The sequence below is a fragment of the Lissotriton helveticus genome, chromosome 2_1, assembly GCF_964261635.1.
Source record: "Lissotriton helveticus chromosome 2_1, aLisHel1.1, whole genome shotgun sequence".
Lineage (NCBI taxonomy): Eukaryota > Metazoa > Chordata > Amphibia > Caudata > Salamandridae > Lissotriton > Lissotriton helveticus.
The window spans coordinates 1,977,737,185-1,977,881,363 of NC_136059.1; the positions used below are offsets into that span (position 1 = coordinate 1,977,737,185).

The 144,179-nt window shown below is 45.5% G+C and overlaps 1 long non-coding RNA gene across 1 annotated transcript; it reads left to right on the forward strand.

The window, feature by feature from the left end:
• The first annotated feature begins 24,951 nt into the window (after nt 1-24,951).
• LOC144819994 (uncharacterized) lies at nt 24,952-113,567 on the forward strand. The gene is made up of 3 exons (XR_013607660.1): nt 24,952-25,074; nt 100,450-100,519; nt 113,463-113,567. It is a non-coding gene; the product is annotated as an uncharacterized LOC144819994 (long non-coding RNA).
• Nucleotides 113,568-144,179: the final 30,612 nt, after the last annotated feature.

The window sequence follows — 144,179 nt, forward strand, 5'->3', positions numbered from 1 at the left end:
CAGAGTCCGCTGAGGCTCTAGTATCAGAAATAAAGCATTTCTCGGACTCTAAATAGAGGAGGAATATGTAAATTTGGCACGGTGGGAGCACCACAAATTTAGACTGGTGCTCCCTGACTGCAAAACTGTAAATGACCCTCTTATTCTGCTCATGGAGACTGGAGGCAAGATTTTAGCTGAGAAAAAATATTTGTGATCTGCAAATGGGCATGCAATAATAAATTATCCATCTGTTTATTCTTGTGTTTTGCATTCACATCAGATTAGAAGTGACATAGAAGCATTTATTATTAATCTAGAAATAAGGCTTTTGTACCTCGTTCTGATATTCAGGAATATTATCTACTTTTGACTAAATTTAGTGACACCAAAGATTGTGTGATTTGTTGTACCAATAAATGTGGGAATTCTGTGCTATGGTCTATTGTCATGCATATGAAGTAAGCATACACACAACTTGGTGATGAGAACCGTAGTAAACAAATTGAAAGTTCTGAGTACCTGAAGGTGAAACAGGAATATTTTGATGCTTCATGTGAATGGAGAGATAAAGGGGTTTTCAGCTGGGAAGAATATACATTTCTAAAAACAGTTCATTCAAAATTGCCAGTATTGTACTTGGAAAATGTGTGAGAACCTCTAGGCAGGCCAATAATATAAGCTCAAGGCAGTTTATTTGAAGCTGCTCCTAAGCACATTGGTGACTTCCTGAGGACCTCTGTTTTTAATCTTCCCTCCTACATTAAGGTTACATTTGAATTTTTTCAAGGCAAATATTTTATATAAATTGGGACAATGACATGTTAATGGTGACACTGGATGTGCCATCTTTTTATACAAGTATTAGTCATAAGGATGGGCAAGCATTTGTTAAGAGCAAAACCACTAAGACTCTATCAACACACATTGATGATTCTAGCCATGACAGAGTGGTAAACAGGAACATTTTCTTGTTTGATAACAAGATATAACAACAGACCAGAGGAACAGGCTATGGGCATCTGCTTTTCCCCTAGCTGTGCAAATTTGCATTTGGGCTGGTGGGAGAAGCAAGTGGTTAGTGTACACAGGATGGATCAATGGGCACTCCTTTTTGTTCCATTGTGTATGCTTTATATACAACCTCTTTATCATTTTGAGGGGCAAAGCAGAAGAGTGGTCAATGAGAATAACCTCAATCTGGTATTTACCGGTCACTTTTATGCCACTGATGTAGAATTCCTGGATGCAAGTTTGAAATTACAGAAGGGCAAATTGTTATCTTCTGTATATAGGAAACCTGTAGCAGGAAACAGCCTTTTACATCCTTCAAATTTCCACCTTACACCCTTCAAAATCAACATCCCTCATGGTGCACTATTGAGGACAAAGAGGATATGTAGTACTACACAGGTTTATGAGAGTACTGAAAATATTATGTTGGCCAGATTGCAGGATAGGAGTTATTCTGAAGCCACTCTGAAATTAGCCAAACTAGAGTAAAGGCAAAAATAAACTATTTTGCTCCAAGCTGTGAGAATTAAATCACCTAAAGAAAGCACCACATACAGCAAACAAAATGCTGTTATATGATGAATTGTGAACATACACTGACATCTCATAAAATGGTTTTGGTTGACACCTAGGGAATGGTTTACCAGATGTAAGGATGTAATAAGAGCAAAGTGTGCTGATATGGCATTACCACTAACAGCTTAGAACTCCCATTGAAAAAATGGATGGGGATTAGAGGCAATGGATGGGGATTAGAGGCTGCCCCATCCGCAGCCTTCATTTACAATCTCGGACCCCGCCACGCCATCCACGGGGTCCGGTCAGAGGGCGAAGACAGGTTCCTAACTGGTGCCTGGCGTTGCGGGCGTGAGTCCTTCCTCCACTATTCTAAGCTAAGTAACCGAAACCCACGACGGCAGACATATGTTATTTATATTTACCTGTTTGGGTTGTGTTTATCTTCTGCTTCTACTGTAGGGTGTGCCATTTTTCACCTCCACACCCCTCCTGAGACCCATGGGGCGTGGATCGCTCACAAAACAAGTGAGCTTTTTGTTTTCTTGTGTTTTTATACATGTTGCTAGTGCATGAAGGTGTCGGGTTGTAGCCACAAGTCTAAGGCACACTGGCCTCATTTGTTGGCCCATTGATACACAAACTAGACCACCATTACTGCTAAATGCCCGAGTAGGCGTGCAGGTGCCAGAGTAATCACAATACGTTCTATGAAGCATGCACCACCACTAGCCGCTACTTCCTTGGCTAATAACGTCGCCACTGTAAAATACCATTACAGTAGCCTTCTGGTGAACCTCTTTGAGGCTCTTAACCAGATCACTTCCTTTGAGCATGGTTTATCTCTGAATATACATCCTAAACCAACGCACTAATTGTATGTTTTGTGTTTTATATGTTTGTCTGTCAATTTATATTCACAGATCCAACGGGCACCTCTACTGTAGAGGCTACCTCACAAACCTGTTGGTTTGTTTTCACACTTTTTTCACAAATTTTTACTTTCACGACCTCAGGTTAGGGTGGGCCTTAGCGTGCCCATAACGCCGAGGTACACTCTCCCATGGTCCTGAAGAATGCCCAGTAAATTACACGAAAAGGGCAGAAACATGTCGACCCCACTCTAAGTGGAAATAGCCAAACAATTTATTTGGTAAATTTTCCCTACACATACTTTTAATATGACAGATTGGCTACTGAATAAAAAGAATTTGTGAGACACAATCTGGTCATTTTTAATATTCACCACACTCATCACCACCTTCACAAAAAACCAGCTCCGCAATAAATCTGGCGTTGTAGCACACCGGGGAGGCATTCGGCTTCACCCGGTGGGGCCCAATGATGAAGCATGTCACCAACCAGGGTGGTGAGTGAGGGCCTTCTATACAAATCAAATTGATTTGCACACTCTGTTCCATGCTTTTTGGCTGTTGTTCTTTTACGAATTTACACTCTTCCGTTGTTTATAATAGTCTTACAGGGGGACCGAGAGTGTACTCGTGTTTTTCCCTCTCTCTCTCATTGATTTATAATTATATACTTTTGTGCCATTGTAATAAAGTATATGTAGCGAGTACTACGTAGTGATTCATAAAATAATTTTGCAACACCTTAGAGCAATTAGGAATTGTGATGCTACCTATCCTATCCCATGTCGCTTTGTAAGAATTAATGAGGGGGATTCTAATAATCTAAAATGCTGAGCAATAGACTCCACACTCCATACAAATTCCTGAGGATGTGATAGAGAAAAGGAATTACATAGGTTTGAGTCTAAGTACATACTCACTTTTAATACAAAGGAACCGTGCGAACACAATATTAATGACAAATAAATGTTCATTTATGATTATGCTTGGCGCTAGCTGACCTAATTTCTCTCTCTTCTTGTCTTTATTATGTGGTTTTAACTGGATGTGAATGTCATGCAAGAGTTTTAAATATATCGTTTTAACATTGCAGAGATTCTGCCTTCACAAATGTGGAAGATTTCTGAAGACCGTTGACCCACTAGGGCTCATAGCTTTGATGAGCTACTCAAGTATTTTGATTTTGTCAATTAGGTTTTTATCATGGACTAATATTGGATGTATAAAAATTGTTTGATGTGGCATTAGTATAGTATGAAATGACAAGATGATCGTGTAATGAATTGTGCCTATTATGAATGGACAGCTGTTATTGACTTGTATTAACTTTGCTTATATTGAGTGTAGGATTTTGATGATTTAATTGTTATACTATGGTTCAAATGATGATGTTCTTATCAGTATACATCTTGAAAATTGTATACAATACGTTTTTAGAGCCATGAATGTTGTTGAGATGAATTTGTAGGCAGTATGTTTTCTATTTTTACTACAAGTGATTGAAATAACAAGTGTCTGTAATGTCCATTTAACATGTATTTAATCTCCGTTTAACATGGCGTCAACTGTTGTGAGAAATTCTTTTGGAAGCCAAAGCGCGTTGAGCGTTATTAGGCAGTATTCTTAGTGCGAAACTGGATTAAAAATTGCACTGCAATCACTGATCTTCGAATGCCAACCCTTTTTCTTGGAATCACCACACAAAGGATTCTATCCTATCTATCTATCTATCTATCTATCTATCTATCTATCTATCTATCTATCTATCTATCTATCTATCTATCTATCTATCTATCTATCTATCTATCTATCTATCTATCTATCTATCTATCTATCTATCTATCTATCTATCTATCTATCTATCTATCTATCTATCTATCTATTTATAGGTTATATTATTTTTTGGTTTGCTAATAACTTTTACACCATTTGATGAATCTTCACCAAATGTTCCAACAAAAATGTTCTTCCACCTCTGTTCCTTTCTTGAAAGTTCCAGGGGGAACCATCATGTTGGGGCTGAGAAAATTGGGGGTTGTCCCAAAACATGTTTTCTCCATTCATTTTTCCACAGGAAAAATCAACCTAACTAAAGCGAAAACAGCTCAACCCAATTACACCAAATTTGACAGAAAGTAAAGCCTGGGTCCAGCAAGCCTGCTTTTAGTGATTTGGGTTACTTCTGTACAGTACTTTTTGTTAAATAAGAGTACACAATTTATAGATAAATTAACTTTAATTCGAGCCTTCACTATGCATTGCTAATTACCTCATATATTACGTCACATGCTCTAGGACACCATTGTTATCATAAATGCAACATCTGAAATGACATCATCGATGACGACACTGCTCATGGGGGCGCGAGTTGTAGTTACTTTAGGGCACAAGTTATAATTACTTGAAATAACTAGAACTGGTAAATTTCAGTGGTTTTGTTAGTTTAGAACGGCATGTTTTAATTGATATTTTCATCTAATTAGATTGTTCCTTTAACCTTTGTTTTTTTAAGTGTATATATGTCTGTGGGTGGTTCATACAGTGATACTCAATGTAGAGACTGTATATGATTTTAGATTAATGTAGTTCTATTCATGGTAGTGGCATTTATTTCCAATGTGCAATTTAGGGCCTCATTTGGATGTCAGACGGAGTTGTCTCACATGGTGCAGTCGCAGACTCCCATTTCCCAATGGGAGCTTTTGCGACAGTTGTAAACCGGCCACAGCACAAGCTCCTATAGAGAAATGGGAGTTACTGTCTATTAATCCCTGCATCGAAAGGCAGGGACCTCATGGTGCCTGCCACGCAGTGCAGGGATTGACAGGGGGGCCCCCAACCAGAGGCCACGGAAGACGGAGGGGTTCTGCTAGGGGCCCCCCCAAATCGCTTTTTGACAGGATTTCCATGTCAGCAAGCCCAACATGAAAACCCTGTCGGAAACTAACATCATAATCCCGTCAGCGGAAACGCCAACCATATGGGATTACGTGGTGGTACCGACTGGCCGACGGGCTCATTGAGCTTGTTGGTAGCCAGTGGCCTTAACTGGCTGGTTTCAAATCCGACTGCCGTCATGGTCAAACAGCGATCGGATTTGAAACCTTTGATGTCGGTCGGAGGCTTTCCGACTGACATAAAAATTAGGCCCTAAGTGTTCCTTACAACTTATTGTAAATTTGTAAAATGAATTAGGTAATATTTACTTTACTGTTGCTGATTATCCTTGAAAAAAATAAAAGGTAAAGAGCTCTCACTCTGCTTTATATTGACTACCGTGTGAGAATAATGCCTTCATGTTCATTCTACCTTTTGAATTATGCTCTTTGGTTATTATTATTGGCAATATCAATTAAAATTGATTCTCACCTCAGTGAGTGGTTGAAGGTGATGATGGTAACTCAGCCGGAGTAGTGAGATGCAAAGAAGAAGTCTGAGACGTTTTCAATTTTTATGAAAAAAGAGGCATGGAATTACCTAGTGGTGCTGCTGAATTATGCTCAGTGAAGGACTTCTAAATTCATTTAGATATTGGAAAAACTGCCCTGGGGTTTAGATTCTCAAGCATTCATTGCCACAGGAAATGACATTACTTTGCTTCCTAACATTCCTCCTTACGGGAAGTTACATCACTGGTTTCCCACCAAAACCATGTTTAAAAGAAGAAGCAAGACAAGTGGGCTCCATTCCTCAACATCCATTTCTACAAGGAGCCATATCTACATCTCCCAGCTTAGATCTCTAGAGGAAGTGAAAACATTGCATTTCCCAGCATCCATCACTGGTTTCTCTTCAAAACCATATTTATAAGAAGAAGCAAGACTATAGGAACATATTTCCCAATATCCATTTCAACAAGAAGCCATTTCTGGATTTCCCAGCATTCATCTCTATAAGCAGTGCGATTACTTTGTTTCCCAGCAACCATCTCTACCGGAAGTGAGATCTCTGATTTCCATCTGTCATTTCCTGCCTTCTTCCCAGGTTTAATGCTAAGGATTGCACCAGTCCTCTCCCAGAACTCACAGGTCCCCTTTCACTTGACAAATGCAATGCCATCAACCTGTTTTCATGGAGGAGATCAAGAAAATCACGTCATTGCCACTTCCACGGTTCACTAACTTTGAGGCATCCCCATTCACCTCAACGCAAAATGGACCTCCTTGAACCCAGTCTCACACATGGAACTCTCAAACATTCTAAACTCTTTCCTGGCAACCTCCAATGAAGACAACACCCTTCCTTCTTCCATCATCAAATCACTCCATGGAGAAGCTTGTATGCCCCTTCATCACATTGTCAATGCCTCCCTAACCTAGGAAAAATTCCTAGGCACCCTTAATACAGGTCTAATCCTTCTCCTGCTAAAGAAACTATCCCTGGACCCAGCCGACCTGACCAATATCTGCCTTAGAACCGTCCTTCCACTTATAGGGAAAACCACTGAGTCCCCACCCAACTACAGGAGCACATCAGTAAGAATTATCTTCTGCAGGACTACCAATCAGGATTTATTCCATGTTGTAGCACTGACACAGCCATACTTGCAGTAGTTGACTACTCCCACCATCTAAATGACAACAATGAACCCTGCCTCTCAGAACCTCTCTGCAGCCTTCAACACAGTACACCATGCAGCTCTGATCAACACACTAAAATAGTCCACATCCTCCCTCATCAACCCTAACAAGCTCCTGCAAATGCATTTTACATGATCACAGACACACCCTGTCTGCTTCAGATTATCCCAGGGTTGCATTCTTTCAACTATCATATACTTTAACCATAACATGGAATCTCTCAGATGTATTCTTGCAGACAGCAGTATAAAGGTTCATCAACATGCAGACAATACTCAACTCTACCTAAGAATATCTCCAACCATTAACATACAAAGGCTCAAGTCCTGTTTAAAACTCATCCAATCTTGGATGTCAACTGATTTCCTGAAGCTAAACCCCATACAGACGGATTCCTCTTGTTTACTAACAGCACCAAACAATCCCAGATTAAAGTCTGGCTTCCAACTTAAAGCTATCAGACTCCAAGCCCAGCTGACAGACCAGGCAAAATCCCTGGATTAACCTACAATACAGACCTTTCAATCAAGCCACATATTACACGGAAGACCAAGACAGCAGTTAATCTGTTTCTCTTGGGAGATGAATTCATAACAACAGTGTATGCTTAAACCTCTCCCACCTGGAAGGAGACAACACCCTGCTCAGTGGTTTCCCTCATACCACCGAACCACCCTGACAGGTATCCTACATGTAGTGGCATGGCTTTTAAAGGGCAAGACGAACTTAGACACATCACCCCCTTGTTAAAAGAACTACACCAGCTCCCCCTTCAGCCAAGGTCATCTTCAAAATGAGCCACATTACATATAAAGCCATCAAGAACAAGACCTCAGCATACCCGACAAACAAACTAGCCACACCTGGGGAACAATGCTAGACCAGGAATCTGAATATCACTAAATTGGAGAGAGAAATGAAAAATACAGAAACCATGCCATATCTATTCATGGTACCAGCATCTGGGACAGCATCCCTTTCAATAGTAAAATAGAAGTCAGAACTAACCCTCCTACAATACAAAATAAATCTGGGGACAAACTTTTTCAAGGTGTACTACCTTGATCTAACAGTCTATCCTTGTCCTTCCCCACGTTCTTTGCTTAGCTCTTCATTGCTCTTCAGCTAGGTTTGAAATTTACAAATATCAACACATACATACATACAAAAGACAAACCAGTTCTATTATATTTCACAGCCTGCTTCACAAATAAGGTAAGTAAGAAAACCGAGGTTTCTTCCTACAATTTGCATAGATTTTGTGTGTGTAGGAGATTCACAGTATTCCCCACAAGTGTTCAAGTAAATCTATTTACATTGTAGATATGCACGCACATTTTTCCTTTCCCACACTTCTGCTGAATATTTGAAGGATGGAAAAGCACAGGAGTTAATTTTGTTAGACATGCTTGAGGGAGTGGAGTTTGCTATATCTCAATCTTCGCGTATTATCACTAAGTAACCCCTGCCACTGGTCCTATGGACCTTTTTTATTGACGAAGAGAACTGGCGATCAATCATCTACATAATAGTAAATCATTAAAGACTTTAAATTTAGTCAATAAACAGAGTAGGAGTGAGTTAAAAAGGTTTTGTTTTCAAATCTTTTGGTCTTTCATCTATTTATTCATTAGGGATTAATTTTTAGATTTCAGCATTAAAAATTAATATAATCCATCAAATTATATTTGATTACATAGAAGAAAATGTTCATTAGAATCACTATCAAAATAGTAATATTTTTTCTATAAAGGAAATTCCCTAATCAAAATTAAATTTAGACAAAGAGAGAAAAAGGAAAGTGTCACCTCAGAAATGCAAACAAGAATTCTGATGAGAGAATGAATGTGCAAGCATGATGCCCTTGCATTATAACCTCGAAAGTATTCTAAGCTCAAAGATATACACACGTATTAGTTCAGTTCAGTTCAGTAAAATCTAAGTTAGGCAGCCTCTCATTAAGAAAGGCATCAGAAACTCTCTAGTCCGATCTGGGGCCCGAGCACTACTCTAGGAACAGACATTAACATAAACTCACAAATTCTATGTTGCTACATTATATCCTTTTATCTTCTTCATCCTCCAATAGAATATCTGCAAATTCCTAGGAATAGGCAAACTCCCCAGTTTCTGATCAGAGCATAATAGACTTTCGGACATGTCTTTGAAAAGTTACGAGTTGTTTTCTTGTGGTCTGAACACTTCCTCCCAAGAATCATTCTTTCTGCCACTTTGTATTCTCCCGGTGAGAATCTTACTATCAGTTGTCAAATACAAAATAGTGTCTATTCACCATCTAACAATAGGCTTCTGAAGTAGCAACATCTGCAGTAAAGAGAAGAAAAACATCTTGCACAAACAAATACTCAATGTGAAAAACAGGCCTTTTTGTGTTAATACATTATTTTTCATTTAACATGCCATCGACTACTAGGCTAACTTAAATCAGCACTTTATTTATTTACATGCATTCACCATTTAAGTATGATTATCTACTACACATTTTTAATTTAGCATATGTTTTGTGGTGAGGCTGAGGTGACCATTCCTACAAAAAAATATCATGAGGAGCACTGGAGAGCTTTGGAAGAGCAGTTACATCCATACTTGTTGAAGTAATGCATAGACAACATTTGTACCCCCCCATGATGTGTATATTGGGCAACATGCTTCGGCAAAAGGAAATAAAATAGTGTGCAAATTCATAGATATAAAGGCAGATTTATAGATACTGGAGTACTTTGTCCATTCTAAGGTGCAAGGATGGAATGCAGAAGCAGAAAGATGGAAGACAATTTAAATGATCTTATTCCCATCCTTAAACTGTAACATGAGAGGGGCCCAAGCACCAGCCAAGACATTCACAGCAACATAGCGGACTGTAATAATGCATACAAATATGAAGGCTGGTTTAAAATGTCAGTAAACATATTTTAAAAATACAGTCGTTCTTCTGTTCTGCTATTCCTTGAATTACCCCTTTGCTCTTGCTTGTTTGCCAGTACATCTGAATGTGTTTCCAGGGTGGAAATGACCATATAAAATGTTCGTAAATATTAGCACATTTATGATTTGTTTGAGGAATTTTGAATGGTCTCCCTCAACCCTAAGAATTCCCTTACCTATCAGTTTATTATGACTGTGGACTGTAGAAACTCAAACAAACGTGTAGATTTTCAATAGTTGTTAGTGATATTTGCAGTGGAATAAAAATAGATAGTTATTTAATGAAATAGGATTCTAGATTCCCCGCTATAAATTCACCTTTGTTTATACATCTATTGTGACTCATCCTACCTCTACTGTGAATCAGGCCAACAGATTATTTATTGTATTGGATACATGGAATGTGAGTGCCCTTGGATGCCATAAGCATTTTAAAGTCTTTTGCTAGGTCAATAATGAGCTGTATTTTGATGTCACATTCAATTCTGCTGTGAACTGTATTTTTGTCCTTTTCCCTTGCAAGATTTTAGATCTTTTGAGGTAGGCAGCCGCTTTTATAAAGGGGTCCTCAACTTAAGGCTGGGGCACATCATCATTAAACTACTTAATCATAGTGTATGTCATGGAGGAGAAGGGTTGGTCAGTATGAAAGCAGTATTCAGTTATCTTTCATTGAATCGGTTATTATTCCACAATGGCAACAGTTTCACAAGGAATATTCTTAATCAATAACTGGTTCACCACCTTATTCAGTTTTGTGGTTTAAGAAACATCAGGGGCTTGTTTAAACACGAGTGGGATGACTGCAACCCGCTAGGGCAGAGAATTTGCCTACAGCCCAGCAATGGCCATCTAACCATATTGAAAGTACCATGAAAGTAGTCCTGTTGACACAGCAGTCATGTTGGACTGCTCAGGATTGTTTTGTTTTGCAGAAACAAACCTCATGTTTGTTTTCCATGCAAAACAAAAAAAAACGTTCCTGATGCACTTTATTTAGCGCATGGGGAGATCACTTTTTTCCTGTTTCAGACTGTCACTAACAGGAAGAAACCGCCATTTAGGCGACTCACCGTTCAACACTTATTACAAGTCTGATGGTCCACAGACCTCACGGGGCACGGGAGTGGGGGTATTCTGACCGCCCTATTATGGCCAGGGCAGTCGGGCCACCCGGGGACTACTGCAGCCACCAGGGGTCAGCGATCCATGGTGGTGGCGCAGCGGTCTTAAGGCCGCATTATTCTTGGCAGGCTGCTGTGGCTCTGTCAAGTATATTACGTGTTTACTCACTGCCACACTTTTCAGGGAAGTGCGACAGTCATGAAAAGTGTTGTGGTGAGGAAACTAAGGGGTCCTACAGGGCCCCTTGGTGCTTCACGCCATGTTTATGCACCTGTGTGCTTGCACCCCAGTACCTGCACGGCATGGACTGCAGCAGTTCATGCAGTGCATGTACTGCTTTTGATGTTCTCATTGTGGTGCCTTTTCATTGGCACCGTCCTGGGAACGCCAAAGAACCGCCCAGCAGACCAGGAGAAAACTGATCTGGCAGGCAGTTGCTACACAGGTTTGGCGGTGCGGGAAGGGCCCAATCCTGCACCACCAAACTCATAATACGGCTCTTATATTCCTTGCAAGAAACTTCCGAAGGCAGAGCCAACTTGAGCTCAGCCTTTGGAAGCTCTGCTGTTCCCCCGCTAAATGAGGCGATTGAACCATGAGTGTGGTGGAATGACACATCCACATATTACATTATCTGTCCCTTTCTGTCTTACTTTAAAGACATAATAGATCTTGCATATATGGGCTGAAGTGGTCAGTGTCTCATGACTTAGTTACTAATTTCACGATATGCTGCAGTAAGGAAACGATTGCATAGACGTTCTACATGCTTCCATCCACATTATAGTATTATAGTGATAATACCAGGTCATTCATTTGTTTTTTTAATCTTTCACATGTACTTATGATAGCACTAGGTCTGTGAGAATAGGGAAGCAATATTCAAATGTTGAACAGAGGAGACTATTTCATGTATTACAGCCCCATTTGTAATCATACTTGATAAATGAACTGTTCAATTGCTTAGGCAGCAGGTTTTGTCTAACAATGATTTATATTTTGTTCATAATTTACAATTAACATCTTCTCTATGTTTTTCTTTTGTGTGAGTTACTCTTAAACTATCTATTTGGGTCCATGAATATGTTATGTTAATGTGTGTGAGAAAATAAAAATGTATTTTTTGAACATTGAAGCTTTCATAGCAGAACACTATGGGTCGGATTCAGGTAAGTGTAAAAGTACAGGTGGAGTTTAATGACTCTGCTTGAATATACTTCAAAACGTTTTCGGGTTTATTCATGAAAACACTTTGGAGCATGTTAGGTTGTAATCCTGCAGTACTACTTTATGTACTCACAAATGCAATTCATCAATGTATGAGCATGAATCTCCACTATGAATGGCTTTTCTTTTATATGTCAATTTGTTCTCCATAACTTTGGTGAACTCTGCTAACTAGTTCTACCTTATTGGTGTAACTTTGTAACTACCACAAAGTATGAGAAGATTGCGGATGGACATAGGTAGGGGCATGCAGATTTAAAAACACATCTCCAAAAGTGTGAGTCGATATTCATTCAAGTGAGACCCACATTTAATCCAACAGCCCAAACAGGCTCAAATCTACTCCAGCCAATCCTTTGAGTAAGTCACAGTGTACACATGGCTACTCACAGGTACTTCAGGTACTTCAAGGTTACCACATAGAAACCATTGGAGGCATTTAGGGAGAATTGGACAGACCTGTTTTTTTAGAACTGCATAAATAGAAAAAAGAAACTTAAAATGATTTAAAAATATTTCTTTATAATTGATAATTTAAAAAAACTCACTCTCACAACAGAAAACATAAGCATACATTGTTGTCTATGTATTCAGGTTTAAAGCAATTCCTTACAACACACCTGCCAATGCATGAGGTGCAGAAATCATTAGGCACCACATCCAGCAGCACACACAACTTACGTTACATATGATAATATTTTAATGTCCTAATGTTTAATTTCACTTTAATGTTTTGTATGGTACCACTAGAGTGTCATTCATAACCTCAGGAATATTGTACCTATCAATCTGTCTTTTATCCCACAATTCCTATGCCCACGCTGTGAAGAACTAAGTAGCAGAATAGTCTAGGTGAATTCTTCCACGACCTCCTTGGCATAGAACTACTTAGACGAGACAGAGTCAGGAAGTTGGGCTGGGGTGCCACTCACCGCTCTGCAGGTTCAGGCACATGGAGATGGTGTTTCAAGCCTGTGTGTGCTAGGTTACATGCATACAAGTATAAATCAGCAGTCATTGCAGAGCGCTGCTGCTGTGTGGATTGAACTGGCACACTGCATGGCTGCGCAATAGATGTGAACTACGATTACCAACAGGCAGACCTATTATATATTTCAGAGAGACAGCGAAAATTTTAGAGTACTGAGTATAACTTGCCTTACGGTTGACAGCCTCATTGCTAGGCAATCATGCTGCAATGATCATGCACCCAGGACTTGCTACTTGATTCTGGATTCCCTTTATTGAGACCAGTTGTCTGTTGAGGGTTGTTTATATAAATGTGTAGACCAGTGAGAAGTATACTGAAGCCGACTTGTTGATGACATCAAACTTTGAACTTGGACCAATTTCGAAATATCGAAACTAGGATCTAATTCAGTATAGAGTCAGTCATTTTGTTGAGGAAAACAAACTTGTCCAGAAAGAATAAGTACTGATTCTTCTGAACTTATGTTGTTGACAGAAATTAAATGAAACTTCTTAAAGGTATGTTCAACTATGTATATATGTTCCTACTTTCATGAAAATATTTTTTATGTTTAAATTAATTTTATTGTTGCCAAGGTAAGCATATGAAGAACATCTGTTTTCTGCTGACATAGCGTCAACATTGAGCTGTTATCAGCTATAATGCAACTTATAAGATCAAAAACCCCAGCTACCCTTCCTACCTCGCCCTCCCCCCTCGGGTCCCTGTAACTCATAACCTAACCTATGACCACAGTCTTTAGCTTCCATCCTGTCAGATTTGGCTTATGTGTGTGGGTGTTCCATGAGTCGCAGCAGTCTGAGATATTTAGGGCAAGTAAGCTCAGTGAATTCTTGTGATAGTAGTGCTATGAATGGGTGTCATATCTCTCGGAATGTGTCCCCTTCCGATTTGAGTGCTGAAGAGAGCATCTCATTCCCCGGTACGTCCCAAATACAGTGTATCCATGCTAATCTCGTTGGGAACTTATTGGTACCCCATTGGGCTAATATTGATTGGTGTGCTGCTCTAAGTGCCAGTGTGATGTGTCTGCCCTCTTAGATTTGAGTGGGTAGGTAAGTGGATTGGGAGACCTAGAACAATATAGGAGGGGAATCTAGGAAGCTGGGTGTCAAAATGTCTGTCAATCTCTCCTAGGACCTCGTCCCCAGAAGCGTGCCAGTTTTGGGCATTCCCAAAGGATACAAGTTAATATCCCGGAAAAGTCTCCAGCATTTGGCCCCCCGGGCTGGGTTGATTTTGTGTAGGCAAGCTGGAGTCAAAGACCAATAAGAAATGATCTTCGCAGCAGTCCCTGCTCTAGATGTGTTGGAGCTGAGTATCTTGCCCTGTAGTGGCTGTCCCTCCATTCGTTTTGGGTCAATTGCCGCCCCAGTTCTCGTTCCCACCGCAGCTTGGCAGTGCATTTTGACTCTGGCTCAGGGCCCATGAGGATCTTGTATAGATCTTGTATAGATGTTGTATAGATCAGAGACTAAATGTTTGTCTGAGTCCCTACCAAGAAGACATCTCTTGAAGGCAGTCAAATGTCGCTGCTCTACTGCATTCATCTCCAGACTCATCACCCAGTGTCTAATTTGAGGCATAGTGGAATCTCTCGTCCTAGGGTAGAGCACAGTCTTCATATCATAAGTAGCTTTATTCTGAGTCATAACAAACGTCCATAAAAGCAGCACAGTCTACTCTCTGTGTATCAAATGGGATAGGACCATCCTCATAGAACAAGTTGCCTATTGATCTGCATTCTGGCTTCCGCAGGGCACCAAACTCGGTACGATTCAGTCCCAGAGTAAAGTCTGGGTTAGCCACCAACACAGTCAGTGGGGAAGGAAATAAGGTGAGGCCCCTCTTTGCTCCCACTGCGTCCCACACCCTAAGCGTGGGCGCAGTAATCATCAAGAGGTAAAGACTAAGTGAGCTACTGGCTTTTTTCAAAAAGGGGATTTTCCACATGGATGAACCTGCCAGTGCCCTGTCCAAAAAAACAGCCAAGACTTCTCTGATTCTGAGAAGGACCATTCCACCATGTACCTAAGCTGAGCTGCTTGGAAATAGCAAAAGATAGATGGAATGCCTAGGCATCCCTCTCTCGGATTTTGCCAACTCTGATCTCGTCTCATGTGGGACGCCTGTTTGCCCAAACAAAGGACTGGAAGGCTCCCTGTAGAATTTGGAGCATTCCCCGTGGGGACCAAAGAGGCAGAGTCAAGAATAGATACAAAATCCTGAAGAGGACCATAATTTTTACTGCTCCAAGTAATCCTAACCACAACAGCGCATATGGTTGCCAGCGGGCTACATCCATTTTGACTCTGCCCACTAACTCAGTGATAAAGGGTCAAAGCAAGTTGAATCCCTGAATATAAAATGGTGTTGAGCCAGCTAATCGAGTACGCCCGAGTAAGGAACTCTCGCGTTGCATGTGGAACCATCAGGTTCAGTGCCTGCGATTTGGTGATATTAATTCGGAAGACCTACTCTGCTCCGAATCTCTTGACCTCTCCCCAAAAATTCGGAAGTGATACGGCGGGTCATCTAGGGAAACAATGACTTTATCATCATAGAGTGTAATTACGTGTTCCTCACCCCCAAAGCACAAACCTCTCACTTCTGGATCGTCCCGCACTATCTGCGCGAATGGCTTCATATAGAGTGCAAATAGTAGAGGGGAAAGAGGACAACCCTGATGCGCGCCACGTCGGATTGGGAAGCTCTCTGAGTTTCTACCATTTATTCTAACCGAGGCTCACTCAACACCCCCAATCAGAACACTGTCCCCCAGGCCAAAGTGTCTCAATACTTCCAGGTATGGCCAATGCACTCTGTCAAAAGCCTTCTCTGCATCTATAGAGAAGAGTATCATATTAAGCTGGAAGTGGGATGCCTTGCCAATTACATGGAGGAGGTGGCCTGACCCCAGGTCACTTCCCACACCACTCGACTCCTCTAGGACCCGAGTGCCGCCGAGGGTTCGCCGCTGGTGTGCCCCGGGTTTGCATTGCTTTCCTCACTGTACTTTTGTTGTTGCTCTCCTGTATTTCCACTGTGCCATTGTCTTTTGTGGATTGTTCGGCGCTCCTTGTGCGCCCCTGCCCTCGGTGCCCCCCGCCGCTGCTTCCCTGTGGCCCGCCCCCTTTTTCTTTCTGTTCCCCTGCCCACCCACCCATTGGCCACCCCGCTACCGCCTCCCAGCTGCCCCTCCCTCCCACTTGGCCTCTTATGGAATTCGCGCAGCTCAGGCGAGCGTGACCTGACCCCAGGTCACTCCCCACGCCGCTCGACTCCTCTAGGACCCGAGTGCCGCCGAGTGTTCGCCGCTGGTGTGCCCCGGGTTTGCATTGCTTTCCTCACTGTACTTTTGTTGTTGCTCTCCTGTATTTTCACTGTGCCATTTTCTTTTGTGGATTGTTAGGCGCTCCTTGTGCGCCCCTGCCCTCAGTGCCCCCCCCGCTCCCCGCTTCCCGCCGCTGCTCCCCCGCGGCAGCGCCCCCTTTTTCTTTCTGTTTCCCAGCCCGCCCGCCCATTGGCCACCCCGCTCCCGCTTCCCAGCTGTCCCTCCCTCCCACTTGGCCTCTTATGGAGGTCGCGCGGCGCAGGCGAGCGTGACCTGACCCCTGGTCACTCCCCACGCCGCTCGACTCATCTTGGACCCGAGTGCCGCCGAGGATTTGCCGCTGGTGTGCCCCGGGTTTGCATTGCTTTCCTCACTATACTTTTGTTGTTGCTCTTCTGTATTTTCACTGTGCCATTGTCTTTTGTGGATTGTTAGGCGCTCCTTGTGCGCCCCTGCCCTCGGTGCCCCCCCTGCTCCCCGCTTCCCGCCGCTGCTCCCCCGTGGCCCCGCCCTCTTTTACTTTCTGTTCCCCTGCCCGCCCGCCCATTGGCCACCCCGCTCCCGCCTCCCAGCTGCCCCTCCCTCCCACTTCGCCTCTTATGGAGGTAGCGCAGCGGCTGCACAGCGGCCGCGTGCAGCGGGCGCGCCAAAGGCAAGCCGTCCGCGCCTTGACCGCGCCCAGCCCCAGAACCCATGGCCCCAGCCGGTGACAGGGCACCCGACTGAGGTACGACACCGCCACTGTCACCGCACTCAACACAGGACGACCTACCGCCTGCCACCGAGCCACCCCGAAGCGCACCCACGGTCCCTTCACCTGCCAAGCATGCAAATTCTCCTGCCTCCGAACCTGCACCCCGCCCACCGAACACAGCAACGACAACAACAACCACCTCAAGTGCATCCTCCTCAACACCCGCTCCGTCCACAAACACGTCGTCGAACTCTGGGAACTCCTTGATACAACAGCAGCAGACGTCGCCTTCCTCAAGGAAACCTGGATAAACGCTTCCTCAGCCCCCGACATCGCCATAGCCATCCCGGACGGCTACAAAATCACCCGGAAGGACCGCGCCAACAAAACTGGAGAAGGAATCATCATCATCTCCAGGAACACCATCAGCGTCACGACCAACGCCGAAGACACACTCACCGCCGCCGAGCACCTACACTTCCAGATCCACACCGACCCCCGGACCACCCTCAGAGGAACACTCATCTACAGACCCCCGGGCCCATGGACACAATTCAGCTAAACCATCGCCGACTTCATCAGCCCACGCGCCCTAGCCTCACCAGAGTACATCCTCCTAGGGGACCTGAACTTCCACCTGGAGAAAAACAACGACAACACCACCACCACCCTGCTCGCCAACCTTGGACTCAAGCAACTGGTGAACACCCCACACCCACTACGCCGGCCACACGCTCGACCCCATCTTCTCTGCCAGCAGCCACGTTGCCTTCAGCAACTCCCTCGCCGCATTCTTCCACCGCAAGATCACAGATATACACGACAGCTTCGGACCTCAGACTCCGCCTCCAGCCACCAAACCAATGACCCCCACCACCAGCCTCAGCGCATGGACGCCCATCAGCACTGAAGACACCACCCGCGTCATGAACACCATCCACTCCGGCTCCCCCTCCGACCCATGCCCTCATCATATCGTCAACAAAGCCGACATCATCATCGCACCCACCTCCGGAACATCATTAACAGCTCCTTCACGTCAGCCACCTTCCCTGGAAGCTGGAAACACGCAGAAATCAACGCCCTTCTGAAGAAACCAGCAGCGGACCCCAAAGACCTCAAGAACTTTCGCCCCATCTCTCTTCTCCCCTTCCCGGCTAAAGTCATCAAGAAGACCGTCAATAAACAGCTGACTGCATTCCCAAAGCAAACAACTCGCTCGACGCATCCCAAGCCGAATTCCGAGCCAATCACAGCATGAGACCGCCCTCATTGCAGCCACCGATGACATCAGGACCCTGATGGACGACGGAGAGACAGCCGCTCTCATCCTCCTGGACCTCTCGGCAGCCTTTGATACCGTCTGCCACCGCACCCTAATAACCCGCCTCTACAACTCTGAGATCCAAGGAAAGGCCCTGGACTGGATCAGATCGTTCCTCTCCGACAGAACCCAGAGAGTCCGCCTCCATCCCTTCCGCTCCGAGGCCACCAAGATCATCTGCGGCGTATCCCAGGGCTCCTCACTCAGCCCAACCCTCTTCAATATCTACATGCATCGGTGGTTTCGGCTATGCTGAGTCAAAGCGCCAGGATACCCTTTGGGTGACAGTGTAGCACTATATAAGTATGCAAATACATACATACATACATACATACATGAGCCCCCTCGCCACCATCGCACGCAAACACAACATCAACATCATCTCCTATGCCGATGACACCCAACTGATACTCTCCCTCACCAAAGACCCTCTCACCGCCAAAGCCAACTTCCAGGACGGAATGAAAGATGTCGCAGAATGGATGAAGCACAGCCGTCTGAAGCTCAACTCGGACAAGGCGGAGGTCCTCATCCTCGGATAAACCCCATCCGCCTGGGACGACTTCTGGTGGCCCACGACGCTGGGCACCGCACCGACACCCACGGACCACGCTTGCAACCTGGGATTCATCCTGGACTCCTCCCTCACGATGACCAAGCAAGTCAACGCAGTCTCGTCCTCATGCTTCAACACCCCGCGCATGCTCCGAAAGATCTTCCGGTGGATCCCCACCGAAACCAGAAAGACGGTCACCCAGGCCCTCGTCACCAGCCAACTGGACTACGGGAACGCCCTATATGCAGGAACCACAGCCAAACTTCATAAACGGCTTCAGCGCATGCAGAACGCTTCCGCACGACTCATCCTCGACATCCCTCTCCACAACCACATATCCGCCCACCTGAGAAACCTGCACTGGCTCCCCGTCAGCAAGAGGATCACGTTCAGGCTGCTCACCCACGCACACAAAGCACTCCACAACATGGGCCCCGAATACCTCAACAACCGCCTCTCGTTCTACACCCCCAACCGCCAGCTCCGCTCCACCAGCCTCGCCCTCGCCACCGTCCCACAGATTCGCAGAGCCACCACCGGAGGAAGATCATTCTCCTACCTGGCAGCCAAGACATGGAACTCCCTCCCCGTACACCTACGACTGACCCAGGACCATCCCACCTCAGGAGACACCTCAAGACCTGGCTATTCGAGTAGTAGTGGCACCCCCCTTCTCTTCAGCGCCTTGATACCCTCACGGGTGAGTAGCGCGCTTTACAAATGTATTGATTGATTGATTGTTTGGTGTTGTCTGAACATTATCTGTTAGAGATTAATCCGGACTGGTCCAGACCAACCAGCCCAGCCATGTGGGAGGCAAGACGTGCCACTAAGTTCCCAGTGAATAATTTTGCATCTACGTTTAAGAGCAATATGGGTTGATAGGACCCGTATAGGATCATATCTTTGCCTGTTTTCTCTAGGGCTGCGATGAAGGCTTCTAGCATTGATGGTGGGAGCATCTCTGCGCTCATAATTGAATTGAATACCTTGGCGAGAAGGGGGGCTACTAAATTACAGAAAGTTTTTATAAAAGAGGGCCTGGAAACCATCAGGGGCGTGTGACTTATTGGGTTTCAATCTTGAGATTGCAGTTATGAACTCTTCTATTCTGATTGGATTATCGAGATCTGCTGCTTGCTCCACCGTCAGCCTGGTTACTCTGGCTTTTTCCAGGTAGTGAGCGATCGATTGGGGGGGTGGGGTCATGTGCTGAATATATAGATCTTTACAGAAGTATCTGAATTTGGTAGCTACTGTCTCGTCTCCCTCTATTTCTTCCCCTATTTCTGTTGTCAGGGGCTCTACACTGTTAGCTTGGCGATGCCCTTTGAGTTTGGTGGCTAATAGTCACCGAACGTATTCCCTCCCAGGTAGAAAGCGGTTTTAAGGCCAAGGATCGAGTACTCAGTGTGGTCTAGGTCTAAACCTGCTAATTGCTTCCTTGCTATCTCCAGCTGCCTCCATACTCTTGGGGCCCCAATGTGATGATGAATGCGCTCAAGGTCCCGGACCTGTTGATGGAGTTGTGTCCGTTTATCTCACCTGGCCTTGTTATTTGCAGCTGATATTGCTATCAGCGCCCCCCTGATTGCTGCCTTCGGAGCATCATAGACTATTGCGGGTGAGGTCTTGGGGAGTTCATTGACTTAAAGTTAATCCGTGATCGCCTTCTCCACCTGTTGAACAGTTTCTGGGCTTCGTAGTAGCAATTCCCGTAGTCTCCACCTTCGAGTTTTCCAGTTTTGGGGTGGGAGGCTGAGGTCCAATTGGACCACCGAGTGATCTGACAGGGCTCTGTGTTTGATTTCCACAGAGCGTACTGTCTCTTGTAATTTCCTGGAGCCCAGAAAGTAGTCCAGCCGCGTGTATGATCTTTGTGCATGGGTGTAAAAGGTATAATCTCTCGATTTGGGATGGGGACCTGCCACAAGTCCCTCAGGCCCGGCCCATACTCTTGGGGCCCCAATGTGATGATGAATGCGCTCAAGGTCCCGGACCTGTTGATGGAGTTGTGTCCGTTTATCTCACCTGGCCTTGTTATTTGCAGCTGATATTGCTATCAGCGCCCCCCTGATTGCTGCCTTCGGAGCATCATAGACTATTGCGGGTGAGGTCTTGGGGAGTTCATTGACTTAAAGTTAATCCGTGATCGCCTTCTCCACCTGTTGAACAGTTTCTGGGCTTCGTAGTAGCAATTCCCGTAGTCTCCACCTTCGAGTTTTCCAGTTTTGGGGTGGGAGGCTGAGGTCCAATTGGACCACCGAGTGATCTGACAGGGCTCTGTGTTTGATTTCCACAGAGCGTACTGTCTCTTGTAATTTCCTGGAGCCCAGAAAGTAGTCCAGCCGCGTGTATGATCTTTGTGCATGGGTGTAAAAGGTATAATCTCTCGATTTGGGATGGGGACCTGCCACAAGTCCCTCAGGCCCAGCTCTCATAGCCAACAAGCACCCCAGCGCTAATTGCCCCAGTGGCCCCCTGCTGTTGGGTCGAGTGATTTAAGTCATTATGGAACACTAACTTTAAGTCACCCCCTATAATCACCCACCTATCTTGTGTGGCCATTATTTTTCCTATTACACCTTGTAGGAACTGCTCCTTTCTCTCATTGGGGGAGTAGATAGACCCCAGAAGTATAGAATGTGGGGCAAAATGTATTCGGTACCCTAGGAGATGGCCCTTTATCTCTGCCACCTTTATCCCCATCTTTCCCTGAAAGGATCTTAAGAACAGTGGCACTACTCCCACCGATTTGTGGGTCAGGGAGGAGAAGAACCGTTGTAGGAAAGCTGGAGACCTGAGACCATGCCAGTCTCTGTACAGCAGATGCTTTTCCTGTAAGAGGCACACATCCGCTTGTGAGTTCTCTAGGTAAGAGAGTATCACCTTTCTCTTGACCGGGTTAATCAGACCCTTGACATTGATGGTCAGAACCCTCAGATTCTGTGTTGCTGCCATCATGACAGGAACTTAGGGTATCTCCTGTTCACATCTTGGGTTCACCACCTCCCTCTCTTGCTCCCTCATATGACTCATTGTGAATTAGGTATGTTGAGATATTCTGGATATTCCAGCCACGTCTTGAGTCCCCCGCACTGCCTCCGGCCACCTACCCCTGCCACCCACCTCTCAATCTGTGCTGTTCCTCCTCATGCTGGATCATTGGTTATGGTGTCTTCTAGTTTGTTCGAAAGGGCTTATCTTTCAAACGCCATAGTCTCTGGGTCTCGGCCAGAACTTCACCCGCCCCCAGGGACCCTTTGCCATCTCCACCTACCATCATTTCTCTGTTTGTCAAATTGTGTATTTAGTCTAGGCTTCTCTTGGAGTTCTATCTGGAGTAGCCCACATGCCTCAGATAGGGAGCAGAGCTGTGTAAGGCCATCGGAATATCAGTCTTAAAGGGTGGCCCCATGAGTAGACCACCTACTTGTCTCAAAGGAAGGTCGTGACTGGTCGGAACGCTCACCTTTTTCTTTCAGGGCAATGTTGTGGATGCAGGTCAAGATGTCCAGCGGGTGAGCCCTTCCTGGGACCCAGCTACCCACTCTGTGGCTCTTGTCTCAACAAATTGCCTCTGCTGTAGTATCACCCAGGATCTGTGCGAACAGTTCTGCTACTTAAGTCTCTAAGCTTTCTCCTACCACGTCTCTAGGGACTCCTCAAATTCAAATGTTGTTTCGTCTGGAATGATTTTCCAGGTTATCTGCGTGTGCTTGCAGATCCAGTTGTTCTGACAAGCGTATGATTTCTTGTTGTAATTGCTCTATTTCTTCGATTTACGAGGTTCCCTTTTCCTCAAACCTGTCCACTCTGTCTCCTATGTCCGTTACTTCCTTTCAGACGGCTTGCCGCTCGCCCATTAGATCCCTTTTGGCTGCCAGTAGGTCTTCTCTCAGGCCCGACAACAGAGCCTCCAGGTATGAGCCTGTGACCAGAGCCTCTGGGTCCTTCGCTAGTGGTAAAGTCGCTCAGCTCTGGCCCACTTTGTTCTCTCCCTCCTGGGGGCTCGCTGATTTCACGAACATATCCTTAATAGAGCACCCTTTCTTCGACCTCACAAACGCCATTTATTCTGTGTCACTGTATGTGGTGGTGGAAAGTGTCCTGTACTAATCTCCAGTATTCCTCGACTCAGGGGGTGTACATATTGCAGCCCAACCTCAAAGCATAGTCTCTAAAGGGTCCTCCTTCCTCCCTTCTCTTCTGCCATTCGAATCTATGGCCGCTGACTGAGGTTGTGGCAGACTTATTCCTCATGCGAATATAGGCTGATGATTGTACTCCCCGGTTGTTCTGGTGTGTGAGTAGGAGTTCTCCCTGGATTACCAGTGGCTTCCGGGTTCGACGCCCAGCCAGCCAGCGGTCGATGACGATCCATTGTGCATCCCCGGGTCGGGACCTTTATGTCTCTTGTGTTGTTGCTGAGTTGGCAGTCTGTGAATTCCCAGCGGGCGCAGGTCGGGCTGCTTTCTCGTCTGGTGGTCTGTTGCTATTTAGTGGCTAATGGAGCTCTTCTTTGACTAGGATTTCTCTTTGCCCTCCTGGCTCACCCCGACTCTCACTTCTCAGCCCAAGCACCAGTCTCCAGCCCTGCGTGGTTCTCAAACCCTTGACTGAGCTAGGCCCTGGCATCGGACAGATCCGACAGAGCCTTCCTCTACTTTCTCTCCTTGATGGGCCTCTGCGTGGGCCTCTACACAAAGGTCTGTGTAGCCTGTCACTAGGCCAGCTCTTATTTGATGTTCTGGCATCTGCAGTCCGTGTGGTCTCTGCCCTCTGTGTGTGGGAGCCTCACCACCTACTAAGCCTTCCGCAGGAAGCCAATGTCCCGCTTCTGGGCGGCCAGCCCGGGCCCCCACGTCTCAGCCGGTGCCAGCCTTACCTCCCTTTTGTTGCCTCCGGCTTGCCCCCAAGCCTCTCATCCAGAGCTCGGTGTCTCTGCATGGCGCAAGGCCACCACCTACGGCCCACACACTCCAGGGATCCAGGTCAGCACGGGCCTCCGCCGGATGTGTCTCCGTTCCTCCTCTCAGCGAGATCTGAAAGCTTGCTCAAGGAAGTGATGCTGAACAGCGAGCGAGGACACGCCGAAGTCTGGCCTTCCCACCTAGGAAATCACTGGCATGTAAAGGGTAGTGACCGGGACCACCCAACCGTAGCATCCCCTGGCCTCCGTTGGCTGCAGCCGCCGCTGATGGCTCTGGGAGGGCCTGGAACGTAGCTTCGGGCTCTTGTTGGCCTTGCTATTTCTGACATCTTCCAGGTCATGGGGGTCATTTTTTCTGTATCGGGGGGCCTGGGGGTTGACCCCAATCAGCAGCTTTCGGTTTCCGGCTGAGGTTGTGCTGTCTCTGGGGTGGCAGGAGGATTTCGGTTCGGTGGAGGCAGACCTGCGGCAAAATACATCTGACTCCGTCACCATCTTGGCCACGCCCCCATGAAAATGTTTTTTGAAGTTTTAGTAAGGACATACCATAACTAGATTTAGGAACAACAGTTAATTATATTGGCTATCTTTCTAATTTGCTGAACTCAAGAGAATATAACGTATCTTCATCAGAGCATGGGTTGTCATGAAACTTGAGGGAGTTATAATAAGCATAGAGAGATGTGTTTCATTCTTGAGATACTTCGTGTTTGTATGTTTAGCTTCCAGATACTTCTAGATTTAGGTTGAACTGAGTCATGGTTATTCAAAAATTTAGTTAGAAGACCTATTCACAGTTGTAATTAAATTTAATATTCTGAAAACAGAACATTTATGGCATCTCTTTATTTTGTAGGCACTCACTAAATTCGGCAGACCTCATTAACCAACCTAATCACAAGGCAGAAGTAGTCCAAGAGAGTCAGGACAAGCCCAAAATTGTCGTTTTGCAGAGGAGAAAATTCCAATACAAAGTATGCAAGGTAGTGATTTTTATTTTTATGTGTTTGTGACTCGCTTCAAGAACTCCGAGTCAGATCGCAAAAGAGGAGTAACAGCCAACACTTGTTTCACCCCCTTTACATGGCCATCCGGCCTGGGGCTTCCTCAGGGATATACACATCAACATTACAATGGACAGAGAGACCCACAGCAAAAAACAAAACATACGCAGGTAACCGAAAACATGCAGTGCGCAGGGTGCAGACAGTTCCACAACCACATATGTAAAATAAATATATGAAGGTATGGCATAAATATACATTTAAAAACAGTCAAAGTGCATGTATTCCATATACAATTTAAGATGGACAAAGAACAAAGAAAAAGTAAAGAGAAGAGGTTGGAGGCATGTTTGGAGAAAAGAGATTAAGAAAGTCATGAAGGAGGGAAGGTGAGAAAAAAAGGACAAAGAATGAGGAAAAAAGACAAAGCATGAGGAAAAAACATGAGGAAAAAAAGGCCAGGAATGGGGAAAAGAAAAGATGGGGTAGAAGGGGGGAGGACAGAACAGTGCAAAGGTATTGACAGACACGTATATAAAAGGACGATATGAAACTATGGCATGGTTATACATTTGTAATCATATTGCGAATATTCATGTATTACATATGTAGCATAGCGATGGACAGAGAAGTATGGTATGAAGATATGACATCGATATACATTTGTCATCATAAAGTAATATGCAAATGGTTCATATATGTTTTGAAACAGTCAGAAAGTGCATACGAAATGTTGAATGGATGTTGTGATGAAGGAAGAATGGTAGGGGAGAAACGGCAAGAAGCGAGGAAGAGAAGGTGTATAGAACAAGGGGTTCATATAAGAGAAAAAATCAAAACAGATATAATTTGTTTCAAATACAGGAGTCATTAGTCAAGTCATATTATCAAACAGTATACATGTTGATATGACCAAGTGTTGGCATGAAGGTAGAGTAAAATATATTTACATGGAGAGGTGGATAATCCGGTCCAATGTTCAGGTTCCAAGAACACGGTGGGGAGGAAATAGAGAGGTACTGGGGTTAGTTGACAAATTTACGCTCAGGATAACAAACGGACAGTGGTGGTACCTTGTGAACTGTGAAATTTGTCATGGCCTGTAAGTCCCGTGAGCTATACGGGCTCGCAACTTTATGTATATGAAGGTATGCCGGGTGCCCTGATGTGAGTGTTCTGGGGGAGGGGGGTATGGGGGATTAGTGTGGGTGGGTTGCACTGGGAATGGTTATGTGCGGGTGTCAGGTCCCCAGTCTGTCGATCCAATAAAAAGAAGCTAGTTCTGAAGAATTCTAGAGGAATGGTAATAGCAGCCTTATCAAAGTTGTGGAAGCAGCATTGGGCGCAGGGTAGACTGCAAAATGGCGGCAAGATGTTCCGAAAAGGAGGACAGGTTAGCGCTCTAGTCCGCCAGAAAGATTTGTGTGATGTCGGTGAGGCGCGCGGAGAACTGCGCACTTCACCTGATCATCGAGAGGAGTAGGAGGTGTATCTGCGCGTCGCGTTTAGTCAGGGAAAAAATAAACGCGTCGCGAGTTCTTTCCAGAGTGACAGAAGATTAGCGTATCAACTGAATTCAAGTAAGACGGTTCCAGGTTCTAGAAAATTAATACGTGACTCGAGTTAGTAAGCTAAAAGAAAAAACTTTACTCTTCATTTCCATAAGACAGTATGTTTCGCAGGCATGCGAGTAATGCTTAGAGCGCAGTGTTTAATCGAGAAGTGGTGTACATTCCTGTATTCATAGAAGTACTGTAGAACTTTCAGAACTACCAATTAACCTACATAACTTGTTAAAGAGACTAGAGTGTGATACAAGATTAAGTCAGAATAAACAAGAAGTTCGACAAACAAGAGTAAGAGTTTAGGAGAAATTTCGAGTAGTGAAGCAACTACAGAGAAAATAAAAAGGTGAAGCAAGAAGAATAATTACAAGACAGTTGTTCACAGTTCTGTAGGTGAGCCCCAAGAAATAAAATAAAGATAAGAGGGTTTAAGGAAAGAAAGAGATTTAATAAACACAGTACATTTCCTTACAGTGATTCACAACTCAGAACAGAAGAACAACAGAATAGAAGAGAGGAACAAGCACACAGCTCTTTGGGTAGGTCACTACTTAACTAGAGAATCAATAGCGTAGTTAAGAAGGAGCAGGGAGAATTATATGATTTTATTTTACAGCATTGTCAAGTCAGCAGAGCAGAACAAGAGTAGTCAAAGAAAAAGACGAAAAGAAGAAAGAAGACTACAATTGTGTGCATTCTCTTCTCTGTCCAATTCCCCTTTCCCCGTCGGGGCTCTTCCGGCTACGCATTTAAAATTGGTGTGTGGCTGGGGAGTTCTGGGGAGGAATTGGGAGCTTACGTCGTTCAGCTCCTGTGTCACTGCCAGCAGAAAAGACTGGTTCTGACAGCGGGGCTCGGAGAGGTCGTGGTGGGGAAGTGTACATGCGTCAAATTACGAACTTGAGGTCAGCGGTGAAACCTGGTAGCATGCGGCATGTTCACGCTTCTCGTAAATGATTCAGTACAGGACAGGTGTAGTCCTGTGGAATACGCTCGATTTGTGTATTTCTATGAAAGGAAAAAAGACCAGGTAAAGGTCAGCATCTGAATGCTGGCATCAGTAACAAAGTTGGGATACGTAGGACTCAGTTGATACACCGGGTCCACAGTAATATGCTCACCTCAAATGTCATAATGGCATAATGCCCTGGGTTTGGCAATCTTCACAGTCGGCATCAGCATCGGACCTCACGAACCGTGGCCTTAAGTACGGTGCTGACGCTTACTGTTTCCGGGTCAGTAGTGTTTGGTTCTGGTCCGGCTTCCCGGAGTATGGGTGCTAAATTGGAATGGGAAATTTAAGAATGGAACTGATGCGACTAGTCTCTGGGATATGTATTTAAGTGATTGTATAAGCTGAGGCCCCCTACTTAAATGTCCTACTTTCATGTGTGTGTAGGTCTCTTGGTTCTCAGTCATTGTATACGGGAACGTCACAGAGGGGGTGGGTTCCGAAGCCGTTCTAAGGTGGTTATGGGCGAATGTCAGTTATGTTGACACAGTATAGCTCCGTCAGGTCATGGTTTGAGTAGCAAATGGTGATCACTAAGACAGGTTTAGTATCGTGATCTCCCTATATGCACAGTGGGGAGAGAAACCTAGTACTAGATCATGCCAGCAGAAAAGACTGGTTCTGACAGCGGGGCTCGGAGAGGTCGTGGTGGGGAAGTGTACATGCGTCAAATTACGAACTTGAGGTCAGCGGTGAAACCTGGTAGCATGCGGCATGTTCACGCTTCTCGTAAATGATTCAGTACAGGACAGGTGTAGTCCTGTGGAATACGCTCGATTTGTGTATTTCTATGAAAGGAAAAAAGACCAGGTAAAGGTCAGCATCTGAATGCTGGCATCAGTAACAAAGTTGGGATACGTAGGACTCAGTTGATACACCGGGTCCACAGTAATATGCTCACCTCAAATGTCATAATGGCATAATGCCCTGGGTTTGGCAATCTTCACAGTCGGCATCAGCATCGGACCTCACGAACCGTGGCCTTAAGTACGGTGTTGACGCTTACTGTTTCCGGGTCAGTAGTGTTTGGTTCTGGTCCGGCTTCCCGGAGTATGGGTGCTAAATTGGAATGGGAAATTTAAGAATGGAACTGATGCGACTAGTCTCTGGGATATGTATTTAAGTGATTGTATAAGCTGAGGCCCCCTACTTAAATGTCCTACTTTCATGTGTGTGTAGGTCTCTTGGTTCTCAGTCATTGTATACGGGAACGTCACGGAGGGGGTGGGTTCCGAAGCCGTTCTAAGGTGGTTATGGGCGAATGTCAGTTATGTTGACACAGTATAGCTCCGTCAGGTCATGGTTTGAGTAGCAAATGGTGATCACTAAGACAGGTTTAGTATCGTGATCTCCCTATATGCACAGTGGGGAGAGAAACCTAGTGCTAGATCATGCATAAGCTTCCTTATATTATGGACATAAGATAGCTTATGTCCCGGTTCTACATAGAAGGACTGTACATCAAATATAGAGTGCGAAGGGAGCATGATTTAATCTTCTCCCAACCAGGCATGCATTTCTGCATCTTTGTTAAGTCCCAGTGTAACTGTATTGAACCTAAGGATGAGTTTGCTTTATCTTTTATTCATGTTCGAGATCATGGGTGACTGCAAGATGGAAGGCATTAATGCTATTGCCTGTTGGTAATAGTGGGGTGAGTAGTTTGGTTAGTTCTGTATCTATAGATATGTTGGTTTCAATTCCTAGTTCCATGGTGGTTCTAGCCAGAGAGTTGGGGTATGTTTCCTGTTAGCTGAGATTGGATAGTAGGTCTATGTAAGTTAGATCTTGAATAAACATTCTGAGATTGCTGTCCGTAATCGGTCTTGGTGTAAGTTGCCTCGATCAGCAAAGAAAGCTTTACGTTTGCGTGTGAACTTAAATAGATCAATTTGCATTCGGTTTGGATTCCATGAGGCTGTGGGACAGAAGGAGAGTCCTTTATTAAGGACTAGCAGCCCGCCCCCGCGTTGCCCGGGGGCAGAAGGGGGCTGGGGGCTGCATTTTGAGCATCTGTTTGGTCCCCCCCCCGCCCGACCCGATCCGACATTGCCCGCCCGCCTGCCTCCCACCTGCCTCCCGCCCGCCTCCCGCCTCCTGCCTCTGCCTTACCTCAGCCGCGCTCTACCTCACCCGCGCTCGGACATAGCCCACACTCCCGGACCCCCGCCCGCCCTGAAATTGCCCGGACCGCCTCCCGCCTCCCCTTACCTGAGCCGCCACGCCACTCCTCGCCACATGTCACTCCTCGCAGCACGTCGCCACTCGTGACCGCTCCTCCCCGCCTGTCGTCATCACGCAGGTGTAGGTCGCGGTCAGCGCTACGTCGCGGCCAGCGCTTGTTTTAGGGGACTACTTTGTTTTTAAACTTTAAGTTTTTTAATTTACGTTTATTTTTTATTTTATGCAGCCTATGTCCATCTACACACCCTGAGGATTACATCAATGTATTGGGTGTGTGGATTGGCGCTGTGGTTCCCGAGTTTACCTTGCCAAAAAGTGCAAGTTCTCTCTTTATAATAGTAGTATAGATGCTTGTTTCCTGATTGGAGAGTGAGATAGATGAAAGATTTTTGATCAGACTCCTCATTGCTATATTCTTCTGTCTAGTTCTTTTTTCCTGGACCTGGTGGTCACCCCTGTCGATGGGGTTGGTAGTTCTCCTGATCCAGCGCCCATATAGAAAATATGTCTTAACAACACTACCCAACTCCACAATATTCACCATTAAATATATACACTCACAAGGCCCATAAACTAACAAGACATATTTTTGAGCAACTGAATCATGTGACCTAATTAATTAAACCTATTCATAATTTAAATACACATATATTTACAACTGCAGTATATTGACTTCACTATAGTTCTTGTAAATATTGCATTTAATTAGGCCATTTAGGCAAATGGATCTGCTGATGGTAACTAATTTCATGAAATAACAAGGCTAGCTTGTATTTTAAAAAATCTTATTTTTTTTAAACTATTTATTCAAAGAAAAGTGCATTTTTTTAGAATCTTTTTAGTCAAAGCAGCATGGTTTGAGGAATTACAAATTAGTCAGTTTCAAGCAGAATCAAATAGCATGTTTAAAGAAGAATAAACAGTTTTTCCATCACCAAAACCCTATTTCCCTGTCTAAAACTCACTTTGCCTAAAAGAAATAAAGAGTAAAAGTCATTTAGCCCTATTAATCCTTACGTGCTCCAAAGAGTCCGACAGCACGTCATGCCCTTCTGGATTCGGAAAGCGAGAGGAACCCCCTCCCTCCAAAGGGGTCAGTTTATATACCTTTTTCCCTAACTAATCTAAGTAAAATGAATACTTTTCTCAGCCATCCAAAACTCTGATTGGCTGTCACTTCGTCAGACCACATTGAGTCATCACATTTTTGAAGCCCAGTTCCGACTCTCTCTTAGAGTCTATTGTCCCTTATTTTCATGTCACGTAGCTTCCTCCAATTTGCAACATCTGAAATAGTCAGTCCATGACTTCCTTAGCTTGACAATCTCTCTGCCGGTTCCTGACCTTGGTCAATCCGACCAAAAGCACGAATAGTTCATTGTTCAATTAAGTTTGTATTTTTTTTTGTTTAACACAGCAGAAACTTTCCACACTGGGCTGCTGCTTTCTCTGAGCAGGATTTTGCCAACTGCATAATAGACGTGCTAGGCCTCAAGCCTCTTTTCTCAGTAACTAGTATATAAACAAACACAAAAGAGGGGGGCGTGGCCAGGTGCCGATGGAAATGGCCGCCTGAATCCCTAGCTCCGCCGGGACCGTCAGTGTCCCCTTGAAAATCCGCACTAAATCCTGGCTGGGAGGCTTTCCGAAGGCGGCCCCCAGCTCCCTCAGGTGTGGTGACTCCTCGGTGAGATCGCCGGGCTGAACGGACCCTCGGAGGCCCCGGAATCCGACCGCGACTGACAGCGGCGACCAGACGTCTCACCCCTGGAGCCCGCATACGGCCGAGTCGGCCACTCGAGGTCCCGGACTGCGGCCTGCCGCGGCTGTGAGGCGCGAAGGCGGGGGGCGTGGCCTCAGCATCGGCGCGAAAACGCCGGAACGCCAGGGAAGTGTGGCGAGGCCTTTTGGACACGAGAGACCCGGGTCCTCTACTGCTCGTCTACCCAAGCGGTAAGAGGGACTGCCGCGCACAGCGTGTCTACCGCGGGGGCTGGGGTGAGAGTGCCCGGCCTGTGCTGCTCCCTGCCTTCCACATAATAGCTGCCCTTCACTGCTGCATACAGGTGGCCCAGACACGTCCCACGGCTGTGGAGGAGGCTGGCCCCGGGGGAAATTGACGGCAGGAGGACCGGCTGGAGGTAATAACGGACCCGGGTGGCATCGGACCGCGACGTGAAATCCCTGACACCCCCCTGGAAGTGGGCCCCGCACTATTAGAGCGCCTGGACGGCGGCTGCTGTGAGACAGAGTCTCTGTCTCTGCCTGAGATCGGCTGGAGTGGGGAGCGGACCAGAACTGGCGGCAGTCAGGAAGAGGGTGGGCGACGTACCATCGGACCCCAGAGGCACCAGATCGAGCATGAAGCCTAAAGGGGGTGCAGTGTCCCAAACGAATAAACTGGACCAATATACTGTGCCTAAGAACCAGACACAGACTGGGGGAGAGACGAGGGATGTCGGGGGGAAGGCGGAACCCTCTCTGACGTCCATCATGGCCGCGATCCAGACTCTTGGCACTACCCTAGAAACAAAGATGGACAAGATCACCACCGAGGTGAATCTGCTCCGTACCGACTTGGGAAAGACCGCGGACCGCTCGAAAGCCAATGAGGTGGACATTAAGGCCCTCCAGGACTCGGAGAAGAAGCTCACAAGCAGGGTCGACGAGCTGGTCCACCAGCACCGACAGATGGCACTGCGGCTCGATGATCAGGAAGGTAGGGCTCGAAGGAGCAACATACGCGTGGTGGGCGTGGAGGAAGACCTGGAGGGTGACAGTATGGAGCTTTTCCTCGAAGACCTGATACTCCATCACCTTAAGCCTAAGAGACTTTCCAAGATTTTCACTATAGAGAGAGCCCACCGGGCTCCGATTCCCAAGCCTAAGCCTGGAGCCCCACCGCGAACAATTATCGCCAAAATCCTTAACTACCGTGACCGAGATGCGATACTACAGGCTGCCAGACAACACGGTGATCTACAATACGAGGGGTCCACGGTACGGTTTTTCCCTGACTTCACGCTGCAAGTGCAACAAGAGCGACGGTCCTTCCAGGGGGTCAAGGCGGCGCTCCGAGACCATGGTGTTCGGTACATGATGTTCTTTCCCGCAAAATTAAAAGTTCTGCACGACGGCCGGTCCCATTTCTTTACCTCGCCAGCAGCATTACAGGACTGGATCGACGCAAAGTTGGCTGTGACCCACCCTCTCCAAAATGGCGGACAGTGGAGAGACAATGGACAACCGTCTCCGGGATCGGCGACGGAAGGAGCTGAGGCGGGGGGGCAAAGTCAACGATCCTGGCGCTCGAGGTCTAACAGTCCCCGTTGGGACTCACCCGGAGAAAACACAGCGCGATGAAGCGGCGCACACAGGACTTGGAAGAAGCCGGACAGTAATGTATAAAGTGTGCTTGTTCGTATGCCTGGGCGCTCCGAGGGGGCGGAATGGGGCCTGCCCAGGGATCTAGGGCCGGGCTCCCTTTTTGTACTTGCACACCCAAAGCCTGAGGGACTGAAGGACCTGGGACACTGCCGGGGGGCGGCCGGGACGGAGCTGGCCACGTGTATCCCGAGTTAGAAGTTCCTCGGTTTTCACCGGGGTAGGGTTGGGCGACAGGCGCTCTGCTAATTGGGGTGGTGGGTAGTTTGAAACCCACGGAGCAGGGGGCAGGGAGGGGGGGTTTTGTTTTTGCAGAGGTGGGCGGGATGGTTGGGGTCCAGGCAGGGAGGAGATCAAGGGAACTGTCGGATATGCATGTTACTGTCTGCACTGTTAGAGCATATCGGGGGGGATCCGGGGAGGGACGGGGAGTTGGGGGTTTGTTATGGTCGTACGAAGTGATTATCTGTGATGTCATTCATGGTTCAGTGGTGCAAAGTGGAAATGGTTTACAAAGCAATGGTTATGGCTAGGCATTGGGAAAAGAGCTTGAGAATCATGAGCTGGAATGTGAATGGACTTGGGGACAGGCTCAAGCGCACTATAGTCCTTCAACTCATAAAATGACACCAACCGGACATAGTAATGTTGCAAGAAACTCACCTACTGGGTAACACATGTCACGCCCTTAACAGGTGGGGCTATACTCTAGCCTCGCATTCTGGCTTCACTTCAGGTTCCAGGGGGGTGGGGATACTATTGCGCCGCTCGCTGCCCTTCCACATTGATAGTACTAAAGCAGACCCACAAGGCCGCTTCACGGTGGTCACAGGACGATGGGAGGTGTTCACGCTTAACCTGCTTTCGACATACATCCCGCCGGGCCTGCAGGCTCAAGCCTTTGCAGACTTGGGCAAATTACTGCTCTCCCTTCCCGAAGGTCAGTTAGTCCTGGGCGGGGATTTCAATTCCGTGGTGTCAGGACTCCTGGATAGACAGCCCCCCAGGGACCTTCCCCAAGGGCAACGATGGTTAGCTGACTTTCTTGAGGCCTTTGGACTCACCGACGTTTGGCGTCACCTTCATCCCACAAATAGCCAATTCACCTTCTTCTCAGGGCCACATCATACCTTCTCACGACTTGACTACATCCTCACCGTCCTGCAGCACCACACTACAATACGGGAGGCCACACTCTTGACCAGGGGCATTTCGGACCATTCGCCAGTTACCACACACATAACGTTCGGAACCAGGAGGGAGGGATGTGTAGCGCCGATAAACCCCTGGCACCTAAAAGACGAGGACACGCGGGGGAAACTTGACACCTCCATCTCACACAACTTTGAAGAGAATTTGGGATCGGTAGACTCCCCTGTCACGGTATGGGAGGCATTTAAAACGGTGGTAAGAGGGGAGGCGCTTTCAGCCATCGCAGGTAAAAGACGGGAACGGCGCTGTCAGGTCACTACAGTTGAGGCGGACCTTGCTATACTGGAGGCTGAGGCACTCGAAAAAGGGGCTAGGATGGTTAGGCATAAGTGGCAGGTCAAATTGGCAGAATACAGAGAGCTGGTCTCCCTGGAGGCCCAGACGGTGGCTAGACATAGAATGGGTAGGTTGTACGATCAGGGCGACAAAGCTGGAAAGCTCATCGCCTGGTTGGATAAAAAACAGCTAGCCAAGAAGGTAGTCCCATTAATTCATACGCAATCCGGAGCTATTCTCACAGAGCCTCGAGATATAGTGGATGAGTTTGCTAGACACTATAAGCAGGTTTATACGAGGGTATCTGACCGTCCGGAGGAAGATTCTATTGCCCTCCTTGCTGATATCCAAATGCCGTGTCTATCTGATGATGATCGTGAGACCATTGATAGCCCACTCACAGAGGCCGAAATACGGCGCGCGATAACGGAACTCCGGCCTGGGAAAGCATTGGGTCCTAACGGCCTCCCGATAGAATTGTACAAGATTAAACCGGATACTATCAGTAAGCACCTTAAAGCCATGTTTGAGACAAGCAGAGAGGAGGGACTACTGCCGTGGGACCAGCGAATTGCCACTATAGTGGCAATCCCAAAGGAGGGAAAACCGGTTGAGCACTGTGCCTCATATAGGCCGATCTCACTCCTCAACGCTGAGCCCAAAATACTGGCAAAGGCACTTGCCAATAGACTCAAACCAGTACTGAGTACGCTGGTACATCCTGACCAGTCAGGCTTTATGCCGCACCGGAATACGGCCCTCAATATCCGACGCCTACACGGGGTGCTTGGCCAGCGCCATAGACTGACGGAGGATGCGGTGGTGGTCTCCCTGGATGCCACTATGGCGTTTGACACCCTAGAATGGCCGTACATGTTCGCTGTCCTGCGTAAGCTGGGCTTCGGACCCCGATTCACGTCGTGGGTTCGTCTCCTTTATTCGGAACCGCTGGCACAGGTCCTAGTGAATAATAAGGTATCGGAGATCTTCACTTTAGAACGGGGTACTAGGCAGGGCTGCCCCCTTTCTCCTCTCCTGTTCGCCCTCTCCCTCGAACCGTTGGCTGCCTGGATTAGACAGGACGTTTACCTTCGCGGCATAGAGTGGGCGGAGGGATGGGTAGATAAAATATCCCTATACGCTGACGACATTCTTTTATACCTCTCCAAGCCACGACGATCGATCATTGCTGCACACTCGACATCTTCGCTAGCTTCGGTCGCAATTCCGGCTTCAAGGTCAACTGGAGCAAATCCTATCTTTATGTCCTCAGAGGGGGGCCCCCGAGGCTTCCTGACACTTGTCCCATCACGGTTGTTGAGGAAGGCTTCAAGTACCTGGGAGTGTTCATCTCCACGGACAAAGCCCTATCCTATGAGCGTAACCTACTACCTCCCCTTTGGCGTCTCCAACGAGAAGCCAAGTCCTGGCAAGGTCTGCCATTGTCGCTGCTAGGCCGGGCTGCCCTATTCAAAATGATGGCGCTGCCTAGGTTCCTATACGCCCTCCAAAACTACCCTGACCTGGTACCCAACGCCTACTTCACGGCGATTGAAGCCGCTCAGCGTACCCTCCTCAGGGCGGGCACCCCCCGTATTGCCTTGCAAAAACTCACACTGGGGTGGTATGACGGAGGCATAGCCTTACCCGACATCCGTAAGTACTACTGGGCGGCCCATCTCTCAGCGATTAATCAGGGGACCTACGGGGATGGCAATGATCCAGCCTATGGGATGGACAGATGGCAGCTCCCGGGGGGGAACTATGAAATCGCACTCTACTCCAAAATGGGTAAACATCAATTCACTGGACCTACACAGCATTCGGTACAGATATGGCACATAGCCCTGAAAAAACTTGGCTGGTCCGGGGTCCTCACCATGGCTACGCCGCTCTGGGCTTCTGGCACGTTAGGCAACCTGGGTCGTTCTAAAGGGTTCCGGAATTGGGACTTGATTGGGATCTCCCAAATTAAAGACGTCTGGGGCCCTAAAGGTGTCCACACATTTGATCACATGCAGGCAACGTACGAACTGGCGCACACCGAATACTTTAGATACTTACAGTTGCGACACTCACTTCAGACAAACATTCCGCCAGACACTACACTGCCTTTATGCTCACCTCTTGAAGACAGGCTGTTAGATGGCCTAATTCCAGAACATGCTATATCCCTCACATATAAAAAATTACTCAATAACTCCCCCGACCTACTCCTTCCCTTAAAAGAGAAGTGGACGGCAGATGGACTAGAAATTGATGAGGAGGAGTGGACCTATGCTCTGGCATCTCCCCGTGAGGTGGCAATATCAGCCCGATTGCGCCTAATTCAACTGAAGATTCTTCACAGAATTTATATTTCAGGTGCAAGGTTGCAGAGAATGGGAGGAGAAGGGGACGGACTCTGCAGAAGGAGTTGTGGTGCGGAGAGTACTTTCTTTCATATCCTTTGGGGGTGTCAAAAAGTGCAACTGTACTGGGGGAGAGTGGTTCGCTGCATGCAAGAGGTGTGGGAGGTAGAAATACGGCTAGAGGCCAAAATATGTCTGCTTAACATTTGGGGACCAACCGACCTGTCACATAAAGGGAGGCTTTGGGTCACGCTTGGGCTGATGGTGGCTAAACGCAACATTGCTAGGCTGTGGGGTGATCCCAACCCGCCGAAACTGAGAGACTGGAAATGTGACATGGACTGGTGCATGCTGCAGGAGAAGACGGTGTATGTCTCACGAGGCTGTCCTCGCAAATGGGTGGAGATATGGTCCAGGTGGAACGAATACAGGGGAAACATCTGTGAGCCCCCGCTGACCACACAGTCTAGCTCACTGGAAATGTAGGGCAGCCCATTGCAGCCAGACTCCTAGCACTCGTTCTCGTGTGGGTACCATATATGCACCTGAAATGCTCTGAACCTGATAGTCATGTAACGTATCGACCAAGTTAAAGGGGGGGTGTTTTCTGTTTGTTTCCTTTTTCGGGGGAACCTCCACACATCGACCTTAATATATATGTGTTAAACTTGAAAATGTGACCTTCCTCATCCCTCATTATCCTTCGAGATCCCACAGTGGTATACTCTGCAACGCCGCCGTACCCCCGGGATGACGGTCTGGGCTGTGTTTTAAAATTTGTGTACACTGATTGGGTCTTCACTGTTGGCCGGCCCGATGGGTTGTAGGCGAGGAATGTTTGATGTGATCTGCTAAATAAAGGTCTTTAAAAAAAAAAAAACAAACACAAAAGAATAATTAATGCAAGAATTAGAAATCATTCTGTTACCCACCCACCTTAGCTAATTATTAACCATTAGTCTAAGTTACCTAGCAGAAGCAAATAAAGCAACAAACAGATTTGTGCAACATTTAAAACAAAAAGACAAAACATGAGCACACAGAAATAAGCACATGCCATTATTAAAAACAGCCACATTTAATTCTGACAACACAATAGACAGAATTAGTTTATTATTTTTCACATGCAAGCACTTTGCACACAATTGCACATATATGAGCACACATATTAGTTTCCCACGTGTAATGATCTGTAAATTTTAATCTAGATTGGTTAGTATTTTCACTGCACACTTTATTATTAATATTATTATTTATTATGGAAATTTAACTTTGCGAGCTGAAATAAATATATTTCTAAATCTCGCTCCATCAACTCCCTCATCTGGTGATTTCAAAATCACCAAACAACACCCAAAATTTAGCGAAATGTTATCTCATAGATGAACATGTTTGATTTTCACTGTTTTAGTATTTCTAAAGACTTGTCTCATCAGTTTGTCTACAATTCTCATATTGAGTTCTACGAAACTCTTCCAGTTCTATTTCTTTCTCTTGTTCCTTTCTGATCTTATATATTCTCTTCTTTTCCCTTAGGTATTTCTTTCTCTTGTGTAACATGCAACTAATCTTCAACAACAGTATCACCAAAACTATAACTAATAAAGGTGTCAGTGTTTTGCCAAGAATTGAACCACCAATCTCTTGAAACCAAGTTTTGATTGCTTGAAATCTTTTGGACAGACGTTCTGAAAAATCATCCTCTTCTAAGGGAACAATTTCTGATTGCAGCTCAGTGATATTTTTAATATACATCTCAATACCCTGACTCTTATCAGGGATATAAGTACAGCAGTGTTGGACATGTAAAATGCCACAGACTCCTCCCTCTTTTGCTAGCAGAATGTCTAAAGCAATACGATTCTGCATTACTATGGACCGTATAGCAATGACCTCAGTATCCACCAACTGGAAACCACCAGCTGTGTCAGTTGACAACCTGTCAACAATTGTGGACAATTTTCTAATTCTCCCAGCATTCAGGGTTATACCCACTAAAGGTATTACTGCTTCAAAGATGTCTCCTAGAATTTCTGTAAAGCTTTCTCGTTTAAACCTATTTACATGATTACTGATTTCAAATGAACCTTCTGCATTTCTGTCAACATGAAATATTTTTGGAAAAACCAATCCTACAAAACACGTCCCATACCAGTGATCTGGGAGGTTGTAGTAAGCTTTATCTCCACAAACAAAATAAATCCCAGGAAATATCGGATCCTTGCCACCTTTGAATCCCCAACCCTCCATGATTTGATAAGTTTCCTCACAATGACTCGCACCCACAAAATAATTGTCAAATAAAGTATTATCTCTCCTGATACAAAATTTTCCACTAATTGGGTTGTCAATATGAATAGCAACATTTTCAAAAGATTTACCATTAAACTTTTCATCCTCTATCTGCCAGAATTTAGATTTGGTCTGTTTAAGCATTTCATTTCTTTTATAAATCGCTCTTCTCTCCTCAACTAAATTCAGGAAAGACTTTTCTTCAGATCTCAATTTACATGTCAAATTATTTCTAAAAGCATACTCATAGGTAAGTTCATTTGTCACAATGAAAAATGCCCTCATCTGTTTAGCTTGTTTGGGCTTATACAAGCTTTTCTCAATTTTCAGGTTTGCAAAAATGTCGTCATAATTAGAATAATAGTATTCTAAACGACCAGTTTGATAAAATAAGCTAGCTATCACACTACAGGTTATGCCATAAGTAGAGGAAGCATATTATAGGTAACTCCCTCCGAAACAGAAGCAGGCAATTTCACACAGATATAACAATCTTTAACCTCCATGACCTTTACATACTCAGCCAGGAGTCTGGGAAATGTATTAGTAGAAAAATCACCAACAGATCTATCTTGATGAATCTCTGGTCTATGATCAATAACTCTGTTAGTTTTGCCAGTTGCACTATGTTTATCTTGTTTAACTGAAGCTTTGCTCGTCATGTTGACCTTATACATTTCCTTATCTATTCCAAAAGGGAAAATGACAGCTAGAACTAACCATAACAAGATTATTAGGACCACACAAATCAAAGACATCTTACAGCATCTCTTGAAGATAGAACATCTTGAACTATTATTTACAAAAACGTAAGGCATTTTCACTAAGTTTGCAAATTAAACCAAAACTAAAATTTAAAAATGTCTTCTAATTTTTCTAAAATTCTAACACCCCCGTTTTTAAATTCTTTTTTTTTTTTTTTAAACCCTCAACCTTATAAGAGCTTTTCTTCGACCTTGCGTCACAATTCTTTTTCAGCTAACACAATTTCTTCAACCTTGTGTCACCTAACACAATTTCTTCAGCCTTACGCCAAAAACGGAAACCCAAAATTTAAACAGAAAATACTTCAATCGTTGTCACTATTGTCATCTATTTCTTCCTGACTGCTACTATTAATTTCCACTACAGGTGGCTTATATTTCTGGTTTGGTTTCATAATTCTTTTTGCCCTTCTATTAATAACCTCTATTTTCTTTCCTGCCTCACTTTTCTTTTCAGGATTTTTTGACTTGATATCTCGTTGATTTGCTCCTTTGATCTATGTACCAACTTGAATGTCAGGCCTTCATTTTCTCCTGGACAGTTATCACCTTTTCTTGGTAATTTCTTCTTTGGCTCTGTCACATTAAACTCTGTTCTCAAAGCTCTTTTTCTGAAATTTCTTATTTGAGAATCTTCATCACTCTCATCAGTTTTACTGTCAGAAATTTGAATTCTAGACTCAGGTACTTCTTTACTCGGCAGCTTCACTCCGTTAGGAACTTCATCCTTATAGCTGGTACTTGGTAATTCGTCTTCTTCTTCTTCAATTACCTTCAACTTCCCAGTTTCAGAATTCCTGTTCCTGCTTTCAGAGCTTCTTTTCTGCTTTTCAATACTCTCCTGATCTTGATTCACATCTTGATTAGACTCTTCTTTTACTTCTTTTTCTAGCAGATCGTCATCATTTTCTGAGTCTGTCACAATTTCCAAATCTTTTTCATTCAAGACTTGTTTTCCATTCAAACTTTCCAGATGTCGACTTTCTTGTCGATCTTCAGGATCTGGATTTCTTTCAGGTTCTTCTTCAGAATCTGAATCAGCAGTCGTGTCACTCTCTTCATCAGAATTTTCAGGTGTAGGTACACGAATAGTATGACTTGCATGTATCCACCGCTTTAAACCTTTGCACTTCACCGCATTTGTTGTAACAAGAATAACCTGTCTTGCTTTTTGCCACCTAGGTACTAGACAGTTTCTTCTTCGATTAACTTTTGTCCTGACCCAGTCACCTGGTAACAGATCATGAGCTTGCTCTTTTTCTCTTGTTTGCACTTCAGTTCCCACCTGATTGGAGACAGAAGTCACGACATCCGATAAATTCCTGCAGTACTCCAAAATGACGCTGTCATTAATAGTCATCAATCTCCCTACTGGAATAAAAGCCTGTTTCATAACTCTGCCCATAACAATATCATGTGGACTTAAACCTGTCTTTTTATCAGGTGTACTTCTCAGAGACATTAAAACAAGTGGAAGGGCATCAGTCCACTTCATACCTGTAGCTAGACACATTTTTCCAATTCTATTCTTTATGGTTCCATTTACTTGTTCTACAACACCTGATGCTTCTGGTCTGTATGCACAATGCAAATTCTGCTCAATGTTTAAAGCTTCACAAATCAATTTTAACAATCTGTTTTCAAAATGCTTTCCACGATCAATTTCCACAGTCGCCGGGAAACCGTACCTTGGAATAATCTCCCTTAAGAGCAATTTTGCAACAGTGATTGAATCATTGCGACGTGTGGGAAACGCTTCAACCCATCTTGAAAACAGACAGATTATTACAAGGACATCATGCAATTAATTATGTGGTGGCATTTCAATGAAATCCATTTGTAGCCTGGTAAAAGGACCACCCTCCCGTCCTATGGTTCCCATGCTCACAACTGTTTTTCTGTTGGGGTTCATTTGTTAGCAAACTAAACACCGTTGACATAGAGACTCTGCAATAATTCTGAACTTTGGATTGAACCAAGTATCTCTGAAAAGCCTGATCATAGAATCTCTTCCAATATGTACCTGACCATGATACATCCTAGCCATGTCAGCAATCATGCTATTTGGTAAAACTGTTCTGCCATCTTTGTAAGTCCAAACTCCATCCTCATCTCGCTGTCTACATTCAGCTTTCAACCATGTATTTTTCTCCTCATCACTTGCTTCGGCTTGTAAATCTTTAACTCCCTGCCATGTTTCAACTACTGATGTTAGCATAAGTGAGTTCAGGACATGTTCATCATTCTTTTCCCGATTAATTGCAAAATTGTTTCTTGCGCAATATTTTGCCATCTCATCTGCGTAGGCATTTCCTTTGGTAATGAAATCCTCACCTTTTTTGTGAGCTGAACAGTTTACAACAGCAATCTTTTCTGGTAATTGAATGCCATCAATTAATCTTTTAATCAATTTTGCATTTCTGATGGGAGTACCTGCAGAAGTTAAATAACCTCTTTGGGACCAAAGCTGTCCATAATCATGCACAACTCCATATCCGTACTGGCTGTCAGTTATTATGGTGATTTTCAAATTTATTGCTTTTTCACAGGCACGAATCAAAGCAATCAATTCCGCTACTTGAGCTGAACAAACTCCTTCGAGACATGATGCTTCAATCACCGTAGCAACTGTACACACAGAATATGCTGCTCTCAGAAAACCCTCTTCTGTTCTTAGACAAGAGCCATCAACAAAGTAGACAAAATCTGATTCAGGCAAAGGAACATGTTTAATATCCTGCCTTGGCTTAGTACAATATTCCAAAACATCTAAGCACTCATGATCAATATCATTTTCATTTCTGATTTCAGTTTCTGTACCATCAGGCAATAGTGTAGAAGGATTTAAATTTACACACCTAGCTATTGAGACATTATCTGATCCCAGAATAATTTTTTCATATTTGGTAAGCCTGTTACTTGTTAGATGCTGCGTTTTACTTATGGTAAGCAAAATTTCAACTGAATGAGGTACATAAACTTTTACAGGAAATCCCATGACGATTCCCTCACTTTGCTCAAGACTCACACTTGTTGCAGCTACTGCTTTTAAGCAGCCTGGTAATGCTTTTGCAACTGGATCAGGCACTGCTGAGAAATATGCAATTGGCTTTCTCAGTTTTCCATGTCTCTGAATTAGCACAGACAATGCACAACCTTCTCTTTCACTGCAATACAACTCAAAATTCTTTTCGTAATCTGGCATGCCTAAAGCTGGAGCTTCACATAAGCTTCTTTTTAGGTTTTCAAAAGCTTCCATCTCAATTTCAGTGAGTACAATTGGGTCTTTTATATCTGATTTTGTTAGTCTCTGCAATGGTTTAGCAATTACCGAAAATCCACTAATCCATTGACGACAATAGCCAACCATTCCTAGAAACATTCTGACCTGTCTCTGTGTTTTTGGAGGTTGCATTCCCTGAATCATTTTGATTTTCTCTATTGTCACTTGTCTGATTCCTTTAGCAATTCTGTGACCAAGGTATTTTACCTCTTGTTTACAAAACTGTAATTTTGCAGGTGACACTTTATGTCCCTCATCTGCCAAGTGATTCAAAAGAGCGATCGTATCTGTGACACAATTATCTCGTGTTTTTGCTGCTACAAGTAAGTCATCAATGTATTGGACCAGTGTCGATTTTCCTGGCAAATTTAAATTCTCCAAAGATTTCTTTAACAACTGATTAAAGATAGATGGACTCTCTGTATACCCTTGAGGAATACGACACCATGCTAATGTGCGACCTTGGAACCTGAACGCAAAGATTTGCTGGCTATCTGGATGCAATGGAACAGTAAAGAACGCATTGCAAAGGTCAATGACAGTATACCATTCTGCATCATGCGGAATTTGGTAAAGAATCACTGCTGGATTTGGAACAACTGGACAACATGGAACAACTATCTGGTTAACTCTTCTCAGATCTTGAACTATTCTGTACGTTCCGTTTGGCTTTTTGATCCCCATAATCAGTGAATTACAAGGACTGCTTTCAATTTCTTTTAGAACACCTTGCTTTATAAATTTATCAATTACAGGAATGACACCTTCAATTGTTTCTGCTTTCATTTTGTACTGAGGAATGTTTGGAAATTCTATTCCCTGTTTCACTGAGATTTTAACAGGATCAACATGTTTCATCAAGCCCATCTCATTTCCTGTCAAATCCAAAATTTCAGTTTTGACTGTCTTTTTCAACTCTTCTGGAAGATTATCTTTGTCAAATGCAGGAAACAATTTACTTTCCTCTGCTTCAACCATCAACATTGTTAATTTGTAAAGTCCATCTTCCTCAAACGTCTGTAGATCAATACCCTCCGGTGAACAATATATTTTGCAGTTCTTCTTGCATAGGATGTCTCTTCCTAGCAAGTTTACAGGACTGCTATTGCAAACTACAAATCTGTGTTTGTCTTTAAATTTGCCCATTTCTACCTTCACAGGCTCTGTCAAATCTGTTTTAATTTGTTGATTAGCAACGCCAACTACTTGGATGGTGTCACCATAGAGAGGCAGGTTTTCAATTTCCACTGATCTAACAGTAGAACGGGTAGCACCAGTGTCCACATGAAAAGTGATTTCTACATCATTCACTTTACTATTTACAAATGGACCAGAGTGGTCAACCTCAAGAGTGGCTCCAAGTACACACTCTTCCTCCTCTCTCAGGCACCGTCATAAGTAATCTTCAGAATCACTTCCACCATTTTCTGTCATCAAAAACTGTTGGGAAACATTTGGCACATTCACTCTTTTTTGGTCTGATTACCTGATCACCTCCGCTGAATCCTGTTTCCGAATTATACCTCTCACCACCTCCACAGTTAGGAAGAGGAGGCTGTGGAATTTGACTCTGCTGATTTGCTAACTGTCGCTGTAGCTGTTGCTGCAGATTCAACTCATTTAGTTGTCGCTGTAGCTGTTGCTGCAGATTTACATCATTCTGCATCTGTGTATTTAATGATGCATTTTTTAAATTTCTGGGCGGATTTTTACACTCACGCTTCCAGTGTCCAATTTCGCCACAATTAAAACAAGGCAACTTTTGTTTAAGCTCTTCAATATTAACATTAAATTTTGGTTTATTATAATTGCCCTTACATTTTCCTTGACCCTGATTCTGATTTTGATTAAAGTTTACATTTTTGTTCTCCAAATTTGTAATCTGCTGTTCAGCTACCTTTACCTGTGCCCACATAGCTTTTTCCTTTAACTTTTTCTGTCTAGCGTCTATCTCATCACTGCAGTATTTCGCCTTTCTCAGTATGTCATCAACTGAGAGCGATTGCCATCCGACAATACCATTTCTAATCATGTCTCCAATTTCAGGTCTGAGACCATAGACAAATCTGTAAATAAAGTGGCTCATGTCCTTTTCACTTAATTTTTCATAGCCACTATACTGTTTGAAAACCAACAGTAATCTTTCATAGAATGAATGAACTGATTCTTTTGGCTCCTGATTTGTTCTGTCTATTTTGACCCAATCAACTTCTTTTGGGGGAATCTTAATTTTCAACCAGTAAATCACTTTGTCATACAATCCCATGACCTCTGATGATGGAGCACCTGTCACGGCATCTCGAACTGGTTCTACCTTTGGCCAACTTACAGCAATTTTACATTCTGTCCAAAGATCTGATGGGACAACAATGTCAAAGAATCCATCAAGATCAATCCACAGAACTTTTGATACTTTAATGAACCTTTCCACCTGTCGATACCATTCTACGGGCTTTTCTCTCAGTTGAGGAAAATCATTTGTGAACAACAAAATGTCTTGTCTAGACCAGGGAACATGAACATAACCACCTCCTGCAATTTCTCTCATTGGGTATTGATTAGCCAATCATTCTCTTTTTTTTCCCTCTTTTTTCTTGGTCCACTTAACTCTCCATTTACTCAAGTCACCCAATTTTTTTATGTACACAATCAAATCTTTTATATGCATGATTCTTCCCATTGCATTGAAATTATCAATGTCTTTTTCAGTGAAATCCAATCTGTAATGTTTTCCCAAATTCTTCTGTCTACTCAAATCAATTTCTAATTCTGCAGCCAATTCTTCTAATTGATCATATTTGTTTTTCGTTTTCCATTGTACACTTTTGCAAATGAATAACAATTCATCATCTTGATAATGCTTCAAACTGTCAGGACCAATTGTGCCAATAATAATTCCTCTAAATCTGCTTTTAGTCTCGCAACATCAAGCTTTGAAGATAAATCTGATTTTTCAACACTCTTTTCTGGAGATTCAATATCTGACTCTGCACCCATTGGTGTTCTGCATGATGAACCTGGATTAAAAGTTAAATCAGGAATCATTGCTTTTTCACGATGAATTTCACTTAATTATGAGTAAAATTTTTCAGCCACTTTTTGAATTTCTGCATTTAATGGGATTGCTAAACCTGACTGTTTTATTTCTCTTTGATCAAAAACAGGCTGAACAGGACTAATCGTTACTGGAACTGTTACTGCTTCCATGCCTTTAGTTAACTGTCGAATTAATTCTTCTTTTGATCGTAAATATTCTGAAGTACTTTGAGCTTCCTCATCTCTGTCAGTACTCATTAAACTTCTGGAAGGAATCTCATTTCTTGAAACTGGAGTTTCAGGAAAATTTCGACTTTCACCAAATACACTAGAATTTGTTCTTGTTTCTAACCTTTAAGGAGTTTCTGTATTATTCGGGTAAAATCTGGGTGTTTCTTCATTTAATGGAGGTGCACTTGGTGTGGCTCCTGTAGAAACCATCGGGGTAGACCATGAACAAGCTGGTTTTAAAGGAGTCTGTTTTTTATTAGTCATATAAATTTCTTCTAAAACTGGATCTTCTAAATCATTTTCTTCAATGTTATTTTTCTTTTGAACATTCTTTTGACCTGGTATTTCAGTAATCATTTCTCTCACTGGGTAAAGACCATCACACATGTCTGCCTGTCTCCATCGTCGCATTCTATCCTCATGAGTTTCTCTTTTAAAATTTCATGATTTTGGAGGTCTTTTTATACCACAGCTTTCTCGTTGTAATTTAAACATTTCATCCTCCCATTCAACTAAAGCTTCAAATTGTGTAGGTCTAGGTCTCGGCACAAGAGCCATCATTTTTTCTCTCAAGTTTTTCAAAATGCTCATATTAAATGAGCCATCCTCCGGCCAAGCTAAAACACCATCATTTTTGGTATAATCCATCCATACATCAAACTAAAGGCAAGTATGATAACCATATTCACCTTCCATATAGGCTGCAGGTGTTTTGTACTTATGAAGTAATTTTCCACCTCGCGTCTCAATTTTCTTATCAGGTGAAAGTAAATGTTTTAATTTCTGAAGCCAAGTAAGCTTCTTTTCCTCTTTTCTGTAATAATAACTCATGTTTTAATCAAATTCGTTTACTTTAGAATGATCGTAAATATTTCCTGGTTGTTCCGCTAAACCAACCAATCCGTGTGCGAAACACACCAACAAGCTAATCAGGTTAAGCTACGTCACCACCCTGCTCAACCAAAAGAATTGCTGCTTTTCAGAAGAGCCAATCAGCTAACAGTTCGTTGAAATCACGTGAGCCAATCAGTGCGTTAGCCGTGACGTATGTTAGCCAATCACTGCGCCGACCTGTGACGTACACAGTCGCTGCAGCTTTTCGCGTCTCACTCCTAGCGCTCACCCCTCCTTCACAAAAACTTTTCACAGCGCCATTTTAAGAACACTTTTTCAATTAATTTTTATTAATGACAACAGAAAAACAAACCATTTGTCTGTTTCGCTAAATAAAGTGACAGCTTTTACAATCATACAAGTATTCTTTTGCGTGGAATAGACGACGCTATTCTCACAGAATATTCAATTGTTGATAAAGTATGACTACTCTACCCTTCTAACAGGTAATAACGAACTCATTTCCCTCTGAATGCACATAAAGTAGCAATTCAAAGTTTGACTCGAACGAAATTACAAAATCATTTACGCATCTTTCAAATGGAAAATTTCTCTAACCATACATACATGAAATCCTGGTAGGACTCTAACCAACCATAGAAATCCACATTTGCCAGTAAAATAGACGACGCTACTTTACCCTTCACACAAGTTTGGATAAAATTCTATTACTCTTTCACAGTGAGTTTTAAAACAGGCTCTGAGTCCCTATACTCAAAAGCTACAATTTTATAGACAATCTTCACTATACATTCTACCTATCACACCTAAATCCCTAAACTTGTGTTGTACGCCCACAACACTAGTGATAACAATACCACTATTTTGAAACAGAACAAATGCACTGTGTAACTTCACTACTTGTTACACCACTCAAATGCCGCGGCAAACTAGGAATTTTCACACTGCTGGAAAAAACCCTTTTGACTACATATAACATGTGAACAAACTCAACATATGTTAAACATCGATCCTATGTAATTACCATGTAGCATGTCAGTTACCATAGCAACCGTAACTCTGCTACTAGAGAAATTGATCCAGCGCCCATATAAAAAATATGTCTTAACAACACTACCCAACTCCACAATATTCACCATTAAATATATACACTCACAAGGCCCATAAACTAACAAGACATATTTTTGAGCAACTGAATCATGTGACCTAATTAATTAAACCTATTCACAATTTATATACACATATATTTACAACTGCAGTATAATGACTTCACTATAGTTCTTGTAAATATTGCATTTAATTAGGCCATTTAGGCAAATGGATCTACTGATGGTAACTAATTTCATGAAATAACAAGGCCAGCTTGTATTTTCAAAAATCTTATTTTTTTTAACTATTTATTCAAAGAAAAGTGCATTTTATTAGAATCTTTTTATTCAAGCAGCATGGTTTGAGGAATTACAAATTAGTCAGTCAGTTTCAAGCAGAATCAAATAGCAAGTTTAAAGAAGAATAAACAGTTTTTCCATCACCAAAACCCTATTTCCCTGTCTAAAACTCACTGTGCCTAAAAGAAATAAAGAGTAAAAGTCATTTAGCCCTATTAATCATTACGTGCTCCAAAGTGTCCGACAGCACGTCACGCCCTTCTGGATTCGGAAAGCGAGAGGAACCCCCTCCCTCCACAGGGGTCAGTTTATATACCCTTTTCCCTAACTAATCTAGGTAAAATGAATACTTTTCTCAGTCATCCAAAACTCTGATTGGCTGTCACTTCGTCAGACCACATTAAGTCATCACATTTTTGAAGCCCAGTTCTGACTCTCTCTTGGAGTCTATTGTCCCTTATTTTCATGTCACATAGCTTCCTCCAATTTGCAACATCTGAAATAGTCAGTCCGTGACTTCCTTAGCTTTACAATCTCTCTGCCGGTTCCTGACCTTGGTCAATTCGACCAAAAGCACAAATAGTTCATTGTTCAATTAAGTTTGTATTTTTTTTCTTTTCATCATTCGATCTTTATTTCGGCCGTTGGCCATCAAAGATATACAATAAAACATATATAAATCACTATAAAATCAACATGCATAATCAATCAATGCATACTTATACAATATAAAACCTTAGAATTGCGTGCTAATAAAATTACATTTAAAACTATAGACCTTAACATTAGGAGGGAGCCTGCGTCTTCAAAATACGGGTGCGAGTGTGCCAGACATTGGTAAGAAATTTTGCTATTACAAACACAGTTGGGCTTGAGGCATCATTTTTTAAAATTCTGTACATTGGGAGGTACTCCCTACAACCCAGGTTTCTAATCAATGGTAGGAGCCAATATTTCCTCGCTGCCTTATACACTGGGCAAAACAGAACCACGTGTAGATCGCTTTCCTCCGCACCTGCGCAGGCCGGGCACTGCTTTGTGGAAGGGGGTGCTGACCAGGAGCTGGTAAAGGATCGTAGGGGCAGTGTGCCATATCTCCATTGGAGAAACAGCTTCCTGGCCAGCACGGGGGAAATAACGTCTAAAACCCTCTCCAACCTGTACGAATCCTTGCTTTGCGCAAATACAGAGGTTAGTGACCCTTCACCCTGGCTGTCTAGGGCCATGGCTAGTTTTTGTTCATGGTAAGCGATGGCCAAAGCTCTCTTTGAGATGTTTAATGAGGCATTAGCGGGGTTGGACCAAAGGTCAGGAAACCCCAGGATCATACAAGATTTCTGGATATATTTTATCCAGGGGATCAATAGCGCTTTCGGGTGGGTTAATAGCTCCATCAATTCCGCCCTATAGGCAAGAAGTTCTTCACTACTCCATAGCCTTCGCCAGAAGGCTATGGGTCTCAAACCTAGTTCTTCAGCTATTGGTCGCAGACCCAGATCTAGCCTCAGGGGGAGGAGTGGGGTGCTGGGCGGAAGTGCAACTATCTGCCTGATTAAATTATTCTCAGTTAAGGACAAACTGCGGCAAGATGTATGTCCCCACAGTTCCGCACCATATATGGTAGCACCCCTGGCCTGTGCCTTATACATCTGGATGAGCGGCCCCAGCGGACGGTATGTGGAGCCATTCATCATCCGCGTGATACCCCCTGTGGTCTGTACCAATTTGAGGTTGGCCCTACTCTGATGTGATCCCCAAGACATAGTTTCATTGAGAGTTACACCAAGATATTCAAAGGTGGAGAGACTCTCGAGCCGTGAGGCTCCCAATAATGGATTCGGCCGCAGTTTTTGCCTTGGGTTCAGGACCATAAACTTGGTTTTAGCCGCGTTAATTTCTAAGCCCCTGTCAGTGCAAAAGGACACAAATGAATCGAGGATCCTCTGTATCCCCATTGGGGTTTTGGACAGCAGCAGGGTGTCGTCTGCAAACATGATTGCAGGCACCCTGCTGCCGTTCAATTTGGGGGCGTCAGTATATTCAGTGGCATTTAGATGGGCGATTACCCCGTTGACAAAGAGGCAGAACAGGGTTGGTGCCAGCACACAACCCTGCCTAACCCCTCGGTCAACGGGGAATCTATCCGTCAGTGCCCCGGACCTCCCGCACCTCACTCGAGCATAGTTGTTGTGGTGTACTCTCTGCAAGATTATCAGGATATCCGGTGGAACGCCCATCTCAGCCAAAACGCTCCAAAGTTTCCCTCTGGGCACCAGGTCGAAGGCGGCCCGCAGATCCACAAAAATTGTGTATAGGCTGCCGCCCTCGAATATCGCTGCCCTCCAGTAAATAATATTCAATCGAAAAACCTGGTCCACTGTGGAGACTCCCTTTCTAAATCCCGCCTGATACGGGCTAAGAACACCCAACTCTTCTGCCCAATCCTGAAGCCGGTTCAACAGTACCCTACCAAACAGCTTCTGCGGCACATCGATTAGACTGATTGGTCTGTAGTTGGCTGGAAGAAGAGGCGAGCCCTTTTTGAATATGGGGACCACCTCCGCCCCCAGCCAAGTACTGGGGAATTCCATGCCGCTGAGAACTCCATTGAACAGGGTAACAAGGTAGGGGGCCCAGATGTTGGGCTCCTGCTTGAACAGGTCCCCGGGTAGGCCGTCCAATCCTGGCGCCTTTCCTGAGGTAAGTCCTGCAATTGCAACCTTGACCTCGTCCAATCTTATTGGATCCCCCTCATAATCAGGCCAACCAACTCCGGAGTCGTAGTAGGTTCTCCCGGCTCAGAGCTATAAAGGGATTGAAAGTGTGCCTACCACACCTCTGGTGCAATATTTGGCTCAATTGCCGAAAGGAGATTCCCCGACCCCCCCATTTACTATTCTCCAGAACATTCGATGATCCTTTGTTACTAAGGACTTAGTGAGCTCTTCCCATTGATTCTCCTCCCATTCGGTTTTAGCGTGGGCAATTAGTTTTTTATATGCCCGTCTCCTTTCTCTTAACTGCTCTCCACCTAGACCCTCCTTGATGGATCTAAGGAGTTCCCCCTTTGCCCTTCTACAGGCTGTGTTATACCATGAGGATTTGTATGGCTGCCCCCTCCTTAGATTCTGTGCATTGCTGAAGAGGGTGGGGGCCGCAGCCTTTATAAGGTCCTCATGGGCCTGATATAATTTGGCCTGTGAGTCTTTATTGCCCACCCCGGTGGCTAGATCTCCCACAGTTTCTAGAGTGGGAATCAACCCTGCGTAAAGCCTCGGAAGTTTCTCCTCACTCGAGGCCAGTTGTTCCCACCTGATTCTTCTCCTGTTGTTTTCCAGTAGAAGTTCAGGTATGTTCCCCTCCCCAGACATTATACAGGTTTGAAGGCCGGGGTGAATGAGGTCAAGTTCAAGGGCATTGTGATCGCGATCTAGCCTTTCCATAACCCTAAAATCCCGAATAGCTGGCCAGTTCGCTATCTGTACCAGGACATAATCCAAGCGAGATTCTCTTCCCACTCTGTTATAGGTGGTTCTGCTTGGTATGTCAGATCTAATACGCCCGTTACAGGCTCTAATTCCAAACTTTAGGGTAAGAGCTGTGATCTGCAATGCTACAGGAGTCCATGCCTTCGGAGGGGGAGCTTCTACCGAAGGCACTGACCACCTGACCTCTTCTTCTATTGGAAAGCCCTCTAAAAGGCCTGGCAGTGGCTCAAAATGGGAGTTTAGATCCCCTCCCACTACATAGGGTAGATCTCTTGGTATTTCGGACAAATAATCCGTGAGTTCGTCTATGGTGGACGATTCCCTGGCAATTCCAACTGGCCTAGAGTAGATGTTTATTAGGGCGAGTTTCGCTTGATTTGGCCAGGACAGTAGAACCACAAGGATATCGTCGGAGGGGGTCGGTAACCGTGTGGCCTCACAGCCTAGGTGGGACGCCACCCAGGTTGTGAGCCCGCCAGAAGGGCGTCCTTTGCCCTCCCACCTGGCTGGGATGTAAAATGACTGATAGCCTTGGTGCCCATAGTCTTCCCTTGCCCAGGTTTCCTGGAACATACAAACATCCCCAGTCTCAATATAAGTTCCCCAATCTTGAGCAGCCAGCTTATTAGCTAATCCGGCCACATTCCACCAGATTAGTCTGAAATGCTCAATGACGGGAGTTGCCGGGATGGAAGAGTAAGAGGGGACAATTCCAGGTGTTACGCCAGTTGTTACATCGGAGACATTGTCAACGGTGAATCCAGATGGCTCAGGGGGATCACAGGGGCCATTGTCCAGGGTCGCAAGATTATTGGAGGACAGTCAATCAACCCCATCAAGCCCGCTCAAGCAGTTAAAGCGATTAAAGTGGAAATAGGGTGTTTCAGGTAGCTGGTGGTTTGAACGTCGGACATATTCTTTGTGTCTGGGTCTCCGTTCCACCCTTGTCCAATTGCCTTGCGGCGGGTCATAGTACATGCGAATGGGTGGAAAAAAGGAGACTGGCAGGGTCTGTGTGGTGGAGTCCAATGATCTATTTGACCCTGCGCAAATATGCAAAACAGTACCAGGGTCCCTGAAGGTCACCATTATGCAGTCCCCTGTTATTGTTTTCCTCGTATTCCCCAACCATGGCACCCTTCTGACCATAATAATCTCATTATTAAAGTTTGGTGGTAGGGGTCTATTCCAATTCAGCCATTTAATGACTTTCTTCTTAAGAGATTGGAATTCTTCGATTTCACCCCTTTGTAAAGGGGGGGCACCCGCTAAGACCACCATAAGGCTGTTGGCCTCCGGTGGAAGATCTGGTCTCCGTGGTCTTTGAACGGGCTGGCCAGGAGGGGAAGAGGAATTACTAGCAGTAGGAGGGAACCCAGGATTTATGCCTGGCTCTAGACTGTGGGGGGCAGGATCTATTATCTGAGGAGACATAATATTTAAGGTGCTACGTGGGGTCCGAATAGGGATAGCCATAAGTGGCTGCAAGGGGGGAGCAGTGGCAGTGCCCTTCAGAGCTCCTACATTAGGGCCCCGTAAATCTCCTATTTTAGAGGGAGGGTTTTGTTTGTTGGGGAGGTTTCCTAGGGGTGGATTGGGCCCCATATTTCTGGTCTGCTTACTAACCGAGGTGTTCAGAGTGGTTAGAGTTGCCTCTAGGATAGTAAGCCTGATCTCGACTTTTTTCAAGCTTTCGCTAATGGGCAGCAAGAGTGAACGGAGTAAGAATTCTATACTCCCTGAAGATGTAATGGGGGGAGCTGTATTGGACGGGTTAACCCCTAAATCACTGTTAGTAACAACAGTGATGGTGCTTATATCCTTGGGGAGGGTATCGATATGCACATTCTCTCTGGCCCTGACGGGGGTGGATACAGGCTTGTGTTTTTTGCCAAAGTCTAAATGGGATATTTTAGTTTTCCCCTGTCCCCCCCTTGTCTTCCTTCTGCGCTTGTTTGGTGGGGGGCCATGCAGTTCCGCCACTACAATTTGCTTGGGCTTAGTTTTCTTGATTTTATCTGGGGGAGGAGTTTGGGTGACCAAATCAACAGTCATATTGGTAGAGATTGAGGGTGGAATGGCCTCCATGATCTGTTCGGACAATGTACCGGGAATGGTAATGCTATCTCTTAATAATAGGGGGACACCATCTTGAGTTGATGGATCCTGACTATCGTAAAGAGTGCCTTCCTCTTGGGAGATGGGGTAAGGAATTATCTCGCTGAGGGGTCTACTTTTCATAGTTTCTATAGAGCGGCGACGCTCTGCCCTTCGCTTCTCTAAGGAGCTTTCTTTTCCCCCTTCGCCCTTTGCCGATTTAAAATAGTTGTCCAGAGTCCCAGTGTTACTTCCCCCCACCCTTGATGGAGTTTCAGATGGTGCCGGTGAGGGCATGGCCCAGGCCTATTCCTTGGTTCAGTTATTATCAAGAGGGTGCAGGCGAAAGAAAGTGGGCCCAGCCCGGCCTCCTTCGGCCCCTGACGGCCACAGACGGTCCCGCCCTTGTCCCGGGCTTCTCCCGGGCGCGCTCCCGCGCAGCGGCAAGGGCTACTCCTATTATAGAGAGAAGGTGTTCCAGGGCGGGGCAAACAGGGAGAGGGTCCAGGTGGAGGTGGTTACAGCGCAGGGACTCCTGGGCAATGGAGTCCCTGTCCCTCACCTGGCGCTCGCAGCCCTGTGCTTCCTCCTCCTGCCCCCGGTGTTGAAATCCACAAGGAAAGCGCCTCGACGCGCTAACGAAGCGTGACCAGCGCAGCGGGTACCGCGAGGTGTCCCCTTCAAAAATACTCAATCCAGCAGAGGGAAAGCTGCACACAAGGGTTCTCCTCCTTTCAGTCCCGCAAAGCGTCTCCCACAGAAGCAGCAACTCACTGGCGCCTTTCACTCGGCGTTCAGGGCGGGGCAAACAGGGAGAGCGACCAGGTGGAGGTGGTTACAGCGCAGGGACTCCTGGGCAATGGAGTCCCTGTCCCTCACCTGGCGCTCGCAGCCCTGTGCTTCCTCCTCCTGCCCCCGGTGTTGAAATCCACAAGGAAAGCGCCTCGACGCGCTAACGAAGCGGGACCAGCGCAGCGGGTACCGCGAGGTGTCCTCTTCAAAAATACTCAATCCAGCAGAGGGAAAGCTGCACACAAGGGTTCTCCTCCTTTCAGTCCCGCAAAGCGTCTCCCACAGAAGCAGCAACTCACTGGCGCCTTTCACTCGGCGTTCAGGGCGGGGCAAACAGGGAGAGCGACCAGGTGGAGGTGGTTACAGAGCAGGGACTCCTGGGCAATGGAGTCCCTGTCCCTCACCTGGCGCTCGCAGCCCTGTGCTTCCTCCTCCTGCCCCCGGTGTTGAAATCCACAAGGAAAGCGCCTCGACGTGCTAACGAAGTGGGACCCGCGCAGCGGGTACCGCGAGGTGTCCCCTTCAAAAATACTCAATCCAGCAGAGGGAAAGCTGCACACAAGGGTTCTCCTCCTTTCAGTCCCGCAAAGCGTCTCCCACAGAAGCAGCAACTCACTGGCGCCTTTCACTCGGCGTTCAGGGCGGGGCAAACAGGGAGAGCGACCAGGTGGAGGTGGTTACAGCGCAGGGACTCCTGGGCAATGGAGTCCCTGTCCCTCACCTGGCGCTCGCAGCCCTGTGCTTCCTCCTCCTGCCCCCGGTGTTGAAATCCACAAGGAAAGCGCCTCGACGCGCTAACGAAGCGTGACCAGCGCAGCGGGTACCGCGAGGTGTCCCCTTCAAAAATACTCAATCCAGCAGAGGGAAAGCTGCACACAAGGGTTCTCCTCCTTTCAGTCCCGCAAAGCGTCTCCCACAGAAGCAGCAACTCACTGGCGCCTTTCACTCGGCGTTCAGGGCGGGGCAAACAGGGAGAGCGACCAGGTGGAGGTGGTTACAGCGCAGGGACTCCTGGGCAATGGAGTCCCTGTCCCTCACCTGGCGCTCGCAGCCCTGTGCTTCCTCCTCCTGCCCCCGGTGTTGAAATCCACAAGGAAAGCGCCTCGACGCGCTAACGAAGCGGGACCCGCACAGCGGGTACCGCGAGGTGTCCCCTTCAAAAATACTCAATCCAGCAGAGGGAAAGCTGCACACAAGGGTTCTCCTCCTTTCAGTCCCGCAAAGCGTCTCCCACAGAAGCAGCAACTCACTGGCGCCTTTCACTCGGCGTTCAGGGCGGGGCAAACAGGGAGAGCGACCAGGTGGAGGTGGTTACAGCGCAGGGACTCCTGGGCAATGGAGTCCCTGTCCCTCACCTGGCGCTCGCAGCCCTGTGCTTCCTCCTCCTGCCCCCGGTGTTGAAATCCACAAGGAAAGCGCCTCGACGCGCTAACGAAGCGGGACCCGCGCAGCGGGTACCGCGAGGTGTCCCCTTCAAAAATACTCAATCCAGCAGAGGGAAAGCTGCACACAAGGGTTCTCCTCCTTTCAGTCCCGCAAAGCGTCTCCCACAGAAGCAGCAACTCACTGGCGCCTTTCACTCGGCGTTCAGGGCGGGGCAAACAGGGAGAGGGACCAGGTGGAGGTGGTTACAGCGCAGGGACTCCTGGGCAATGGAGTCCCTGTCCCTCACCTGGCGCTCGCAGCCCTGTGCTTCCTCCTCCTGCCCCCGGTGTTGAAATCCACAAGGAAAGCGCCTCGACGCGCTAACGAAGCGGGACCCGCGCAGCGGGTACCGCGAGGTGTCCCCTTCAAAAATACTCAATCCAGCAGAGGGAAAGCTGCACACAAGGGTTCTCCTCCTTTCAGTCCCGCAAAGCGTCTCCCACAGAAGCAGCAACTCACTGGCGCCTTTCACTCGGCGTTCAGGGCGGGGCAAACAGGGAGAGCGACCAGGTGGAGGTGGTTACAGCGCAGGGACTCCTGGGCAATGGAGTCCCTGTCCCTCACCTGGCGCTCGCAGCCCTGTGCTTCCTCCTCCTGCCCCCGGTGTTGAAATCCACAAGGAAAGCGCTTTGACGCGCTAACGAAGCGGGACCCGCGCAGCGGGTACCGCGAGGTGTCCCCTTCAAAAATACTCAATCCAGCAGAGGGAAAGCTGCACACAAGGGTTCTCCTCCTTTCAGTCCCGCAGGGCGTCTCCCCTTTTTTCTTTTAACACGGCAGAAACTTTGCACACTGGGCTGCTGCTTTCTCTGAGCAGGATTTTGCCAACTGCATAATAAAAGACGTGCTAGGCCTCAAGCCTCTTTTCTCAGTAACTAGTATATAAACAAACACAAAAGAATAATTAATGCAAGAATTAGAAATCATTCTGTTACCCACCCACCTTAGCTAATTATTAACCCATTAGTCTAAGTTACCTAGCAGAAGCAAATAAAGCAACAAACAGATTTGTGCAACGTTTAAAACAAAAAGACAAAACATGAGCACACAGAAATAAGCACATGCCATTAATAAAAACAGCCGCATTTAATTCTGACAAAACAATAGACAGAATTAGTTTATTATTTTTCACATGCAAGCACTTTGCACACAATTGCACATATATGAGCACACACATTAGTTTCCCACGTGTAATGATCTGTAAAGTTTAATCTAGATTGGTTAGTATTTTCACTGCACACTTTATTAATATTATCATTATTATGGAAATTTAACTTTGCGAGCTGTAATAAATATATTTCTAAATCTCGCTCCATCACTCTGTATTGTGGAGAATGATGAGACAGAAGTAGTGAAGTCTTGTTCTCTCTCCTATCCCATTCCTGTCTTCCCCACCTCTTCCACTGTACCTCATATTTCCAGATTTGTGATTGGTGGGGGAGTAGAAAGACGGGGAGGACAGCATTGCTGGATCCTCTGCAAAACAATGGAGCCAATCCGATATGCAAGCACTGGGTGTAATTTCGATGATGCCAGACATCCAAGGGTGTGCTTGTTGGTATCCTTATAGAATCATATGTGATGCTTGAATCAGCACATTGCACAGATGCATCCTCAGAATCGGTCAGGCATACCTCCACTCTCAGCTGGAGGCTCATGATTAGCAATTCAGCCCTATGGTAGCCAACTGCATACAAAACGTATTTTGCTCTATCAATGAATTGCAAGTGTTGTTGTGTCATGTCTCCTGTTTAATGAGTCTTGTCCATGTTTTCTTTTTTCCATGAAGTTACCTATAAACTATAATTGGGAGTTTATGCCCAATGTAACCTTTTTTACATGTTTTTATAACATAAGTGTATAAAATGCATAGATTGTAATAAGTCATGGGTATGCCCTAGTTTTCCGACTGAGGCACTTTGTATTTCCAATTGCACATGCCCTTCTCTACTGCTCTCATGTTAGTCACAGATCATAGAGAATACCAGAGACTGAGATGAATTCATGCATTCCACCCATGACATTTAGTTTTTCTTGGTTTGACGACCTAAGCACAGCAGGTATGCTGAGGTGTGGGTTCAGTGTTCACTGTGCCAAGGGAATCAAACTGTACCTCACTATAGGCCAAAACCAGTCTTGGGTCGTTTGCTTTCCCATCTGTAGGGGACTTGGCATGGGTGCTCAGGATGGATGGTTGCTGTTGGAGCAGGACCAACAGTAATATAGGCAGTCTCTGCCTAGAGCAGTGGTCTTCAATCTTTTTAATGCTGCGCCGCCCCCCCCTCCCAATAAAGAAATAAAGCTAATCGGCCCCCATCAGATTTTTCACAATTATTCTATTCTATGCAATAATTAAATATGGCTCGACTTATTTAAACACAAGACATAGTTAAACATTGCAGTTAAATTCTGTCATCATTTTTCCCAGCTAGGATGTAAATGACAAAAGAAGCTAGTGATGGCCCATTACAGAGTGGCTTACTGCCACTCATGTTTCCCCACTGCTTAAAACAAAGCCCTGCTATTGGCATAATGCTTCATTTGGCCAGAGCTGGCGCCCCACGCCCCTCCTGGGATCACCCTAGAGGTTCCCGCCCCTTAGTTTGAAGACCCATGGCATTGAGTGTCATAAGAAATTACCAGCCACTGTTTTAAATCAAGCATCCCACCCCACATGTTCATTGTCAATCACGGATCACAAACTGTGTGAACTAGATGTTACAGCCATTCTAACACTGTAACACAAACAAAAAGTTCATTATTAATACATGTAAACTTAGAAGTTTCCATTATTACATGTTCAAGCCAGAAATTCTGTGTGAAAGCTGAGAACACAAAGCAAGATGGTTGATTTTGACTCCACATTCGAGGAGGAGGTTAATGATGGGCTGCTCATGGCTGCGAACAACAAGCACCCGTGGTATCCTATTAACAGGCACCTTTGGTCATTGAGGCATGCACTTGCACCCCCAGTCACTTGCCCTACTACAGGGTGTACCCATAAAGAAGAACAAGATTCACCAAGGGCACCTAGGGCACACCTCAGCACTCCTGTTTGATCCTGAGAACTCAGTGTGCTATTACAGCTGCTTTCCAGTAGGCCATGAGAAAGCTACCGGTCTGGCAGTGGGCAATATGTAAGGTCTTTGCAGACATGGTTTGAGCAGTTAAATAATTATAGGCTGTCCACTAGAGTGGTCTTGATTATCTTCTGTTCTCTTGGACCTCATCCATCACTCTATGGCCCATATGTAAAAAGCTTTTTTGGAGGTCTCAAACAACCCGATCAACAGAATTAGGCTGTTAGTGACCGCAAAATAGCATTTTTAAATGTACAAAAAACTAATTGCGGTTCTGTGACTTATACCGATTTGGGTTTGTGATTCAGTATTTGGAAGGGATGTTTTAGGGCATCGTTTCCAAATACTGAGTCGCAGTGGTATGTATGAATGTTTTGAGACTGAATTACAGCTGCAAAACATTTCTTTTTTACCAACTGCTAAAAGGTAGTGGTAAACATTCACAAACTGAAAGGGGTCCACAGAGGACCTCTTACCCTTTGAGAATTCAAAAAAAGATATTTTTTAAGAAATGCTGTGGCCCAATGGACCACTGCCTCCACTGAAGAAATTTCTCTTTTGAAATGTATCCCATTTTCCAGACATAGTGATCTGTTGACCCCAGCAGGCCACCATCCCTTTCATTGCTGTGATTCCTAATGGCTTGCAAACTGCGACCTACCTCATCAATATTGATGACGTAGGTTGATTTGTGACACACCAGGAATTGCTATTTGAAACTCAAAGAATTTCCTTTATTAGGAATAGCGATGCAGAAAGTTACAATTTGGAAATCGCTATCCTCACATTTTGTACATCTTGCCCTATGTTCCCAAACCCACTCCTCCCCACCTTGTCTTTGTCAACCTGAATACGTCTTTCCTCTGCACCTCAAACCACCCTATTTTGGGATCCATCAGAGGAGCCGTTAGGCGCTGACCTGCAACTTACAATGCCTGCTCTGGAGTTGTAGTTCTAAGTGACCCAATGCTCCAACCCTGAAGATGGCCTGGAACATTTGCCCTCCACACAGAACTGCAGTTCTAAAATAGCAGTTGGGATGGAATACGTGTTTCTTGATATTCCTATTTTTTTCCATTGGACATGTTATATAGACTTTTCCCCTGATTTTCTAGGCATTTTTTTTTTCTTATTGACCACCCCCTCCAGGTCCACTCTCCTTCCCTAGACTCAGAATATATTTTGGGTATTTATCCCCAACCCAAGGATAGTTGTCATGAACCTATACCTGATTTCAACATTTTTATTATCAATCCATCAATCAAATTATCTTTATTTCGATTGTTAGAAGCAATCATAAAAGTACAGAAAACAAAATACATTGATTACATTATTAAAAATACATAATTATAATACAGAAATTCATCAATCAGTTCAAAGAATTGAGGCTCAGAAATAAAAGTTTAAAATTTAAAGTGTTTTTACAGTGCTTTTAAATGTCCATGCTTTTCCTGGTGCGCATCACATCTTTTAAGTATAATGTTATTGTTGCTACACATAGGTGGTTGTCAAGACATTGAATATTAAGCATCGCCAAACGACACTGTCGGTGTCCTAATTCTCTTAATAATGGGAGTAAAACATTTTTCCTTATTGCATCATAAAATTTACAAAACAGGAGGACATGGATAGTACTCTGAGGTGAAATATAATCACTGGGGCAGGGAGGTAGATCATGCGTCCAGTTATTAATCATAGGAAAACTAACCGGTCTGTGGAAAATACCAAATCTAAAGCGTGAAAGTAAAAAACGCTCGTATTTATTCGAGACATAGATTAAATAGGGCTGAATATTAAAAGTCGTTAAAATCATTTGATGCTGCAAGACAGAAGGTTTTAAGACCTCCGTTGCAATTCTATTTGAGTCCAGAAAAGCTAGACCCTCCCTCTTCAAATCTTTCCGTGAGATAGCTGAGATACTAGTAGGGTTCAAGAAATAATCTTCTCTCCCAATATCCTTTAAAAAGTTAAAAACATAATTCACCCATGGTATTTTTGTAGCTCCCTCTAATTTTAAAATGTCTGTCAGAACTTCTCTATTTAACTGCATTGCATCTTGTGTCCAGAGCCTGTGCCATAGTAGTACAGGCTCTAGTTTAATTAGGTCTGATATATAAGAGAGACCCAGTTCTGAGTGACAGTTCTAGTTAGGAGAGCTTTTGGTAAGTGCCAAAATATATTTTAAAAATGAGTTTTCAGCCATCTGAATAGGTGCGGGGTTTGCAAATCCCCAGACCCCACTACCATAGGTAGCGCCAGCCACACACTTAGCTTTATACATTTTAATTAGTTTTACAGGTGGTCTGGTCCCTAGTTTATTCGAAAAGATTTTAAGAGCAGCGGTCGAGCGTAACAGTTCAAGTTGTTTTGCAGACACAGCTTGGGTCCACGTCTCATTTTGAGCGAAGAGTATCCCAAAGTATGAGAACTGCTTGGCAAAGTCCAGTTTCTGTCCTGCTATAAAAATAGGCCTCTTGGGTTTGCTTTGCCTACCACAGTACATAGTGAAAGTTTTTGTTGTATTGACTTTCAGGCCCAGCTCATTCATAAACGGGAAAAACTATCAACCACACGTTGTAGGCCCACTTGAGTACGTGACATAAGTACAGCATCGTCAGCGTACAGTAGTGCTGGTATAGGGCGGCCACCTACATACGGAGGATCCGAGCTATCATTGCACAGAACTTCTTCCAATCCATTTATATACTAGTTAAAAAGGAAAGGGGCCAGGACACAGCCCTGTCTGACCCCACTCCTGATTGGAATTTTGTTGGTGCATTCTCCCTTTAGGCCAAAGCGAACGTGGGCTGAAGCGTCGCTATAAAAACGCTTACGATAATAAATAATATTAGATTCAACCCCAAGTTGTTCTAGTAGTAACCACAGCTTAGAGTGGATCACACAATCGAAGGTGGCCGAGAGATCAACGAAGGCCAAAAACAGGTTACCCTGTTTTTCCCTCGTATACTCCCCGACCAACATTAAAAGGTTCAAACCCTGCTCTACTGTTCTCAACCCGGAACAGAAGCCATACTGGAGATCAGACAGGACAGACTTTTCCTCTGCCCATTCCAAGAGCCGGTCCAGAATGATTCTACCTGCTATTTTTGTAAAGGAATCCAGAAGGGAAATGGGCCTGTAACAGGCCGGATCATGTCTATTCCCCTTCTTATATATCGGAACTATTACGGATTCCACCCAGGTGGGCAGGAAATCAGCAATGCAACTGGCATTGAGCACCTGGACCAGAAGGGGCGCCCACAGAAAAGAAGTGGTCCTAAATATATCTATGGGGACCCAGTCTGGGTCAGGCGCTTTACCGCTCTTGCTTTTACTCAGACCTTTTTCAACCTCCCCGAGAGTAAAATGCAAACTTCTACTGGGAGGATAGTCAAGAGCAGGGTTAAAAAACCCTACTTGTACTTGTTCCTTTCCCTCATATACTCTTGAGAAGTGACTAACCCAGTCTGAATCAGGGATTGCTATTTCTATTGTAGGGCCGACCTCTTCTCTAAGAAAGGGAGTTCTCACGAGTTTCCAAAAACTCGCACTATCATTCCTTGTAGAAGCGGAATGGAGAGCCTCCCAAGCTTCAGTCCTCAAAGTGTTCTTCCGGTCTTTAATTGCCATTTTATATTCTTTCCTACGTCTGCTAACATCCTCATTAGATCTGGGTTTTTTATGCAGCGCCTTCTTCAGGAGCGCATAGGCCCTAGTACACCTAGAGTCAAACCAACTGCCCCCTTTTTTTTTTTATTCTTAGATTCCCTAGTAAGGGAGCTTTTAATTTCATTTGATATTGAAAGGAAGGATGCGAGGCAGACTTCAGGTGGTGAATCTACCCCTAGACACGTCATTATTTCCAAGAAGCATTTGTCAACTACTCGTTTAATTATCTCTTCCTCATTTACCATAGGCCATTTTAGCGTATACCCATTGACGCTACCAATGGCTAGATTTGCGTCCAAACTATCGCTTTCTTCCTCATTATTCCTCGTGGATACAGTAGGTAACCGCATGATCATACAGAGTGGGAAGTGGTCACTTAATACTATATCAGAGACACTAAAAGAGGGAATTCTATTACCACATTTGTTGGAGATAATAACATAGTCTATGGTTGTAGAGCAGCTCCTACCATTAAATGTTGGAGCTGGTACAGAGGGTAAGTTACACAATTCGTTTGCAAACCCTAGGTCAAAGTCAGCTAACAGACTATTAAACTGGTCCCCTAGAGAGGTATGTTTAAAATGCAAACGACCCTCACCATCATCCTGTGCTAAACCATACCTATTGTCCTGTGTCAATTCACACAAATTACAATTAAAATCCCCTAGCAAAATTATCATCAACTTATGCTTAAATATTTTTTCCTGTGTAGACAAGGCTTTACTCAATTTCCTTAAAATGATCATTACATCACCAGAGGGAATATTATTATATAAGTTAACAATGACAATTGGGGTGTCACAAACCAAAACAAGTACCAGGATTTGAAAGTAAGTGTCTTTAACAGGTTCAATAACTTTTGCAAACACCAATGTATTAGACAAATAGACACTCAAACCACCCTTTGGTCTTCCAAAGAGAGCAGCAAGGACCGGTGTATGGAAAGTCCTATAACCATTCAAATGTACTGGTTCAAGGCTCCATGTTTCCTGAAGACAGAGCAGATCCTGCGCTTGGATAAAGTCCCGCCAAATTGGGTTTTCAATTATTGTTCTAATTCCCGCTATATTCCAAGATGAGATTTTAAACACTGATGGATCTGTCAGGGGAATAGGCAGGACAGCAGGAGTCATAATGATAGAGCAGTATGTAAGAAGGGGGCTACCTGTTCAGTACCCCCCCAGTGCCCTCATGTGGTATCACAACACCCCCCATAAATTCATCACCCTCCAATAGTGCTGGGACTACACATAATACATTTTCCCCACTTGCACCTGTATGTTTTCTTGTGTGGGAATCGGGAATAAGATCTGCCTCTATGCCAGATGAAATAGAGGTAATGATATCTGGCTGTAGTCAATCATTATTTTCCAGAACGCTAAGAGTATCGTAATAATTAAATGTTGGAACACCATATCTTCTACCCCATAGTTCTTCCGGGTTCAAAGGCGGACAGAGAAAGGGAGGGCACCTAGAAGGTCGAGGCGGGGAATAAAAGTAACCAAGGGGGAAAATGTTAACAAAATGTGGATCATGTGTCCCCATGGCTGCTCTCTCCAACACTGTGTTAACTAGTTGTGGAGACCGAAATGATAGAACTACACAATCACCCCTCATTGTTTTATTGGAGGTGCCTACCCATCTCACTCTTCTAGCCATTTTGAACTCCGAAAAGAGGTGATTTTTAAGACCAATCCTGGAGGATAGGAAATAAAGATTTATTTCTCAAGGTCGACCCATTTTCGAAGGTATTAGGGGGAAGTGGAGGAACATTTGTCAAAACCACAGTATATGGTGTTGCTTCTGGCGGTAGATTTAGATTAACCAGGTTAGATGTCACACCTGTCTCAAAATCATCCTCTGCTCTTCCATGATGAGGTGGTACATAGGAAGGTGCATTCAGAGCTGCTGTAACTGGGGCAGCTGGTACATTACCATTAGTTACAGTGTCTCTTCTTGAATCTTTAAACTCGGGTTGATCGGTAGGCTTTGGGTTTCGATTTTTATGTTTGGGTGATGCTTTAACTGGGGCTGGTACTTTAGCTGGGATTGGCACTTTGGCTGAAGCTGGGGTAACAGTTTTAGAGCAAGTGACAGTATGCTGAGGTAATCTAAGAGATAGATTACCCTCACTTGAGCTCAGTTTCTTGTCTATCTTTCCCTCGATGTTAGTCAGCCTAAATTCTATGTTCTTGACTTGTAAAGTAAGAGGTTCTAAAAAAGCCATTAAAAGTAAGCATGGGCGGATTTTGCGAATTGGCAATCCGCGAAATTGCGTATTTACGGATTCGCAATCTGCAAAATCCGCGAACTCTCGCAAATTTTCGGATTCCTTTTTTTTTGTGTTCGCAAGTGTTTCTGCCATTTCGCAAGGGTTTTTTACCAGTTCGGAAACGCAAACTTACTTGTCTGGTAGCAACGGTCGCGACCATGTTGTTTCTACGTCTGGTTCATCACAGCACGCTCTGTTTCACCACTGCCACCCTCTGGCTCACCCATGCCACCCTCTGGCTCACCCATGCCACCCTCTGGCTCATCACTGTAGATTATGGGGGGAAAAGCACACTTGCCCTGCCTCAACTGACATGAATGAATTAGGGGCTGATTAATGTGTCACTGAATTTGAACTTCCAGGCTGGCACCTGCTTCCTTATCTGTAATTGCTTTCTGTTGCAGTGTAATTTGTTTAACAGGACCTTTGTTGTATACTTGTAGCTATTCTCTGAGCCTGCTGTGAGGGTCAGAGCAGGGTCATAGAATAGTTGCAAGTAGGCAACTGAACTCTGAAGGGGCCCCTCAGGAAGCACTACAGGGAATGGTTACTAATGATAAGATTGAACTTTTGCACCTGCTGAGTGCTTTCAGTTTTGCAAAAATCCAAATATCCAGCAGCATCCACAAAAAGTAATCCTTCCAGGCACTACAGGGAATGGTTACTAATGATAAGATTGAACTTTTGCACCTGCTGAGTGCTTTCAGTTTTGCAAAAATCCAAATAACCAGCAGCCTCCACAAAAAGTAATCCTTCCAGGTCAAGATCCAAATTAAAGTGACCAGCACATGAAGAAAGCACTGGGAGGAGCCTGCTGGACAGGAACAGGAAGTTGGAGACTGTGGGGCACTTCCTTCCTCCCTCCCACCCCCCTCCTTCCCCCCCCCAAAATGGACTCGTTGCAAAAATAGAGTGCAGGCAAATGTCAACCTGAGGAGTTATTCTGCTAAAAATCATAATTTTCAAGGTTTATGCTGCCTGCTGGTGGATTTCTTGTGCGAAATTGCAAATTTTGCAATCTTGCAATTGCGAGATTGTCGCTGCCCGCCGCATCTACGTGTTCGCAAGTGTTTACTCCAGCGAAATTGTATAGTATTCTAGTTGGCAAGTGCGACCAAGCAAAAAATCCTCTTTGCACGGATTTACGAATTTTCGGCAAGTTCGCGAGAGTTCGCGGATTGTGAATTTGCCGAAAATCCGCAAAATCCGCGAGCGGAACGGATTTTACACCCATGCTTAATTAAAAAATCTTTCCCAGAATAAATCGTCTTTTGTAGGGTCCTCAATAATAGTTAGTGGGGGGACAGTTTCAATTTGAACATTCTCCCCACTCACTCTACTCCCATTTGACTTCAACTCCAAGGTTTTGTTTATGTTTAGTATTCCTTTTGGTATTTTTAGTAATTTTTGTTGATTGCCTTTCCCTAGAAATATGTTTTTGCTTACATCTAGCCCTCTGCCCTCTGGTCCTCACACAGGGGCTATCGCTTATATTTAGGACTAGAATTGTGCTCCCCGAGGTATTTGACTCCTCTTTATCTGAGACATCCTCGTTTAGAGGAGGGATGGGGTCACCCGTTTGATTACCATTAGTTAATAGAGGGGTCATAGATAACCTTGTGGTCGGGGGCAATAATTCACTTATATCAGATGTTGCCCTAAACAATGTCTCGTTTGTCGGCGTAGTAGCATTTGCCCTAGGCAAAGCTACAAAAGAGGGGGCTAACATAGAATCCTGTGAGTTAGTAGTTAACAATGAAATATTTATATTAGGTAGAGGCGGGAGGGTACACGGTGGGAGTGAAAAATGTCTTTCTGTACTTACAATTGCAGAAGCGACCACCCCTATCGTTTTCTGCAGCATTCAGTCTATTGCTGTCAAACTGGGTAAGGGGGTATTAGTAACTAACCTTTTTTTCCCATTATTGGCTGATTGATTGGGAGTATTCTTCCCCATTTTTGACACTAAGTGTAAATATAATTAGGTGATATTACTATAAGACAATAAACAATAAAAACATACACCTCCAAATAGGAGAGATAATACTTCACCGTATCTAAGAACTACTACGCATATGTTAAAATATAATGATTACTTCACAAACAAAAACTACAATACATATAGTACATCTATGTCTATGTAGTACGGTGCAATATTTACTAAAAGGCAGACCTCAACTTGAAAGAAAATGCCAAGAGCGATGGCCCAGCCCGGCCTCCTTCGGCCACTGTGGGCCACAGAGGGCCCGCCCTTTGTCCGGGCTTAGTCCGCGCGCGATCCCGCGAAGCGGGGGTTATCCGGAATTTAAAGCGCCTCCTGGCGCGGGTGAAGGCGGCTTCCGGCCGCGAAGCAAGCTGGGACTGATAGTCCCTGTGTCCCCAGGCAGCCAGGTCTCCCTCCCCACTGCGGCCGCGCTCGGATGTTGTAGAGCTGCGGTGGCGGGAGGAGACAGCAATGCGGGCAGCGGTGGCGATGCGGGCGCAGGGTACAGGCTCCAGACAATGCCCCAACAACAAGCAGTAAGAGGAACAGGAGTGTGACCCATAAACCAATCGGGATTGGGGTTCAAAGATATAAAGGTAATACAATATCCCAATAGGTAGAATTCAAAAGACAATTTTTGTTGCATGCACAAGGCATTTTTTTTCTTTTTTTTTCTGCTCTGTGTAATGCCTTGTGCACAAAAATTGTCTTTTGAATTCTACCTATTGGGATATTGTATTACCTTTATACCAACAACAAGCAGGGCGCGAGTTCAGAAAAAAAGATGTCCCATTTTTATTAAAATTCTATATATCTTTACTTTTTGAAACATATTTACTTGTATTGTGACTTTGTTTAGAGTGTGTGGGCATGGCTGTAGTAAGATGTTTGTGATGAAATAAGGATGAACGGATCATAAGGCAGACTTTCCAACTCAATCCATGGCCGTTCTCACATACACACTCCTTCAGACCCAGGCACACATTAGGCACATACAAGGTAGGAGTAATTTGTGTTTATTTAAAAATATCAACAAAATAAGGTTTCCAATTACTATTTCAGTGGTTGGAATGGTGAAAACAAACCCAGAGGTGTGTTGTGTGAGTATAAGGCAGGGACTGGTGCCTGAAATCTTAATGGGGCTGGTGGTTGGTGTCAATGCACATTGTGGCAGTTGCCCGCGTCACTAACTATGCAACACTGGACTCAAATTAGGTTGAGGACCAGTTTAGGTTAGTGGAGGAGGAGATGAGCTGGTGGGGTGGGGGCTGTAGATGGTTATTGACCCTAACTAGACTGAGGTGCTGAACATGTTCCTGGTGCATGTTCGTGGTATTATGGAGACTTCTGCCTTTGTACTAAAAATCACAGGTCTGCCCCTTGTCCTTTGGAGGTCTTCCAGATAGGTGACAATGGAGGAGAATCTATCCTCTCCAGAGGTTTTCCCTTTGGGAGAAGATGGAGAGAAGTCTGATGTTTCACCTGAGTTGGTAGGTGGAACAAGGGATGCAAACAAGAAAACTGCAACTTGGGAAGTGGTTGGAGGTGAGTCCTGCATAGTGGGGCAGATCACCTATAGCTATTTAGGTGATACCTGGGGACTTGCAACCTAATAGAATTCCTACGAGACAGACTGATAGCCAGCAGTATTAAAGATGTTATCCTTTATGTGATCAACAGTCTCCACTTCGTCTGCAGGGGAGGGAGTCACGGAAATGGCATCTTGCAAAAGGACTGTGTTTTTCCCCAAGTTGGCAGCGTGCAAAAGGATTGTGTTTTTCCCCAAGATAGCATACCATCCTACACTTGTGGATGAACTAGCATCATTGTCAGGATGTTTTCTCCCAGCCACTGCACGGAGGGGAAAATGAAGTTACTACTTTGATATTAGAGAATTTAGTGACAACATGACATTTTATACTATAACTTTAAGGTGCAGGTGACATTTTAACAAAGAGGAATGGGACATTCCTTTGGATTACAAGTGTATCTCTTGCTTTATATATTTCTATGCATATGAGATACAATAGGATCTTGTGGATGGACACCTTGATGTCAGCTGCTCACCAACTACTCTTGAAGGTTGCTGAGGACATGTACCCCTTGATATAGCTACTGGCTAAAAGAGTAATGAAACATTTTAGAATTCTGAATGTGACTTTGGAGAACTGTGACAGATGGGACAAATTTTGTAAATGTCAATAATTATAAAAGAGCCATATGGAATGCTCCTTTCACAAAGAGAAATTGATCAATGGACAGACATTTCATAGAAATGGAAAAGGTTGGAAATGAGTTGAAAATAGATCTAGAGAGTAGTATATATTTTAAGGTCATAGACGTGCCTGACAAATGGTTGGCACAGTGCCAAATTCCTGGGCATCAAAACACATGAACCCTGGAGACTACCCATTGTAGGGAACTAGAGGCAATGGGGCCTCAGGAGTGAGCTGGTCTTAAGCCACAACCTGTTACCCACAAAAATCCACCAGAGTGAAAATCTTTAAAGTTTTAATTCAGCATATTATGAATTATGCCCGTGTTACATCAACCTACTATTGGACATGCATAAAAATGTGATGGGATGTCCTCACACGCCACCAGGTGTCTTGCTCAATCATAGGACTCCCCTTGTTCGTCAAACACCCGGTTTGATGAAGAGCAGACCTACACACTGAAGTCAAGGAGGTACTTCTAACCATACATGGACACGTAAAATAAAGTAAAAACCAATGTGATACACTAATAAGACCTTTATACTGGGTGGGGTACCAGTCGGTATTAAAAATATAGTGTGAAGAAAAGGGGAACTAGTACTCCACCACCACTCAAACCGTCAACATATTTCTGCCTGTTGACTCGGAAGAGTCTATGGCATTCGTCAGGATGGGGCACTGGATCCTCTTTTGGCATACAAATAATGTGCATGCCACTGTTAAGTGGTCTAAACTTTGTTGCCACTCTATGTTCTCTGGTACCTAGGTACCTGAACAACATCAATGTTTGTATTTATTGTAACCAATTTCTTGACTGAAAATTTAGGACAATTGTCCCACTCACAATATGTGAGCATCAAATGCATACATCACTTGCATGCGGGTGGGTGTGACACTGCACTCATGTAGCACACATTTTTTTCCTCAAAAAGGTTTATTGTCATTTACAGGTAACTGTATTACAGTTGTTTACATGCACATCGTTTGCTTCAATTACCATTTTCAGACCACTTATTTCCCCACATGTTCTTTGCCAGTATAGCGTGTACAACATATTTCAACAATTAACTTCCCCCACCCGCCTCCCCTACCCATACATCCCTGGTCAGTCCGAATCAAATCTCATGATCACCTGCACATTTCAAAAGCATATCTATTATTGGAATTCCATACATATCCTAGGCAGTATCCCACTTGTATTCTCCACTCTAGGGGGTTACCCTTCCTCAGAACTTCTGGGATACAGGCCCCTGACCCTCTTGTAAGTCTGCCAACATAGAGTCCCATGCCAGCAGGCCCTCCTCAACCTTATCATCTTTCCGCACAGATTTTATTCATACCGATTCCGCCCATTCTCTTACATCTCTAACCCAGTCCGCATATTATGGGGGCCGAGGATACATCCATGCTATCACCAGCTGCCTCCTGGCCAAGACTAAGCGACAAGTTGACAAAACACCTGCTTGGCTTCTTGTTTTTTGGCGCAGGCAGTGCTCCTAGCAGTACCTGCTTAATATCTCTGGATATACTCCAGCCCGTGGCCTCCCTTAGACATGTCAGGCCCTCTCCCCGAAGGGGAGAAGCAACGAGCATGCCCATACAATATGGAGGAAGTCTGCCCCCTGTTTTTTGCATCTGGGACATTCATCCTTAGGGGACGGGTAGATTATATGTAACATGCGTGGGGTAAGGTATACTTGAGGCACTAGATTATATTGAAGGAGTTTAAATCATGCATTTGCACTAACACTTTGCACTCCCTCATGCACCTTTCCCCAGTCACTCTCTGTCAGGGGTTCATCCATCAGTGTATCCCACTTTTGTTGGATTCCAAGAGGCTCTCCCAGTAAATCCTCCCTCAGCTCTCTATACAGGTGGGAGATACGTCGCCTACCTTGCGCCATGTATAGCATGACTTTCAATATATTAGTTGTTAGGGAGTTCCTCCAGAAACCCTGGCCAAAGTTCACATGCACCCCTAGAGATTTTCCTATATTGCAAGAATTGGCCTGGTCCGAGGTCAAAGGTATCCTGTGCCTCTTCCTGAGTCATGCACCTTCTGTCACACAAAGGTCCCCCAGATCCTGCTGCACCACCCTTCTCACCACATTCTCCCATACTACTGATACGCGATGTACAACGTATGGACATTCTCCGATGACGGCGACTCCCAGCATGGACACTTCAGTCAGCAAACGGTCACTGTAAGTTCTGGACAGCAGGCACTTTCCCCAGTGTTCCTCATTGTCAAACCAATGAAATGCATGCTGCACCTCCAAACCACCCTTTTCCCACGTTCTCTGTAACGTTGCCAATCGCATCCTTCTACATGTTTGCCCCCACAAGAGGTCCACCATGAGACTCTCTAGTGTAGAAAATAGGACTGCAGGATTATATAGCGTGTGTGTTGCAGTGTATACAGGCAGCGAGGCAGGACAAACTTTTAATAACAGTGATACGCCTCATGAGCGACAACGGCAGATCAGTCCAAAAGCGTATTGATCCCCTCAACCATTCCACCACACGGCCAACGTTGAGTTCAAGATAGGCAGTGGCTGTATCGTGCCCCCTCTTCCGACCATGGTAATTCAATATGCGGTCTCTCCCTTGGTGGGATCGCGGCCATTCTGCCAATTGGGACCACCCTGGACTTCTCGGGGTTGATGCAAAGTCCTGATATCTCAACCGAAGTACCGCAACTTATCCAGGAGCACAGGGATAGAGATCTCTGGGTGTGTCAAGTTGACCAGCGCGTCATCTGCATACAGAGAGACTATATGATTGGTGTCCCTCAAGGGTCCAATACAGTTCTCAGATGAGCGGCTAGTGGCTTCATGACAATTGCAAATAGTAGGGGAGAAAGTAGGCATCCCTGACGGGTGCCCCTTCCAAGGATGAGCCGCCCACACACCGCCCAGCCCACCTGGACTCTGGCAGCAGGGGCTGCATAAAGTAGCAGTACCCATTGTAAGAACTGCTTGCCCACCCCAAGTTTCCAAAGGACCTACCACATATAAGGCCACTCTACTGAGTCAAACGCTTGTTCAATGTCTAACAATGCTATGGCGCTATCAGTCAGTCAAAAGAACTTTATTCCGTAAACAGCAGAAACCATAAAAGTATACTAAACATCAAAAGTCAAGACCACAATCAAATACAAGAAAAAATTGTGCAAATTAGCAATCCATACAGTACATTATCATAGTTAAAAAACATACGCTAACAATGTAGGCAAGGTAAAATTTCATTAATTCTGAAAATATTATATAAAAAGACCATTAAAAGAAGAACATTTTAAAAAGAGAAAGCGCTCAGTCACAATTCAGCAATTCACCTCCTCTATGTTCAATAGGTCCACTTAATTTTCCTCTTAAGCCTAATAGCTATTGTCAAAAAGTTCGCTATGTTAAAAATCTCCCAAACATTCGACAGCAGCTGCAAATACAAAAGGGCAGATTTAACTTGTCTAAAGCCCTTGTCTTTAATAAGAGGAATAATAAACCTTTTGCGGATAGGGCGAAAATGTTCACAAAAGAAAATAAAGTGCACAGTGTCCATGATGGATAATCCATCACACGAACAGATCTCCAGGTCTTTCTCCTTAGTCCAACCTGGACGTTCTGTGAGAAGAAGATGGAATTTGTTCAATCTGAACTTTGTATATAGTGACCTGTTCTCAGGACACCCCCGCGCCGCACGGCCACCAGCTGTGTGTGCGCCCCACGTGTGCCCCTCGCTGCTGCTCGCAGCCTCGTTCTGCCATCTGCCTGTCTCCCTAGCTGCCTGCCTCACTGTACTGTTCCCCAGCTGTTTCGCCGTAAATCTGTTTAAAGCGGTTGTATTTTGTGCTAATATCTGTTAAAGTTGTTGTATTTTGTGCTTCAATTTGTTTAAAGTTGTTGGATTTTGTGTTTTTCCTGCTCTGCCTGCCCGCCCCGCTCCCCGCCAACGTTCGCGCGGCCATGCCCCCTTTTTTCCGTGTCCTCCCCGCTCCCGCCTCCCAGCTGCTCCTCCCTCCCACTTGTCCTTAAATGGCGACCGTGCGGCGCAGGTGAGTGTGACCTGTTCTCAGGACACCCCCGCGCCACACGGCCAACAGCTGTGTGTGCGCCCCTCGTGTGCCCCTCTCTGCTGCTCGCAGCCTCGTTCTGCCGTCTACCTGTCTCCCTAGCTGCCTGCCTCACTGTACTGTTCCCCAGCTGTTTCGCCGTAAATCTGTTTAAAGCTGTTGTATTTTGTGCTAATATCTGTTAAAGTTGTTGTATTTTGTGCTTCAATTTGTTTAAAGTTGTTGGATTTTGTGTTTTTCCCGCTCTGCCTGCCCGCCCCGCTCCCTGCTTCCCGCCGACGTTCGCGCGGCCACGCCCACTTTTTTCCGTGTCCTCCCCGCTCCCGCCTCCCAGCTGCTCCTCCCTCCCACTTAGCCTTAAATGGCAACCGCACGGACGCGCAGCGGGAGCGCCGATTGTGCGCCGAATGCGCGCCAAAGGCAAGCCCGTCTGCGCCCGTCCGTGTTTGGACTGCGCCCAGCGCCAGGACCCCTGGCCCCCGCCAACGCCAAACAACATGACGGACTTACGCCGCCACCATCCTCAACGCACTCAACGCCGGTCCAACCCCACCTGCTGCCAAGCCACTCCGAAACGCACCCATGGACCCTTCACCTGCCATGCCTGCAAATTCACCTGCCTCCGGACCCGCACCGCTCCCGTCAAGCCGAGCGCCAGCAACAACCACCTCAAGTGCATCCTGCTCAACACCCGCTCCGTCCACAGACACGCCGTCGAACTCTGGAACCTGCTCGACACCACATCACCAGACGTCGCCTTCCTCACGGAAACCTGGATGAACGCCTCCTCAGCGCCCGACATCGCCATCGCCATTCCGGACGGATACAAGATCGTCCGGAGGGACCACATGAACCAGACTGGAGGAGGCATCGCCATCGTACACAAGAACACCATCCGCATCACAACCGACCCCAGCGACACCTTCCCCGCCGCCGAGCACCTCCACTTCCAGATACACACGGACCCCAAGACAACCCTCAGAGGCACCCTCGTCTACAGACCCCCGGGACGACGCACACAATTCAGCGAAGACATCACGGACTTCATCAGCCTGCACGCCCTCCCCTCCGCGTACTATATCCTCCTAGGGGACCTCAACTTCCACCTGGAGAACTCCGCCACCCTGCTGGACAACCTCGCAAACCTCGGACTCAAGCAACTGGTCAACACCCCCACTCACTACGCAGGCCACACGCTTGATCCCGTCTTCTCATCCAGCAAGCACATCACCTTCAGCCACTCTACCGGACTTCACTGGACCGACCACAGCTGCGTCCACTTCAGCTTCAGAAGAACAATGACCCACCACCACCCGCAACAGGTTCCTCACAGGAGCTGGAGCAAGATCACCGCCGAGCAGCTCACCACCTCCCTCAGCCAGAACCTGCCCGCAAGCACAACGGACCCCAACGAAGCAGCCCGCAACTTCACACAGTGGCTGACCGTCTGCGCAGATGATCTCGCGCCACTGAAGAACCCTCCCAGCAGACCCAGAAGCAAGAAAGCCACCTGGTTCACCGACGAACTCAAGGACTCCAAGAAGAACTGCCGCACCGTCGAGAAAGCCTGGCTCCTCAACCAGACCACAGACAACATGACCACCATCAAACAAGCCACCCGCAAGCACCACCAGCTCATCCGCACTACCAAGAAGAAAACACTGAAGGAACGACTGGACAACAACGCCCACGACAGCAAGGAACTCTTCAGCATCGTCAAGGAGTTATCCAACCCCAGCACGGGCAACAACGACATCACTCCTTCTCAAGACCTCTGCGACTCTCTCGCCTCGTTCTTCCACCGCAAGATCGCCGACATCCATAACAGCTTCGGCGCACCATCCACGCACCCCACCGCCACCCTCCACACCTGGACCACGGTGACCACCGAAGACACAGCCCGCACGATGAACACCATCCACTCCGGATCTCCATCTGACCCCTGCCCCAACCACGTCTTCAACAAGGCCGACTCCATCATCAGCTTGTTGGCGACTGCCTTTGGGGGTGTTCTTTCCCTTCCTTTCCCCCGGTATAGCTTTACTACAAATAGCCGTCATATCCGGCCTAGCCCTTAACTGCCTAGTACATGTAACCGTGGGTGAAGGGGCTAGACTAGTTACAGGAGAAGGAGCGGATGAAATTGATAGGCTATCATCTAATACTGACCCATTGGGAACTTGATGTTGGTGCATACGGTCTGGTGGGGCAACAGTGGAAGCAAATATCTCCGGGATTGGTAATGGAGAGACAGTTTGGCGAAGTGGATCCAGGGACCATCTCCTCTCTACCAACTCGATTTCTTTCGCCACTACAAATTCTGCCCGTTTCAAATAAGCGTCCAGAGTCCCCACACCCCCACCCCCGGGACACACTTTGTGGTTAGTTTTAGCCATAACAAGATATTAAACCTTAATATCAACAGTTGTCTCTGTACGCTGAATAAGTCTATGTCAATGGCCCAATGTAAGGAAAATGTCTCACACCTTGCTTGTAGATGGGTTCACTACTGTTCGAGCAGGGAGGTGGGCCCAGCCCGGCCTCTTCTGGCCTCTGAGGGCCTAAGAGGGCCCGCCCTTTGCCCGGGCTTCTCCCGGGCCGCTCCCGCGACGCGGGGGGTGACGCTGTTATTTATGCGCCTCCTGGCGCGATTTCACTGACGGCGGCTTCCGGCCGCAAGGGCTGCTGGGACTGGTAGTGTAGAGCGCCACAATCTCCCCCTCCACTCAGCGGCCTCACCAGGTGGAAATGGTTGTGCGGCGGCGGGAGGCGGGCGGGCGCAGCAGCACAGCACAGGCAGCGGGACCAACGGAAATAGACGGGCAGCGAGTCCACCCAGCCCCGTGAAGGCAAGTAAGTGGCACCAGAGTTCGCAGAAAGAAAATTGAGCTCCCCGCTCCACCGAGGGTGACGCTGTTATTTATGCGCCTCCTGGCGCGATTTCACTGACGGCGGCTTCCAGCTGCAAGGGCTGCTGGGACTGGTACTGCAGAGCGCCACAATCTCCCCCTCCACTCAGCGGCCGCACCAGGTGGAAATGGTTGTGCGGCGGCGGGAGGTGGGCGGGCGCAGCAGCACGGCACAGGCAGCGGGACCAACGGAAAAAGATGGGCAGCGAGTCCACCCAGCCCCGTCAAGGCAAGTAAGTGGCACCAGAGTTCGCAGAAAGAAAATTGAGCTCATCAGTTTCCAGCAGACTCAGGGCATGCCACACATGCGCCAGCTGACTCAGGTTAAAAGTCGTATTTCTTCTTGGAATGAAACCTGCTTCATCTGAATGGATAAGCTGTGTCATCTTCTGGAGGAGACGCTCCGCCAATATCCCACTAAGTATTTTTAAATCAATATTTAACAGCCATATTGGCATGTAGGAACTGGGCAGGTTGGGGTACTTATCAATTTTTAATATGATGGCCACCAATACTTCCCTCATAGAGGGTGGAAGAGCACCTTTTCCCAGTTCCTCATTGTAGACCTTGAGGGGTCTATCCTCCGGTAATGGGGCAAATTGTCTATAAAACTTTGCCAGGAGCCCGTTGGATCCCGGACTTTTATCTGATTTAAGGTGACCTATAGCCTGGTTTAACTCATCTTTGGTGATCCGGGCGCTCAGAGCCTCCTGTTCCTCAGATTCCAACCGGGGGAGTTCAATTGAGTCCAGATAGGTAAGAATCGCCTCCAGGTCTGACCCAGATTGCTCTGTATACACCGTTTGTAGATGACTCACCAAGGTTTCGGCTATCGCCCGCTGAGTGTACACCAACGTCCTGTGCTTACTAGTCATGCCAATAATGCCCCTGTTCGATCTCCTTCTCTGTATAGCCTCTGACGACAGGCCGTATGAACATGTTTTTCTAACCAACGAAGTTCAGAGTCAGCAGGGCTTCCTTGACCGCACACCACTCCTTCAGTCTCAAGGGGGCCCTGGCAATCTCGGCCACCAGCCTACCCAAGTTAGCCTCGCATGTAGCCACATCCCGCTCCTATTGATGTCGAACCCCATAAGATGTCTTGATGCAGATTCCCCTCATGACTACCTTCACGGCCTCCCATTCGGTCGTCTGGCACGAGGCTGAGCCCCAGTTCTTCAGAAAGTACCAGTTTGGTTCCTCAGATATTGTGGCTTTGAATGGAGAGTCTGTTAGCGCTTCAGTATTGTGCCACCACAGGTATCTTAGACCAATTTTCCCCCTAATGTTTTTCCTCTGTGTGCGGCAGTGGAGTGTCTCTGTGCGCTGCAACCATGGCTATGTGTGCCAGGAAACAGACTGCACGGGTGTGCAGCGCCAAATATCACTCCAAACGTTTACTTAAAAAGTAAAAAGATGATGCATTTCTACACCTACCGCTCCATATTAAGGGTCTTAAGCCAGGCTTACAATTTGGATAAACACACCATGACATGAATTGGTTACACAGGCAAGTACACTTCAGGTTTACAAAAACACAAGACTCCAACGGTGGTACCATCATTAGATTTTACTAAATATTCTTAACTGGAGCACTGTTCATTGGGTGGGGAAATGTTGAGAGCCTATACAAGATCACATATACACAATAAGTTACAAAATGACATAACATATTTACAATTTGATGTGAAGGCTACTGAGTAATGTTGGGCTATCCCGCCAGAGATAGTTTTTAAAAATATGAAATCCAGGCAAACATGGACTGTGGGAGAGGGCCGTTCACACTAGTCAAGTGCCATCACTAGGTGGGTGACACGGTTGCTTCTCACGGCAATCCTTGCCATTTTTCCAGTGCTGATAAACTCTATCGAAGTCAACTTTCCCATTTAGAAGGTAGGCCTTTATCCTCATCAGCATATCCAAATGCTTCTGCTCTAGTCTATGTCTCAATTTACTCTTGATAGTATTAATGAGGCTGAATCCTCGTTCACAATCTGCACTAGATGCTTGAAATGTTGCGCAGACATCAACAAGCTGAGACACCACACTATACTTAGCAGCATTGCGTATAGTGAAATTCACCATGTCTTGAAAGGTGGTAAATAACCCACCCTTTACATGTTCTGCCACCACATATTTATAGTCTCTGTATTGCCGAACAATATCTTCTGCTGTTTCAAAATCACCCAGGACCGAGTCATTTTTATACTATTCAACAAGTCATTGTACATTCTCAGTCCCAAAATCAAAATCTGATTGTGTTGCTATTGCCTGGAATTAAAAACTTGCCCATTCTTTCAGTTCACCTTCAGGGAACCTTTTTTGCATGTGCTCACAAAGAAGGGAAACAAAAGACAAAATAGACCCACTGTCAAACTCTTGCCTTTCCTTGTACAACACCATCAGATCTCTTACATTGCTGCTCAAAAGACAGTGCCCCCCAAATACTGTTCCTTAATTTGCCCAGTCTTTGCTCGTGCATAACATACATCTTCAACTGTAGTCAAAGAACTTTTTTGGAAGAGTTTGCACAAAGATGCAAACTCGCCCAGAATGTCATTAAGTACTCCAAGGGAAATATGATAGTTGGAGTCTTATAGCTTTTTGTAACAATATTTAGCAACTGGATCATTCTCAACTTTCTCATGCTCAAAGTACTTAAGAACAGCCTCATAATTATGAATTAGTGCACCAACAGCAAAATGCCTTGTAACCCACCATACTTCATTCAGTAGACGAAAAGAGATCACTTCACATTCAGTGACCGATGCAATTTCATCCAGCTTGGACTTCCTTGCAGGAGATCTGTAGAACACAGTATAGACAGTCCTCAATAATGTTTCCCTCTCTTTAATCATTGGAACCCTCTTCCAGGCATCATCAGCTCTCAAATCTTCTCGATGGGTGACACAATACTGCTCAACTAGATGAGGAATGGATTGTTTAAGACAGATAGCAACACCATTGTCCTTACCCAGCAACACAGATGCACCATCGGATGTGAACATGACCATTTTCATGAGGTCCAGTTCATTGGCAGAGTGGAATTCTTTCACAGCACGAGTGGTAGCCTTAGCATTACAACTTGCCAGCTTCACTATGCCCACACAGAGTGCTTTGTGCTCTGTTTATGTTACAGGTCGGAACTTGAAGTACAGGATGAGCATTTTTGTAACAAAAATAATGTGCTCTCATCAAATATCAATGTGTGATACAAAGCGTTACAAAGTTCTGCCATAGCTTCACAGTGTATCACGCTATTGATGGCCCCAAGGAACTCAAAGGCATAGTTCTTGCTCCTCCAGCTGTCTGGTATCTTCACATACAAAGCTAGGTGGTCATGGATGTCTTGTACAGATAACATTGAATTATTCATCTTTACTGCCAGCAACATGTTGTTCATGAGAAACGTTATCTCCCCGGGCAGGGATCTTTGTCGTTCAACTACTTCCATTCTATTTGCTTTGTCAGTGGCCGTTTCTGTGAGCATTGCCCGCACTTCATAACCAAACCTGGCAGCAGCACTTCTGTTTCTCAATATCACCATGGCAGACTCTTGAACTTTGCTAATTAGATGGTGTTTCATTTAATCCAGTTTCCAGCCATCACTCCATGTATTCCCTGTAGAAAAGTCCCCAACAATCTTGGCTTCGGCAAATGCTTTGCAAATCAAGCCCACATCCGGACTGTATTGAAATAGTTCCCTAAGATGCACGTGAACCTTGCCTCGTGATTTCTGAGTCTCAGCCTCCACAATTTCTTTCATCCATTCTTCCTTGAATACTTAGCAACATTTCTTCTTTTGTGGTGAAGCACCGCACTCTCCAGAAGTTACAGCTTTGCACTTGAACATTTTTGTGCCTGCCCGTTTGCACCTGCCTGCAAAATAAAGGAACATGGCTTACGTTGAAGCCTATGCTCATGAATGTTATCTGTCACGTAGTACTGAGACATCGCCGGCAAAACGTTGAGTGTAATTACCTGGATTTTTCTGTTCTCTGCCCTGCCCTTCCAAACTTATATGTAGCACTGTCTGTAGAGCCTTCAATAGAATTAAAGAGTGTTCTGGCACAGTGTGATACAGCAGTTTATCATGTGACCCATAAGGGAACTCAACTAAAACAATTACCTGTTGTGCTTGTATTGACATATGCCCGTTCAAATGTGTGATGTACTGTCTGCAAAACCTGCAACAGAAGAAAACATGAGTAAGGTATGTTATACTACAATGTACAAGATGCACCACAGTTTAATTCTACCAAAAAATGACCTGTTCTGCTTGTACTCACATACACCTGTTTAAATGTATAGGGTACTGTCTGCTAAACCTGTAACAGAAGAAAACATGGGTAAGTATGTTATACTACAATGTACAAGATGCCCCGGTTTAACTCTACGTATCTATTTACCCAGCAACCCCCAACTCAACCAGGAATGTAAACAGAATTACCTTGTCTTTGTGGGTACTTGCACCTGACCACTCAAATCCAAATACCTTACAGTATGGAAATCTGCAATTGAAGACAAGGTGGTTAGCAAACGCTCGAAGAGTTACAAACTATTAATGGGACCGGTCTAGATACCCTAATAGGAAAAATGACCAAATAGTTATCTGGGATTAAAGGTTTAGGCTAAACAGGCATGTGCCCATGTGCTACATTATTAGCATCCATTATCTTAAACTGGTCTATAAATCTGTATTGTGTGTTACACCTTCTGTGATGCAGCTTTTCCCCGGCATTCAAACTGCACAAATGGTTGAGTTGGGTGAACAAGGAAATTCACAAGGAGGACTGAGCAGCACACGAGCCATCAAAAGATCCCACCTGAAGATGATGCAGTGGTGTGCAATAAATATGATAGACTTTCTAGCAATTTTCAGGCCACCATAAAAATTTCAAGATAACTGAAGATTGATGGACCTGCTGCAGAGAGATCTGAGTTTTGTCTGGTGCAAGTTTTGACTTATCATACAGTAGCGGAGGCGGTTAAAATTCCTGATGCAAAGTAGCTGGTGAGCCATGCAGATCACAAATGGCATGCAATGTAAATATGTCAGTGTGTTACTGCTTCTGTCAGACAGCCCCTTTCGTTACTTGCCGTTTATACATTTAAATCCCAATATAGAACAGTAAGCTATTATATATCAAAGAGCTGCATTTCCATTCATTGCAATGGCAGAAAACCTGTGACAAACCACCTGAGCGGAAGAGTAACAAAGCTTTTGATTGTAAGAACTTAAAGGTGTTTTTGAACAGTAAATACAAAATATTTAAAAATCTGCCTTAAATTACCAAAATCAGCATCAAGAGGAATAACCTTCAATCATGTTTTACTTGCTGATAACTTGTTTCTGGAGAACAGTTAAAATTACTTCTGGTGTATTTTGATACATATTTTTTTTCATTTTTCTTAAAATTGTCCCACAAGGTAAACTGTGTACTCTTCAATAGTGTCTACCAAAAACAAAGTTAATAAAAAGGCAACAACAAAAACTAGGACTAAAAGGACTCCTTATGTTTGTCATTGGTCTAAATGTTTCAGCCCTCGCATAGTGCCTCTAAGTCATGGGTTTGATTCATGAGCTAGATAACCCCTATGTTTTCCAGGTGTGGTAATATCACACCTGGCATTACCACATTCAATATCATCAATACTGGGCTGGGAGCATCTGTAAGGCAAGGTTCCGGTTTTACTAAGTGATCACAAGATGACCACAAGTTTTCGTATCTGTATAAAAAATTCCCTGCATTTTACCAAGAAAACAATTCACAAGGATCCCTTGAAGATTCGTACCTGGTAAAAACAGAGAGTTACCCCATTAGATACTTGTTCCAGTTTTGGCCGAAAATATCTGCTTTCAGTCGAAACAGGCATACTGGGCCACTGGTAATTAGGGCTAAAGTAACTGCTGTTAACTGAAGGAGGAAGATGCTGGTGGCACAACAGTGCATAGTTTAAGGGTCTTACAGAAGAGAGGTTGAGGCAGGCATGGCTGTAGGCTGCAGCCGGGAAGGAATGCAAATGGGACTTGTCTGTAGAATGTCAATATGAATTTGGAAGCCAGTTGAGCAGGTGGCATGGAAACCTGCCACTTCGCTAAACTGAGCATGTCCTTATTCTTGTTGAAAGTAACAGTGACGTCATTTGGGGGAGCATGCAGCAAAGGTCAATCTGCTGAAATGGAGTGCTACTGCTGCCGTACACTAAAGGTAACTTTTCTGTCTCCATTTTTAGGTCATGCAAGGCTCAAGTAATAATAAAAAATTATAAATGAAAAATATATGAATATAAACACATCGGGCAAGCAACTTCACAGAGCTAGCACTGTCCTGCACTTCCTTTACTAACAAAAGAGTGCAGCAAGTTTAAAAACACAGTGTGTACTTTCAGAATAAATTGATAGTACATGCTGTGTTTTTTAACTTGCTGTACTCTTTTGTTAGTAAAGCACAGTGCGAGGCAGATTGTGGGCTTTGGTTTAAGTATTCATGTTAATCACAGCCCCTTCATGAGCTGTGATTAACATGAATACTTAAACAAAAGTACTCAATCTCTCTCGCAGCAGCGCTTTGCTAACAAAAGAGTACAGCAAGTTTAAGAACACAGCGTGTACTTTCAGAAAGTACACTCGTGGTGGCCGCGGTACGTTAATTCACAGTTTTTACAACACAAGTCGTTACAATGACTTGCGCTGGAGGACGCTGGACTTAGGAATCTGATTTACTATTCCAACACCAGTCTACGTACAGTAGGGAAGGTGTTGGAATAGTAAATCATGCTATTTCTTAGGTTAGAGCGCCATCCAGCGCAAGTCGTTGTAACGACTTGCGTTGTAATACCCACGATGCAAAGACATTGCGATGCAATGCCTGCGTGGTAATGGATGTTTCCTCCCCTGGGGCAATATCACATTTCCCTCCCCATCTGAACATAACAAGGTGAAGGCATGTAGATGTCGCCGCATGTCCCCAAAAAGTAGCCCCCAAATTCAGAACCTTATAAAAAGGGAAAACCCACTACTACAAATAACACCTCACTCCCACCCTTCTCGACAGTAGTGGATAGTCAGCCAGTGAGGTGCGAGGACTAGCCTTCTACTCCCCAACATGGTACCCGCCTCTGGGGGGCAGGCCCCTGTCAACTATTTTCAGTTTGTGTAGAAAACTTCATGCATATTTGTCATCACTTCCCCCCAATGCCATCCATTGGTTAGATCTTACCAAATGTATCAAATTGGAAGCTACTTCTGGCTCTACCAATACGTTCCCTGTTCCTCTGCCACATGCCACAGTCAGTTGTCCGTGTCCTCACTTGGGTTAGTGTTCATGAGTCAGCCAGGTGAGGAGGCTCTTGAGTATGGCACAATATCTGAGGCCTGCAGCGTTCCATTCGGACTAATCCTGATCCGGCTGGGGCTCCGGTTCCTGTTACTTTCCTGTGAAGGATTTTGCTGGTGTCTTATCCAGGGTTGCCTTCGTGATCCCGTTTTCCATGGCATTACCGTGGAGGGTACCAAACAAGCACCCGGGGAGCCTCTAGCGTTCAGCCAGACACTTGTTTCCGCCGCTGAAAAGAAAAATAGGGTCTTACCTTTGCTCTCATCCCTCAACTTTGACAGAAAAAGGAGACTGTACTTGAGGTTCAAGTCTTTCATGCGCCTTTTCACCACCAGAAAGGATCATCGTTGTTCCTGCTCTTGTTGTGTGTAATTCGAGTAGATGGAGATCTGATGGCCCTCGTGTGTCAGTGAGCCCCATTTACGGTTGAGTTGCAGGATGGTATCCCGGCTGCAGAAATTAGGAAATCAAGCAATGAGAGCCCTGGGAGCGTTCCCGGTTTCGCACGGGGACCAATGCTCTATGCGCCCTTTCCACTGTGAAAAACTTTTAGAGTTTCTTGGGGGCCAGTGCAGCAACCAACCATTCCTCCAAAATGAATTCCACAGATGGTCCTTCTGCCTTCTCGGAGAAGCCAACAAAGTGACGGTTGTTACTCCGTGATATTCCCTCCGCATCTTCTGCTTGGTCATCTAGGCTCACCACATGTTTCTGGAGGTTGATTTCCATCTCCCTTTGGGTATGTAGCTCCGTTTGTAGAGTGTCTGCCATTTGTTCAGTGGTGGTCCCCCTATCCGAGACTTTCCTTAGATCACATCCGAGTAAAATCCCATCTAAGGTGACAGTCAATTTTGTGAATCATCTCATCCCTCTTGGCATGAATAGCAGTGAGCACATCCTCTATGGAGGGGGCTTGATCATCATTTTGTGCCATCTCTTCCTCACGAGTGGCCAGGACTGGCGCATGTGCCCCCTGGTCCAGCTGGAGTGGTAGCGCGTAGTTGGATATTTTATTTGCCTGAGCTGCCTTGCCGGCCTTCTCTTTCACTATGCTTGCCCCTTAGGCACCTTGCTCTTCTTTTGAAACATCTGTCACATTTGCTAATTAGGGGCCCATACCTAGGTTTCACTTGGTAGGATCCCTTTCTAGCTTTCTCCGGGTCCTGCCTAGGCCTCCCCAACCATCCTCAGGTCATCCAAGGTAGTCCGTAGTTCCACATTTTCCTACAGTACTTCCAGCTCTCCTGCCCCGGTCTGGGAAGGCAAGGCCAGTCCCGACATCCTATCAAGCACTGGATACTAAATGCCACTCTCTGGATACATGTATCACTGCACAAGCCCCTCACAGGAGTTCCCACCTCCACCTGCAGCGTGTTGCTCTTTCTGCTAAGTATCAACATATCCAGGCCCTTATAGGATACTCCCCCTCCTTGCTTGGCCTTTCCTCCATTGCCCGTAGCCTCCACGGGCCTTCGTCTCACTGCAGCTATCTTATTGAGTTATGTCGCTACCCCGATGAGAGCCTCAAGCACTTTTCAACTCCAGCCCACGCCTGAGGGTAAATGTCCACACTACTAGGGCCTTATTGTCACCCAGGAGGTCTGCTTATACTGCCCGTTCGCGAGGCCCTCACTCCCGTGCACTGACTATCCTACCTCATGCTCTGGGTGCCGGTCACCTCCACTTCCACACTAGCACACCGTACACTGTATTTCAATTGTGTGCAATAGATCTCGCTTACTTGATGGTGCCTCAAGAGTAACATCACAGCGCCTCGCCTGGCTTCACAGTCTTCCTCCATGTGTCACAATGCTAAGGAGTGTGATGTGGAGCAGCGCCTGTCCCTGCTGCACAATTCTGCAGCCCTTCAGCTCCTCACCTCTTCAGCGCGGTGACCAGGATGTTCCAGTCCCCATAGCGGCTCTACGAGTGGCCGAGCGCAATCTACACCTCTTAGCCGCCCTTCTCTTCCCTGTGCGCTTACTGCTAGATTTGAGCCGCCACCTCCTCTGCCTGTAGGCCCCACTTGGTGATGGTAGGACGGCTATCCATCCTTGTCGGCCACTTCTCGTGTCTCCCCACAGCGGTGCCATGGAAGGCCAGAATCAAGCACTTCCCGAGAGGAGCCAACCTCCCGCTCTCCTCTGCTTTCTCACCCTTGCGCACGTCACTCTTCAGATCGTGTCGCTGCCTTCTCTGCTTACTGGCCGTTCTTGACAGCAACAAGATGGCCGCTCATCTCTGACCGTCGCGTCTCGATCTTCCTCACAGGCGGTGTTTTAGAGCATCAGCGTCGGGATACTGGATGGCGCCTGGGGAGGTGAGGAATTTCCAACATCTTTGGTAGCCGTATGTTGCTGTTTTCCACAACCAGGATGATTCTGGATAATGAGCTGGCGGGAGTTCCTGGAAAGCACGTCTGCTCTGCCAGCTTACTTTGCCACGCCCCCCTTGTGTATCACACATGCTGTGAGACCAGCTCAAATCCTCTTACCCTAATATTAGGTCATCTGAGCTGCATGGAGCAAGGGATCAGGAATCTCATGACATTACCCCATGCACAGCCGGGGGGTAAGCCACAGGCCAGAACCTGTGGCCAACCACCCCCACAGGCAGCCTATCTCCGAGTCAAAATTGGCGCTGGAGACCCCATACCCCATGGTCACATAACAGTAAAATCGGGAGGGAACAGTGCAGGCCACCTCCCCAATCCTTCATCCCCTGGGGCAGAATGTCATTATGAAGGGGTGACCCACCCCTTCATAATGACATTCTGCCCCAGGGGATGAAGGATTGGGGAGGTGGCCTGCACTGTTCCCTCCCGATTTTACTGTTATGTGACCATGGGGTATGGGGTCTCCAGCGCCAATTTTGACTGGCCTCCCTCCCTGAGCCTTATTTGGCCCTGTGGTCAAAATCCATACTAACTCCCAATCCTTATTAGGCCCCGGGCTCCAACCTCAGGCCGCATGTCATTATAAAGGGGACAGGGCTGTGCAGCCCCAATCCCCAAATCTTTTAAGTCCAGGAAACTCATCCCACTGGGCCAATATATCCCAGACCCTCCTTAGGCCCTGGGGACCACATCCCTCATGGCCACAGTTGGGTTAATCGGTGCCTTCCCAGGGAACCCACAAAACCCAAAATGGTGGGTGCGGGGGAGACCCAGGGCCCCTGTGTCCCCAGCCGGCACCCAGCATAGTGCGAGAGCCACCATTACTCCCACCCAGAGGGAGAAGCTAATTATACTTGTTCTGTCTGGATGGGAGCGATATCTGATCTGTTTCCCTGCATGCAGGAGTGCATGCAAGGAAACAGAAGTCTGCTCCACCATGGTGGGAGCATGTGTAAATCTCCCGCCGGGTAGGCGCTGACATGCCTTGCCTGCACTACTGCTGGAGGCAGGCAAAGCATGTTTTTCCTGTCTGACAGGAGATTTAATAATGCTCTCCCAAGTGGGAGCAAACATATGCTTCCTTGCCCACAGTGATGTGGGGAGGGAAACTACTCTGCCCTGGGGGTGGACTCCCCAGGACAGAGTATTAGAGCCGCACTCTGGAGATGGGGTACCTGGGGCCTTTTAAGGCACGGGGAGAAGGACGTTCGGCCCTTGGGAATACAAAAGTAACTTTTTTCTGGTAAGTTTCATGAGGATTCATCAAACGGTGCCAAAGTTATTAGGAAAACAAAAAAATATTTTGCTACGGAAAAATGCCCCTACCTTTAACTACCCAGTGGTGCTCACCACTGGGTAATTAAAGTTAGGATTGTGTTTCCATAGGAAAAGCATTTTTTGTTTTAGAGCGTTTCATCAATCTTAACTAAACTTTCCACAAAAAAGTCTCTTCCACCTCATCCCCTTCGTGGAAAGTTTCGGGTGATTTGTCAAGTGGGGGCTGAGCTAAAGGGGGGCCCCAAAACACATTTTCCCAATTCATTTTTCCATAGGAAAATTGAACAGCGATACCGCAAAAACTGGTGAATGGAATTACACCAAATTTGGCAGTAAGCAAGATCTTGGTCCGGAAAGTCAGCTTTTTGTGATTTGGTGTAAATCAGTTCACCACTTTTTGCGAAATAAAGATCTGATTGACTGCTACCACTTCAAAAAAGACGTGGTGGTAGCCATTTTAGGACTCAGGGACAAAACCCCCTGTCCTCCAAAATAAAAATAAAAAACATATGGGGACATGGTAGGGATACTTGGCTCTCCTAGGCCTAGTAAAGGGGTCCCAAAGGGGTCAAAAATCAGTAAAAAAAAAAATTACCCAACTTTATGGTGGATCTGCAAATCTGTGTTAATTTTTTTTATTAAAAGGCATGAACCCATGCTTAAAAAAACTACCCCCGGGAGTGGGTCAGGGTCTCTGGGGTGGTGCAATCAATTTAATAGGAAAGCCTCCCTGAGGCCCCAGGGAACCCAGCCCCTGGGACCAATGCTTAATTAAAGGGGATATTGTGTGTGCAACCCTCCCCTAGCCTTAAAAAGCCCCAGGGACCCATGCCGTGGGTCTGAAATTCAAAATAAGGAGAGGGGTGGGTACCCCTCCAGTCCGAGCCTCAAAAGGCCCAGTTGTTGCTGCCCTGGGAGCCCACCCCTGGGACACCGTTTCCCTGCCCACTAGATCGCACTCAGGGAAGATTTGTATGCTTCCACTCGGCAGGAGCTGCAGAAATGCTCTTTCCGGCTTGGAGTACACACATTTTTCCCATGCCCATGTTTTTGCGGATAGGGAAAAAGAAATTGCTCCCACCTGGCGGAAGCACAGAAAAAACCTGCCAATAGAAACAATAAATTGCCACGGGGGAGTGAGTCCCTAGAGCCAGAAATTGTTCAGCAAAGGGGACACATGCCCCTCTCTCAAATACTATTGTTATTTAAAGGATTGCCGGCTCCAGCTAGCACCCAAGATGAGTGCTGGCAGGGGTGCCAGAGGGGCAGTAGGGGCCGTAGGGGCCCTGGGGCTACCCCCACCTTCCTGCTGCCCCAATGGAAAAAAAAGGTGGTGGGTGTCTGGTGTGGGCCTGGGACACATATAATGATAATAAAAAATTAAAAAGGAGAAAACTGAATAATAAATTAATGGCAATATTTGCTTATTTATTATTCACTGCTTCTAGCACAAATATGATGTATTTTGCACATATTTATATTTGTATGCATATTTTATGAATTTGGTTCAACACATTACAATTCTGTGGGAATCTGGAGACTGCAGTACGAATAAAAGAAAGACTTTTCCCTTCCCCTGCTTTTCAACTTTTCTTTTAGTTGCAGCTTTCGATAAGGTGGTTTTGGACTACATTTGGGTAATACTTTGCAGAGTCAGTTTATATTCTTCTTTTCCCTGTCCCAATCCTCATTTCCATGTTCAATTGTTCTTTGAGATTTTGGTTGAGCTTTATGAATAATTTATAGCTTAATAGATGGAACGGTCAAAGGATTATTCCTCTGGCAAGCAACCTCAAGGTTACATGCTGAATTAATTAACTACATTGATGGGGATGTACATGGGCACTGGCCTGACTGGATGAATTATTTGCAGTAGTTCAATAGCCAGAATAGTCTATAGACTATTCCCTCTGTCAAGCAGCCTTTAGGTTATATGCTACATCAATTAATAATTTCAATTATGGTATTTGTAAGGGCACCGGCCAGATTGGATTCTTCTTTTTACACTGAATGATTTATATGAGATTTAATTGATCCTGCGTGCTTTTATTCTAAATCGTTATTGAACATTCCCTAGATTAACATATGATTATAAGGTTACACAGCCTCATTCAAGCACAAATATTAATGGAATTGCACTTTATTGTATTGGTTTTTATTGACCCCGTTATTGAAGAATATCCTTTTTGTTATTTATCAATTTTTGAATGTACGATTTCAAGATTTTGTTAAACAATGGATATAATCAATTTTTACAAATTCGTATTGGTATAACTGTCATTTATGATTTGACATGGTACACATGGTAATATGGGTTTTCTACATCGTAAGAGCCATAGTATTTTTCCTAGCACTATGAACGGAATGAGTAATTCTATGGAGTCTTAGGCATGATTCTTCAACTTGACAAAAACTTCTTTGAAGCTGAAATGCGCTATTCTATCTTGTCTGCACACTTCTCAAATCTGAGTGTGCTATACTAGGTGTGCCGCTTCCTTCTTTAATCTGGGATTTGTAACGTGTTTTATATATATATATATATATATTTATATATATATACATGTTCTTCCCGCACCGTACTTTTCACCGCCGTCGCACCACCTAGGTCTCAGGTGCTTCAATCCTGCGGTGGTGTACCGCGATTAAGATTCAGACGTGTCACAAGGAAGTCATTAATTTCTTTTTTTCTTCTTTTCTCCACACAATGAATTTGTCTTTGATTGAGAAAAAAAATGTTTTTAATATTGCACCTGCCCTTTTTTGTGACCGTTTTATATAATGCATTGACCCAGTGGAAACATGTTTTAAGATGGCCGCCACAAAGGTATTCACAGAAGTAGTCAATTTTTACTGTTTACTGGTTGTCCGTGGAAATGAATGAATAAAATGGTCACTGTTTTTCACACACGCCAACACTGACGAAGCCGTGAGGCGAAACGCATTTGTTGGAGGGGTAGGGGGTCCGCAATAAACACTTTTGTAATCGGCGACCCGAGTGCTTTCCTTTTTTCAATATCATATTGGATGCTGATCTGTTCTGAAAAAAAAAATATATATATATATATATATATATATATATATATATATATATATATTATTTTTTTTTTTTTTATTCACTGAAAAAAACATAGGTTTCAGAGACGTTATAGTTAGTTGGACATTTCACTCATACAAAACCTGAGAAGTTCAGCCGTTATAGTTAGTTGAGTTAACCATAACTTGCGCCCCTGCAATGCACTGCTGATGATGTCACATATTATTTCATTCATGACATGGTCAGTGATATCACTGATGACATCACTGATGACATCTGAAATGACATCACTGATGACATCATCCAGTGACTGTGTGTTTCTGTAAAGTTTAAATATGTTTTATAAATGTGTATTGAGGTATCAGTGTCTGAATAGATGATTTAGTAGGTGCGTAACTGATTGTATAAGTGAGTGAATAAACGTGTCTGACTGAATGCTTGGGTTAGTGACTAAACTGTGTAAATGTCTGTATCAGTCTGTCAGTTGTTGTGTAAGCGGCTGCATGGATTGGTGAGTAGCTACATGAGTGTCTATATGGGTTATTGATTGGTTGTCAGAGCATCTGTATGGGTTCCTGAGTGTCTGTGTGGGTGTTTCGGGGTGTGTGACTCTGTGCATAGATGTGTGAGTGGGTGATTCACTGGGTTTATGGGTTCAAGAGTGCATCTGTGAAGGGCTGTATGAGTGGGTGAGTGTGTTTATGGGTATGTTGGTGAGTAAATGGATGTCTCAATGGTACATGTGTGAGTAACTGCATATGTGAAAGGTAGTATATGTGAGTGTTCGAATTTATAAATGACTATACGTGCAAGTGAGTGATTGTGAGAGTGGCTGTGTGGATGAGTGTGTGCTCGTATCATTGATTGTCTAAGAGATAAGTGTGTGTTATTATCGGTATGAATAAGTGAGGTGGTGTGTGTATAACTGCATAGGGAGTAAATGGGAGTGTGATTGATTCTGCGCATGACTGACTAGGTGTGTGCGTAACTCTATGGATGAGTGGAGGTGTGTGAGTGTCTGTATAGGTATATGAGTGCAAATGATAGTGCTGTATTGATGACTGACTGTATGGGTGATTGAGTGGATGTGTGTGTAGACCTAAGGTTCCGTGACTGGGTATGTAGCAACTGGTATTGGTGTGTTTATGGTTTTGAAAATGGTAGTCTGTATTTTAAAGTAGGTGTATCAAAGGTTATATTAGAGTGTGATGAGGTGCATCAGATTATCATGTGGGTGATGTCATCAGTGACGTCATCAGTGATGTCACTGACCATGTCATGAATGATGTAATATGTGATGTCATCAGCAGTGCATTGCGGGGGCGCAAGTTATAGTTAGCTCAGCCAACTATAACAGCCGAATTTCTCAGGTTTTGCATGAGTGAAATGTCCAACTAACCATAACGTCCCTGAAACCTATGGTTTTTTCAGTGAATTTCTATGTTTTTTTAAATGCTAATTTCTAACTATAACGTCCCTGAAACCTATGGTTTTTTCAGTGAATTTCAAAGGTTTTTTAAATGCTAATTTCCAACTATAACATAGCAGTCACATTTCCAGAGTGGTCGAGAAAGGTGAGCGTGGCCTCCCAACACCTTTTAGCAATCCCACTGCGTGAGATTTACTGGAGGTAACAGGAGGGGTAGGTAGCCCCCACCGTCAACCTTTGGGGCCAACTACACCTTTTATTACCTCCAGTAAGTCCCACACAGCAGGATTGCTAACTTGCTATATCAGGCCCCGCCCCCTCCCTGCACCACTGTGCAAACGCACCCCCTGGTGCGTTATAGGTTGGGAGATTAAGTCCCCTTGAATCCTGAGTGTCCCTGGGGGCCAACTAGCCCACCAGGTACCTCCAATAAGCGCCACAGAGCTGCGTTGCAGAGAGTTGTTCCGAGGCCACACCCCTTTTTTACACCACATTGCAAACATGGCTTCTGGCACACTCCTGCTCGGAGGAGGAAGTCCACTTGTGTCCTGAGGTCCTCAGGACACAAGAGGACCTCATTTCCCCACCAGCAGTGCTCACGCTCGGGAGGAGTCGCGACTCCTCCTCGGTGCTAAGATATATAACGTTTTCTTTTTTTAGTTTCTCAGGAACTACTGAATGGATTTACACCATTTAAGAAAAGGGCGCTTTCTGAACCAAGAGCTACCTTTTTGCCAAGTTTAGAGTAATTCCGTTCAGCAGTTCGGGCTGTAGCCTGTTCCAAACATTCCTATGCAAATTAACATGGGGAATACGCGCTTTGGGACACCCCTTTTTTCTCAGCCCCCGCTTGACGAATCAGGACAGGAGCTGACTGGAGCTGGCCACCAGTATTGAAAATGTTGCAAAGATTCGTCAAACGGCACCAAAGATGTTGGCAAATCAAAAAACGCTTTTCCTATGGAAACTAGGTTCTAACTAACTATAACTACCTACTGGCGACCGCCACTAGGTGATATATATATATATATATATATATATATATATATATATATATATATATTATATCTTAAAGCACCCTAGAGTGTAGTAGCGTACAGTGGAGTGGAATACAGTGGAGTAGCGTACAATTAACTGTGGTACAGTGTAGTGGCATATAGTGGAATAGCTTTCTGTGTAGTGGTATACAGTGGATTGGCATACAGTGGAATATCACTGGAGTGGCTTAAAGAGGAGTAGCGTGGAGTGGCATAAAGTTGAATAGTGTAGAATGGAGTGTTGTACAGTGGAGTAGCATACAGTGCAATAGCATAGAGTGTAGTGCCATACAGTGGAATGGATAACAGTGGCATACTGTACAATGGAGTGGGATAGAGTGGATTGGGGTAGAGTGTATCGGCATGGAGTGCAACATCATATAGTGGCGTGGACTGTAGTGACATACATTGTAGTACGGGAAACTGAAATAGCATACAGTGGGGTGGCATAAAGTGGAGTTATGTAGGGTGTAACAGCATTGAGTGGAGTGGCTGGAATGGCATACAATGAAGTGGTGTATATTTGAGTGGCATGCAGTTGAATACCGTAGAGTGGAATGGTGTATAATAGAATGGCGTAGAGTGCAGTACATAACAATGTGTGCGAAATTGACCACAAATTTACATTTTAGTTTTCAGAGTAATGTAAAACAGTGAAATGCACTGCATGAGTTTCTCAAGATTTACCAAGCAATGCAGGGTCATGTATGGTGGCCTTGCGTTGTTTCATAAATGTAACTAAAGTACTGTGTTGGCCATACAACAACACAATGCATGCATTTAACTTTTGTAAAGGTAGTCATTAGCCAATCACATAAATGATTTTCATTGCCATGTACAGGGTACTTCTGCAAAATCTAATTAAACTACCGGGGCCTGAGATATCACAAGGTTAAAATACCTTACGACTTAAGAAAAACTTTACCTATTTCCCTCTAACCCCAAAATGTAATCTACATTCCTCTCAAATGTCATGGAAATCTGCCTGGGCGTTTGGATCCTATGTGTGAGTACAAGGTTTTTGGAAAATGCACTGGGGACATGAAACTTTTTGGGACCTCCCTTTCTTCTTTGCAACCCCCTGACCAATCACCATGGATTTTGTATCATCTGCCAAAGTAGAAGGGGCAATAGGTCTGTAAAGTTTCATGGAGATGTGTCTAACAGGGCAAAAATCACAGAAATTCCTATCTAAGTTAACCCTAACTATAACTACAGAGTGGCTACCACCACTTCGCAATAAAATATGTGTGTGTGCCTCTGTGTGTGTCTGGCCATGTGTGTGCATGTCTGTGTGTGTGTATGTATGTGTGTGCGGCATGTTTTCTGTATGCCCTTGCTAATTTACAGGGGTGCTTGATGTTTACTTGATGATGATAACATGCTTCATAAATATACTTACTGCTAAGCTAACTTCACATGTTTCTAAGTGTGCTAAAACAGTTTAGTGTAGCTATAAAGAGAGCTTCTCACTCATTGAGTTAGAAATATGTGGATCATAGCACTTGAAAGAATAAAGCATGTCTGTAGTCACATTACTTTTTGACTGACTTAAAGAATCAGAGCAATCAAAAGACACATTATCAAGGTTTGAAGCGGTATCTGGTCTGTGTTGGACAAGTCTCTCGGTCATTAATTGGACTGGTGCGTTTGTATTAGCAGAAACTTCTTTTTTTGTAATATGCATTCAGTTGTTTGAAGCCTGAAAATGTGCTAATGAGTTGTCTAAATGCACTCCAATCACTAGCCTCATCGGGCTTAATAGATCTGTGAGCACAGTTGTTAATTTCTTATGAGAGAAGCCTGTCCTTTGAACTTCACTTGTTTAATCTTCTATGCATGAATGTCACATTTAGCATATGAACTAATGTTAACTGTTTTAGTCCCAGTAATTACTTTTAATCTAGGAAACACAGAGACAAAGATATTTTATACTTCGTCTGACTAAAAGTATTGTTATGGTGCGGCGGGAAGCCTCAGCTTTAAATCTCTGTTATCATGCAATCTAATAGTCTGTAATAAGTCTTTCATTTAAGTTTCATGCTCTGCAGAGTCAGTTTAGATGTGATGTAGACAGTAGAAACCTATTTGCTCAATGAGTAGCTTCCAACTGTTGTGTAATAGTTGAAACTTACAACAAGGGTATTAAAATCTGCATCTAACAGTCTGGTCCCAGGCTACTTTGCCAAAAATGTGACCTACACAATGTGATTGTGTAGGTCAATACTGTGGAACCCGTCAGAAACTAAGGTAGACTGAAGAGCCAGGTCTTCACTAACTTCTGGAAACTGGGTTCGGCTGGGGCCATTTTGATTTGCAGGGGTAGAGAATTCCACAGGGAGGCTGTTTTTACTGATAAACACCGTCCACCCAGTCTGGCCTTGGAAAAGCGGGGAATGACAAGAAGTTCTTGGTAGTTTGATCTTAGGTTTCTTGTATGTCTTAGTGTTTTAATACGTTTTCTTAGATAGTGCGGGCCAGTGCCATTTATTGCTCTGTAGGTAAGAATGAGTGCCTTAAATTCTGTACGTTTTCTTACTGGAAGCCAGTGAAGGGTACGTAGATGTAGTGAGATGTGGTGTCTTAAGGGAATGTTTTTAATAAGCCTTGCGGATGCATTCTGTATTGTCTGCAGCTTTCTGTACATATAGGCTGGCAGGCCCAAGTATAGACTATTAGCATAGTCTATTTGGGATGTCACTAGTGCGCAAACAATCGTTTTCCTACATTCGACAGGTAGCAGATGAAGGAATTTACGCAAGGATTTTAGTTTCCAAAAACATGTGGAGGAAACCTGACCTATCTGGGTTTGCATGACAGAGTCTTGCCAATTTTAAAACCCAGATTTCTCGCTGAAGAGACAGGGCAGGGAGCTGGATTGAGTACTGAGGGCCACCAAAGGTTTGATCTAGGGGGTGATGGTTGATTAAAGAAAAGAACATCAGTTTTATCAGCATTAAACCGTAAACAATGTGTAGTCATCCAGGTGGATATATCTGCCAGACAGTCCCGAAATTTAGTGAAGGCTGCTTCTGAATGATCTTTAACAGCAAACATTAGCTGAGTATCATCAGCGTATGAGATGACACTAACATCATATTGTTCGATGAGTGGGGCCAGTGGCGCGAGGTCAATATTAAAATTGGTGGGGCTAAGGGCCGAGCCCTGGGGGACTCCACAGATTAGGGGGCGGGGTGATGAGACAAATGGTTGCAGTCATATTCTCTGGACTCGTCCTTCAAGGAAGGATTGGAACCAAGCCAACACAGTCCCTGAAATCCCTAAATGCCTGAGCCTGTCAAGCAGAATCCTGTGTGACACTGTGCCAAATGCTGCTGACAGGTCAAGCAGCACCAACATTGCATATCAGCCTTTGTCAAGGGTTTCTCTGATGGATTCAGTAACTTCCAATAGAGCTGTATCGGTGCTGTAGCCAGCTCGAAATCCGGACTGTGTGTCATGCAGTAGCTTGTTGATTTCCAAAAAACTAGACAACCATTTTTGTACCTCCTTCTCAAGAACCTTAGCCGGGACTGGCAGAAGGGAAATAGGTCTAAAAAAAATTTCAATGGCCGAGTCAGCATTTTCTTTTTTTAGGATGGGTTGGTTGAGGACTGTCTTCCATACAGATGGATAAATACCAGTATTTTGTGATGCATTCCATACTACATTTAGTGAGGGATTGATCAAGTAAGCTAGTGTTCTAAAAAATCTGTCCGGGAGGGGATCCAAGGGGAGCTAGACTTAATTTTTAGCAGTAGTTTGAGCGAGTCTTCAGTACTGAAAGGGCCAAAGTCCGTCCAGGTTTCTGTGTGTGGGGACCAAGGTGTGACTGGGCTCTCACTCTCAGTAAATGAGGTGTAGATATCTTCAATCTTCTCGTGGAAAAAACTCGCTAAATTCTCAGAAAGAGTTTCCGATGGAGTAATATTGCTTTTCAAAGCCTCCGGTTTCATGAAACTTTGGACAATTTAAAAAAATTCTTTTGTAGAATTATTGGATGCTTTGATTTGGGTGGCAAAGTAGTTTTTATGGGGTTTATGGGGTTTCAGTTTATGGAATTGATTCACTGCCTTTCTATAGGTGTTTTTTGCTTCCATACTATAGGATTTTCGCCATATTCACTCAAGTCTTTTGCAACGGCTCTTTTCTGTTTGGAGATCCTGCATAAAACAGGGTGCGGAAGGTTTAAGCCTGGCTGATTTCATCTCTTCCAGGGGTGCAATAGTGTCCAAAGCGGCAGTGATGCAATGATTAAAAGTTGTCACATCACTGTTAGGTTCACCCGACATGTGAATCCTACACCTTGAAGTCCCCTTTGCCTTATGTAACATTTTCTATACACTGATTTACACATGTAGGATTCATTGTCTCTGCCCTACACTGGTATGAGAGATGCTATAAAACAAATGCAATACATGTGACAGAGGGGCTATGGAAAGAGAAGAGGCACTGTTGGAGGGTGATAGTGAGGAAATCATTGAAGAGCCCCAACAAATATTGTTGTATCCTGGTACATAGTAAGGTAATCATTTACTATGCTTTAAAAGCTAATACAATTCAATATATAATGACAAATGTATGCAGAATGCACAATTTTTCCCTAATTTTCTTCGGTGGGGGGAGAGCCCCCGAAAACTCTCTTTGTAGTGGTCAGGCCTACTCGCTGCCCTTGGTGCCACTGGTCTGACAACATTTGCCAGGGCGGCTTTGGGTTCTCAGTATGGCCTTGGCAACAGCAGGAGCCTTGTACCGCGAAATAAAAGCAAACATTGAAAAGTTAGTCGCTGAGGTGCAGCACCAACCTTCCCATTAAAATCTTTAGATTTTTGCACATTTTTTTCAATATAAGATAATAGAATATTTAGCTATTAGCGTATTTGTTGGTGTGCACTTGTTTGTGTATTTTTCACAAATTACCGTTTTAATGTTTGGAATTTAAAGAGTACAAATTGCTTAGGAGTTCCCGGCTCCCAGTAGTGACTTACTGGGGTCCTCAGGAGTCAAAGGTTTGGAAACCACTGCTCTAACAAATAAATCAAAGGGCTCCGTGAGGCCTTTGTTCACAGCTGTGAATGGCAACATTGGAATGTTGGAGCTACGGGCTTCTATCGGTCATTAGAAGCCGAGAGCACTCCATTATTGTCAATGGAGCTCCCAACATTCGAATGTTCTAATTTGGATTAAAAAGCTCATTTGCACAAGGTGTGGTGGGAGTGGTACGATCGGGTCAATGTCTCTTGACTAGTGATTATAACTCTCTAAGGCATTTTATGTTCAAGGGGATCTTTGAAATGAAAAAAGAAAAAATTATTTTGTCTAGGAATTACAAATATGCACTAGGGCACCACGCTCGGAACCTCTGCATCACCCTTGACTCCTCTCTCTCCATGAACCGCCATATCAATACAGTCACTTCCACTAGTTTCAACTGCCTTCGCATCCTTCGTAAGACTTTCAAGTGGATCCCCTTCGACTGCAGATGGACCGTCACCCACGCATTCATTACCAGCAGACTGGTCATTGGCCCTATACGCCGGAATCAACAAAGCTCTCCTGCACAGACTCCAGACCATCCACAATGCCGCAGCAAGACTCGTCCTCGGGACACCGTGCCATGAGCACCTGACCCAACACCTACAAGGCATCCACTGGCTCCCCGTCGAGAAGAGGGACACCTTCAAACTCCTCACCCATGCCTACAAATCCCTCCACAACATCGGACCTAAATACCTAACGAGAAAGTATCCTTCCACATACCCAAGAGGAACCTCCGCTCCACCAACCTCGACCTGGCAGAGGTCCCCCGCATCCGCAGACACAGAACCGGTGGGAGAGCTTTCTCCTACACGTGGGACGAGCTCCCTGTGAACATCATACGCTACCCGACCCTGCCTGCACAGGTTCAGGAGGGCCCTCAAGACCTGGCTCTTCGACTGATCCGGAGTCGTGACTCCTTCTCCCGAGCGCCTTGAGACCCTCATGGGTGAATAGCTTGCTATATAAACCTCTGATTGATTGATGAAAAGGGCAATTTGATCTTGACCAAAGATTAGCTTCAGCTAAGTTGCCAGGACCTCTAAAAGACCTTCTCAAAGAGGTCTCTCTTGAGCTACGTCTTAGTTTGGACAATTGACTCTTGCAGTGAAAAGGGAAAATGTGAAGCAGTAATGAACTCTCTTATTTTAAATAAGCCACAACATTACTTGTCATTGAATATGGCACATGGGGTCAGATGTTTCTGGATGTTTCTGGATATTAATGCAGTTAAATATTGCTCTGCATGCGACGCAGCTCCAGCAAGGCTCGGGGGTGGCCTATGCCTAACATGCTGCGTCAATCCTTACGCCTGCTTCAAGCAGGCGCAGGGTTTTGACGCAGCATGGCCGTAAAAATTACTCAAATTTTGTAGATTTCACTGCCTGACTTTTTTTACGAGGTGTACCTGCCAGGGAACGCACACCCTGCGCGGGAACGTCCACATGAAACCTGATGCAGGTTTTATGTGGCACAGGGGTTTATAATGTGACGCATCTCCCTAGATGTGTCACGTTGTAAATACGGCACAACATGGCGCATGGTTTACGCCGCCACTGCGTCACAAAAGTGACGCAACCGCGGCGTAAAACTGTTGCAAGGGGCTTGTAAATCTGCCCCTTAATGTCTAAATGATATGGCACGTCAAGTCAATAGAGTCCAGGAATTGAAACATGTTCTATTTATTTGTCTAGCTTTGATAGTACATCGTCAGAAGCTGTTGAGGCCCAATTTAAAATGTTCTGCTCATACAACTGCTGAAGCTATGCATTTATAGTTCAATCCACCAAATAAAATGTTTTGTATTCAAGTTTTGAACATTTTTTAATTTGTATTGAACAATTCAGCACCAGTTTGTTTTCTGAGAAATTAACTGATGAGATTGTATAGGGGGAACTGGTTTTATGTTTTTAATGTTAGCTGCTTTTTTTGTATTTTCTGTATCTTCCTGTTTTATGTGGACCTCGCAGAAGTTCCAAACCATGAAATAACTGAGTTGGACAGGAGTCGGGAGACATGTGTTGGCTGGCGTTTTATGATGTAAGACTGGGACAACTAAATTGTTTTTCAAAGACATCATGACTTTGATTTTTTTATGCGTGATGTTAACAGAATCATATTGAGGTTGAATGGAATTAGCCTTTGATGAATTGACTATAAGATATGTATATGATAATCCTTATACTGAAAATAAATGTATCTTTGGCAAAAACAATCTAAATTGAACACTGGTAAGTGGCACTTGTGAACCTGGTGCCCTTAGCATTTCCTTAAAGCAGTGTGAACATTTCCTGCTACTAAAGAGGGTTACTGATCCCGCCCATTCTGTTTTCAAAAAAACTTAATGAGCTATGAACTTCACTCAGGGCCTGATTCACAAAGGTGAACTTACACATATGTGTATATTTACTTTTCTTTTACTATTCACAAACTATGAGTTAGTAGTAAGTTTACAACAGTGGAGACTCCACAGTCAGGACGGAGAACTCTGCAAATGCTAAGATAGGAAAGGCTCAGATATACAAGTAAGAGTGGAGGAAAGTGCAAGGCATAAAGTAGCAAGAGTCAGATGAATGCAGAGACATGGGAAAATTAGAGAAAGTAGCAGAATGTGAAGAGAACGAAAAGCAGGAAAAAAAGAGAGGTGAATGGCTAGATACAGTGCAGAATTGAAACCTTTGACAATGAAGAGAAGAGGAGAGGAATGTGGGGGAGTGTGAATGATCAAAAGTAGCGAGATGCACAGAAGCAGGAACAGTGGCGGCTCCTCCTCCAAGGCGGAGGTGTGTTGTGCACTGCTTTCTTGCAGTTAAATACAGGGAAAATAAAATAATAATAATGCGCGTTATTATCCTTTGACTTTTTCCTACTTCCACCGACAGCTTTGCATGAAGGAGCGGGGTCAGAAGAGGCGTTGTAGCACCCTCTTAAAGTGCGCAATGACTGCTTGGACGGCCCTCTTGCGCTGCCCAAAACAGTCATGTTCTCCATGCAGCTGCATCACAGCCTACGTGGAGAACATGACTGTTTTGGGCAGCCAGAGCCTACGTGGAGAACATGCCATGGATTCCAATCAGCGCCCATGCACTGAAACACGGCGCCCAGACCAAGCACAATGCTTCTAAGGCAGCATTGTGATTGGCTGACTGGAAGTCTGGGTGTGCTTCCTGTGGCCGAGCCAGGGAAGGACTATGAAGGAGAGACGCGGTGTTAATCGGAAATAGATACGTTTCCCGCATCTTCCCCCCCTACCTTTCGCGACCCCTGCATCTGTCTCTTACCTCTGATTTGTGCCGGCCGCGACTGAGCAGGAAAAATATAGAGTGGCAATATCAAAGAAAGAATTTATAAATACTGATAAGGAACAGTAGGTGAAAGTTAAGGAAAGAGCGGACAGGAGGACAAAAGAAATACATGACAAAAGGAGAGCTGGAACTTTGGGAAATGTAACCATCAGTGGGGAATAGTGAGAATGTGACAAAAGTGGAGAGATACAAGGGGGGTTGTGGGGAAGGGTAGAAGGTGAAAGGTAGCGTGACTGGGAGGAAACAAAAGACAGGGAGGACCTGAGGAAGTTCATAACATGAATTTATAAAGCCCATGTTAACCCTGAAGGACCTCTTGGCACTGAAATAACATGGTTATTGGCATTTAAATATTGCCTAAGTGCAATACCCACATGAGTTTTCATTCGCAAGGATTCCATTCTAAGTTTGCATGGAAAACTGTGAGGTAGTACCAGCCTATTGTTGTCAAAATCTGCTGGTATCATCACTCCATTTACCAGCCCTTATGACTATTACAGGGATTTGTACAGCATGTTTTCCCAAATTTTGGGCTGTTTCACAATCATTTTCAACCTAATAATATATGACATTTGCGACCGTGTATATGCTGCAGATATGGCACCTAATGATGTTTTTAATAATGTTACGACGATTGGTTTTCGAGGTAGGTTGAAACAGAACACATCGATGATTGTGTCCCAATTCCCGATGAGGGAGGTTCAACCTATTTTCCATCCTGAGATCCCAGAACGGCGTAATGCCTGGATGTGTTGTTCAACCACGGGTGGAGGCCCGTTTACAGGAACAATGGGTTTACACTCTGTAGGAAGGTAGATCCCTGACTATGGTTGCCCCCAACTTTTTGCCTGGTGTTTTGCTGGTTTTCTGACTTAGTTGACCTGGGGCCCTGCTATTCAGGACCCCAGGCCTACTGCTCTCTCTGTAAAATGGATTCCATGTACCCTAGGTACATATCCAATTGGCACTGGGCCCTCTCCCAGTCCCTGTACCCAGGGCTGAGATGCACCCAGAAGTCTCCCAGGGGCTGAAGCATGTATTGTGCCACCCCTGGACTGACTAACTAAACTGACACAACTGGCTGCACGACAGCTGGGGCCAGGTGGTGTACTCACCCCTTGCTTTAGATTTAGTATACCTATATCTAACCACAAAATGGACACACAGATCTCCTATCAGTCACTCCTATGGCAGGCCTTAACAATCCTGAAGGCAGAGTGCTTGGAATCGTGTGAGATGGTGCTCTGGCATGAGCTGAGCCTGTCTGCGGCTTTCGGGATCTATCCCTTAGCCGTTTCCATGATATCGCATACCATATACTCTTAAGTGCATTATAATCCTCGCGGTTATATGCCAACTCTGGTATCGCTTTATCAAAACATGTCGAGTAAGGTGTCATACGAATTGGAATACTAACCCCTCGCCAATTCTGGCGACGGGGTTAGCATTCCACCCTTCTAGAGGGACACGACATGTGTGTAACCTGTAACCCCGGTTAAAGTCCAACAGAGCCTTAGCTCCACAAAATGGATGCTGCCACTGAGACACAAGTCTGCCCCCCTGCTGCTGGGAGTCCTCCCAGAGCAGGAGGCAAGGACAAAGGGTTTCCTGCCAGGGGCGGTGCCAGCACCGTCCCAGACAGGATTTTGTGTATCCTAGGTAGGCAGGGCTTCAGAGGAAGGTGACTGCAAGTGGCACCCCGGTGCTCACTGTGCATAGGCCGGCTGAAACCAGTTCCAGGGGCACTCCAGCCCCTGGCCTGGGGAAAGCCCGCCAAAGGAGAGGGGTGTAACCACCCCCCTCCTGGTCCCACCCATAGGGCAGGACTTAGTCGCGTGCCAGCCCCCTTTTCCCAGATAAAGGTAGGAGCAGGCCCCCTTCCAAATTAGATCATCTTTGGAATCAAGACACGACTTTCTACGAAAGGACATCAAGATTTCTTCTTCAAGATTCTCCCTTGTGACTAAGGAGTAGTCACCCTGCATCCGCAGGCACCATCTTAAGAACACTGCGGTCTGCTGCAAGTCCTTCCTCCGGAATCCGACTGCCCAGCTCGACGAGAACCGGCTTCCCTGGCACCTCTGACCTCTACCCACCTCTACAGCCCAGCTGAGAACCGTGGGTGCGACGAGACCTCGAGGGACCGGCCATCTTCAAGACTGCACGACTTCTTTCCAGCACGACCGCCGAGGTATCCTCTGGTGAGTGCTTTGGGGTCTGAGAAGCCCCGACCCTGAGCAGCCCCAGCACCGAAGTCCAGCCTCCCAGCATCTCCACGATCTGCGTGGGGCCCTTCTGCTTGTTGCTGCTCACCGCGTTGTTTGGCTACTAGCCCGCTGGCTTGTGGCCTTCTTAACGACGCCCGATGACATCACTGCTGCTGGTCTGGTTGCTCCAGACTGGCTCTTGCTCCCTTCCAGAAGAGGAGCACCCCGGACCCTCCTGGTCCACTCCAGACGCCATTTTAGGTCCACCGCGTGGGCTTGAATTTGCCAAGACTTGTTGCCCCAATCCTGGGTCCAGCGACGTCGACAGCATCATCCATCGTGGGACAGCTCGTACCTCCATCCTGGTCGCCGACAACGCCTCCTGGTCCGTGAGACTACAGAGCACAGCGTCGCCCACTCACCTAGTCGAGGTGACTACCATCCGGTGCCCTCCTGGTGCCACCTGACTACTGGCTAGTAGTCACGAACTTGGTCCCCTCTGCTTTCAGGTGTCATCCATCTTCGATCCAGGCTTGGATCACTCGAACAATCTTCACTGGTCCCCTGCCAGCAACTTCTTTCCTTCAGGCTCCTGGTTCGTCAACGAAGAATCCCGACGTCTTTTCAGACCTATGCAGCTGCAGCCCCTGGGCTAGGTAACTTCGGCATTTCGGTGCCCCAGCATAGCCTCACTATCCAAGGGTCCAGATCCACTTTCGTTTTTGACCTACCTAGTCGGGTTCGCCCGAGAACACTAACTTTGTGAATACTAGCTTCCATAGGCTTTTTCCCGCCTTACGCGTGAGAGTTCCCACTCTGCACGTGGTGTCCCTAGGCCTCCTGCTCCTAACCTGAGTGTTCAGTAGTGTAGGCCTAGCGTTTCTAAAGCCTCTGAGAATCGTTACTTACCTGCTAGTAATTCGCATTCCACTTTTAGAGTATATGGTTTTTCGTGCCCCTCGGGCATTTGTGTAAATTGTGCGACTTGAAGTATTTTTATAAGAGTTTTGTTGTGTGCTTAGCTCCCTGTCTCATAAAGAGCCAGGGTAGTCGTGTTATAAATAAATACACTGTCTATTTTCATAACAACTTGTGTGGTGTCCTTTCACTGGGTGTTCAAGGGGTAATGTGATGGCAAAACAGCTGGCTTAACACGCCCTCTAGAGTCTTAGCCTTAGACTGCTCGTATCCATGCTACTAGGATAGCTGGTCTATAAGGTTGACTTACAACCAATCATCAATAAGGGTTGTTTGGACTGATATATAGTGATCACTAGAATAGTGAACACTGCACATCAGGCCAACTTCTCACACACTCCATGGAAAAGGAATGAGGTGTTAGCCCTCAAGAGTCAGCTGCATATTACAAAGAATTTACGGAAGCTGCCTCATCGACAGTGATGACGCTGGCCGATATTGAGATGTTTTTTGGGTTGCTAGTACCAGTGGATATGTGGAGGCAGGTGCATACGCAGTACCATGTGGTGGAGTTAGTGGGCACTTTGAATGAGATTAGAGCATGGCATCAGGAACGGAAACCTGGTTAGAGGCCTACAGCTGAAATAATGGCTTTGCCGAGTCGTAGCCTTACTTACATGCATTCTCTCATTCCGCCCAGACAAGTAGATTGGGACAAGTTAACGGCATGTCGTCAGAAGAAGGATGAAAGTGTGTCTGATTTTTTCACTCGGTTTGAATGATGGGTGTTTCTAGATTTCAGTGTACAAGATTTGTCGGTGGAAGGCGTTGTCCGGTTGTTTGTTAACAGATTCGTTACGAACCTGCTTCCTGAGATCGCAACTCGGTTGCAGGCTTCTGAGAGCACCTGGACTACCTCCTCCCCTTCAGTGATATTGAGTATGGCTCAGTACTAAGGGCATAGGGGAAATGAGGAGAAGGAGAAGGTGGAGAAGAAGAATAAGGAGTTGAAGACTAAGGAAGGTACTAATGCAACAGGCAGCACGGGGTCCGGCAGAAGGACGTGGCACTGGCCCGGCTCAATGGTTGCGTGGCACAGGCAGAGGTGGCAGTCCGGTGGGGCCGAACCAGTGTGCGTATTGTAGGAAAAAGGGACACAGGCAGAGTGAGTGTCCGGGCTTGTTGCAGACGGTCGCAGCCCCAAGAGGTCGGGGTGTAGGTGGAAAGGGGTCGTTGTGAGGGTGGCTGCGATGAGGTTTAGGGTGGGGCATCCTCAGGGGGTTGCTCCGATCAGAACTATTTTGATGACCACCGGTGAAGGCACTACTATCACGATGATTATGATAAGAACGAGGCATCAAGGATGTCTTATAACTAGGACAGCCAAGGACATGGTGAGGGACCTGTTCAAATACCTGTAGATTAGCTTGGTCCATATGTCACTGCGGATTTGCATGGTTCGGCTAAGAAGTTTCTGGTGGATACAGGTGCAATTTATAGCTCTGTTTCTCGTTCACTGGTCCCTGGGGCAGCTCTGTTTGGCCATTACAATGTCTCAGTAGGTTTTCAGTTGACCCGGCTGTGAGCCCCAGCTCCGAGCTTCTTGCTTTGACTATTGACCCCTCTATTGTGGACTCACCATTCTTATTGACAATAAATTGCGGAGAAAATTCAATGGGATTAGACTTGTTAAAATGGTTGAATGCCACATTTTCATGTTCTCCCGATGGTGTTTTTATGACAATATGACCAGATGTAGCTAGTACCAAACAATATTTTTCCAAAGATGCACTGCTTCCGCCTGAATTGAAAGACGTGCCGCCCACGTCTGGGCAACAGGATATACGGACATAGGATTGTTGCAGATTCCACCAGTATCTATTACGATTAAAGAGAATGCTGTGTTACCTTGTATTCCCCAGTGCTGAATACTACAGGCTGGGGAACAGGCTTTGTTGCAGATTATACAGGATTTGATCAAATCAGGGGTGGTTGAGGAGACGGTTGTGAATGTCTGTAATAGCTCTATTCTCCCTATCCTTAAAAGACACCATTGGATTCCCCTAATGTTCAACACAATGTCTATCGCTTTGTGATTGATTCACAGGAGGTTGACAAAATAGTGGTCCCTTAGTTTCCGGTGGTGCCTGACAATACTGCCCTTTTAACAATTATTCCTTCTATAGCCAAATTATTTTCTGTGATTGACCTAAAAAATGCTTTCTTTAGCATCCTCATCCACCCAGATAGCCGGCACCTTTTTGGTTTTACATTAGCGGGCAGACGCTTCCAATTCTGTTGAGCTCCTCAGGGGTATGCAGAAAGTCCTAGTATATATAGTCAAGCCATGAAAGGTCAGTTGGATTCCCTCTCTCTTCCCTCAGAGAACGTATTATTGCAATATGTGGACTCCATGTTGGTAGCCTCCTATACTGAAGAGGGTTGCAAAGATGCCACAGTCAAATTGTTTCTACATTTGCACAGCATGGACATAAAGAGTGCCTTTCAAAGTTCCAATATTGTCAACAGGAGGTCACCTATTTAGGTCACCTGCTGTCGAACGAGGGAAGGAGGCTAACACCAGAAAGAGTTGATGCCATTGTTAAGATGCCCATCCCCAAGACTCAGAGGGATGTGCGTGACTTCAAAAGGATCACCTCCTATTGTTGTCTTTGGATACCTGGTTATTCTCTACTAACAAAACCGCTCTTGCAACTAACCACTAAAGATGTGCATGAACCTTTACCCTGGACTCATGAATGTCAGCAAGCTTTTGAGCAATTAAAAGTCGCGCTTTTCTCTGCAGCTGTGCTTGGATCGCCTGACTACCAGAAGCCTTTCGTGTTGTACGTCCACAAAATGGCTGAATGTGCACTTTCTGTGTGAACACAGGCCTTTGGCGGTAAGCAGAGGTGGTGTGCTTATTTCTCTGTTCTTCTTGATACTGTCACCAGAGCCCTCCTGAGCTGTTTAAGAGCAGCCACGGCTGTGCCGTCTCTATTCGACAATTGGTAGGGCTTGGCCTTAATCATGATCTCACAGTAATGGTACCCCATGCTGTGGACACACTTCTGAATAAGACAAACATACCAGCGTAGTGACTTAAAGAATCAGAGCAATCAAAAGACACATTATCAAGGTTTGAAGCGGTATCTGGTCTGTGTTGGACAAGTCTCTCGGTCATTAATTGGACTGGTGCGTTTGTATTAGCAGAAACTTCTTTTTTTGTAATATGCATTCAGTTGTTTGAAGCCTGAAAATGTGCTAATGAGTTGTCTAAATGCACTCCAATCACTAGCCTCATCGGGCTTAATAGATCTGTGAGCACAGTTGTTAATTTCTTATGAGAGAAGCCTGTCCTTTGAACTTCACTTGTTTAATCTTCTATGCATGAATGTCACATTTAGCATATGAACTAATGTTAACTGTTTTAGTCCCAGTAATTACTTTTAATCTAGGAAACACAGAGACAAAGATATTTTATACTTCGTCTGACTAAAAGTATTGTTATGGTGCGGCGGGAAGCCTCAGCTTTAAATCTCTGTTATCATGCAATCTAATAGTCTGTAATATGTCTTTCATTTAAGTTTCATGCTCTACAGAGTCATTTTAGATGTGATGTAGACAGTAGAAACCTATTTGCTCAATGAGTAGCTTCCAACTGTTGTGTAATAGTTGAAACTTACAACAAGGGTATTAAAATCTGCATCTAACAGTCTGGTCCCAGGCTACTTTGCCAAAAATGTGACCTACACAATGTGATTGTGTAGGTCAATACTGTGGAACCTGTCAGAAACTGAGGTAGACTGAAGAGCCAGGTCTTCACTAACTTCTGGAAACTGGGTTCGGCTGGGGCCATTTTGATTTGCAGGGCTAGAGAATTCCACAGGGAGGCTGTTTTTACTGATAAACACCGTCCACCCAGTCTGGCCTTGGAAAAGCGGGGAATGACAAGAAGTTCTTGGTAGTTTGATCTTAGGTTTCTTGTATGTCTTAGTTTTTTAATACGTTTTCTTAGATAGTGCGGGCCAGTGCCATTTATTGCTCTGTAGGTAAGAATGAGTGCCTTAAATTCTGTACGTTTTCTTACTGGAAGCCAGTGAAGGGTACGTAGATGTAGCGAGATGTGGTGTCTTAAGGGAATGTTTTTAATAAGCCTTGCGGATGCATTCTGTATTGTCTGCAGCTTTCTGTACATATAGGCTGGCAGGCCCAAGTATAGACTATTAGCATAGTCTATTTGGGATGTCACTAGTGCGCAAACAATCGTTTTCCTACATTCGACAGGTAGCAGATGAAGGAATTTACGCAAGGATTTTAGTTTCCAAAAACATGTGGAGGAAACCTGACCTATCTGGGTTTGCATGACAGAGTCTTGCCAATTTTAAAACCCAGATTTCTCGCTGAAGAGACAGGGCAGGGAGCTGGATTGAGTACTGAGGGCCACCAAAGGTTTGATCTAGGGGGTGATGGTTGATTAAAGAAAAGAACATCAGTTTTATCGGCATTAAGCCGTAAACAATGTGTAGTCATCCAGGTGGATATATCTGCCAGACAGTCCCGAAATTTAGTGAAGGCTGCTTCCGAATGATCTTTAACAGAAAACATTAGCTGAGTATCATCAGCGTATGAGATGACACTAACATCATATTGTTCGATGAGTGGGGCCAGTGGCGCGAGGTAAATATTAAAATTGGTGGGGCTAAGGGCCGAGCCCTGGGGGACTCCACAGATTAGGGGGCGGGGTGATGAGACAAATGGTTGCAGTCATATTCTCTGGACTCGTCCTTCAAGGAAGGATTGGAACCAAGCCAACACAGTCCCTGAAATCCCTAAATGCCTGAGCCTGTCAAGCAGAATCCTGTGTGACACTGTGCCAAATGCTGCTGACAGGTCAAGCAGCACCAACATTGCATATCAGCCTTTGTCAAGGGTTTCTCTGATGGATTCAGTAACTTCCAATAGAGCTGTATCGGTGCTGTAGCCAGCTCGAAATCCGGACTGTGTGTCATGCAGTAGCTTGTTGATTTCCAAAAAACTAGACAACCATTTTTGTACCTCCTTCTCAAGAACCTTAGCCGGGACTGGCAGAAGGGAAATAGGTCTAAAAAAAAATTCAATGGCCGAGTCAGCATTTTCTTTTTTTAGGATGAGTTGGATGAGGACTGTCTTCCATACAGATGGATAAATACCAGTATTTTGTGATGCATTCCATACTACATTTAGTGAGGGATTGATCAAGTAAGCTAGTGTTCTAAAAAATCTGTCCGGGAGGGGATCCAAGGGGAGCTAGACTTAATTTTTAGCAGTAGTTTGAGCGAGTCTTCAGTACTGAAAGGGCCAAAGTCCGTCCAGGTTTCTGTGTGTGGGGACCAAGGTGTGACTGGGCTCTCACTCTCAGTAAATGAGGTGTAGATATCTTCAATCTTCTCGTGGAAAAAACTCGCTAAATTCTCAGAAAGAGTTTCCGATGGAGTAATATTGCTTTTCAAAGCCTCCGGTTTTATGAAACTTTGGACAATTAAAAAAAATTCTTTTGTAGAATTATTGGATGCTTTGATTTGGGTGGCAAAGTAGTTTTTATGGCTGTGTTTCAGTTTATGGAATTGATTCACTGCCTTCCTATAGGTGTTTTTTGCTTCCATACTATAGGATTTTCGCCATATTCACTCAAGTCTTTTGCAACGGCTCTTTTCTGTTTGGAGATCCTGCATAAAACAGGGTGCGGAAGGTTTAAGCCTGGCTGATTTCATCTCTTCCAGGGGTGCAATAGTGTCCAAAGCGGCAGTGACGCAATGATTAAAAGTTGTCACATCACTGTTAGGTTCACCCGACATGTGAATCCTACACCTTGAAGTCCCCTTTGCCTTATGTAACATTTTCTATACACTGATTTACACATGTAGGATTCATTGTCTCTGCCCTACACTGGTATGGGAGATGCTATAAAACAAATGCAATACATGTGACAGAGGGGCTATGGAAAGATAAGAGGCACTGTTGGAGGGTGATAGTGAGGAAATCATTGAAGAGCCCCAACAAATATTGTTGTATCCTGGTACATAGTAAGGTAATCATTTACTATGCTTTAAAAGCTAATACAATTCAATATATAATGACAAATGTATGCAAAATGCACAATTTTTCCCTAATTTTCTTCGGTGGGGGGAGAGCCCCCGAAAACTCTCTTTGTAGTGGTCAGGCCTACTCGCTGCACTTGGTGCCACTGGTCTGACAACATTTGCCAGGGCGGCTTTGGGTTCTCAGTATGGCCTTGGCAACAGCAGGAGCCTTGTACCGCGAAATAAAAGCAAACATTGAAAAGTTAGTCGCTGAGGTGCAGCACCAACCTTCCCATTAAAATCTTTAGATTTTTGCACATTTTTTTCAATATAAGATAATAGAACGTTTAGCTATTAGAGTATTTGTTGGTGTGCACTTGTTTGTGTATTTTTCACAAATTACCGTTTTAATGTTTGGAATTTAAAGAGTACAAATTGCTTAGGAGTTCCCGGCTCCCAGTAGTGACTTACTGGGGTCCTTAGGAGTCAAAGGTTTGGAAACCACTGCTCTAACAAATAAATCAAAGGGCTCCGTGAGGCCTTTGTTCACAGCTGTGAATGGCAACATTGGAATGTTGGAGCTACGGGCTTCTATCGGTCATTGGAAGACCAGAGCACTCCATTATTTTCAATGGAGCTCCCAACATTCGAATGTTCTAATTTGGATTAAAAAGCTCATTTGCACAAGGTGTGGTGGGAGTGGTACGATCGGGTCAATGTCTCTTGACTAGTGATTATAACTCTCTAAGGCATTTTATGTTCAAGGGGATCTTTGAAATGAAAAAATAAAAAATTATTTTGTCTAGGAATTACAAATATGGACTAGGGCACCACGCTCGGAACCTCTGCATCACCCTTGACTCCTCTCTCTCCATGAACCGCCATATCAATACAGTCACTTCCACTAGTTTCAACTGCCTTCGCATCCTTCGTAAGACTTTCAAGTGGATCCCCTTCGACTGCAGATGGACCGTCACCCACGCATTCATTACCAGCAGACTGGTCATTGGCCCTATACACCGGAATCAACAAAGCTCTCCTGCACAGACTCCAGACCATCCACAATGCCGCAGCAAGACTCGTCCTCGGGACACCGTGCCATGAGCACCTGACCCAACACCTACAAGGCCTCCACTGGCTCCCCGTCGAGAAGAGGGACACCTTCAAACTCCTCACCCATGCCTACAAATCCCTCCACAACATCGGACCTAAATACCTCAACGAGAAAGTATCCTTCCACATACCCAAGAGGAACCTCCGCTCCACCAACCTCGACCTGGCAGAGGTCCCCCGCATCCGCAGACACAGAACCGGTGGGAGAGCTTTCTCCTACACGTGGGACGAGCTCCCTGTGAACATCATACGCTACCCGACCCTGCCTGTACAGGTTCAGGAGGGCCCTCAAGACCTGGCTCTTTGACTGATCCGGAGTCGTGACTCCTTCTCCCCAGCGCCTTGAGACCCTCATGGGTGAATAGCTTGCTATATAAACCTCTGATTGATTGATTAACAGGGCAATTTGATCTTGACCAAAGATTAGCTTCAGCTAAGTTGCCAGGACCTCTAAAAGACCTTCTCAAAGAGGTCTCTCTTGAGCTACGTCTTAGTTTGGACAATTGACTCTTGCAGTGAAAAGGGAAAATTTGAAGCAGTAATGAACTCTCTTATTTTAAATAAGCCACATCATTACTTGTCATTGAATATGGCACATGGGGTCAGATGTTTCTGGATGTTTCTGGATATTAATGCATTTAAATATTGCTCTGCATGCGACGCGGCTCCAGCAAGGCTCGGGGGTGGCCTATGCCTAACATGCTGCGTCAATCCTTACGCCTGCTTCAAGCAGGCGCAGGGTTTTGACGCAGCATGGCCGTAAAAATGACTCAAATTTTGTAGATTTCACTGCCTGACTTTTTTTACGAGGTGTACCTGCCAGGGAACGCACACCCTGCGCGGGAACGTCCACATGAAACCTGATGCAGGTTTCATGTGGCACAGGGGTTTATAATGTGACGCATCTCCCTAGATGTGTCACGTTGTAAATACGGCACAACATGGCGCATGGTTTACGCCGCCGCTGCGTCACAAAAGTGACGCAACGGCGGCGTAAAACTGTTGCAAGGGGCTTGTAAATCTGCCCCTTAATGTCTAAATGATATGGCACGTCAAGTCAATAGAGTCCAGGAATTGAAACATGTTCTATTTATTTGTCTAGCTTTGATAGTACATCGTCATAAGCTGTTGAGGCCCAATTTAAAATGTTCTGCTCATACAACTGCTGAAGCTATGCATTTATAGTTCAATCCACCAAATAAAATGTTTTGTATTCAAGTTTTGAACATTTTTTAATTTGTATTGAACAATTCAGCACCAGTTTGTTTTCTGAGAAATTAACTGATGAGATTGTATAGGGGGAACTGGTTTTATGTTTTTAATGTTAGCTGCTTTTTTTGTATTTTCTGTATCTTCCTGTTTTATGTGGACCTCGCAGAAGTTCCAAACCATGAAATAACTGAGTTTGACAGGAGTCGGGAGACATGTGTTGGCTGGCGTTTTATGATGTAAGACTGGGACAACTAAATTGTTTTTCAAAGACATCATGACTTTGATTTTTTTATGCGTGATGTTAACAGAATCATATTGAGGTTGAATGGAATTAGCCTTTGATGAATTGACTATAAGATATGTATATGATAATCCTTATACTGAAAATAAATGTATCTTTGGCAAAAACAATCTAAATTGAACACTGGTAAGTGGCACTTGTGAACCTGGTGCCCTTAGCATTTCCTTAAAGCAGTGTGAACATTTCCTGCTATTAAAAAGGGTTACTGATCCCGCCCATTCTGTTTTCTTTAAACTTAATGAGCTATGAACTTCACTCAGGGCCTGATTCACAAAGGTGAACTTACACATATGTGTATATTTACTTTTCTTTTACTATTCACAAACTATGAGTTAGTAAGTTTACAACAGTGGAGACTCCACAGTCAGGACGGAGAACTCTGCAAATGCTAAGATAGGAAAGGCTCAGATATACAAGTAAGAGTGGAGGAAAGTGCAAGGCATAAAGTAGCAAGAGTCAGATGAATGCAGAGACATGGGAAAATTAGAGAAAGTAGCAGAATGTGAAGAGAACGAAAAGAAGGAAAAAAAGAGAGGTGAATGGCTAGATACAGTGCAGAATTGAAACCTTTGACAATGAAGAGAAGAGGAGAGGAATGTGGGGGAGTGTGAATGATCAAAAGTAGCGAGATGCACAGAAGCAGGAACAGTGGCGGCTCCTCCTCCAAGGCGGAGGTGTGTTGTGCACTGCTTTTTTGCAGTTAAATACAGGACTTTTTCCTACTTCCACCGACAGCTTTGCATGAAGGAGCGGGGTCAGAAGAGGCGTTGTAGCACCCTCTTAAAGTGCGCAATGACTGCTTGGACGGCCCTCTTGCGCTGCCCAAAACAGTCATGTTCTCCATGCAGCTGCATCACAGCCTACGTGGAGAACATGACTGTTTTGGGCAGCCAGAGCCTACGTGGAGAACATGCCATGGATTCCAATCAGCGCCCATGCACTGAAACACGGCGCCCAGACCAAGCACAATGCTTCTAAGGCAGCATTGTGATTGGCTGACTGGAAGTCTGGGTGTGCTTCCTGTGGCCGAGCCAGGGAAGGACTATGAAGGAGAGACGCGGTGTTAATCGGAAATAGATACGTTTCCCGCATCTTCCCCCCCTACCTTTCGCGACCCCTGCATCTGTCTCTTACCTCTGATTTGTGCCGGCCGCGACTGAGCAGGAAAAATATAGAGTGGCAATATCAAAGAAAGAATTTATAAATACTGATAAGGAACAGTAGGTGAAAGTTAAGGAAAGAGCGGACAGGAGGACAAAAGAAATACATGACAAAAGGAGAGCTGGAACTTTGGGAAATGTAACCATCAGTGGGGAATAGTGAGAATGTGACAAAAGTGGAGAGATACAAGGGGGGTTGTGGGGAAGGGTAGAAGGTGAAAGGTAGCGTGACTGGGAGGAAACAAAAGACAGGGAGGACCTGAGGAAGTTCATAACATGAATTTATAAAGCCCATGTTAACCCTGAAGGACCTCTTGGCACTGAAATAACATGGTTATTGGCATTTAAATATTGCCTAAGTGCAATACCCACATGAGTTTTCATTCACAAGGATTCCATTCTAAGTTTGCATGGAAAACTGTGAGATAGTACCAGCCCATTGTTGTCAAAATCTGCTGGTATCATCACTCCATTTACCAGCCCTTATGAGTATTACAGGGATTTGTACAGCATGTTTTCCCAAATTTTGGGCTGTTTCACAATCATTTTCAACCTAATAATATATGACATTTGCGACCGTGTATATGCTGCAGATATGGCACCTAATGATGTTTTTAATAATGTTGCGACGATTGGTTTTCGAGGTAGGTTGAAACAGAACACATCGATGATTGTGTCCCAATTCCCGATGAGGGAGGTTCAACCTATTTTCCATCCTGAGATCCCAGAACGGCGTAATGCCTGGATGTGTTGTTCAACCATGGGTGGAGGCCCGTTTACAGGAACAATGGGTTTACACTCCATAGAAAAGGAGTGAGGTGTTAGCCCTCAAGAGTCAGCTGCCGGGCCCTAGGAAAAATCCAACTGCATATTACAAAGAATTTACGGAAGCTGCCTCATCGACAGTGATGACGCTGGCCGATATTGAGATGTTTTTTGGGTTGCTAGTACCAGTGGATATGTGGAGGCAGGTGCATACGCAGGACCATGTGGTGGAGTTAGTGGGCACTTTGAATGAGATTAGAGCATGGCATCAGGAACGGAAACCTGGTTAGAGGCCTACAGCTGAAATAATGGCTTTGCCGAGTCGTAGCCTTACTTACATGCATTCTCTCATTCCGCCCAGACAAGTAGATTGGGACAAGTTAACGGCATGTCGTCAGAAGAAGGATGAAAGTGTGTCTGATTTTTTCACTCGGTTTGAATGATGGGTGTTTCTGCATTTCAGTGTACAAGATTTGTTGGTGGAAGGCGTTGTCCGGTTGTTTAACAGATTCGTTACGAACCTGCTTCCTGAGATCGCAACTCGGTTGCAGGCTTCTGAGAGCACCTGGACTACCTCCTCCCCTTCAGTGATATTGAGTATGGCTCAGTACTAAGGGCATAGGGAAAATGAGGAGAAGGAGAAGGTGGAGAAGAAGAATAAGGAGTTGAAGACTAAGGAAGGTACTAATGCAACATGCAGCACGGGGTCCGGCAGAAGGACGTGGCACTGGCCCGGCTCAATGGTTGCGTGGCACAGGCAGAGGTGACAGTCCGGTGGGGCCGAACCAGTGTGCGTATTGTAGGAAAAAGGGACACAGGCAGAGTGAGTGTCCGGGCTTGTTGCAGACGGTCGCAGCCCCAAGAGGTCGGGGTGTAGGTGGAAAGGGGTCGTTGTGAGGGTGGCTGCGATGAGGTTTAGGGTGGGGCATCCTCAGGGGGTTGCTCCGATCAGAACTATTTTGATGACCACCGGTGAAGGCACTACTATCACGATGATTATGATAAGAACGAGGCATCAAGGATGTCTTATAACTAGGACAGCCAAGGACATGGTGAGGGACCAGTTCAAATACCTGTAGATTAGCTTGGTCCATATGTCACTGCGGATTTGCATGGTTCGGCTAAGAAGTTTCTGGTGGATACAGGTGCAATTTATAGCTCTGTTTCTCGTTCACTGGTCCCTGGGGCAGCTCTGTTTGGCCATTACAATGTCTCAGTAGGTTTTCAGTTGACCCGGCTGTGAGCCCCAGCTCCGAGCTTCTTGCTTTGACTATTGACCCCTCTATTGTGGACTCACCATTCTTATTGGCAATGAATTGCGGAGAAAATTCAATGGGATTAGACTTGTTAAAATGGTTGAATGCCACATTTTCATGTTCTCCCGATGGTGTTTTTATGACAATATGACCAGATGTAGCTAGTACCAAACAATATTTTTCCAAAGATGCACTGCTTCCGCCTGAATTGAAAGACGTGCCGCCCACGTCTGGGCAACAGGATATACGGACATAGGATTGTTGCAGATTCCACCAGTATCTATTACGATTAAAGAGAATGCTGTGTTACCTCGTATTCCCCAGTGCTGAATACTACAGGCGGGGGAACAGGCTTTGTTGCAGATTATACAGGATTTGATCAAATCAGGGGTGGTTGAGGAGACGGTTGTGAATGTCTGTAATAGCTCTATTCTCCCTATCCTTAAAAGACACCATTGGATTCCCCTAATGTTCAACACAATGTCTATCGCTTTGTGATTGATTCACAGGAGGTTAACAAAATAGTGGTCCCTTAGTTTTCCGGTGGTGCCTGACAATACTGCCCTTTTAACAATTATTCCTTCTATAGCCAAATTATTTTCTGTGATTGACCTAAAAAATGCTTTCTTTAGCATCCTCATCCACCCAGATAGCCGGCACCTTTTTGGTTTTACATTAGCCGGCAGACGCTTCCAATTCTGTTGAGCTCCTCAGGGTAAGGTAAGTCCTAGTATATATAGTCAAGCCCTGAAAGGTCAGTTGGATTCCCTCTCTCTTCCCTCAGAGAACATATTATTGCAATATGTGGACTCCATGTTGGTAGCCTCCTATACTGAAGAGGGTTGCAAAGATGCCACAGTCAAATTGTTTCTACATTTGCACAGCATGGACATAAAGAGTGCCTTTCAAAGTTCCAATATTGTCAACAGGAGGTCACCTATTTAGGTCACCTGCTGTCGAACGAGGGAAGGAGGCTAACACCAGAACGAGTTGATGCCATTGTTAAGATGCCCATCCCCAAGACTCAGAGGGATGTGCGTGACTTCAAAAGGATCACCTCCTATTGTTGTCGTTGGATACCTGGTTATTCTCTACTAACAAAACCGCTCTTGCAACTAACCACTAAAGATGTGCATGAACCTTTACCCTGGACTCATGAATGTCAGCAAGCTTTTGAGCAATTAAAAGTCGCGCTTTGCTCTGCACCTGTGCTTGGATCGCCTGACTACCAGAAGCCTTTCGTGTTGTACGTCCACAAAATGGCTGAATGTGCACTTTCTGTGTGAACACAGGCCTTTGGCGGTAAGCAGAGGTGGTGTGCTTATTTCTCTGCAATTTGTAAAGAAGGGGGACCCCTACTGGTGATGCATTCACTACTTGTAGGGAAACATATAAGAACTTTCTTGCAAAACAATAAGTAGTGAGATATATTATTGCGCCAAGAATCCAAGACGACGGCTAAATAATTACAAAGTTATTATGACATGTAATTAAGAACTGATAAAGACAACAATTGTTCTTATGGTATAAATTGATATTTTTGTTTTATTTCAGTATTTTTTAGCATTTTTGTAGAACATATTTAGTTTATAAAAATATACATTTCTAAGTTAAAAAGTACGTGATAAACATGTTAATTTGTCAAGTGAGAAAATACAAAAAAAGGAAAATACAGGGTGGACAACAAAGATGACTCCGATGTTAAATAGGGCTTGAGTGTATTAAGCAAAGCGGTAGATGGGACTCTGCCATTGTTAAGATGCCCATCCCCAAGACTCAGAGGGATGTGCGTGACTTCAAAAGGATCACCTCCTATTGTTGTCGTTGGATACCTGGTTATTCTCTACTAACAAAACCGCTCTTGCAACTAACCACTAAAGATGTGCATGAACCTTTACCCTGGACTCATGAATGTCAGCAAGCTTTTGAGCAATTAAAAGTCGCGCTTTGCTCTGCACCTGTGCTTGGATCGCCTGACTACCAGAAGCCTTTCGTGTTGTACGTCCACAAAATGGCTGAATGTGCACTTTCTGTGTGAACACAGGCCTTTGGCGGTAAGCAGAGGTGGTGTGCTTATTTCTCTGTTCTTCTTGATACTGTCACCAGAGCCCTCCTGAGCTGTTTAAGAGCAGCCACGGCTGTGCCGTCTCTATTCGACAATTGGTAGGGCTTGGCCTTAATCATGATCTCACAGTAATGGTACCCCATGCTGTGGACACACTTCTGAATAAGACAAACATACCAGTGCTCGTCTGACTGGTTATGAATTGACTCCGTTTGCGCCACACATTACAATTAAAAGATGTGCCACGTTACTACCCCTCCCTTCAGAAAATGACGACACAGATGTCCATGATTGTTTATTTTGGACAGAAGAGGAGATGAAAGGATGGGTAGACCTGACTGATGTTCCCTTATCTGACCCCCAAGAGAAACTATATGTCGATGGCTCTTGTTTCACATTGTTAGATGGCACCACCACCGCAGCATATGCTATTACTACGCTGCGCACTGTAGTTAAGACATCATGTGTTCCCTACCAATCAACACAAGTTGCAGAACTGGTTGGTCTTTTGTGAGAAGGTGAGTTAAGTGAGGAATCGGCTGCCAATATTTAAACTGACAGCCAGTATGCGTTCAGAGTAGCCATAATTTTGGGCGGCTCTGGGTGGAGAGAGAATTCCTGACTTCCTACGGCACTAACATACAGCACGGCCTTTTGATACATATGCTTTTATCATCACTTGTGCTTCCCAAAACATTGGCATTAGTGAAGTCTAGTGCCCATAAAGCTATTACTGATGATGTGGGGGAGGGGAAATGCGTTTGCAGACTAGACAGCTAAAGAGACAGCCAGGTCAAAGATGAAGAGAATGTTCGCGGTAGGGCCAGCTGGATGGGTGTCTGACAATGGGATGCTTGAGGACTCACTAGAAAAAGTGAAGGAAATAAGGAGTGAGGCAACAGTTTAGGAGCCGACGACATGGCAGGAGAGTAAGGGACGCTTAAACAAGGAGGGGTGCTGGACTGATAAATCGGAAAAGCAGAGATGGATGTTACCAGATGCATATGCATTCTCTGTAGTTACAATGGCACATGGCCCGCCCACATTAGTGCAGAGTAATATGAAAATTACTGGACCCCGTATGGTGAACTGACAATATCACTAAAGTAGCTGCCCATCTAGTAAAGCACTGTATGGTCTGCTTGACGCATAATCCTGGGAAAGGTACTTTTACATCTCTTGGTAATTTTGCACCCCCTTCTTTTCCTTTCGAGGTTCTCCAACTGGATTCCATCGAAATGTAACGAATTAACAACTTAAAATATGTGCTGGTGGTTGTTTGTGCATTCAGTAAATGGACTGAGGCTAACCCACTAAAGAGAACACAGCTATAGCAAAGGCAAAGGCCGTTTTGAAGGAGTTTTTCCTGTGCTTCAGCTTTCCCCATTTGGTTTGGAGTGACAACAGAAGTCACTTCAATGCAAAGGTGATGCAGCTGGTGTGCGATGGTCTGCACATTACGCGGAAGTTTCATACAGCGAATTACCCCCCAGTTGGCCAGTTTAGTTGAGAAGTACAATAGTACTCTCAAGTTTTTTGTTTTTTTTAACATTTATATAGCGCGATAGCTACCCTGAGGCATCCCAGCGCTGTAGACGGACACCGACAGAAGAAAGGACTCAGTAGATTAGAGGCAGTTGTTAAAAAGCAGGGTTTTTCAAAGTTTGCAAAAGGGCAGGAGATTGGGCTCCGTCTGCATGCGTAGGGGAAGAGCATTCCAAAGCTTGGCGGAGTTGTAGGAGAAAGAGCGTCCGCCGCATCTAGCTCTCTTTATTCTTGGTAGTAGGGCGAGGGAGGCCGATGCTGAGTGGACATGTCTGTTGGACTGGTAGGGAGTTATCATGGACCGGCTGATTAGAGAGCCTGTCTTCCAAAAAAGCCTTGGATTCTTTCCCTGACCGGAAGCCAGTGGAGGCTCCTTAGTGCGGGAGCTGCTGACTGTCGATGGGGAGTCTGGAGAAGCGTGTGGGCTGCGCAGTTTTGGATTATCTGGAGCTTGCGTATGGCAGATTGCGGGGCCCCTAGGTACAGGGCTTTCCCATAATCCAGGCGGATGCGGGATAGGATAAGACCTTGTACCATGATTTTTTGTAGCTTGAAATGGGAGAAAGGGGAGTATTTTACGTAACATCCTCAGCAAGCCGTAGCAGGCAGAAGAGAGCTTTGCCGCTTGGTAGTTAAAACTGAGGGAGCGGTCCAGCCATATGCCAAGGCATCTGATCTGGTCTTTGAGGACTGGAGTGGGGCCAAGTCATTTCGGCCAGAGTTGCTCTGAATTAAAAGAGGGGGAGTGCCCGAGAAGCATAAGCTTGGTTTTGTCCCCATTGAGCTTCAGGCAAGAGAGTTCCATCCATTTGGCAACCTCCTCAAGACAGCTTTCTATGTTGCTTGGTGACTTTTCGGGGTGGTTTAATGCCACCACGAGCTGAGTCATCGGCGTAGGTAATGATTTTTATGCGAAAAGGACGGAAAATCTCTGCCAAGGGACTCATTTAAATATTGAATAGTGTGGGGCTCAGGGAAAAGCCCTGAGGCACACCACAGCTAAGGGGCATCCGTTTGGAGACAACATTGCCTTCAAAGACCTGGAAGGAGCATTCACCTAAGAAGGATTTTATCCAAGCGATGGCATTACCTGACACACCCAGGTTCCCAAGTCTCAGAATAATTGTGTTGTGGTTTACAGTGTCAAATGCGGCACTGAGGTCGAGAAGAATGATTGCGGCAGACCCTCCACGACCCAAGATCCTCCTTGCCTCCTCCTTTACTGCAAGGAGGGCGGTTTCGGTCCCATGTTAGGGACGGAAGCCGGTCTGTGAAAGATGGAGTAGGTTGTTGGTTTCTAGACACCCTACCAGCACTGAGTTGACGTATTTGTCCAAAATCGTACTCAGCCAGGGAAGGAGGGAGATGGGGTGGTAGTTGCTCAGGTTGTTCAGGTCAAGATTGGGCTTTTTTAAGAGAGCCTTTACCATAGCGCATTTCGGTGCCGGCGGGGTCACTCCAGAGAAAATGGAGGCGTTCAACAAGTCGAGAACAGTCGGTAGGATGTTTGCTATGACTAGTAACAAGGCACGGGGGCGCTGGGTCTAAGGGGGAGCCTGACTTTACCCGGTGCATGATGGAGTCTAAAGTTATGAGATCCAGGGGGGAGTAGCCCCAATGTGGCTTGAGTTGAAGTTTGCAAAGAACAGGGAGAGCACAGGATTGCAATGGCCAGACGCCCTACCCATTGCCCAATTATTCACGAGAGTGACAGGCCATTCTAGAATAGGATTGTCCCCGTACAAAGTTGTTTTTGGGCACCCCGCAAATGTGTGGGGCATCCCCCAGCCACGCCACTTCTCTGAGATTGAATATCCATTGCTTGTAGATTACTTGTGCGAGCTAACTAAAAATGTGCGTTCTATCAATCAACAGATACATGAGGCACTCCCTCCAGCACATGAGGGTCCCGGGCACTGCATCCATCCCGGCGACTTTGTCCTGGTTAGGTACTATCAGAGGCGAAGGTGTTTGGAGCTGAGCTTGAAGGGGCCCCTGCTGGTCCTGCTTGCCACACGGACGGCAGTGAAAGTAAACGGCCGGAAGCACTGGATTCACTCATGGCACTGCCGGCGAGCCCCATTGCCCCTCCCCTATGACAACTGGGTTTGTGAAGAAATAGGGGACCACGAGACGTAGCGGGTTCCTCGCTTTGTTCCTTTTTCTGATGCCAAATTGACCTTGACACAGACGGAAGAGGAGAATGACGTTGCTTTGAATGAGGTGACCCTGTCAGAAATAAGGGCTGCCCAGGTTTCTCCTCCATCTGGTCCGCAGGAGCTTGAGTCTCAGTCCCCTCTTTTCTCTGAATTTAAAATCCTTTACCGTGACAAGACAGTGCCTGGAGTAACTAGGTATGATTTGCATCCCCGGCGAAGGGACTGTGCACCCAAGGGAAAGTCAGGTTAGTAGTAGGGATAGACTTAATGGATGTAGAATGGGGTCCATGTACTTTGACTGTGGTACCAACGGTAGTTCAGGGAAAGAGAGGTTTGTGCTTTGTCTGAGACATTGGACAGGGTAAGTGGGGGGTGCCTTCCCAGGAGGGAAGTTGCCTTTTCCTGAGCGAAAAGACAGAAAGGGCTTTGACCGGGCAGCCCCACTGCAAAGTGCTTGGTAGCACCATCGTTAATAAACAAGAAGACTCTATAGACACCAAAGAGGTTTTTTTTTTCTTTCATGTTTTCCTTTTTCCTTTCTTTCGAATCTCGGGCTCCATAGCACTGACTTTCCTCTGATAGTTTGGTATATATATGATACACACCTTTGGGCGCATTATTATGGAAGAAGAACAGCCTTCAGAAAAACACTGCCTTGACCAACGTAGCCCAACTTGGTTGAGCTGGCCCACCAAGACTAAGATAGTGTTCCTAGTGATAGGTTTTGTTGCATTGGTAGCAGTGTTAGGGATCCTATGGTTGTTGGAAGAAAGACATCCTATACATTTCCTGAATGGAACATCTACGCCTCCCCACAAGAACATGTCTTTGTCACTTTGGCTCCACATAAGGAAAGCCATAGACAGACATATGTAGATAATATATTCCTGCAGATGCTCCATCAGGCCCACCATACCATCAATGTCACCGATTGTTGGGTTTGTAGCTTACTCCCCTCAGTGATGCCTAAAAATGAACTGCTACTGTCCTTGTCCCTCGCTTATCTGGCCAGCTGTGAAGCCTGTTATCAGTTGTTAACCATGGTATATATCCATTATCATTCAGATGCAATGAATAAGGCATACCTTGATATGAGGCTGTACTGGGTTATATAGCAACTCACCAAGGATTTACCCCTGGGAGGGATGGGACTACTGACACCCTACATCCCAATGCCTGTATGAATATGTATGAAAGGAAGAAAAATGCAACATGGCCTCTGGATGAGATGATAGATTTCGAAGACTTTAACGTCACTGAATATTTCAGGTCCTTTCAGTTGCATAATATTAGTTTCTGTGTCCGAGGTTTTTGGAAAGGTTCCGGTAGGAGAGAGTATTTGCAACTACACTTATGATTTAAACATCACTAGTAGTCCACCATTGCTTCCACCCGATAACGTTTACTTCGTTTGCAGGTCCAAGGCTCACATATGGCTTCCTAGGGGGTGGTCTGGGTGTGCTACGTGTCCTTTCTCCTGCCCCCTGTGTATATTGCACCATCCACCGATCATAGTGATCACAGATTACAACGCAGAACTGTGTATCTGTCCCAAGTAAGAAGAGTTCTTGACACTAATGATATCGATCAGACTGACACTACCTTGCAGTAATTTACAGATGCCATGAAGGGTGTTTTGCCATTTTGGGGCCCCATGCATAACAGCCGTGGTATAGGCCGACTCACAAGAAATACTGCCCAACATCACGGCTGAGATTCAGGCTAAGAGACTTGTTGCCCTTCAAAACCGGATGGTGTTGGACATCAGCCTTGCTGATCTGGGTGGGGCCTGTTAACACCCAAGCCTGGAGTTTAAGAGCAAACAGGTAAACACTCTGCCATAATGGCACAGGCTGTTCATGATTTGATGTCCATTGATGAGGGCATTTTTTAATATTGATATGTGTACCTACCTAACATTGCTGACGATCACCCCAATGGTTAACCGCTATAAATGTAACATCATGCCTCCCCTCCATTAGAATTGTAATGACTCTAACCTGATAGCAACAATCAGAAAGCAACAATCAAAGGTTAGCAATGAATGCTAAAAGGAGGGTCTGTTAGAATTGAATGTACCATTGCCCCGCCCCATGACATACACTATGTTGTATTAGCATTCATGTACCTATTTCATATTGATCGCTATTGCAAAAGTGCGTGTGTACCTTACCAACCATTCAACTGATGCGAAATGCCATGTTCTGAGTGCACTTCCACAAGGGGCAGTACTGTACCCCTTGGCCCAGTGCACCGCCGAGTCTGTTCTGGACCTTTGTGGGGCGGTGACCTTGCCGTCCCCTGCCGGTTTCCAGCCAGATGTACTGGGCCCAGCCTCTTCTTCATCGCGGGGTAATGGAGCCACACAGAGCTCCCCCACATCTGGAGCGCAGCTGAAATCATCCTCCTGCAAAATATAAATGGTCCAGTGTGCTGGTCACTAACTACATCCTGACCTGGCCTTTTTTTGCCTACCTTTCCCCCGAACCTATTCCACTCCTTACCTGCCTCAACCCACCCTTGCACGCCTGCACGAGTTGCCCGCCTAGTTCCCTTCCAATATACCTTCCCTTCCCTCTTGACAGATCCAGGCTCCTTCTATCCTCTACGTGGCCCCCCCTGACCACGCACCATCTCTGCTGCTGTTGCCGCAAAATTGGTCCGTTCTGCACTACTTTTCACCTCCCAGCCTAAACCAGTCTCGATCTCCCCACTGTCCTCACTCCACGCTTGCTCCCATGGCTTCTCAGCTGAGGAGTGAGCCCCACCACTATATATGCAGCCCCAGAGCTCTTACCTCCTTCTCCCTCCCTCTCATTGCAGTGAGCCATAAATTAGGCCACAATCCTGACAGCCTCATGTCCTACCTTGGCCTGCCTGGGGAGAGGCACCCCCTTCAAGGAAGCCCCGCCCACCGCCTCATGGCCTTCACCTCTCAGAGGGAGAAGCAAACCTATGCCACTCCTCCAAGCACTCGCTACTGCTCAACTGCCCTGGGGCCTCCCGTCTACCGCTGCCTCTTGATAAAACACTGGGTAATCTCCCCCCACGACCTCCTGCATGCCTTCTCGGCCCGCTCTCTACACCCAAGAGCGGCTCCAATCCCTCACCTGCACATTATCCACATTAGTGGTTCAACGTGGCAGTTAGCATGCGAAAATTGCCGCCAGGAACACCGCAGATGCCCTCCTCACAGGGCTCACATCCTGCGGCTCGATGTGCGCCGCAAGATCAGGTTACCCGGCTTCCTGAAGCAGCCAAAGGGCCTGCCAGATTTTTTTCCACCATCATGCTAACTGGACTAAGAGCACAGAACTACAGCCAGTGCTTTAAATGAGTACCGGCACTTCCGATTTTTTTTTGCTGTCAGTACCCGGTGTTGTGTAATATGTGGTATCCCCACGATATCCTGTATCCCCTGCTCTTCGGCACTTTTCGGAAATGAAACTCAGCCCGGGCAGGTTCAGACAGAAGCAGCTGATCACTGCTCGGGCTGAGTGAAGGGATACACGATTCAACAGGAAGCCAAACTCGGCTCTGGCAATAAATCACCAGAAACATTTACACGAAGAGAGACAGACAGAAATAAATAGAATGAACCGTAATGGAAATGGCAATTAAGTTAATAAACGTGAACGCAAATAAACTATTGCTGAAGCACATCGAATCGCAACGAAATAACATGAGGGGAAGAGAATAAAAACTGACAGAGGTTCAAATAAGGGGAAAAATAATATCAAAACGAGCGAAAGATTAAAGGGTAAAGGTAAAAAAAGGCAATGAAAAAAGCAAAGTATTACAATACGGAAAGAAAGTGTTTTGATTTTCATACAATGAATATGTCAGAAGGTGTTAATGACAAACATATAACGTGCACAATAAGTTAAATAACAGTGCATGTTTAGTTTGACTCATACAACATACTTGGCATTTTACCAGCTGCTCTATCTTTTTGTGTCTATGCTAATTAAACAAGCATTGGCAACACAATCGGTCTCATACTTTTGTGAAAGTTAGAGCTAATGGCGTTGTAAATGGCAATGTTTTTTCTTATTTTTTAGGATGAGCCTGGGCAGAGCATGCGCTTCTCTGTGGCATGATGTATTGGAGCATAGAATAGAAGCCCCGCCCACTCTCCTCTTATATTTGCCATTAGCTTGTGTCATTGTCCTTCGTATTGGCTTGTGTCATTGTCCTTCGTAAATGGTGGCTTCTGATTCGTTATTAGGCTTGTAAGTCCCTCCTTAGTACCGCCTTGTCTTCATTTGTAACCTCCCATGAGGACTGGCCCTTTTACTTCAGTTGTTACACGCTACGTCTTTTTTAGTCTGTAAGCTCTATTTTCTTTAATGAGTTTCTCCTACATCAGGCACAACACGATTTCCTGCTACATTCAGTGCGCCATGCATGTTTTCACTTTCCGAGCAGCCAGGGATAATGGCGACCGCTTTTTTGAGTAGGTCTCGCATTTACAAGAGTTTAAACTATTGCCATTGTAAATGACGATGCCTTTTATTCATGTGTTAATTAGCAAAACAGATAGATAAAGTTATTGTCATTTAAAATGCCATCAGCTTAAACTCTAGCTAATGCGACACCTACTGCATTGCAAATGCTTGTCATACATGGTTCCTGGTGCACACTGGTGGCACACATTCTGATGTTCGTTTCTCACCTTGCTGGTTTTCTAACCCAGATACTTTTGTACGCTCATGTCTCAGGCTACACAGCACACATTCTGGGACTAGTTCCCCTACTGTCTTTGTTCGTACACATATTCTGGTGCATGCTGGTGGCTCACGGCATACATTCTCGTGCCAGCGACCTACGTGGCAGGTTTTTGTGCAGGAATTCTGGTTCACGCTCATGTCACTCACTGCACAGCACATTCTAATGCTGGTTTTCCACATAGAATGGCAGGTTTTCCTACTCAAATCCATGTGCACGCTTTTGTTGCATTCTGCACAGCACACACTAATGCTGGTTTTCCACAGGGGTATTTTTCATGCACTTATCATGGTGCATGCTCATGTCTCATGTAGCACTGCACACATTTTGATGCTAGTTTTCATACACGGATCCTGGTGCACGCTTGTGTCTCACGCATCACAGCACATTCTAATGCAGGTTTCTCACAGGGCTGGCTGTCGCGCACAGATCCTGGTGCGTGCTCGTATCTCACGTTGCACAGCACACACTAATGCTGGTTTTTCACAGGGCCGGTTTTAATGCAAGGGTCCTGGTGAACGCTCATGTCTCGTGCTGCACAGCAAACTCTAATAATAGTTTCCCACATGGCTGGGTTACCCATACGGAGACTGGTGCATGCTCATGCTCCACGCTGCACAGCACACTCTAATGCTGGTTTCCCACACAGCTGGTTTTCGTGCACAGATCCTGGTGCACGCTCATGCCTCACGCTGCACAGCACACTCTAATGCTAGTTTCCCACATGGCTGGTTTTCGCACATGGATCCTTGTGCACTCTCATGCCTCACGCTACAAAGCACACACTAATGATAGTTTTCATACATGGACCCTTGTGCACGCTCGTGTCTCATGCGGCACTGCACACTCTAATGTTGGTTTTCCATAATGCTGTTTTTAAGGCACAGGTCCTTGTGCACACTTGTGTCTTACGCTGCACAGCACACCTTAATGCTGGTTTCCCACATGGCTGTTTTTCAGACACGGAACCTGGTGCGCGCTTATGCCTCATGCTGCACAGCACAATCTAATGCTGGTTTTCAAATGAGTTTCTCCTACCGCAGACAGAACAGGCTTTCCTGCAACATTCAGCGCGCCATGGGTGCTTTCACTTTCCAAGCAGCCCGGGACAATGGCGGCTGCTTCTTTGCAAGGGAATAGGTCTCGTATTTACAAGAGTTTGAGCTATTAGCATTGTAAATTACAATATTTTTTATTTATGTGTTAATTACAAAACAGATAAATAAAAGGCATTGTCATTTACAATGCCGATAGCTTAAACTCTCGCAAATGCGATACCTATTGCATTGCAAATGCTTGTTTTTGTTTGCAGTGGAGTGATCACTTAGAAAAAGAGAGTTAGAGCTATTGGCATTGTAAATGTAAATATTTATGTGTTATAGAGTAAAGTCGTTGTATGTGGTTTGTAGTGGAATTATGTGGCTACCATCCAGGTAATGTGAGCATTTACGAAGCAGAGGTGCAGTTAGGATACATGGTTTGGTGGAATGATGGCTATTTGTATGAATGCTTGGATGGATGGACAGCTGTATGAGTACATGCATGGATGTCTGGGTGATCAGTTGAATGAAAAGATGGTAGGTGATGCATGGGTAGAAAAGTTACAACTGGTTGGTATGGAAAGAAAAAGATGGATACATATAGAAAATATTTATACAAAGGAAAGTTTTGTACATTATTGGACCTTTGGTCAAGACTGTATGATATATCAGGCTACATGGTGGCCAAGATCTCATTAAACATAAAATCCCATTTACAATTCAGAAGTTGGTGGTGGTTTGGTGCCGTGACCCCGAAACTATGCTTCATTGTCAGCTACTTGGATGCCTGCTTAATCTGCAGTCTTCCAACACAGTATTACATTTGGACGCTGGTTTAACCCATTCAAATCTTAAATGCTGTGTTCCATCAAACCTTACAAGAGACAGTTACTAATTATGACTGATGAAGTAAAAGTCTGATGACTGGTCCCATTGATAGAACTTGCATGTGGTGTTCTGCAAGTTGCAAGGACACGTTGACAATGCCCTGTTGATTAACACAATTATGTCACTCTGTGGCATTGGGACTGCCAAATATAGGCCTATATGTAAACTCTCAGGTGCATGTCATACACACAAAAGGCATGCTACATGTTTCCGGAGCCTTGCAACTAGTACCCGTGTGAGGCCAAAGAAGGGGTGGCATGACTGGCACAGCAAGGGCAGCATTACAGTCTTTTTATTCTGAGGACTGCAACATTTCCGAGTGAGCCTTCACAGCAGCAGCTTCCAAGTATCTCTGTTGCTTACTCGATTGGAAGACCAAACAAAAGATATCATATTCCACGGCTGTATTACAGACGACTGCCCCAGCGCTAATTGTCACTGTGCGCCAGATTATGCTCCCAACGGCCTTACAGAGGATCAGTCTGTGGGGGGTGTGGCTGGACACCGATGGAGCAGGGAGCCTGAACCGGAGCTCCTGCGGGTGATCCCCCATCACAGCCCATCCTGCCCGATATAGAGGGGCCCTTCACCTAACAAAGTCATCCCCGGACAGGTGAAGATCGGGGGAGCAGGCAGGAATCTGAAGGGAGGTGACGCGGGTTAGCCCAGTTGGCGCTCGATCTTTGAGCTACGACTCTGAGGGAGCAACTGGCGACTGTCTCCCGCACAATGTGGATTCGAGGGGCGATCTGACCTGGCGGAGCACTGGATGAGCAGGACTTCGCGGCCTCCGGAACGAAGAGGCGGGACCTGGGCTTAGGCGGAGAGGGAGACGCAGGCAGAGAAAATGACACGAGGACCTGGAGGCGACCTCCGTTGCGAAGCAAGGTATCAAACTGATAACCGGCACCAGTTTGGAGCGGGGGCCGCTGGGACTAATGCACGCGCTGCGGGCTCCGGACAGTGAAGAAGCGAGGAGGGGAGGCAGAGGTGCCCTGAGCCATTGAGGGTCCGTGTGTGAGTACTGTGGGGCAGCTGACTGTGAGCGGGAGCCCTCCTACCAGGGTCGCAGTGCCCGGGCTACTCAGTGGAGCCGGTGGAACTGGCTGCATATCTGGGAGGCTCTGGGAGGAGCACACCTCCTAAGCCTGGGACTGACAGGCGGGTCGGACCGCCTCAGCTGCGATCACAACCCCCACCATTCAGGCGACTTGACAGATGGAAAGCAGGGGGCTGCTCCCCATGGAGCGGTGAGGAGAGGTGGCAGCGGGAGGTCTAGAGGATATTGGAGTGGTGAGGAGGGCCGGGACACTGTGACTTTGAACTTCTGGTGGAGGTGCTCTCCGACTGCAGCAGGTGACGAGCTGACACCCACACCGATGCGGGCTGAGTGAGGGGAGTAGGCCAAAGAGAGACAGGGACCGGGGTTGGAGGCTTTGCCCATACTGACATATTGAGCAGCAACATGACCTCCGGCCACATTGATTGAATCCTACTTGCGAGGAGAGTGGGGAACAGGTGCCGAGTTAGGTTGCTTCCTTTTCGGCACTCCTTGCGGCATCGCTTCTGCGCTGCCCCCCTGCATCGCATTTGGGCTCCACACCCCATGTGCTTGGACTCAACTGCCCTTGCCGCAGGAGAGGACTATATAAACCCAAAGTGGGTACCCGCTGGTGCCTTTACGGATCGGCCTGCTCCCACACCGTTCCAGGTATGGGGAGAGTCAACAAAAGACGTACATGAGGCGGAGCAGCGGGAATCGGCAGGCGAAGACAATTGGGAGTCGTGCATCGCCAGGCCACTAGATAAGGATTGGGAGAAATTACTCGAACATGCAGCCAAAGTCTCCAAAAATGCCCGCTTTGACCTGATTAGCTTTTATACATTCCACCATGCTTATCTCCGTTAAATCGGGCTCCATCACCTACCCTTGTCCTCCAGCTGTACTTTTACCAGACATTGAACAGGTTGCACCTGTTCTATCTAGCATCAGAAATGCCATGTTTATTTCAGGTTTATAGCCCGCAACCTGGAAGAAATTCATTATAAACCTGTTGCTAAAAAAAACAAACCTAGATCGATCTGACACTAAGAATTACAGACCAATAGCCAGCCTGCCTCTCCCAGCCAAATCCCTAAGCCTGACACTTTTCAACATATATGTGTCGGACTTAGCCAGAGTCATCAAGGCACACGGGATGGGCCTAACATCGTATGCTGATGATACGCAACTGGTGCTGTCTATATACAATGATGGTGGTAAGGTAAGGTAGCAGCCAACTTTCAACAGGGCATGCTGGCCATTAGCAGTTGGATGTCCAGCAATTGCCTTAAGTTGAACTGTGATAAAACAGAGGTTATGACTTTCGGCAAGTTGTTCCCCATCTGGTCCTCTGCCTGGTGGCCGTCCTCACAGGATCCCCCTCCTCTTCCAGTCACCAAGGTCAGGAATCTGGGCGTCATATTTGATGAGAGGCTGACATTTGCTCCTCATGCTAATTCGGTGGTCTCAGCCTCATTCCATAAACTGCGACTGATCAAAAAGATTCTACAATTTCTTCCCATTACCGAGGGTAAACTTTGGTCAGTACACTTGTTATGTCCACCATCGATTACTGTAATGGGCTTCTTGTGAATGCTCAAAACAAGGTCATTCACAAACTACAATTAGTCCAGAACGCAGCGGCCAGAATGCTCTCAGGAACCCCCAAATATAAGCCCATCTCCCATGTCATTCAGAAGTATCATTGGCTCCCTGTGAAAAATCACATAAAGTTCAAGGCCTTGTGCATTGCGTACAAAGCTTCGCGTAACATTGGACCTCAGTTTTTAATTGAGAAGCTAGCTACTTATATTCCTACTAGGGCCCTTTGCTCCTCTAATGCATTTCTGCTTAGGGTGCCACGTACCAAAACCGCCTCATGGGGCGACAAGCGCTTCATCGTTGCCACTGCAAAACTCTGGAAATTCCTTCCATTAAATATCAGATGCTGCCAGTCTTTACTAGCATTCAGGAAAATGACAAAAACCTGGCTGTTTAATCAATAATCCCCTCCGCTTTGGTAGATGCTGCTGTCCTCAGCACCGAGACACACACAGGTATTTGCGCGCTTTATAAGTCTCATAAATAAATAACTAAATAAATATCTAACCCCAGAACGTATTAACAGATATTTTTCAAGGGAGGACGCCCGATGCCAGAGATGTACTACAGTGCGAGCGACCTACATCCACATGATGTGGAGCTGTACTTCTTTAACACTATATTGGCAGAAAGTGACACAGGATACGGCTAGGATCACGAAGAGGGTAATCCCATGCACACCTACACATGTACTGTTGAGATGGTTTTCACACACAGCCAAAACTAGCACCACAGACAGGTTTATAGACCTCGTCTTTGTCCTGGCGCAGGGGGAAATCACTTGTAACTGGAAAGACCCGAGAGGCCCCAGTGTGCAATGGTGGAAATGGGAGCTAGTAACGAGGGCATGATGCGAGAGCCGTACCCTTAGGTGATACCAACTATAATAGCTTATACGACTCATAATATTTGGTATCCACAGCGTTTCTCTGGTTAGAAGTTACCAGGATTCAATTTGACCTCGCCTATCTTGGATGGAGGAGCACAGTATTTTCATACCAAATAGCACCCTTCCTTTTGCTTTCCAAAATCATTTTCTATGGGGATACCAAATATTATGGTTCACCCATTGTGTAATATATTGTATCCCATATGTTTCATGGGTTACCCTTTAGCCATTGACAAATTGAATTAGCCTTTTATTTGATAGCAGACTACAGTAACTTTTCATATTTGTACATCATTCTACAAGATTTTGCATCCGTACCTTTAGGTGATACCAAATTTAATAGCATATACAGCTTATAATATTTGGTATCCCCAGTGTTTCTCTGGTTGGAAGTTACCAGGATTCAATTTGACTTTGCCTTTTGTTGCATGGGGGAGCACAGTGTACTGATACCAAGGAGCACCCTTCCTTTTGCTTTCCAACACCATTTACTATGGGGATACCAACTATTATGGCTCCCGCATTGCTGTAATAGCTAGTATCCCATTTGTTTCATGGGTTACCCTTGAGCCATTGAATAGTTGAAAGTGCCTTTTGTTTGATAGCAGACTACAGTATGTTTTCACATTTTGTACATCATTCCACAAGATTTTGCATCCGTACCATTAGGGGAAACCAACTATAATAGCCTATACCGCCTTTAATATTTGGTATCCCCAGCGTTTCCTGGGTTAGAAGTTACCAGGATTCGATTTCACATCGCCTTATGTTGGGTGGAGGAGCACAGTATTTCTATACCAAATGGCACCCTTCCTTTTGCTTTCCAACATCGTTTACTATGAGGATACCAAATAATATGGCTCACGCATTGCTTTAATATCTCGTACCCCCTATGTTTCATGTGTTACCTTTTGAGCCATTGAATATTTGAAATAACCTTTTGTTTGATAGCAGACTACAGTATGTTTTCACATTTTGTACATCATTGTACAAGATTGTGCATCCATACCCTTAGGGGATACCAACTATAATAGCCAATACGACCTATAATATTTGGTATCCCCAGCAATTCTCAGGTTAGAAGTTACCAGGATTCAATTTGACCTTGCCTTATGTTAGATGGAGGAGCACAGTATTTTCATACCAAATAGCACCCTCCCTTTTGCTTTCCAAAATTATTTTCAATGGGGATACCAAATATTAGGGCTCACCCATTGTGTAATATATTGTATCCCATATGTTTCATGGGTTACCCTTTAGCCATTGACAAATTGAATTAGCCTTTTATATGATAGCAGACTACAGTAACTTTTCATATTTGAACATCATTCCACAAGATTTTGCATCCGTACCTTTAGGTGATACCAAATTTAATAGCATATACAACCTATAATATTTGGTATCCCCAGTGTTTCTCGGGTTGGAAGTTACCAGGATTCAATTTGACTTCGCCTTTTGTTGCATGGGGGAGCACAGTGTACTGATACCAAGGAGCACCCTTCCTTTTGCTTTCCAACACCATTTACTATGGGGATACCAGCTATTATGGCTCCAGCATTGCTGTAATATCTAGTATCCCATTTGTTTCATGGGTTATCCTTGAGCCATTGAATAGTTGAAAGTGCCTTTTGTTTGATAGCAGACTACAGAATGTTTTCACATTTTGTACATCATTCCAAAAGATTTTGCATCCGTACCATTATGGGAAACCAACTATAATAGCCTATACAGCCTATAATATTTGGTATCCCCAGCGTTTCTTGGGTTAGAAGTTACCAGGATTAGATTTCACATCGCCTTATGTATGGTGGAGGAGCACAGTATTTCTATCCCAAATGGCACCCTTCCTTTTGCTTTCCAACATCGTTTACTATGAGGATACCAAATATTATGGCTCACGCATTGCTTTAATATCTAGTATCCCATTTGTTTCGTGGGTTATCCTTGAGCCATTGAATAGTTGAAAGTGCCTTTTTTTTTATAGCAGACTACAGAATGTTTTCACATTTTGTACATCATTCCACAATATTTTGCATCCGTACCCTTAAGGGATACCAACTATAATAGCCTATACGACCTATAATATTTGGTATCCCCAGCAATTCTCGGGTTAGAAGTTACCAGGATTCAATTTGACCTCGCCTTATGTTAGATGGAGGAGCACAGTATTTTCATACCAAATAGCACCCTTCCTTTTGCTTTCCAAAATCATTTTCTATGGGGATACCAAATATTATGGCTCACCCATTTAGTAATAAATTGTATCCCATATGTTTCATTGGTTACCCTTTAGCCATTGACCAATTGATTTAGCCTTTTATTTGATAGCAGTCTACAGTATCTTTTCACATTTTGTACATCATTCCACAATATTTTGCATCTGATACCCTTAAGGGATACCAAATATAATAGCCTATAGGGCCTATAATATTTGGTATCCCCAGCGTTTCTCGTATTAGAAGTTATCAGGATTCAATTTGACATTGACTTATGTTGGCTGGAGGAGCATAGTATTGCTTTACCTAATTGCACCCTATCTTTTGCTTTCCAACATCATTTACTATAGGGATAACAAATATTATGGCTCATTCATTTTTGTAATATCTCGTATCCCCGATGTTTCATGTGTTACATTTTGAGCCATTGAATAGTTGAAATTACCTTTTGTTTGATAGCAGACTACAGTATGTTTTCACATTTTGTACATCATTCCACAAGATTTTGCAACCGTACCCTTAGGAGATACCAACTATAATAGCCTACACGGCCTATAATATTTGATATCCCCAGTGTTTCTCGGGTTAGAACTTACCAGGATTAAATTAGATTTTGCCTTAGGTTGGATGCAGGAGCAAGGTATTTCTATGCCAAACAGCACCCTTCCTTAAGCTTTGCAACATCATTTACTAAGGGGATACTAAATATTATCGCTCACGCATTGCCATAATATCTCGTATCCCCTATGTTTCATGGGTTACCCTTTAGCCATTGACCAATTGAATTTGCCTTTTATTTGATAGCAGACTACAGTATCTTTTTACATTTAGTACATCATTCCACAAGATTTTGCAACCGTCCCCTTAGGGGATACCAAATAAAGTAGCCTATATGGCCTATAATATTTTGTATCCCCAGTGTTTCTCGATTTATAAGTTACCAGGATTCAATTTAACTTCGCGTTATGTTGGATGGGGGAGCACAGTAGTCCTATACTAAAGACCACCCTTCATTTTGTGTTCCAATATCATTTACTAAGGGAATACCAAATATTATGGCTCACGCATTGCTGTAATATCTCGTATCCGCTATGTTTCATGAGTTACCCAGGAGCCATTGAATAGTTGAAATTGCCTTTTGTTTGATAGCAGACTACAGTATCTTTTCACATTTTGTACATCATTCCACAAAATTTTCCATCCGTACCCTTAGGGGATACCAACTATAATAGCCTATATGGCCTAAAATATTTTGTATCCCCAGTGTTTCTCTGGTTAGAAGTTACCAGGATTCAATTTAACTTTGCCTTATGTTATATGTAGTAGCACAGTATTTTTAAACTAAATAGCACACTTCATTTTGCTTTCCAACATCATTTACTATGGGGATACCAAATATTATGGCTCATGTATTGCTTTAATATCTCGTATCCCCTATGTTTCATTTGTTACCCTTTACCTATTGACCAGTTGAAATTGCCTTTTGTTTGATAGCAGACTACAGTATCTTTTCATATTTTGTACATCATTCCACAAGATTTTGCATCCGTACTCTTAGGGGAAATCAACTATAATAGCGTATACGGCCTATAATATTCGGTATCACCAGTATTTCTCCGGTTGGATGTTACCAGGATTTAATTTGACTTTACCTTATGTTGGATGCAGGAACACAGTATTTCATTCCCAAATTTCACCATTCCTTTTGCTTTCAAACGTCATTTACATTGGAGATACCAAATATTGTATCTCACACATTGCCGTAATATCTTGTATCCCCTATGTTTCATGGATCACCCTTTAGCCATTGACCATAATTTGGTAGCAAACTACAGTATATTTTCACATTTTGTACATCATTCCACAAGATTTTGCCTGCGGTACCCTTAGGGGATACCAAATATAATAGCCGATACAGCCTATAATATTTGATATCCTCAGCGTTTCTCAGGTTAGAAGTTACCAGGATTCAATTTTACATCGCCTTATGTTGGATGGGTGAGCACAGTATATCTATGCAAAATAGCACCCTTCCTTTTGCTTTCCAACATCGTTTACTATGGGGATACCAAATATTATGGCTCACGCATCATGTGCACTGTCACAAATGTCAAGCGTAACCATATTATTACCAAATAACAGACACAGAAAGGTGTGGGTTTTCAGTTGCAGGGCCAGAACACATCATGGTCTGGCCGGGCCCCGCTCGTAATCCCATCCGTGGCTACGACTGACACGTCATTTTGGATCCTGCACATCCAGGCAAAACTGACGCTGCCTGCACTGAAGCCATGGACAATGCACACAGAGATCACACCCCCATTGACCTTGACCGTGCCTTTCAAACAAAGCCCGACTTTGCCGCAGCACCTCCGAAGAACTGCTTTTGCGTGAGTCTCAGACACCACATCACCGACATCTGTGGTGCACCATCCCAGCTCCGATGCATTACTGGCCCTGTGTGGCTGTCGACCGGTGCATCGCCCTCAGCCCAGTGGTTCAACTACAACACCACAAATTCGACTCACTGCACTCTTAACATTGACACATCACTGGCACTGCACTGTCTTTGCTAACCAAAGCCTCGAACCCGCAACTGGGGCATCACCTACTTTGCACAGTGCATCACTCCAGAGTGCCAACGCCTCAACGACCTTGCACTTCCTGCAGAACCGACACATCACCTGCACCTGAAATGCATCCTCTCCATTGAACATTGCATTGTCCCAAGTATCGACGTATCCAAGGTACTGTCAGAGGGTCTGCATGACTACTGTCTCTGGCCCGTTCTCCATCACGTTCGGACTGAACTTTTGGGTTTGCCCCAGTCAAGCACTACTAGATGGCCCCAGTTGGAGTTCTTGCCCCGGTTACTTACTGGTAGTCTTCATTATTCTGCCTATAGTCTTCCTCACCACATAGGTTACGCAGTGAGCTTCAGCTTCACAATAGAACCCTCCAAGCAATTTTACGCTCTAGTCCTCCCATCCCTCCCCAACATGGCCAACCATCTTCACCCTTGCCCCATTATGAGAGGAGGCATGACTAACCCCACTTCCTGTACAACTACCAATGCAGCAAGCAACCACATGAAACCGATAGTCAAACAGGGAGGGAGGGATGGGAACTCATGTGGCGAGGAAGACTATACTCAGAGTAATAAAGATTACTGGTAAGTAACTGGGGCATTACCTCCTTGTAAGTCTTCCTCACTGCCTGAGTCACGCAGTGAGCATATCCCAAAACCAAGCAGCTTCATGGTCACCAAGAAGAAACTATATGCCAAAGGCTGAGGCAAATACCACGATTTAATCCAAACAGCAAAACAAAGGAAAAAAACAAACAGACACCCAACAGAAGGAGCGGCAGTCAAGTGCAGGCAGGGCTAGCGTGTAGAACAGCCTCAGCAAAACCCCCAGAAGCAGGACCACCCAACACCACACAATAGTGGTACATGAACATGTGTGGAGAGGCCCATGTAGAGGCCCTACAGATATTCACAATAAATACCCCCTTAAAAGAGGCCCAGGAGGCAGAAATACCCCAGGTAGACCGACCCTGGATCCAGGCCGGCACCTCCGACCACTGAGAACCATAGGCCAGAAGGATTGTCTGCTTAATCTATCTACTCAGGGTAGAAAGAGAAGGCTTATGACTCGATCTAACTGGGCCAAAAGTGACAGACTATCACACTTGCAAAAAGCCAAAGTCCGCTCCAGATAAACCAACACTGCCGGCCGGACTTCCAGAAGGGAGAGATCAGCTTCCACCCCAGACTCAGGCACCGGGGAGAAAGTCAGCAGAATGACCTCCCTGGAATGGTTGGCAACTGAGGGTACCTTGGGCAAGAACTTAGGGTCGGGCAAAGGGCAGCACAATCCGGCATGACACGCAAGAAAGGAGGAGACCGCAAAAATGACCCCAACTCTCCAATCTGAGCCGCTGACACAATGGCCATCAGAATCACCACCTTCATGGTCAATAATTTAATGTCCACAGAACCCAACGGCTTAAAAGGAGCCACCTGAAGGGCCTGTAACACCAACGGGAGATCCCAGGCTGGGGCAGGACAAATCACTCTAGGACGTTGAAGAAAACAACTTCGTATCAACCAGGCCACCAATGGATCCAGCCAATCCAAATGAAGACTGCAGAACGCCCGCAAAGCCGTCAACTAAGCACGAAATATAGAAAGAGCTAGGCCCAACGTAAAGCTATCCAACAGAAAATCCAGCACCCAGGACGGGTCCACTGAACCAGACTCTAGGCCTTTAGAAACACACCACCTAGAAAAAGACCCCCAATGTCGGGAATAAGATTGAAGAGTCGCCAGATGTCTGGAACCCTGAAGAAAATCAACCATTTCCTCATCTAGCCGCGGAACAAGAGTCTCACCCTCTCAAGATCAAGGCCTGAAGATGGAGCCAACCCACAACCCCTGCAGGAAGACACAAACCCCTCAGCGTATAAGGAAGATTAGGAATCACTCAACACTCCTGAATGGCCAGCTCCCTCAGAAGATTATACAACGAGCGGTGAGCTCAGCCCAGCACAATCAGAAGAACAAATACCTTGCACAGAACCTGGGCAATCAAATGGATCAGCGGAAATGCGTAAAGCAGGATGTCTGGCAACTTAAATGACATCACATCCACCCACCATGCCTCTGGACAGGGAATAATCTTGCAGAAGTGGGGCAGCTGAGCATTGCCCTTGGCCGCAAGCAAGTCCACTGTCGGACACCCAAACTGCGTTTGCAATACACAGAACACCTCCCCAGACAGTGAAATCGAAGACATAGGGGGAAAAAACCCTGCTCAGGTTATCTGCCACACAATTTTCTCTCCCTGGGAGATACACTGACAGCAGAGACAACACAGTGCTTTCTGCCCAGGTGAGAATTTCCTGAACCCGGATTCAAAGGGACCAAACCCTGCAGCCCCCCTGGTGATTGAGGTAACCCATCACCACCTGACTGTCCATCCGGACCAGAACATGATGCCCCTGAACGGCTGATGCAAACTCCAGATAAGCCATCTGACCTGCCTTCAGCTCCGTCTTGAAGTTGGGTTAGCAACCAGCATGCAGGCGATCCCAGAGTCCCTGCACAGACCAGGAATCCAACATCAACCCCCAGCCCAACTGGCTGGCATCTGTCATCACCTCCCAGGAGGAAGACACCTAAAAAGGAAGACCCCATGTCAGATTGGATTCCACCACCCACCAACCCAGGGCGATCTAAATCTGAGGGGACACTACCACTGGCTGATTGTAAGCAGCGGAACAAGGGGACCAATGGGACAGGAGATGGCTTACCAACGGGTTCAGATGCAAATGAGCCCACAGCAGTACACTTATTGCTGCTGACATCAAACCCTGCTACCTCAACCACTCATGCACCGGGGCAGAATCCAAGGCCAGCAGACAACCCAGGTCCCTCCTCAAGGTTGCCCTCCTCACGGCTGGCAAAAACACCAGCCCCTTGACCATGTCCAGGTAACCCCTAATAAACACTACCTTCTGGGTGGGAACCAGATGCAACTCTTTGTGGTTGATCAGAAAGCCGTGCCTTTCCAGAATCTCACAGACACTCTGGACTTGAAGAGTCCAATTGGAAAAAGAAGAGGCAGATATCAGCCAGTCATCAAGGTACGGGAATACCCACATTCCCTCCCTATGGATGAGCCCAACCAAGGGAGCCAGGACTTTAATGAAGACCATCAGGGCAGAAGACAAACCAAATGGCAGTGCCTGCAATCGGAAATGCTCTGGCCCCACACAAAACCTGAGGAACTGCTGGAATGCAGGGTGAATGGGCACTTGGAGGTAGGCATCAAGCAGATCCAAAGAAGATACCATGTTGTGTATTGATTTAGATTCCGTATCAATTTCCCGATTCATACCCATATATATATAGGTAAATTTCACATTGCCCTTATATAGGCATAGGAATCCAGTCAATATTTAGGCATAGTCCATGCTACCCAAATACAAGCATGGCTACTTACATCCGTTCATCTACGTCACAACGATTTCTTGGAAAACCAGACTCTTAAGCTTTAGGGACTTCCCCTTGTCTGGATATTGATTTCTCCAAGAACTCATTTATTATGCATGAACATCTATTCTTTAGGGATTCAAACATGACGTTCATATGCCCGACTTATACGTCAATACCACGACTACGGAAACGCCCTCTACGCCGGAACCACAGCCAAGCTACAGAAAAGACTCCAGCGCATCCAGAACGCCTCCGCCCGACTCATCCTGGATGTCCCCCGACGTAGCCACATCTCCAGCCACCTGAGGAACCTGCACTGGCTCCCCGTCGACAAGAGGATCACGTTCCGGCTCCTCACCCACGTACACAAGTCTCTCCACGACCTGGGCCCCAAGTACCTCAACGACCGCCTGACCTTCTACACGCCCACCCGCCAGCTACGATCCACCAGCCTCGCCCTCGCAGCCGTACCACGCATCCGAAGAGCCACCGCCGGAGGAAGATCCGTCTCTTACCGCCAAGACTTGGATCTCCCTCCCCATCCACCTTCGGCTGACCCAGGACCTTCTCGCCTTCAGGAAACAACTCAAGACCTGGCTGTTCGAGCAGTAGCATACCCCTCCCCCCAAGCGCCTTGAGACCCTCCCGGGTGAGCAGTGCGCTGTACAAATGGCATGATTGATTGATTGATACCAGCATTTCTAAACACCTTCAAGGTATAAATATACCTTCCCTTGCTATGGAAAAGCACGGTGTGGTTCGGTGCAGTTCGACTACCTACTAGCACGACGAAGTTCGCAAAGGCAAGTATCGAAGGAAGCCAACTTCCCAGCTCACTAGACTGACTAGACGCTGTCATCCTCCAGCTGAGAATCCAGCTCCAGTGTTTCTGACTCCCCTTGCGGGGTGTTGGGAAATCGAGTCCCGGGAAAGAGATACTAACCTCTATCATTCTAAGGTATGGAGCTAATTAGAACCTTGATGAAACCTTTGGCAATTCTTGGCAAAACTAAACTCTCGAATCTCTAGTGTATATTATTCCAATGTGCAGAGCCTATTAGGGATATAGGAACTACACTACAACCACATCCCCCTGAACCAGTAAGGGAAGGATCTCCTGCATAGACAGCATCTTAAACTTAACATGAAGGACAAATAAGTTCACCCTTTTCAAATCCAGCACAGGACGGAAGTCCCCGGAAACCTTCCTTACCAGAAAAAGAATGGAGTACACCCCTTGACCCCTTTTACAGGCCGGAGCAGGACGAATAGCCCCTTTCTCAAAAAGATCCCCAAAACCCACCAAAAGTGTCTCCCGCTTTGGCGGAGGTGATGGTGAGAGAGTGTGGTTAAAGAATCTTGGGGGTGGAGAGTTTAAGACAATTGAGTAACCCTCCCTGACAATACCCTGGATCCAGTGGTTGGAGACAGACCTTTCCCAAGTCTCCACGAAAGTCAACAATCCCTCGGATAGTCTAGACTTTTCTTTGGAAAAAAGGGGCGGGTTTTGGGGCAGTGTCACAACCACCGGCCGTGATGCATGGCCCACACACCCCAGAATTAGCCCGCTGTAGCAGGGCTTCCAACCTCGATGATGAGCTTGCTCTGCTGAGCCTTCACCGAAAAGCCTAGTAGAATAAGGTAAAAAAAAAAGGGGAGTACACCAAGAGCCCACTTCGCAGGGCCTCCACCCTGGGCGTTAGGGCCAGCTAAGGCATAACCTCACCCCAATTGCCTGAAAATCGTGCTCAGAGAGTCTCCAGGCCAGAACAAAAAAACAGGAAGTGGGGTGGGTTGTGCTTCCTCTTGTACTGGGTCATGGGTAAACGTGGCCGGCCATGATGAGGAGGAATGGGAGGACTGGTGCGTAAAATTACTTTGAGGGTTCTGTTGCAGAGCTGAAGATCATTGTGTAACTCAGGTGGCGAGGAAGACTTACGAGGAGGTAATGGCTTCTAAGCACTGCATTTTGAGTTAATCTTGTAAACCCTTACCCTGACTGAGACTGTGGTTCCTGCTTGGACAGGGTGCGTACCTCTGCCAACCGGAAACCCCATTTCTAACAGTGTGGAGGGAGCATATTGGCTTCAAGCTGTAATGAAGAACATATTTTAGTGTAAGAATGTGAACAGGTCATCGCCCTGCTTCTCTAGAAGCAGAGTAGAATGTCTGTTTAAAATACTGAGTTACAATACTGTAAGAAATAGGGATATTGTTTGAGTTGGATGAAATGCTACTCAAGCAACAACCAGAATCATTGCCAGCATGAACCACAAAAGTCACTGAATTAACCTGTGCTTAGCCATCTGGTAGCTTGGTGCAAAAGCTTTAAAACTTAGAGTCACTGTGTAAAGTTTTTATGCAGCAAACAGTAATAAAGTGAAAACACAACACAAGAAAAATCCCAACCCAATTTTGAAAAATAAGATACATTTTAATAAATAAAATAACACCAAAACAAAATTAAATCCTATTGGGGCGTGGTTTGGCAGGCCAGCATGGCGGATGTGATCTGAGTGTGCTCCGTCCACCCTCACATTGATCTTTACTATATCCTGCCTCTTCGGCTTTCAACTTGGTCCCTGGGCTGCCCCGCTAACATCTCCCGCTGAGGACTAGCCCAGAGCTGATTTTTGGAGCCGCCGGAGCTTCGCAGGCAGAGGTTTGGTAATCGGCGGCGGCCTGCGTGCGACGCAGCAGTATCCTCAGCCGTGGCGTCGCTCGCATTTCCTTGCCGCATTGCCCGGCCGCAGCCGCGGCCACAGTGGGGGGGCAGGGCCTGCGATGTGTGGCTCGCCCTGCGACATTGCTGTTCCTTCGGTTCCCAGCCGGGGGAGCGGATTCTGTCGGCGGCCTGCTCCGGTCGCAGTGCTGAGTGGTGGAGACATTGGGAGTGCAGGATGCGGCTGGCTGACTGCCATCTTGGTGCCTCAGCTCCGGCCTGGGCAGCTCCTGGTAGAGAGGGGCCCTCCTGGGACAGCCGGGGTTTCTACTAATCAGGCACCCAGCACATGAGTACTGCCGCACTGCCTGGGAGGGCGGCCCGGCAGCGGCGGACGCCTCCCGCTCCTTCATCTCCCCCCCTCCTCTCATTCCCCACCATATGTGATCTCTTCGGGGGTAGCACCACCAGGGGATGGGGGGATATTGTGCCTCCACCTAGACAACACCGGGAGTGGGACCCCGACCTCCATCGGAATGGCTACATAGTCACCTCTTGGATGTT